Here is a 115,465-nt window from a genome sequence, read left to right on the forward strand (position 1 = left end):
GGTTTGGAAGGCAGAGTGACAGAGAGGGAGAGACAGAGATCTATCCTCTTATTCATGCCCCAAAATGGCGGCAATGGGGGAGGGAGGCTGGGCCAGGCTGAAGGTGGGAGCCTGGAGTTCCATCCGGGTCTCCCATGTAGGTAGCAGAGTCCCAAAGACTTGGACTGTCCTCTGCTGCTTTCCCAGCCACACTAACAGGGAGCTGGAGTGGAACAGCCAGGACTGGACGGGCTCATACACTGGCATGGGACGCTGGCATCTGGAACACCTTAACCCACTGCCGTGCACAAGGGCCCTGAGAATCTGTATTCCTGAAAGCTCCCCCAGGCGGTGAGGTACCCATGGAGCTTTGGCCTTTTGGAAGGTGATTTTTACAGTCATTTAGACAGGAGATTGTTGGGACACCAAGCAAGAGATGAGACCCTGAACTTAGGTGGTGGCAGATGGTGAAGAGGGGCCAGACTGGAAGATCTGGGGGGCAGGTTCCATGGTTTGAAGGACTAGAGAGAAGGTGGAGGAATCAGAGATGATCCTAAAATAAGCTAGGTGAACAGTGGGTGCTACAAACGCAGACACAAGAGAGAAAGAGCAAATTCAGAGGGGAAGACGAGGCCCTGCGTTTTGCTGGGTGCCTGTGGAGGCACAGAAAGAGCTCCTCAAGTTGTTACCAGGCCCAGAGTGAGCTGCCCCGCAGAGCACCGTGGCCCCCACTCTGATCCGTCTCTGAACGGCCTCTTGATCGATGCATGCTTAGCTTTATGATTTATTTCTTTGGAAGGTAGAGTTACAGAGCGAGAGGAGAGACAGAGGGAGAGAGGTCTTCCATCTGCTGGTTTACTCCCCAAATGGCTGCAATGGCTAGGGCTGGCTGTGCTTGGCTGGAGCCAGGAGCTTCTTCCCAGACTCCCATGTGGGTAACAGGAACTCGGGCCACCTGCTGCTGCTTTCCCAGGCGCATTAGCAGGGAGCTGGGTCGGAAGTGGAGCAGCCAGGACTCCATAGGGATGCTGGTACTGCATTTTAACAGGCATTTAAAAGTTATGCATATTTATGGGGTGCTGTGTGATGTTTCATTCCATGGATACATTGTGTAATATCCAATCAGGGCAATTATTTTTATCCTGTCAAGCACTGAACACTTTATTGTGAAAGCATCAACAATCCTGTCTTCTAGGTTTTTAAAAATAAACATACAGGACATTGTCTATGGTCACTCACCCTACTGTACCATAGGATCCCAGAACTTCTGGTTGAACCCAAGTCTGTATCTCTCAGCCTTTCCCTGTCCCTCCCTCTCTCCCCAGTCATGCTATGCTTGACTTCTCTGAGAGACCTATTTTTTGGACTCCGTGTGTGAGTGAGCTCCTGTGATGGTTGGCCCGTTTCACTGTTCAGGATCAGTTCCAGCCGTGTTGTTGCAGGTGACAAGATTGTTTTAGTTCTGATTCTTTCTAACCTCACTCTTAAGGCACCCATAAATATATCTCACTGTAGATGACTGGTGTGATTTATCACAAGAGGGATGTCTAAACGTTTGGGAGTTTGGGAGTCCTTGTACTTTTGCTGAGGGTGTCATCTTCACAGTATTAAGGTACTGAGGAAATAGAACGAGTATTTTGAAGATTTAGTAAGGAAAGAATTGTTTGGTCTGGGGGTATTTTATGCTGTCTGTAAAGATGCCTGAATAACTCTCCTGCGCTCAGATAAGAATGTGGTTTTTACTTATCAAAATACTTGTGGTAACCCAGTGTCCCTACTTCAGTTAAACATTTCTTAAAATATTACTATTATTTTATTTCATCTGGGAGACAGAGAGAGAAAGCAAGCACCCATCCTCTGACTCACTCCCCACATGCCCATGATGGCCAGGGCTGGGTCAAAGCTGGGAGCCAGGAATTCAATCCAGATCTCCCACGTAAGTGCCAGGGACACAATTACTTGAGCCATCACCTCCTTCCTATTTTGGTCTGCATTGGCAGGAAGCTGGAGTCAGGTATTGACCCCCATACAGGACACAGACTACCTAACACCTGTCTCCTTTTTAGCATTTTTATTTGAGAGGAAGAGAGGCAAAAAAGAGAAAGAGGGAGAGAGAGAACGAGCGAGCGAGCGAACTCTCATTCACTGGTTTATTCTCCAGATAAACTGGGGCTGGGCTAGGGCTGAAGCCAAGAGACCGGAACTCAATCCAGGTCACCTACAATTGGCAGAAACCCAATTGTTTGAGCCATCACCTGCTGTCTCCCAGGTGCACACTAACAGGAAGCCAGACTAGGAAGCAGGAAGCAGGGGCATAGCCAGGAATTGAACCCAGGCACTGTGTCTTAACCACTAGACCAAACATTTGCTCCTCTCAGGTTTTTTTCTATGGACTTTGCGTGGCTGTTTGTTTAGCGTTTATCTGGTGCCTGCTGCGTTATTTTGTTATTTTCTCGTCTTGAACGTGTGCTTGCAAGTCATTATAGGGAGACACCTCCTTTGGGCGTCTCACCTCTTGGTCGTTGAATCTGCAGAAGGGACACTGGCGTGTGTAGAGCAAACCCCCTTGCACAGGTGTCTTCTCTCCGAGGCTGGATTTTCTCACCAAGTTCCAGCAGCGCTTTACCAGTGGCACCCCAAAGCCTCACTGCATGACCTTCACTCACATCCTCTGTAAGCTGCTATCCCTCCGGGCAGGGTGGACTGGAAGAAATGCTGTGTTTAGGATCTCCGGGAGAGTCCCGGAGGGCCTGGGAGCTGGTGAGTGACGGGTCCAAGCCATGAATCCCAGCAGCCTCTGGGGCCCTCACCTGCTGGCTGGCTGTCCTCCCCCTCACTACTCTGGGGAAACAGGCTAACTGTGTGAGACCAGTGGGAGTGCTGACTGCCTTTTTTTTTTTTTTTTTAACAGCTCTACTATGTTGTATTAACTCTGTATCCTTGAACTAGAAGCTTGTAGGAGTTAAGCTTTTTTTTTTTTAAGTCTCTCAAGGAAAAGAACCAGCTTGAAATATCTTGAAATATGTCATGACTAGAATAGCCTTAGTCCCAACAAAGATGATTTAAAGTCTTTATATCCATATATCGAATAAAATAATGTAGGCAAGGTATCGAAAACATGTGTCATCACTCCAGTAAATTGCTTGTTTATTACTGCCTTACAAATAATCCCACATTACTTGTAGTGATAGTAAGAACCACAACTATGGCAGTACTATTGAATATTTACTATGTATCAGTCACTAAAGCAACAGTTTTGTATACCTAGTATCATTTAACTCTCCCCACCAACCTGAGACAGTCAAGTGCACTTCATTAAGTTCCTGGGAAATGGAATTAAAAGACCAGTGTGAGCCTGCGCCGTGGCTCAATAGGCTAATCCTCCACCTGCGGCGCTGGAACTTCGGGTTTTAGTCCCAGTCGGGGCGCGCCAGATTCTGTCTCAGTTGCTCCTCTTCCAGGCCAGCTCTCTGCTGTGGCCTGGGAGTGCAGTGGAGGATGGCCCAAGTCCTTGGGCTCTGCATCTGTATGGGAGACCAGGAGAAGCACCTGACTCCTGGCTTCAGATCAGTGCGGTGTGCCGGCCGTAGCAGCCATTGGAGGGTGAACCAACGGAAAATGAGGACCTTTTTCTCTCTCTCACTGTCCACTCTGCCTGTCAAAAAAAAAAAAAAAAAAAAGACCAGTTTGGGAACAGATCTGCATCCAACATAGTAGTACTTGAGTTTGATTCCTGATCTGGCTCCTGACTCCAGCTTCCTCCTAATGCAGACTATGAGAGGCGGCAGTAATGGCTCAACTAATCACTTCCTGCCACTTACAGAGGAGACCTGGATTCCATTCCTGGCTCTGGCCTCTGCTGCACCCCAGCCCACATAGGCATTTGCGAAGTGATCCAGCAGATGGGAGCTCTCCCTCTCTCTGATTCTCAAATAATAAAAAAGGATAAGTTTATTTTGGTGCAAAAAAATTTGAAATCCACACATAGTTTGTTTCATTTTCCACAAAATTTTTGAAGACCTCTTGTATGCATGGATTTCATTTTTTTTTTCTTTTTTTCAAGAGGCAGAGAGATAGAAAGCTGGTTCATTCCCCAAAGGTCAAGGCTCCGAGTGGGGTGGAAGCCAAAGCCAGGAGCTGCGAACCCAATCCAGGTCTCTCACATGGGCAGCAGGTACTCAGTTACTGAAGCCATCGTGGTACCTCCCTGGAGCCGCATTAGCAAGAGGCTGGAGACAGGAGGCAGAGCCAGGTGTCAAACCCAGGTTCTCTGTCATGGGATACACCGGTGTCTTAACTGTTAGGCCAAATACCTGTCCATTCACAACTTTTCAAATACCTTTGTAGGTATTGTTATCTCCATTTTATCGATGAAGAAACTGAGGTAAGAGAAGTTAAGAAAAAGTAGGCCAAGATCATATGTCTTTAAAAGTAGCAATGATAAAAACTAACTGGAGAGAGAACCCTACGCCTTGGGCTGCACTGCCTGTGACCAACAGCTGGGCAATAGTTGTATGTGGGCTAGGGAGGCTGACTTACCCCCTCACTATAAAAGTCTCTAGACAGAGAAACTCATTTCTTACATTTGTACGGGTCTTGTGGACGGGGCTGTTTTCCCTTTATCCCAAAAGTACTAATTGTAAGCTAACTACACGCCAAGTCTTCTGCAAGGCCCTTGGAGAATATAAAGATGGAGGTAGTGATTTGGTGCCCTTGAGGCTGTCTGGGCCCAGGAGGGAAGATGAGAGAGATTCATTGCTCAGTGTACGTGGTTGTCCTTGGGTCTTCAGATGTGGCTCAACCTGACACCTAATTAAAATAAGGCACTTTAATGTTGACCGAATTAGTGACCCGTCATTATGTATCAGTCATCAAGCTAAACATTTTGCAGGCACTAGTTCCTGATTCCTTAAAATAACTCTCAGAGGTGAGTACTATAATTATCTTCATTTCATCAGTGAGGAAGTTGACGCTCTGAAGGGTGAAATGACCTGCCCAAAGCCACAGCCCTGTGAATGACAGAGGTGGAATTTGAACCCAGATCAGTCTGAGTCCACAGTCACTACATGAAAGTCTTAGAATATAAGTACCTCTGAAAGGCAGAAATACAGCTGTGCACCTGACACACACACATTGAGAATGTAAGCTTCTTTATCTCACATACACTCTGCGAAGCACTTGCTCACAGATCTGCTGGGTTGGATGTTTCTGCACTCTGCACACATCTGGCTGTGCGTATCCCCACTTCGTCTCCACCACTTGCCTTCTCCCCTCTGGGAGTCGCCGACCAAGCAAGGGGAACATTTGGAAGGAGAAAAAAACATTACCACCTTCACTTTTAATTGTTATGAGGACATTGGGCCTGTTTATTTGCTGGCCTGAGCCCCATACTAGAACATTTCAGTTCTAATTACATTGTCTTTTTTTTTTTTAACCTGTGTCCAGTTGCCCTTCTAAGGGGATCAGAGAAATGACCATTTAATTGTTTGTCAATAAGTGTTAATATAATTACAATTACTTGCAGAGAGTAAGGCCGTTTTAAGAACTTTCCTCTTAAAAAATTTCCTTAACTTGGCCGGCGCCGTGGCTCAACAGGCTAATGCTCCGCCTTGCGGCGCCGGCACACCGGGTTCTAGTCCCGGTTGGGGCACCGATCCTGTCCCGGTTGCCCCTCTTCCAGGCCAGCTCTCTGCTATGGCCCAGGAAGGCAGTGGAGGATGGCCCAAGTGCTTGGGCCCTGCACCCGCAAGGAAGACCAGGAGAAGCACCTGGCTCCTGGCTTCGGATCAGCGAGATGCGCTGGCCGCGGCGGCCATTGGAGGGTGAACCAACGGCAAAAAGGAAGACCTTTCTCTCTGTCTCTCTCTCACTATCCACTCTGCCTGTCCAAAAAAAAAAAAAAAAAAATTTCCTTAACTTACATTCAGATATCAAAACCCTGTGTATATACACTATAATTGTACATTTTATATATGAAGGGACAGCCCTTACTTCATCACATGGGGGAAAAAAGAAGTCTTTTTGCTTTGTCACACTGTGAATGCCCCCAACGGTACCTGGAGAATCTTAAATTCTCCCCTCACTGCTCTTAGTATTTTGCAAATCCCTCCCCCAGATTTAAAATTAGATTTGACAACTGGCATTCTTGAAGTAGGTCTTCACTAATTAGAGGGTTGTCCTCTCTGCCTCTGTCGCACCACTGAGCTCTTAATCTTGCATGGAGAAGGCAAGGACTGCTTGTTCCCAAGATCCTTTTCGGGCATGGCTGAGGGTGAGTTTTGGAATCAACCAGACCTGGGTTCTGCTGTCTGCCCTTGTGACACTGGTGGCCCCGGGCAAAATACTTGTACTCACTGGGAGTGTTACTTGCAAAATCAGGGTACTGAAACTGTATTCTACAGGTTTAAGTGTGGTCCCCGTGATAACGTGTGTGTCCAGCACAAGGCTGGGTGGACATCGTGGTTCCTCAGTCAGCGCTGTGCCACTGGAGTGCTCTCTGGAAGGTCTGCGATGCCTTGGGCTCTGCGTTGGGTCACCTTTCAGTGACTTCATGGTTCCTTGGCGTTTTGGGCTGACTTGGGAGGCTTTTTTTCTGAAGTCTACTAATGTTTCATTGGAGCTGTGGAGCAACAGCTGTTAAACTTGCTTGGTGGGCCCTAATTGTAATTGTAATGGGCTCTTCCAAAATGTGATTCTTCAAGATGGGTATTATTAAATTCCAGCCAATCCAAAGGCACTTTAAAACATGTTTAAAATTTTCCCAAACCAATCAGAAAACTGGTTGATTCAAGGAGTAAATGTAGCAAAATATGCTAATTTATGCAAAGACTACTGTTGGAGGAAGGCCCTGGCTGAATTGGAAGTAAAACATCTTCTGAGAAAACACCTTAATGATACTATGTGATACTAAATGACTGAAGGTGTTTTCAAGTCATGTTTAAATACAAAGCAATTGCTAAAACAAGATAAGGTTTATTTTTTAAAAGATCTTCTAGGTTGAATATGACAACATTGTATTCTAGCCTTGACATGTTTATTTTGTGCAATATAGTCTAGTTACAGGAGCCTTCTATAAATAGAAGCAAGGTGCACCACCATTAAGATTTTTATGCTAATAGAATATATAAACCACACAATAATTCCATTTAAATAATTTAAGTCTAGGAATAATTTTATTTAGAACTCCCCATAATTTCTAGGTTTGTGTTTATCAGCAAGACCCACTTACTATATGTGTTACAAACTAATTAATTTTGGAACAACTCTGAATTTTCCTTATGTCCTTCCTTAAACCCAATTTACATTCTTGTTCAGTTCATGTTTTATGTTTCTTTGAGTTTATTTGAAAACAAAAGACAACAACAAACCCCCCACCCCATTTTGGGGGCATCCACTGTTAAACTAGACTACAGAGGAGCCCACTCCTACTCTGTGCTCTCCTAATTAACATTTATTGAAGCGCTTTGGATATTAGACGCTTTAGGGAGCGGTCCCAATAATTTGAGATTTGAGATTTAAAACAGGTGGCAATTATACTTGGACTAAAGAGTACTAGAAGGTAGCTCCCCTATTTAAAGAGGAGCTATTTAACGAAAAATCCTAAGCCTGGAGGTCAGAGGAACCTGTCCAGAGAAAGCAGTGGGAATTGAGTGATTTGCTCAGCTCCTCACCTTCCCTTGGTCTCCCGTTTTGTTTTCCTTTATAATGTTGACATACAAGGTTCACAGCGAAGGCTGCAAGCATGTGGGGAATAGGAAATGGAAAAAGAGGGTGTTGCAAAGTTTAGTACCTTTACAAGTTAGGATGAGCCAGTTAGTCACCAGATAACTAAGTTAAAAGTGGTGTTTTCGTTTTTAAAAAGCACATACAAAAAACTTCATGTACGGTGGCTCGCTTTAATAAGGTTCCAAACAAATGCCGTGTTTTTTCTTTAACCTCCCCCCCACCCCGAGTCGAGCTAAAACCGGAGTGTGTGTGTGTGTGTGTGTGTCTGGCTGGCTCCATGTGTAACTAGCCTGCAGAGGACTGGCACGCCAGTCTGTGGACCTTTACTTTAAAAGCTCCCCCCTCCAAAAAAAAAAAAAATGTCTAATAACCCCCCAATACATTTCTGAAGTTCAAAAGAATCCCAAAGGAATCAAGAATTCACAATCTTGGAGCTTGATGTAAAAAAAAAAAAAAATTTTTTTTTAATTAAAAAAATCCTAATCTCCACATTTTTTGCCAGGCGAGAACCGAAGTTCGGAGGTAGAGGAGCAGGCGAGCGGTTTGCCCGGGCGCAGAGCATGAAGGCCGGGCGGGCGCGGGGAGCGGGCGCCCGCCGCCCGGCGCGGGGGTGAGCGAGAGAGAGAGCGGAGCGCGTGTGGCCGGCGCCGCTCGGCCGGGAGCTCCCGCGCCCGCGCCCCGCGCCCCGCGCCCGCCGCCGCCGCCGCCCCTGGTGCGATGGCGCAGAAACCCCGTTGACAAGGCACTGCTTTTTCATGACGGTGAGTTTCCCTTTGAGTGTATTATAATTTTGTGATAAAAATTTCAAGGAGAAAAAAAAAAAAACACACAACCTCCTTCCTCTGCCTCTTTCCTTCGGGGAGGGGAGAAGCGAGGGAGGGGGGGCTGGAGATCTCTCTCTAGACAGACAGAGAAGAAAGAGGAGCAAATTAAACACCGAGTTGCCAAAACCAGGATATTAGGTTTCAGCCCAGAGAGCTATTGGCTAAGGCTGTGTTTTTTTTTTTTTGGGGGGGGGTGGGTTTGTGGGTGGGTGATGGTGGTGGTGGGTGGATGTTTAATGGACACGGAGAAAAGGGGAATCGAGTGTTTATGCCTCTCCCAGCGCCGCCGGGGCCCCGGGAAGACCAAGTTCAGTGTCTCGGGCGCGCAGGGGGCGGCGGGGCCGGGCCGGGGGCGCCTCGGCGGGGTGGGGGCCCTGGCGCCTTTTCTTTTTTTTCTCTCCTCTTTTTTTTTTTTTTTTCCTTTTCCGCGGATGCAAATTTCTGGAGCGGGGAGAGGGAGAGCCTGGGAAGGGGGGTGGCGTGGCGGTTGGCGGTGGGGAGGGGAGGGGAGGGAAGCCTTTTAATGACTCATTGATTGAGCCGGTTTAAAATTAGTTGTGTGCGCGAGTGTGAGTGTGTTTTCCGCCCCCCGGAGCCGCCGGGAGCCGGGAAGGAGGGAGCGGGGCTCGGCGAGGGGAGGACGGCGCGGCGGGGCCGCGAGCAGGGGGCAGGGAGGGCCTGGAGTGACGGCGGCCGGGGGAGAAAAAGCAGCTTTTCCAATCTCCTCCCCTCCGTTTTCCCCCCCTCGTTCCCGTCCTCTCTCGGAAGCTCTTGGGTGTGAATCGCATTTTCTTTCTTCTCGGCAAAATGGACCCCGCGTCGGGGGAGGGGGAGGGGCGGGGTGGGGAGGGCGGCGGCGGCTCGGACCGGGTTTATTTTTCATCCTGGCTTCCTCCTTCCCGCCGCTGCGGCAGGGAGAGCCCGGGGCCCGCGGCCGCTCCGGCCCCGGCCCTCGGCGGCGGCGCGCACCTGCTGGCGGGGCTCCGCTTCCCGGTGGCCGCTGCCTGGTTCCGGAGCGCCGCCGAGCACCCGCGGCCCGAGCCGGACGAGCCCCGGGAGCCGCGCCGAGGACTCGAGGCCCGGCCTGGCGTCCCCCCCCGCGAGGCCGGCGCCGGCCGGGAAGACCGGAGAGAGACTGCGGCGGTGCTTCCCGGGAGCTGGGAGGGCGCGGGCCCGGCGCGGCTCGCGGCCCCCGAGCCGGCCCGGACGCTGGACCTCGGGGCGGGGGGCGGGAGGGCGGCTGCAAGGCGCTAAGATGGCGCTGGGCCTGGCCCGTCGCCAGGGCTGGTGGCGCAGTTGCTCGACGGGCGCCATTTTCCCTCGCGGCGCGGGCGGCGCCTTCCGCGGACGCCGCGAAGCCTGGGGCGAGGGGGAGCCGCGCGCGTTCTGTAGATGGAGTCGGGGCTGCGGGGGTCTTCGCCTTTCCTCGCGGCCCCCAGACTCACAAAGGCGAGGCCGCCGGCTTGGAGCGGTTGGGAACTGGGGCCGGCGTCTGGGTCCTCCCCGCACGGTCCTGGGGGAGCCGGTGGGCCGGCGTCGGGCCTCCCTGGCGCCGCATCCCCTGCTGCCCGTTGGAGGTGAGGCGGTCCTGGCGTCTTCTCTCCTACGGCCTGAAGCCGGACGGCTCTGTCCTCCCCGGCTGGGCCGGGGACAGAGCCCTGGGTGTTTTCTTCATCCTCTTCCAGTTGTTGAGAATGGAGACCACCCAGGATAACAAAAATTGCAGGAAAGGAGTCGAGGACAGTGTCCGTTCGCCCTCCAGGGACGTGGTTCTCCGTGGATCCCATATTTCATTTGGTTGTATTTGTCCTGGGAAACCCTGGAGAGACATTTATCTGGTTGTCAGGTCGTGGGCGATTACAGTGATTGGAAACTGGGTTGCCTAGTAGTAGGCGATAACGGTTTTTTAGAACTCTGATCTGCAAAAGTAAACTCTGTTTAAAGCACCCCTTCTTTCCCCCACTGTTTGCATAAAAGCATCGGTGTAAGTATCTTTCTGCAGAGTAGCGGCTCTTAGAGGGGGGGGGGGGTTGTTTAACTTTGTTTTAAGTTGTTACAGGAAAGGGAAGGGGAAGTGGCCTAAGGCTTTGATCTCCTAGGAGTCCACAGAGATGGAAAGTAACTAGTTAATTTCTGGTGGATTAAGGTAACTTAGTGGTGGCAGTAGGGGGGCCCTTGTGTTTATAAGGGATGACTGTATAGGGTGCATGTTTTGGACCCTTGAGTGAAACCTACCATACTTTGAACAATCATTGCATGCCTGGAACTGTGCTTGGTGCTCTGTGTAATTCCTGTCTGTCGTATTAGCCCTGCGGTGTTGATTTTATTGTTTTTACCATGGAAGGAACTAATGTCCTTAGAAAATTGCTAATAGTTCAAGGTCTTGCAGTTTTACCTGATAAGGTAGGCCTTGGAGCCCAGAAGCCCTGTTCTTTTGCTTGATGCTTACGGTTTCCAAATCTGAGCCTCAGAATCAGCAGGGGAAATGTTTTTAACGTTTACATAGAGATTTGTGACATCCCCTCTTCATTGTTTTCTGGGGCCTTTTGGGTCATTTCCCAGTATGCGAAGCAAGCTCAGTGTTAAACTTTGACTTCCAACGTCTTAAGGCCCTCACTTCCATGACTGAAGTTCTGACTTCCAAGAATAACCAAAATCTGATTGTCACGGAGTCCATGCTATTCCAGAGCCTTCCAGGTGGTTCCAGTGTGAATCTCCTGTCCTGCACTGTGCACTGTGCTGCTGGCTCTCTTATGAATTGCAACGTGAGAATGAAGGCCCCTGTCATCTTGAAATCCAGCAGTTTGGTTGCTCGTGTCATTCTCAGTGTTATTTTTCCCCCAATAACTGCCATTTATCAAATTAGCAGAGGTTATTTTCTCACTGAAAGGTCTAGACATCCTAAGACTTTAAAAATCTCACTACATTTTAAAAATGCATCGTCTCATTGGAACGAGTTCTTTAACATACAGGCTTCTTGTTCTAGCCCTGCTGACTCGTTTAAAGACAGCAGCTGTACAACAAAAATAGATTGGGATGCAGGCTTGATACAGAAATCGGGGCTAGGATAGAAAAGATCCTGAGACAAGAGAGCTAGAGATAAATTGTTATAAGAAAGGGTCTTTTCTTGAATTTTGAATTATGAACGTACCTTCTTCATGTGAGAAGGTAGAATGAGCAAATTGTATTCAACATGAAAGAACAGATGATAAATACAGACACAGGCGGGAACACCTTGAGCAGATGGCTGAGTGGATGACCTGACAAATGAGAACCAAGGCGGTGATGAGATCATTCACTTCTCTGGAGCAGGGATCATGTGTTGTAGTTGTTTGCTGTGCCTTCTCGAGTCATCGTCCTGTTTAGTGATTGCTAGGGGGAGTGATTAAAAACAGATTTCCGATGCAGATGTTAGTGTTATACTGTCTTTGCGTATGTCCACATTGCTCTTGCCTCAACGTTGGAAATTTTTTGTAAGGAGTTGCTGTTGAATACCTATGAGCAGTCTGTCCCGTCTAGACCGCTGGGTGGGGTGAGGTGGAATAAGTTCCAGCTTTTGTATGTCTCCTGTGGTTTTTCTCCTCTTGTTTTTCATGGTAAATGCCCATGTAATTATGATCTTTGACCAAAATCCAGTAAACCTTGAATTGAAGGGAAACCTCAAATATACCTTCTTAGAGGGAAAGAGTAGCTTCTTTATTTTAAATTTTATTTATTTTCATTTTGCTTGAAAGGCAGAGAGACACAGAAAAACAGATTGAGAAGTAGGTTTTAATGGAGTTCAAGACAATTATCTCTACACACAGAATTTATGGTAGATAGAAAATAAATACAATTATCAGGATAATTACGAATTAAGAAACACTGTGACATGACTACTGAGTCTAGAAGAATGTGTTAGTTCGCTCATTTGGGCTAGGAAGAAGGGTCGGGGAAGAGGTGGTGTTTGAGCTGAGAACTGAAACGTTGAAACGTGAGCTTGTGCTAACCATGTGAAAAGCTGAGATGTTCAGCCCTGGGAACAAGTGCATGGGCCTGGAAGGGCAGAGTGTGAGAGTGGTGAAAGGCTCGTGTGAGCAAGGGGAGGATGGAGTGAGCTGGATCTGGAGAGATTCTGCTGGGCCTCTTGTGGTAGGCCACGAGGTGGGGCTGCGAATTGAATTCTGGTGGCAATGAGAAGCTGTTGAAGGATTTTAAATAGGGAAAGGTCACTACTACCTGGAGAAAGATGTAGCAGAAAGGGAGGCAGGAGGTTCTTAAAATCATCGGCCCGAGACAAGATGGCATTTTAGCTAAGTAGAATGGCAGTGCAGATGGAAAAAAAGCAGCTGTCAAGTTAGAGATGTATTTTGGAGGTGGAATCAGAAAGATTTGTGTAGTAGATTGGCTGCAGAGGGAGAAGGGAGAATCCAGGATGCCTTCAGGCTTCTGGCCTAAGCCTTGGCTGGCTGCTGGTACCCTTTCCTGGGTGGAAAAGATTGGAAAAAAGAACAGGGAAGGGAGGGTAGTGGACTTCCACGTGGAACCTGTTTTTTGAAGTACTTGTGCGACATTGAAGTGGAAAATCGAGTGGGCAGTAAATATTCAAGCTAAGCTAGAGGAGTGGTCTAGACTGGACATAAACTGTGGGAGTCACTGGCATGCAGATGGTAAAGCAAGAAGCTGGCTGAGATCATTTGCCATCAGAGAGGCCTTAAGGTCAAGTCCTGAGGCATTTTGAATGGCTAAAGCTTGGGTGGGGGAGACTGAGAAGGCCCGGCCTAATGGCAGTGTTTTATCCTCTTCCAGGCTGAGGGAGTGATTCCTTCCATCAGGTGCTGCTAAGTTAAACAACTCTCTGTCTGGATCTGGCAACAGGGAATGTGGCAAGTGGGGTGGATGCCAGTTTGGAAAGCATTGGGGGAAAAGAATGGGAGAGGAGGTGAATGTTGTAAGGTGAAGAGAGAAAGCGCACAGCAGTGGCTGGGGAGATGAAGGAAGAGGGCTTAAGTGACAGGAGTTAGGAGAGCGTTTGCCATAGGCCAATGAGAATATCATAGAAGACTAATGCAGAAGAGAGGTCAGACTCAGAGGAGCAGAATTCATGAGACAGTGAGAAGAAATTGAAAACACAGAGAGTTTGCCTTTGATGGGAGCAAGAACACTTGCTGTGTGGCAGGAGAGAAGACCGAGAAGGTGGGCGCAGGTGCAAGGAGGTTTCTGAATCAGGTGACATACAGGACTTTGCATTGTCTTGGCTTCTGTTTTCTCAGTGACGTCTGAGGCAGGGCCAGCCACTTAAAGGTGGTGCGTGGTTTCAGGAGAGGGGGAGTTAATTCACCTTGGGTAGCAGGACTAGGAACTCAGTGGGAAACAAGGTAGGATTGCCGGGCATTGAGAGTTGGGGTTGTGGTTTCACCTTCAGTTAGCCAGCTGGGCTCGTGTGGTTTCCTGGCAGGAACATTCAGGGGACATGAGAGCAGCAGAGATCAGGCAGGTAATCTGTTCGGCCAGGGTTGGAGTTTTGCCCTACAAGTGTGACAGGAGCTAGGGAATTGAGGGAGTTGCAAGGTGGAACTTGAGTGATGAATACTGGAATGCCAAGGCAGCAAGCAAGAGAAGATAATGGTAGTGGGAACATTGACTTTAACCAGGAAAATAGTTAAAATAAGTTGGAGGGTACAGAGTTTAAATGTAGAATAAACTTGTGATGCTGGCCTGTGGTAATGGATGCACAACAGTGTGAATGTACGTAATGCCACTGAAGTGCACACGTAAAAATGGTTGAGATCAGTGTTCTGGTATATTTTACCATAAGTGGTGTTGAACACTTCACATTTGAACATTTGTGGCATGTACAATGTTATTCACATACTCCCTTGTACTGTTTGCACAGTACTGTAATTTCTGTGGAAGAGAGGTGCTTTATTATTGCTTATTTATCTTTTAAGGAATGCTGATTTCATAAGTACAACTTTAGGAATATAGTTATTATTCTCACTATACCTGCCCTCCCACCCACACTCCCACCCCTCCTCCTCCTCCTTCCTCTCCATTTCCCAGTCCCATTCTTTGTTAAGATTTATTTTCAGTTAACTTTGTACACAGAATGCCAATTTTGTACTAAGTAAATATTTTGACAGTTTGCACACACACTAATAAAACAACTAGTTTTACAGTTAACTCTCATAATGTAACTCATTGAGGACAGAGGTCCTGCATGGGAAAGTTAGTGCATGGTGACTCTTGTTGTTAATTTAACAATTAACACTCTTATGTATGACATCAGTGACCCCCCACACACCCCCCAAGGCTCTTGAAATGAGCTGCTATGGAAGCCTTTTGAGTCCACAAACTCCTTCAGTGTTTAGACAAGGCCATAAGCAAAGTGGAAGTTCTCTCCTCTCTTTAGAGAAAAGTACATCCTTCTTTGATGGCCACTTTCCTCTGGGATCTCACTCACAGAGATCCTTCATGTAAAACATTTTTGATCAATGTCTTGGCTTCCCAGCCAGACTAGGAAGCCTTAAGGGCTGATTCTGAGGACAGAGTGCTACTTTAAGCAGTTGTCATTCTGAGTCTGCTATGTGGACTTCCATACTGGGACACAGGTGCTTTAGAAGTCACATCAATGGCTGGCGCCGCGGCTCACTAGGCTAATCCTCCGCCTTGTGGTGCCGGCACACCAGGTTCTAGTCCCGGTCGGGGCACCGATCCTGTCCCGGTTGCCCCTCTTCCAGGCCAGCTCTCTGCTGTGGCCAGGGAGTGCAGTGGAGGATGGCCCAAGTCCTTGGGCCCTGCACCCCATGGGAGACCAGGATAAGTACCTGGCTCCTGCCATCGGATCAGCGCGGTGCTCTGGCTGCAGCGCGCTTACCGCGGTGGCCATTGGAGGGTGAACCAACGGCAAAAGGAAGACCTTTCTCTCTGTCTCTCTCTCACTGTCCACTCTGCCTGTCAAAAAAAAAAAAAAAAAAGAAGTCACATCAAGCCACTTTGAGTAAAGAAAGCATCCTCCTGTTGTCCCAACCCTGAGCATGGTGAATGTGACCTTTAGATGCAGGTTCTGAGAGTGGGAGCTAAGTCTTAGGTGATGTATTTCAGGATTTACTCTAAGCCTTTAGTATGCATTTACAGAAAGACTGGGCCCTCAATAAGAATTTTCTGACTAAAGACCTGAAGAACCTAGGTAGAGTCAAGTGCTGGGAACCAAAAGAAGGCTGATTTTTGAGATGGGTGGAGATCAGCAGTGTCACTCACTGGCACTCACTGAGAAAAGAAGAAGCAGGAAGCCCAGGAGATGTGGCTGTTCTGATCTTGATGTTGGTGTTCTGATCTTTGCAAGGGATGAGAAGTCCCATCCCAGCGCAGGGAGGGAAAGGAGTGAGTGTTGGAAAATAATCTTTTAAAGATTTTAAGCAATGCCAAATGAAAGTATAAAGCACTCCCTTAACTTTGTTTCCTTTTTGAATCTGTGGTCATTCACTGTTCTGTTCCCAAATTGGCTACAGGGTAGGTAACAGGAAAGGAAGATCAGAGGCAAGAGAATAAGGTAGTGTTGGGATTCAGAAATGGCTGCCACAGTGTTCGCTGGCAAGGTCATCTGCAGCTGCAAGGGTTTTGAGTTTAAGGAGAGAGTAGCAAATTTGTGAAATGTATCGGATGTGGGAGAAAACAGGTAAGGGGGGGAGGTGCAGAGCTGTGATGTGGCAGTTTAAAGCAAGCAGTGCACCAGCTGCTTCTGTGGGCCTCTGGAGAACTGATGTCCTGTATTAGAGGTGGGAAGTGTGAGTGAAGGAGCTGGGGCCGGGGGCAGGTGAATGAGTGTGGAGAAGTGAGAGCTTCCCTAAAAGGCGTGGGGTGTGGGCTCCACAGGGAAACCTTTTAAGGGGCACCTGGCTGTGTGGGGGCTCCGGGGCGGTGTGCCCGCTCCCAGTGCGGTTCAGGAGACTTGGGCTGTCAGGGTGGCTACACGGGAAAGTGACAGAAGGGAGGAGCAGCTGGGGCCCTGGTCTTGGTTCCCCCTCTACCCCATGTGTCTCCCCGCTGGGGCAAGCACCCTGAGCCTTCACTGTACCAGATCTGCCAATCCCCAGTTTCCCCTTATCCCAATCGGCTTTCATTTATGAAGTTGTGATTGAATTATATACTTCTTTTTTAAATAAAGCTTCTTTTTAATAAAATTAAATATTTCTGATTTTGTGGATTCTTTGGTTCTCTATCTTCCAAACACATTAAACACTTACATTACCTGAAATTAAAGCCCTGAATGTGAAGGCATTGTCTTTTTATGCTTTATTTATCTGAATGCAGAGCCATCAAGAGAAAGGGAGAGACAGATCTTCCTTCCACTGGTTTACTCCCCAAATGCCTGTGAAAGCCAGGGCTTGACCAGACCAAAGTTAGGAGCCTCAAACTCCATGTGGGCCTCAGGTGGGTGGCAAGGACCCAAGTGTTTTTTGCCATCATCTACTTCTACCAGCAGTAGCAGGAAGCTGGATTGGAAATGGAGGCAGGACTCAATCCCAGACCCTCCGGTAGGGATGCAGACATCCAAGCGGTGGCTCAACCTGTGGGAAAGGTATTGCCTTTCTAGGATTGGCAATTTTGAATTTGGTCAAAATCCAAGGTGCCTCCTTGTCTCATCATCAATTAACCTTTGTGCCCTGGCCTGTTATTGAAACATTTTCACAAGGAGGGAGAAAAGAAATACTTTTTGTACACCTTTACATTGTTTCACATCCTGATGGGTATTTTTTGAGATTTATTTACTCAAAAGGCAGAGTGACAGGGATTTATTCCCCAAACGTGCAAAAGCCTGGGCTGGCCCAGGCTGAAGCCAGGAGCCAAGAACTTTATCCCAGTCCCCTATGTGGGTGGCAGGGTCCCAAATACTTGGGCCATCGTCCAGGCACATTAGCAGGAAGCAGAGTAGCTGGGACTCGGATATGGGATATAGATGTCACAAGCCAGAATGACACGTGGCGGCTTAATCTGCTGTGCCACAATGCCACCCCTCCCCCAGCGGTGGCTAACAAGTATCATTAAATCCTCAAAACAAACCTATAGTGTAGGTTTTAGCTCCATTGAATAGATTATTAAACAGGTTACATTACTACTGAATGGAACTGAGATTTGAATCTATAACAGATTTGTGCACCATGCGTTTTGCCATTCATGTCTAAATTTAATCTGCAAGTGACTGCCTAGAAGCTAATCGTTTTGAGGTCTTACAGATTAAATTACCTTTATTTCAATAGGAGGAGTAGGGAAAAGTAGTGTTTTTACTGATAAACAGTCATTATGACTGGAAGACTTGAGTCTCTTAAGCTGAGTGTCAAAATAAAACCAGGGTCGAAAACAGTTATCCTGGCCTGAAGTGGATGCTTCAGCTTTTGTTTGCATGGTGACTTTATGTCTGCTGCCTGTCGGGATTGAGTCATATCTTCCCCTTTAAAAATTCTTCATTTTTAGGAAGAGAAAACATCTGAAATCTTAATTGAGTATGATGTCTTCTACTTCAAGTTGTTCTCTTGGTGGTGGTGTTAGTACAGCAGTTACAGATTTTTGAGGGAAGATGTTTAAAATATGTAAGGTGTAATTTACTTTCAAAAAAGATTTTTAAAGGGCCATTCTGTAGGATGAATAAAGGCATACTTACCAAGATGTGGTCACTGAAATAACATGTCAAAAGGAATTTTTTCCTTTTTGAGTCTACAAGAAGGCACAACAGATAACAGTAGTGCAAGATGGTGGAACGTCTCGCCGTGGGTCTGACCGTGGGTGGTGAGCGCCCTGTGCATGGCAGCAAGCAAGAATTGCCTTTGAGTTTTCCTTCTCACTACTCAGGAGAAAGAAGCCTAATCTGGGTTTGCGGAGAATTTCAAAGTCTGGTGGCAAGTGTACTATGAGAGCAAATTTCCAAATGTGTAGACGGCCAATGTTTGGAGCACAGCCAAGTAGAATGGAGACTGCTGGTGCATGTAGGAGAGTCTCACGGTTGCCTGCCATGCATAGGACTCCTCTTATTGTGATTTTGTGAAAAAGGTAAATCTGCCTGATTATGTGGTTTCTTGGTTAGTTTTTTATTTGAGAGTAGGCATTCGGCACGCCTTCACAGGGGTCGGGTACATCCCAGCCCACGGGCTGTATGAAGGCCCGTGACATCATTTGTTTTGGTTTTGCCAAGGCAGTCACAGGCAGGATTCGAAATTCAGCACGTCTATAGCAGGCTAACTTTTAAGTTGATAATTTTGTGTGACCAGCAGATGATGTTCTAAATATCCAAATGACCCTTGGCCGAAAGAAGGTCCCCTGTGCTTGTAGTGTTATGCTATCCCCGAAAGTGGATTTTTAGCAAGAGGTTTATGCCCTAAGCATAGCTCCTGAATTTTTTTCTTTTTGAAGCCATGGTTGTTAAATTAGTGCAATGTGCTTGCAAATGTTGTGAATCTGAAACAACTTAGAGTCAGTTCAGTTCATTTTTTTTTTAAGATTTATTTTATTTATTTGAAAGAGTTACCAAGAAGCAGAGGCAAAGAGAGAGAGAGAGAGGTCTTCCATCTGCTGGTTCACTCCCAGATGGCTGCAGTGGCCGGAACTGTGCCAACCAAAGCCAGGAGCCAGGAGCTTTTTCCAGTCTCCCACATGGGTGTAGGGACCCAAGGACCCAGGCCATCTTCTACTGCCTTCCCAGGCCATAGCAGAGAGCGGGGTTGGAACTGGAGCAGCCAGGACTCAAACCGGCACTCATATGGGATGCAGGTGGCGGCTTTACCTGCTACGTCACAACACCGGCCCCAATTCATTTTTGCAGAAATTTCTCAATAAGGAAGAGAATCCTGGATGCCACTTTGAGATTAAATTTAAAATTTGTATTTGTGCTTGGTGAAGAAAAGTATTCTGTTTACTATGAAGTTAGAATTAGAGAAAGTTTTCCAGAGCAGATTTTAGTAGTTTAACCTGGGAAGTAGATTTTTTTTTAAATGTGGAGAAATCTCTTAAAATTTAGAAGTACGTTTTTCCACGTATAGACACTGTAATCCACCCACCAAAAACAAAACAAAACAAAGCATTTTCTTTCATTTGACTACGGAGAGTAAAGATTGTTTTTAATTGTGTGGTTTCAATTGGAAGTATTTTTCTTGGATTTCAAATGAAGTAATGGTGTTATATTTAGATTTAATGCTGTTATTTCCTAGAGGTGCAAACAAATATATTCAAGAAATAGATTGGTTCATTCTTGCTTCCTGCTTGTCTGATTCCCCAGATCTGTGAGAACGTTAAGCTTGGAGAAATCCCGGAGAGCCCGAGTGTGATCACACTTGAGAGATGGGATTCACGGCTGGAAGGTGGCAGAGCTCCCTCTGTCCAGACACCTCAAGATGGAGTTGTTTTAATTTTCAAACTCTTTTATTTTTTTAATAAGATTTTTAAAATTTATTTGAGAGGCAGAGTTGCAGAGACTGGAAGAGACAACAGAGAGAGGTCTTCCATCCCTGGTTCATTCCCCAAGTGCCCACAACGTCCGGAGCTGTGCCAGTCTGCAGCCAGGAGTCAGGAGCTTCATCCAGGTTTCCCATGTGGGTGCAGGGTCCCAAGCTATCTAGCACTGCTTTCCCAGGCCAGAAGCAGAGAGCATCCCATATGGGCATCGGTTCTAGCCCCGGCTGCTCCACTTCCAATCCAGCTTTCTGCTGTGGCCTGAGAAAGTAGTAGAAGATATGCCAAGTGTTTAGGTCCCTGCACCCGCATGGGAGACCAGGAAGAAGCTCCTGGCTCCTGGCTTCAGCCCAGCCCAGCTCTGGTGGTTGTAGCCATTTGGAGAATGAGCCAACAGATGGAAGACCTTTCTCTCTGTCTCTCCCTCTCACTGTCTGTAACTCTACCTCTCAAATAAAATCTTTGCAAAATTGTAGCTGTTTTCAAGCAAGGCAGTGATTTCACTAAAAAACAAACAAACATTGTCATTGCTTCCTTCCAGGAATAGGCATCACCCCTGAAATTCTTTTTTTCTTTTTTTTTTTTTTTTTTGACAGGCAGAGTGGACAGTGAGAGAGAGAGAGACAGAGAGAAAAGTCTTCCTTTGCCGTTGGTTCGCCCTCCAATGGCTGCCGCGGCTGGCGCACTGCGCTGATCCAAAGGCAGGAACCAGGTGCTTATCCTGGTCTCCCATGGGGTGCAGGGCCCAAGGACTTGGGCCATCCTCCACTGCACTCCCAGGCCACAGCAGAGAGCTGGCCTGGAAGAGGGGCAACCGAGACAGAATCCGGCGCCCCGACCGGGACTAGAACCCAGTGTGCCGGCGCCGCAGGCGGAGGATTAGCCTATTGAGCCATGGCACCAGCCAACCCCCTGAAATTCTTGTTACATCATCTAGTAGCATTTACAAGGGGTCTTCAGAAAATTCATGGAAAATGCAAACTATGAGAAAATATGCATATATTTCAAATTTTTTTGTGCAAAAGTAAGCTTTTAATTCTATTTTCCATGAACTTTTTGAAGTACCCTGGTTTAACAGGTTGCCCTTTTGGATTTCCTGTGTAACAGAAAAGATGCTAAGAAATTTAGCAGTAGACACTTGAGGTTACTTTAAAATCCAGTTTTTAAAGAAAATTATTTAAGTTCCCGAAAATCAGTTTCCTGCTAAACACTGTTCTGCAGAATACAGATAAAAGAGTGTGGGCTTTGATTTCATTTGAGTATAAAGGCATACTTATAACAGTATGCTAAAGAAAAGACTCCAAGAGTGAGTTGTGAGGTTATGAACACAGGTCGGAAGGTGGCTTGCACAGTAGGAGTTTATTTTCTCTGAATTCTGGGACATCCAAGGTCAAGGCGCCAGGCATTTGTTGATGCCCTGGCCTGCAGACAGCTGTGCCTTCTTCTTTTTAAATATTCATTTATTTATTCAAAAGGTAGAGTGATAGAGGGGGAGAGACAGGGAGTGGGAGAGAGAGATACATCTTCCATCTGGTGGTTCACCCCCCCAAATGGCCGCCTGAGCCAGGTCAGAGCCAGGAGCCAGAACTCCATCCAGGTCCCCCCCGTGGGTGGCAGGGGCGCAAGGACTTGGACTGTCTGCTGCGGCTTTCCCAGACCATTAGCAGGAAGCTGGATTGCAAGCAGAGCAGCTGAGATTCAAGCCGGCGTTCCAGTATGGGATGCTGGCTGCGCCAGCTGTGCCTTAGCCCACTGAGCTGGAGCGTTGGCTTCACAGCTGCCTTCGTGCTGCATCCTCACGTGGCAGAGAAAGGGAGCGCTGGCGTCTTTTCCTCTTGTGGGTACACGAGCTCCCTTGGGTTAGGCTCTACCCTTGTGACCCCTTTAACTTTGTTGCCTCCTAAAGGCTCTATCTTCAAATACAGGGACATGAGGGGTTAGGGCTTAGGTTTGGGGGGGGGACACAGTTCAGTCCACTGCAGACAACCCTAGGCAGTAGAATCATAAGTAATCTTCATTTTCTTCTTTATACCTTTTTAAATTTTCCAACCTTTCTGTGATTGACGATGTTGGGTGAAAACCACTTCTAGACGTCACCTGCTTATATGTATATAAGATACTCACAATAGTCAAATGCATGGAGACGGAGGGTAGAATGGGGATTGCCAGGACTTAAGGAGAGTGTGCAAGGGAGTTATTGTTTAATGGGCATAAGGGTCCAGTTTTGCAAATGTAAAGAGTTCTGGAGACAGATGGTGGTCAGGTTATATACAGTATGAGCATACGTAATACCGTTGAACTACACACTTAAGTATGTAGGTAAATATAGGTGGTAGGTACATTTCTTTTTCTTTCTGTTGTTTTTTTATTTGAAAACCAGAGTGACAGTAAGAGAGAGAGATTGAGTTAGATCTTCCATCTGCTGGTTCACTCCCCAAATGGCCACAACAGCCAGGAACGGGGCAGGCTGAAGTCAGGGACCAGGAGCTGCATCCAGGTCTCCCATGTAGGTGACAGAGACCCAAGAAATCCTTGAGCTGTCACCTGCTACCTCCCAGGGTGTGCATTAGCAGGAAGCTGAAATCAGGAGGGGAGTCAGGACTCAAAGCCTGACCCTACAGTATGGGATGTGGACGTCACAAGCAGCTTGTTAACTGCAGTGCCAAACACCCATCACTGATTATACTTTTAAGTCCACTTTGTTGGCTTCTGGAAAATATAAGCTCCCATATGGGGATCCCACTTGTGGCCCATTTTCCTGTTGGACAGCAGTACTGCTCTAGACCTCCTGGCAGGTCATCCTTGTAGGGGTGGGGGTGGAGTTGGGGGACGTCTGGGGCCTTTGTGGTGGCACAGTGGGTTAAGGAGCCACTACAGTGCTGACGTACTGTATCAGAGCGCTGGTTCAAGTCCTGGCTGCTCTGCTTCAGATCCAGCTCCCTGCCAGTGTGCCTGGGAAAGCAGCGGTAGATGGCCCAAGTCCTTGGGGCCTTGCCACCCACATGGGAGACCTGGATGGAGTTCCAGGCTCCTGGCTTCAGCCTGGCTCAGCCCCAGCCATTATAGCCATTTGGGGAGTGAACTAGCAAATGGAAGATTCTCTCTCTCTTCCCCTGCTTCTCTTCCCCTCCCTCCCCTCTCCTGCACGTGAATTACCGAGGAGGGGTGATGATCTGTGGCGTTCCCAGGTTTATCTCGTCATCAGGACTCTTCCCACTGTCCTCTGTGGGCAGGGACTGTGCCATGCTCCTCTCAGCCTTGGCACTCCCAGAGCTCCTTTCCACAAGCCCACGTCAGCAGCCGCCAGCCCCTCCTTAGGCACACCCTGTTAATAAAGTGACCGATTGGAACCAATGTGCTTGGCCTTTCTCAGCAAGGATACCTTATGTATGAGTTGACTTGAAATTCGTAGAATTTTCATTGACAGAATAGTGAGTTGTGTTTTGTTTTGTTTTGTTTGCCACAGGAGAAAGTGTTTTAGGGTTCTCAGTTTACTATCTTCTGGCATGGGAAACGTTGACAGAAATCAAGCTCTTCCTAAAGCCGCGGTGTTTGCGCCACAGAGGTGAATGGCAGCATAGACATGGGAGTGTGAGTTCTTGCTGCTTTCAGACTCTGCGGTGGTGAGCGTGTGTCATATTCTCCCTAAAAACGGGAGTAAAAACACAGGCCTGGCAGGACTGTCAGAAGGGTGAGAAGTGTGTGAAGTGCCTGGCAGAAGGAAGATACTTAGTAAATATGAGCGGTTATTAAAATGTTTATCACTTTGTGCACTTTACTAGCAAAAGGGCCTTAATTAATGCTACTATACATATCCACACTAGTATATGTTTATTTTTGTGCACACTGATAATAACTTCAGATCACAAGTCTTGCCTTTCCATTAAGATTAGCTACTTGGGAGCTGGGATGTATTATATACTTGTGTTTATTTTGTGTTTCTTTAATCCTTTATTATCATACAAAGGTTAAGGGCCCAGCACTGTGGCTTAGTAGGTTAAGCATCTGCCTGAGGTGCCAGCATCCCATATGGGCGCCAGGTTCTAGTCCCAGCTGCTCCACTTCCGATTCAGCTCCCTGCTGATGGTCTGGGAAAGCAACAAAAGCTGGCCCAAATGTTTGGGTCTTTGCACCCATATGGGGGAACTGGAGGAAGCTCCTGGCTCCTTGCTTTGGGTCGGACCAGTTCTGGCTGTTGCGGCCATTTGGGAAGTGAACCAGCGGATGGAAGACCTCTCCGTCTCTCCCTCTCTCTATAACTCTGCCTCTCAAGTAAATATATAAAGCTTTAAAAAAAAAAATACAAATGTTATGAGAATAGTTAACAAAAGTTACAAGTTGACTTTGTGACACTACAGGTTAAACCGCTGCCTGTGACCCCAGCATCCCATATGAGTGCTGGTTGCAGTCCTGGCTGCTTCACTTCCAGTCCAAGGGCTTTCTGGATGGAGTTCCAGCCTCCTGACTTTGGCCTGGCCCAGCCCTAGCCATTGTGGTCATCTGGGGAGTGGACCAGCGGATAGAAGGTTCTCTCTCTCTCTTTGCCTTTCAAATAAATAAATACTTTTTTTAAAAAAAGTCAAAGTACCCAATTGTTTAAAAAAAGGAAAAAGTTGACTAATAACAAACTCTCATAGAAAAATAATTTTACTAAGTAAGGAAAAAAATCTAAGGATATGACTATTTAGAGAGGAAAAATTAGGCCTTCTTAAGGCAAGGCTATGGAGACATGATGAAGCAAGAGAAAGTTATTCTAATTTGTGGGAAAAAAAAGATAAAAATAGAACTACAGTCTATCCTATTGAATTTATTTATTAAAAAGTTTTAAAATTGTATTTATTTTTTTTTTGAAAGAGACCTCCCATTTGCTGGTTCATTCCTCAAACTCCCATGAGCAGGGACCTAACTACTTGAGCCATCACCTGCTGCCTCCCAACTTGCACGATAGCAGGAAGCTGGAACTGGGAGCAGAGCCAGGATTTGAACCCAGGCCCTCTGATAAGTGATACAGAGTTCCCATCGGGTGCCTTAACTGCTGCATCAAATGCTTGAGAGACAAAGAGACAGAGACAGAAAACTCCTGTACAGAGGTTTATTCCCTAAATGCCCACATTAGATAGGCCAAAGTCAGAAGCCAGGAACTCAATCCAGGCCTCCGACGTGGGTGGCAGGAACCCAAGTACTTGAGCCCTCAGCTGCCTTCCAGGGCCTTCATTAGTAGGAAGCTGGACTCAAGAGCTAGAGGCAGGAATCAAACCCAGGTCCTGTGACGCGGGGCCAGGGTGGCCTAACTGGCAGTTTAAGCCTTAGGCTAGCAACTTGTACCCCTTCTATTTTAAGTGATGTAACTGTTAAAATACAAAGCTGTGGGGCCAGCGCTGTGGCGCAGCGGGTTAATGCCCTGGCCTGAAGCGCCGGCATCCCATATGGGCACTGGTTCGAGACCTGGCTGCTCCACTTCTGATCCAGCTCTCTGCTATGGCCTGGGAAGGAAGTAGAGGATGGCCCAAGTCCTTGGACCCCTGCACCCATGGGGGAGACCAGGAAGAAGCTCCTGGCTCCTGCCATTGGATTGGCACAGCTCTGGTCGCTGTGGCCAATTGGGGAGTGAGCCATCAGATGGAAGACCCCCCCCTCCCCTCTCTCTGTGACTCTGACTTTCAAACAAATAAATAAATCTTTAAAAAAATGCTTAATTAAAGAAAACACAAAGCTGTTATCTCGTTCCTAAGAGAAAGCTGTGTGGCATAGGGACAGATCTCAGAGGTTGACACTGTGTTGAATCAGTTATACAATTTCCCCTAACACCATCGTGTTCTAGTCCATGTGGCTGCCACCATCAGACTGATGTTAAGTTAGTTTGCCGGCGCCGTGGCTTACTTGGCTAATCCTCCGCCTGAGGCGCCAGCATCCCATATGGGCACCGGATTCTGTCCTGGCTGCTCCTCTTCCAGGCCAGCTCTCTGCTGTGGCCCAGGAGTGCAGTGGAGGATGGCCCAGCTGCTTGGGCGCCTGCACCCATGTAGGAGACCAGGAAGAAGCACCTGGCTCCTGGCTTCAGATCAGTGTAGTTCCAGCTGTAGCGGCCATTTGGGGGGTGAACCAACAGAAGGAAGACCTTTCTCTGGCTCTTTCTCTCACTGTCTGTAACTTTACCTCTCAAATAAATAAATAAAATATTTTTTAAAAAAAGTTTGCCTTAAAGGAAGAAGTTTAATATTCTTACACCACGCTATAATTTCCTGATTTGCTCCCCAGCTCATGCGGACTCTTAAACCCCAAAGTCTCGTGTTACCGATTAGTAACACTAATGTTAATGGGTGGTGGGTTAAGGGTGGAGGCTTGATCCAGTTATGGCGTGCAGGAGGTGGGCCCAGGGGAGGCCTCTTGGTCTTGAGGGCTTCCCTTTAGAAGGTAGTTCTTTCGAGAGTTGTCTCAGTCGCATAAGCCGAGTTCAGCCTGTCTGCCTGTCTCGGCTTTCCGGCTCGCAGTAGGGTCCTCTGTCCGCCACCCCCTGGCCTCTGCAGTGACTATAAGCCAGAATAACCCTCCTTTCCCGAGGAGCTCCGCCCGGGTATTTTGTTGTGGTGACAAAAACTGACTAGCATAGATTACTTGGAGGCTATTTTCAAATTCCTTGACTCTCTTGTAGGAGGGTTCTACAATCTATAGTGCAATAGCCCCGGAGTGAGTGTAGGGAAAGTTTTTAATTTAGGTGCATATTCAGTGTCAAACGTTCATAGAAAACCCGGAGGCATATGTGACTTAGGTGATCCTGACTGTTGGGAGAATGAAGAAGTGAACTTTGCCTGCGCTTTCCAGGAAGAGCTGTGAGATGTTTGTCCTGTCAGGTGGAGTCTGCCTCTGTGCACAGCTCTGGCCAGAGGCTGGGATTTCAGTAGACTTTTCCACTGCCGTCTTAGTCTTTGTGGATTATAAAATGAGTTCTTACTGCTCTTACCAAGCTTACTGGAAAGTAACTTACTGACCCTTGCAACAGGCCCGGGATTCTTTTGGTAGCTTTCATTGTTATTGAAGAAAGCCCTTTCCATCTTTTCTACACTATTGCAATTGACAGCGTACAGCTGCCATTGTGGGCACACTGGCAGTACCTCAACACCTTTACATTGCGAAAAAGGGACATCAAAGCAGTGTGTGGCAGTGACCATGTGTGCTTAGCAAGTATACAGATCCCTTGGGAATTATGTACATTACTCAGCTTTTCATGGCTGCAACAAAGTTCCCGAGGCAGGCTAACTACAGGAGAAGGAGATTGGTTTTGGCTCGTAGTTCTGGAGGGGCACAGTCCAAGATTGGCAGGCCCCATCAGTCCGGCCTCTAGGGATGGGCTTCCTGCCAGCAGTTCTGGGGTGGTGCAGAGTATCACCTCTGTCTGGGCCTGGGTGGTTCCCTCCCCCTCTTTATAAAGCCACAGGGATTCAACTATGGGGACTCCATCCCAATGACCTAATCCAATGTAATCATTTCCCATAAGGCTCCACCTCTAAACACTATCATTGGATTCCATTTTCACTCTCTTAGTACCATTAATGAGAGAATTTGGTTACTAAACTCTTGTATAAGTTCATGTATAAGCCAGACATTTAAATGTATATATTTTTAAAATATTTTATTTATTTAAGTGGTAGACTTACAGACAATGAGAGGGAGAGACAGAGAGAAAGGTCTTCCATCTATGGTTCACTCCCCAAATGGCCATAACAGCTGGAGCCGAACCAGTCCAAAGCCAGGAGCCAGGAGCTTCTTCTGGGTCTCCCACACAGGTGCAGGGGCCTAAGCACTTGGGCCATCTTCTACTGCTTTCTTAGGCCAGAGGATCAGAAGTGGAGATGCCGATACTGCAGGCAAAGGATTAACCTACTGTGCCACAGTGCCGGCCCTGGGGCCAGACATTTTTTTAAAAAATATATTTATTTATTTGAAAGTCAGAGTCACACACACACAGAGAAGAGAGGCAGAGAGAGAGAGGTCTTCCATCTACTGGTTCACTCCCCAATAGGCCGCAACAGCCGAAGCTGTGCCCATTCGAAGCCAGGAGCCAGGAGCTTCTTCCAGGTCTCCCACGTGGGTGCAGGGGTCCAAGGACTTGGGCCATCTTCCACTGCTTTCCCAGGCCATAGCAGAGAGCTGGGTCAGAAGTGGAGCAGCGGGGACTCAAACCAGCACCCACATGGGATGACGGCACTGCAGGCAGCGGCTTTACCTGCTACGCCACAGTGCCGGCCCCCGGGGGCCAGACATTTAAACCATAGCACCCTCCCTCTGGGCCCCTGAACTTCGTGTCTTTTTTTATATACAATCATTCCATGCCTCATGGTTTCAAAGTCTCATCTCAGTCCAGCATCAACTCCAAAGTCCAAAGTCTTGTCTAAGGCTCACAGCAAACTCCTCTAGTTGTGAGCCTGTAAAACTGCAAATGGCATACTTCCAAGACACAATGATGGGACAAACACAAGCTATACGAGTGCATTCCCATTCCAGAAGGGGAGAGTAGTTAAGTAGAAAGCAGGAATCCGCCCAAAGCAAGACCAAAACTCAGCAGAACAGTCCCTAAACCCCCAAATCCCAAATCTGGCACTCTATGCATACTTGGATGGGGGAGATGCCCCCAAGACCTTGGGCAGCCCCAGCCCTGAGGCTTCCCTGGATTTACCCCATGCTCCCTTTTTTTTTTTTTTTTTTTTTAAGATTTGTGTATTTATTTGAAAGGCAGAGCTATAGAGAGACAGAGGCAGAGAGAGAGAGAGAGAGAGAGAGAGGTCTTCCATCTGCTGGTTCACTCCCCAGATGGCCACAACAGCCAGAGCTGCACTGGTCTGAAGCCAGGAGCCAAGAGCTTCCTCTGGGTCTTCCCATGCAGGTGCAGGGGCCCAAGGACTTGGGCCATCTTCTACTGCTTCCCCAGACCATCGCAGAGAGCTGGATCCAGAAGTGGAGCAGCTGGGACTTGAACCAGTGCCCATATGGGATGTCGGCACTGCAGGTGGCTGCTTTACCCGCTGTGCCACAGCACCAGTCCCCTCCCATGCTTCCTTTCACACCAGTTGGAGTTTCGTGTCTGCAGCTCTCCCCAGCTTACGTTGCATGCTGGTATCTTTAGTTGTATGGTCTCAGTGTGGTCCCACCCCTGTAGCGTTGTTGGCCCAGGTGGCTGCTCTTATGTGCCGCATGCTGATGTCAGAGCTTTCCAAGGCTTGCACAGCACAGCGTTTGCAGCTTTCCCTGGTGGGTGTTTCTTGTTGCTGGTGTCTCTACCTTTCTGGAGTTTCCACTGTGATATAACTCCACTAGGCATGGCCCCATGGGGTGCTCTCTGCAGGGGCTCCAACCCTGAGGCCTTCCTTTGAAATCTCAGGGGGAGCCACCACGACCCCTAACTCTTGCATTTTGTGTGCCTGCACAATCAGCATCACGTGCTGTCCCCAGCACCAGCTGCACCTGAGTCTGTGGGAGCCCCAGCCAGGACAGCCAGGGAGCAGTGCACTGAAATCCAGAGCGCAGAGTCCCAAGGCAGCTGTGGACAGGGAGCCTTTGGGGGTGCCCAGGCCTGTCCCCTCAACCCATTCAGCCTTTCTGGAGCCCTGGGCCTCCGGTGGGAGGAGCAGCCTGGAGGACCTCTGAGATCCTTCTGGGTCTTTCTCCCATTGTCTGCATAATCCCTGCTTTTTCCTTAGCAAACCTCGCTGGACTACACCGTTTCCTGTCCTGAAAATCCTGCTTCACCCACCACATAGCCACGCTGAGAATTTTCCAGATCTTTCCACTCTGTTTCCCCTTTAATGATAGGTTCTGTCTTTCAGCCCCTTCTCTCTCATCTCACTGTAAGCAGTTAGGAATAACCACGCAGCAGCCTCGGTGCCTTGTTGCCGAGTCCTTCCTCCTCCAGATACCCCAGTTCTCGGTCGATGTGGTCTGCCTGGCCCGGGCATGATGCAGCCCGGTTCTTTGTCACTGTGTCACAAGGGTGACCTGTGGTCAGATTCCAGTAGGCCCCTCGCTTGCACTAGCAGTCTGGTCCTAACCAATAAATCCAGTCTCTAGGACATCCCAGTCCTTCCTAGTCTGCTGTTTCCTGAGCCTTCATCAGAATCTGCCTGCAGCCCGCGCCTCCATACTCTTCCTCCTCTTGCTCTTGTCGAAGTCCAGGTGGCCGTCCCAGCCTCCCTACCAGCTTTTCTGCATTCATCAGCTTTTTGTCACAAAAACCCCAATGCCCGAGGAGGACTAACTTTCCAACAGAAGGAGGCCTGTGTGGGCTCACAGTTCTGGAGGCACCCCGTGCAGGACTGGGCAGCCCCTGCTTCAGCCTTGCTGATGGCGTTCTTGCTAGCAGTATCGCATGGCAGGAGACGGGGGCATGCCTGTGCGGTCTGTCTCCTTAGAGCCACCAGGATTCAGTCACGGCCACTCTGCTCTGATGACCTAATTCAACCTTGTCGTTTCTCAAAGGCCTGGCTTCTGAACACCATCACTGGGTTAAGTTTTCACCCTCTTGTGCCACTAACGTGAAACCTTGGGAACTAAACTCCTGTGTGAGTTGCGGGGAGGAAGGGCAGCAAACATAGAACCCATCAGTGATGTTTAGAGTCTGTCATGTTTATTGCTGGCCGGCATCTATTCACTTCATGTGTTGAACAAATGCCCAGGACCCCAACAGTGCAGGGGCTTCAAAACTGATGCCCAAGGGACCTCTGGATAGAATTCAGGGAGAGCAGAGGCTCTCTGACCATAGATTCACAAAAAAGGGATCTTTGTTTTCACCAGTCTCCAGCTGAAATGTTTCATTTCCTGCACCTGTGAATGCTAGGTAACACCCAGAGTAACCTAGGAATTTCTTGCTGAGTACAAACACTGTTCTATCACATTAAATTTGTAGATAACTTGAAAGAGTACCATCTCCCAAATGATTATAGTTATTAGACTCACCACTAAATCTTACATTTTATTTATTTATTTTTGACAGGCAGAGTGGACAGTGAGAGAGAGAGACAGAGAGAAAGGTCTTCCTTTTTCCATTGGTTCACCCCCCAATGACCGCTGCGGCCAGTGCGCTGCAGCCAGCGCATCGTGCTGATCCGAAGCCAGGAGCCAGGTGCTTCCTCCTGGTCTCCCATGCAGGTGCAGGGCCCAAGCACGTGGGCCATCCCTCACTGCACTCCTGGGCCACAGCAGAGAGCTGGCCTGGAAGAGGAGCAACCGGGACAGAATCCAGCACCCTGACCGGGACTAGAACCCGGTGTGCCGGCACCACATAAGTTGTAGTTTTAAAAACTTTTATATGTGTATTTCAGTATTTCCCATATATATATTATGTACTTGAAATACTATTCTGATAAGGGATCCATAGGCTTTACCAGATAGCAAAAGACACAGAAAGAGCAGAGAACCCTTCTTGTGGGCAGGTGTTTGGTACACGGCTTAAGACACAACTTGGGCAGGCGAAGGATTAGCCTAGTGAGCCGCGGCGCCGGCACCCCGGGTTCTAGTCCCGGTTGGGGCGCCAGATTCTGTCCCGGTTGCTCCTCTTCCAGTCCAGCTCTCTGCTGTGGCCCAGGAAGGCAGTGGAGGATGGCCCAAGTGCTTGGGCCCTGCACCCGCATGGGAGACCAGGAGGAAGCATCTGGCTCCTGGCTTCGGATTGGCGCAGCGGCCATTTGGGGGAGTGAACCAGTGGAAGGAAGACCTTTCTCTCTGTCTCTCTCTCTCTCACTGTCTAGCTCTGCCTGTCAAAAAAAAAAAAAAAAAAAAAAAAAAAAAAAAGACACTACTTGGGACGCCTGCATCCCACATCAGAGTGCCGGGGTACAAGCCCCAGCTCTTCCACTTCCAATCCAGTTTCCTGCTAATGTGCACCCTGGGAGGCGGCAGGTGGTGACACAAGTACTTGGGACTCTGCTGCCCACATGGGGGACCTGGATGAAGTTATAGGCTCCTGGCATCATCCTGGCCCAGCCCTGGCTGTTGGAGGCATTTGGGAGTGAAGCAGAAGATGGGATTGCTCTCTGTGTCTGTCTTGATCTCTGTATCTCTCTCTGCCTTTAAAATAATATATATATATATATATATATATTTTTTTTTTTTGAGAAGGAACCTGTCTCCCTCATCAGAGTGATTTCCAACCACAGCTGCTTATTTTGCGTGTTGGCAGATTGTGGGGTGGTGTGCCTCAAGTTCTTTCCCCATGTGGTTCACTGGGGTTGATTTTAACCTGTGGGCCACGGGTCCCTCATCTTTTCCTCTTTTTTTTTTTTTAATTAAAAAAAAAGATTTATTTATTTTAAAGTCAGAGTTACACAGAGAAGGAGAGGCAGAGTGAGAAAGATCTTCCAACCGCTGGTTTGCTCCCCAATTGGCCACAACGGCCGAAGCTGCGCCAGTCCAAATCCAGGAGCCAGGAGCTTCTTCCGGGTCTCCCACGCAGGTGCAGAGACCCAAGGACTTGGGCCATCTTCCACTGCTTTCCCAGGCCATAGCAGAGAGCTGGATCTGAAGTGGAACAGCCAGGACTCAAACCGGCACCCATATGGGATGCTGGCACTGAAGCGGCGACTTGACCCACCACACCACAGCGCCAGCCCCATCTTTTGCTCTTTGAAAGAGAAGAATACTTTCCCAGAAATAGATTTTTTAATTAATTAATTTATTTTCATCCTATTTAAAAGTCAGATAAAGAAACAAGAGGCAGACAAATGCAGAGAAATCTTCCATCTGCTTGTCCACAACAGCCAGGGCTAGGCCAGGTCGAAACTAGGTCTCTCACATGGGTGGCAGGGACCCAGGTCCTTGAGACATCACCTGCTGCCTTCCAGGATACGCATTAGCGGGTAGCTGGATCAGGAGAGGAGGAGCCAGGACTTGAACCAGACATTCCAGTATGGAATGCGCTCCCAAGCTATGACTTAACTGCTGTGACGAACGCCTGTCCCCAGATACAGATCTTTTAACAAAGATGCATGATCAGTTACGTAGATGAGTTCCTATGATCTTTTTTATCTTTAACTAGGATATTCACAGCAGCTTTGTTCTTGTTTTATTGTGGTAAAATGTACCCAACATAAAATTTACCATTTTTAAGTATGCAGTTCTTTTACAGTAAGTCCATTAAGGTTACTGTGCAACCATCACCCCCATCCTTTCTAGAACATTTTCATCTTCAACTGAAATTCTGTATCTAATGATAGAAATAAATACAGTTAATGAGTTCCCATTCACATAGCGTATCTTAGTGTTTATGAAAGGCTTCATGGGGCCAGTGTTGTGGCACAGTGGGTTCAGCATCCATATCAGAATGCTGGTTCAAGTCCCGGCAACTCCACTTCAGATCCAGCTCCCTGCTATTGCGCATGGGAAGGCAGCAGAGGACGGTCCAAGTGCTTGGGCCCCTGCACCCACATGGGAGACCTGGATGGAGTTGTTGGTTCTGTCTTCAGCCTGGCCAGCCATTTGGGCAGTGAACCAGCAGATGATCTCTCTGTCCCTCTCTTTTTCCCTCTCTGCCACTCTACATTTCAAATAAGTAAAATAAATCTTTTTTAAAAAAGATTTCACATTGGATAGAAATGTATGTCTCTTAAAGAGAGTTTGGAGAGATGAGCTTTTTTTTTTTTTTTAAGATTTATTTATTTATTTATTTATTTGAAAGTCAGAGTTAAACAGAGAGAGACGGAGAGGCAGAGAGAGAGGTCTGCCATCCTCTGGTTCACCCCCCAATCGGCTGCAATGGCCAGAGCTGAGCCAGTATGAAGCCAGGAGCTAGGAGCCTCCTCCAGGTCCCCCATACAGGTGCAGGGGCCCAAGGAACTGGGCCATCCTCCACCACTCTCCCAGGCCACAGCAGAGAGCTGGACCTGAACCAGCACCCACATGGGATGCCAGCACCGCAGGCGATGGCTTCACTCGCTACGGCATAGCACCGGCCCTAAGAGATGAGATTAATTCAGCTTCTTTAAAATCTTTGTAGATACTCATTGTGACATCTTGCTTGGAATAACCTGCTGCATCTGTATTTGTCAGTATTCTTAAATTATTGGAATTTTGTTATGTTTTACTTTTTATTTGAAAAGCAGAGAAAGAGAAAGAAAGATCTTCCATCCATTGGTTCACTCCTAAAATGCCCACATCCGCCAGCACTGGGCCAGGATGAAACCAGGAGCCCAAAACTCCATCTGTGTCTCCCACATGGGTGGCAGGGACCCAAATGCTTGAGCCGTCACCTGCTGCCTCTTGGAGTGCACATTAGCAAACTGCTGGATCAGAAGCAGAGGAGCTGGGACTCTAATCCAGCAAGGCCCTCAGATATGGGATGTTGGGGGTCCCAGGCAACAACTCAACTGCTGCAGGAAATGTCCACCCCTGAAATCATTTTTAAAATAAGGACTTGTTTATTTGAAAGTTAGAGTGACAGAAAGAGGGGGAAAGACACAAAAGAGAGACATCTTACATCTACTGGTTCACTCCCCAAATGGCCCCAACAGCCAGGTCTGGGCCAGGCTGAAGCCAGGAGCCAGGAACTCTATTCTGGTTTTCCACGTGGTGGCGGGGCCCAAATACTTGAGTCATGTTCTGCTGCCTTCCCTGGTGCGTTACCAGGAAGCTGCGTTGAGAGTGGAACAGCCAGGCCTCAAAACTGTCATTCTGATGTGGGATGCCAGCGTTGCAAGTGGTGCCTTAACCCACTGCGCCACGGTGCCAGCCCCCTCTTCAGTCCTTTTTAAGCTTAACAGTGTTGGTCTTTGTCCCCACATCTTCCTTTCGCATCAGGCTTTCCAAGGGGCATCCTCAGCAGCATCGCCCAGGGTCACGTCACTGACTCTGTAGCATGGAATTTTGTTTGTTAACGTGGATAGTTGTTTTCACAGGGCTTGTTTTTCTTGGAATGTGCCAGAAAACCAAAATATTTTGAATGTTAGTCATTGAAAGAAAGCAACAAGAGTTGCATAATAACTTTAACCAGATTGCTAATACTAATGCTTAATGAGAGAAAAATACGTATTTTTTATAATTACTGCCATTCCAAATATTTTTTAAGCCGTTACATACATAGGGACAATAATATATACAAGCTATACTAACACTGAACAACATTGTCCTACTAAATGTTAAGAAAGATTCGTTTTGATTTTAATAATTTAATTTTTACCATACTATATTTTGATGAATTTTGTGACTCTTGTATGGGAATGCAACAGAGGTTTCTTCTCATTTTTATTACTTATGACTGGCATCATACAAAAATGTCTGTTGTTCTAAAAGTAGAAAAAGTCAGGATTATTGCTTTTACTTCATTGAAAATGTTCTCTAAAATAAATCCCCTTTATTATAAGAAAAAAACATAAATAACGTAGTGAACTCTCCATGTCACTTAATGAAAGATACATTTTTCTGAATGAAGCTGGACGTTAAGCGTCAGAGCAGTCTAACGTCCAGGCAGTTTGCTTTCATGGGGACAACACAAGTCAGACGGACTCCCGAGCCTTCTGGCCTTTCGTTCCTGTTCCTGAAGTGTTCGCCGACGTGCCGTTGGTGATCCGGGGCCGGGCTCTGTGGCACTGCCTGCTTCCCATGTTGACACTGCTTCTCTTTGACACCCGAGTCAGCTTGTCATGAAGAGCTAATTATCTGATTGTTTTTAGTGGAAGAAAGTAGTGAGGACGGCAGGCACCCTGGGAGGGTAATGCCAGTAGCTCGAGTAGCTGGGCCCCTGCCACCCGTGTGGGAGACCTGGCCTGGCTCCTGGCCTGGCTGGGCACACTGGGAGAGTGGGCAGAAGCTCAGTATTCCTCCTTCCCCTCCCCTCCCCTCCCCTCCTCTCCCCTCCATTCCCCTCCCCTCCTTCTCTCCTTCCCCCCTCTCTCCTTCTCGCTCTCTCCCTCTCTCCCTCTCTCTCTTTCCCTTTGAAGTAAGTCTTTTTTAAGAAACCATGCATGATGTGCCTGAAATTCTTCACCTTAGATATTTGCTTCTGAGTCTTTGATGAACACAGCTATTATTAATATAACAACTGCTGTGGAGACCTCCAAGGATTATTTGATAAATAAGTTCAATATGTAAGTCCTTGTTTTTGAGGTGACTTATTACTAAATATTAAATGGATTATGGTGGAAGGAATAATGATTTTTGTCCTGTGGATCTGAGAAAATGGTCTTTGTGGGGCCAGCGCTGTGGTACAGTGGGTTACGCCGCCGCTTGTAAAGCCAGCAGCCCTTGTGAGCGCTGGTTCAAGTCCCAGCTGCCCCACTTCTGATTGAGCTTCCTGCTGATGAGCCTGGAAAAGCAGCGGAAGATGGCCCAGGTGCTGGGGCCCCTGTACCCACGGGGGAGACTGGGATGGAGCTCCTGGCTGCTGGCCTCAGCCTGGCTAGTGCCCCACAATGCTGGACCCTCAGTGTGCTTTTCTGAGCAGGGTCCTTGTTTGCAGGTCTCACCTAACTTCAGTTAGACCTCCTTGGTGCTAGAAGGCTCTAGCTGGTGACAAAATAAAGTCCTTGCTTGAATGATGATCATGTTGCGTGTGGCCGCTTCTTAGCTGCTGCATGGCCATCGCTTGAAGATATAGTCATGTTTTCTTCTGGCAGAATATCACATTAGTTCACAAGAAGCCAGTGCCTTCACCTGGGGAAGCTTGGGAACCCCTGCCCACAGCTGGGTACTCATGATGGGTTGTGGCATGTCTCCCCTCCAGAAGAAACCGAGTTCCTTAAAAGCAGGAAAAGGCCACAAGGTGAGGTCCTGCAGTTACAAGACTTGAACAGTTAGAACATAGGAAAAGGGATAAGAACACTTGAGAACACTCTAGATCCCAACTAACGGAAATGGTTCCCAGAAGCGGCTGTCCCTGGCCTGACTTTTTGATCATGGCAGTCGTGGGAAGATTGCATGCTTAAACACGAGTTCACTGCTCAGCCTCACTTTTCTAGTCCTACAGAATGTTGAGGGTATTTATGTTTGTTGATACATTTTATGTCATACTAACATAGTTCCTGGCACACAGTAGGTGCGCTAAATGTGTGTGAAATGAATAGTGAGTATTCTATACAGGCAGTGAACAACTCTGTTAAAGATAGGAGTTGAGGCCGGCGCCGTGGCTTAACAGGCTAATCCTCCGCCTTGCGGCGCCGGCACACCGGGTTCTAGTCCCGGTTGGGGCGCCGGATTCTATCCCGGTTGCCCCTCTTCCAGGCCAGCTCTCTGCTATGGCCTGGGAAGGCAGTGGAGGATGGCCCAAGTCCTTGGGCCCTGCACCCGCATGGGAGACCAGGAGGAAGCACCTGGCTCCTGGCTTCAGATCAGCGCGATGCGCCGGCCGCAGCGGCCATTGGAGGGTGAACCAACAGCAAAAAGGAAGACCTTTCTCTCTGTCTCTCTCTCTCACTGTCCACTCCGCCTGTCAAAAAAAAAAAAAAAAAGATAGGAGTTGAAGAAGCAGTGTCCCAAGTAGGAAATAAAAGGGGGCAGAGGAGAAAACCACAAAGAACTGAAATGTTTGCCCTTCCTCTCCCACTCTCTTCCCGTCGGCACCCGTTCCTGTACCTCATGCTGGTGAGACCTACAAGCTATTGTTAGGGGCCAGCATTTGGTGCAGTGTGTCGGGCTACGGCCTGCAGTGGTACATTCCATATTGGAGCACTAGCTCGAGTCCTGGCTGCTCTGCTTCTGTTCCAGCTCCCTGCTAATGCACCAGAGAACGCAACAGAAGATGGCTCAAGTGCTTGGGCCCCTGCCACCCAGATGGGAGACCCAGATGGAGTTCTGGGCTCTTGGCATCAGTCTGGCTCAGCTCTGACCATTGAGGCCATTTGAGGTGTGAACCAATAGATGGAAGATATCTTTGTCTCTGTCTCTTTTTCATCCTGCTTTTCAAATAAATAAATAAATCCTTTTATAAAAACAACTATTCTGGCCAGTGCCGCGTCTCACTAGGCTAATCCTCCGCCTAGCGGTGCCGGCACACCGAGTTCTAGTCCCGGTCGGGGCACCGGATTCTGTCCCGGTTGCCCCTCTTCCAGGCCAGCTCTCTGCTGTGGCCAGGGGTGCAGTGGAGGATCGCCCAAGTGCTTGGGCCCTGCACCCCATGGGAGACCAGGAGAAGCACCTGGCTCCTGCCATTGGAACAGCGCGGTGCGCCGGCCGCAGCGTACCAGCCACGGCGGCCATTAGAGGGTGAACCAACAGCAAAAAGGAAGACCTTTCTCTCTGTCTCTCTCTCTCTCACTGTCCACTCTGCCTGTCAAAAAATAAAAAAAATAAAAAATAAAAACAACTATTCTTCAATTTTTTAAAAGGCATGTTCCTTTTTTGTTTGTTTGTTTGTTTGTTTTTAAGATTTATCTATATATTTGAGAGGCGGAGTTACAGAGAGAGGGAGAGACACAGAGAGTTCTTTCATTTGCTGTTTCACTCCTCAAATGCCCCAATAGCCAGAGCAAGACCAATCTGAAGCCAGGGGCCAGGAGCCTCTTCTGGGTCTCCCACGTGGGTACAGAGGCCAAGGGACTTGGGCCATCTTCTGCTGCTTTCCCAGGCCATAGCAGAGAGGTGGTTTGGAGGTAGAGCAGCCAGGACTCGAACTGGCACCCATATGGGATGCTGGCATAGCAGGCAGCGGCTTTACCTGCTAGGCCACAGCTCCAGCCCCTATTCTTTGATCTTAAAATGGGTTTTTTAAAACCTTAAAAATGACTGTAGGGCCATTATGGACTAAAAGGGACTGGATTTATCTTGCTATATTATAGATGTTAAAAATAAGACAAAATACGTGAAACAATTGTTTCCAGATTTTGAACATCAAGCAGACAGAACAGTGACTTCTGAGAGTGGAAGATGAGTGAGAGGACCCTGGATCTGCCCCAGGACACTTTCTGGGTGTGACACCGGGAGGGTGGAGCCGGGTGGAGGTTGGTTGTCTTCCTGAGCTGAGGTGATGTGGCCGGGAGATGCACAGGCAGAGTACAGAGGGCGAGGAGCTGCTCAGAGAGAAAACTCTAGACCTCTGCAGTGTCTCGTTGAAGTCTTCAGCAGACAGTCGGTCAGTCCCAGGTTCTGGGAAGGAGCCAAGAGGTTGGAAGAGACAACGGCCGGCGCCCCGCAGCACAGAGCACCGTTTGTGTTCCCGCTGCAAGAGTGGAGAAATCCTTGTCATTCGTGGAGTCCTCGGGAGGGTGTTTTCTCAGTGTAGGGCCAAATTAACCCTGAGATTAAAGATTGGTGAAGCTTGGGCCAATGCTGGGGCATAGCCCGTAAATCCACTGCAGTGAGGAATCCCATGTGGGCGTGGGTTCAAGTCCCAGATGCTCCACTTCCCAGCCAGCTCTCTGCTGTGGCCTGGGAAAGCAGTGGAATTGCCCAAGTGGTTGGTCCCCTGTACCTGCATGGGAGACACAGAGGAAGCTCCTGGCTCCTGGCTTTGGATCGGCTCAGCTTTGGTCGTTGCAGCCCTTTGGGGAGTGAACCAGAGGATGGAAGCGCACTCTCTCTCTCTCTCTTTCTCTCTCTCATTTTCTCTCTCTCTCTCTCTCTCCATTGGTCTCTTTGTAACTCTGCCTTTCAAATAAATAAATCTTAAAAAAAAAAAAAAAGATCAGGGGCCAAGGTGTGGCGCAGTGGGTTAAAGCCCCAGCCTGCAGTGCCGGCATTCCATATGGGCGCCATATGGGCGCCGGTTCAAGTCCCAGGTACTCCTCTTCCGATCCAGCTCTCTGCTATGGCCTGGGAAAGCAGTAGAAGATGGCCCAAATTCTTGGGCCCCTGCACCCACATGGGAGACCCAGAAGAAGCTCCTGGCTCCTGGCTTCAGATCAGTTCAGCTCTGGCTGTTGCGGTCATTTGGGGAGTGAACCAGCGGAATGGAAGACCTCTCTCTCTCTGGCTCTACCTCTCTCTGTAACTCTGTCTTTCAAATAAATAAAATAAGTCTTTTAAAAAAATATTGGTGAAACTTAAAATCAACCTATTTACAGTAATTTGTGTCCTAGACAAAGCTCAAAAATACCTATATGAATAAAAAAATACCCAGCACCTGATAATATAAAATTAGCATTTAATAATTGTCCAGAGCCCGACATTGTGGCTCCATGGGTTAACACACTGCTTGGGACGCCAGCATCCTATATGAGTGCTGGTTGGAGTCCCAGCTGCTGGACTTCCAATCCAGCTCCCTGCTAATGCACTTTGGAAAGCAGTAGAAGATGATTCAACTACTTGGGCCCCTGCACTCATTTGGGAGACCCGGATGAAGCTCCTGGCTTTGGCCTGACCCAGCCTGGCCATTGCAGCCATTTGGAGAGTGAACCAATGGATGAAAGATCTCCCTGTTTCTCTCTCTCTCTCTCTCTCTCTCTCTCCCTCCCTCCCTCCTCCCCCTTCCTCCCTCTCTCTCTCCCTCCCTCTCTAACTCTGCCTTTCAAATAAATAAATAAAATCTTCAACACACATGCACACATACAAATGTCCAGCATCTAATAAAGAATTACCGGGGATGCAAAACAGCAGGAAAATGCCACTCATAATAAAGTAAAGAAAAATCAATCAGTAGATAACAGACCCAGAAATGGGTATAGTTAGTGTGGAAAGGCATTAAAAGTCACCACTATTTTGCATAAGTCCAAAGAGGTAGAGGAAAGATTGAGCATATGAAATAAAGACATGAAAGGTATTTTTTTTAAAAACACCCAAATTGAACTTCTAGGGATGAAAACTGCCAACTGGAAATATACTGGGTAGAATTAATGGCACATTAGACCCTACAGAAGGAAGGATTAAGGAGCTTGAAGACACAGCAGTAGGAAATATCCCAAATGAAAGGCAAAGAAAGAAAAAGACCAAACCAACAGCAGCATCAAGGAGCCATGGGATGGCTGCAGGCAGTCTGATAAGGTAATTGTCATCAGGGTCCTTGAAAGAGAAGGAGCACAAAATGTGTGGAGACTTAATGGCTGGAATGTTTCTAAATTGGAGGAAAATTATAAACCTGCAAATTCTATCAGTTTACAGACCCTAAGTGGAAGAAGTACGATGAAAACCATACAAAGACCCATCATAACCACACTGCCTAAGATCAGTACTAAAGAGAAAAAAAATAAAGCATGTAGAGAAACAAAAACACATGACAAAAGAAACAAAGAATGACAACAGACTTCTCCTGGAAAGAATGCAAATAAGAAACAGTGTGCAATGTATTTAGAGACCTGAAAGAGAGAAAAGCCTGCCAGTCCTGAACTATATGCCCAGTGAAAATGTATTTCAGGCCGGCGCCGTGGCTTAACAGGCTAATCCTCCGCCTTGCGGCGCCGGCACACCGGGTTCTAGTCCCAGTTGGGACGCCGGATTCTGTCCCGGTTGCCCCTCTTCCAGGCCAGCTCTCTGCTATGGCCCAGGAAGGCAGTGGAGGATGGCCCAAGTCCTTGGGCCCTGCACCTGCATGGGAGACCAGGAGAAGCACCTGGCTCCTGGCTTCGGATCAGCGAGATGCGCCGGCCGCAGCGGCCATTGGAGGGTGAACCAACGGCAAAAAGGAAGACCTTTCTCTCTGTCTCTCTCTCTCACTATCCACTCTGCCTGTCAAAAAAATAAAATAAAATAAAATAATTAAAAAAAATGTATTTCAGAAATGAAGGCGAACTGTGTACTTTTTATGGAAAGAATTTATCCCCAGCAACAGGGAACTACAAAAACTACTACAGGAAGTCCTATAGGAGAAGGAAAATGATACCAGATGAGATCTGGATTTATTCAAAGGAATGAAAAACACTGGACATGGTAAATCGTGGGTGAAACTAAAAAGGACTGCAGTTCATGTACCTTCCACGGTTCCCGCAGAGGAAGCAGATTTCTAAAGACTGCAGCCATTTGAGAGTTCAGGACCCCTGGACAGTCTCCCGTGATCCTCTGCTCACCTCAGCCCCTCTAGAGGTAATTTGTAAATCACTGGGAAAATACAGCATGTACTGATGCTACCCCAAATTATTACAGCTAAAGCAAATGTCAGCCATTTTCCATTTTTGGTAAGATTGTCTCCATCATTTAAAGTTTCAGCTCATTAGTCATCAGCCTCATGAGGTCGTATTTTTGGAAGAAGAAAGAGAATGGAAGCAGATAAGGGAGAAAGTGAACACTTTTTAGGAGGGATCACATACCAAATTTCAGTTTGTGAAGTAACTAAAGTCCTGTTTCTGACTTTCACAGGGCAAGCTTAGTTGTCCCACTGCCACTAGCTTAGAGTATTGGAAACAGGCGAAGCCGATGTGCACAGCCGACTTCCTAAAACACTTCTTCTTGGGGCAGCTGTTTGGTGCAATGGTTCTGATGTCACATGGGACACTCACTTCTTCTATCAGAGTGCCTGGTTCTACTCCCAGCTCTGTTTCCAAAGCCAGCTTCCTGTTAACGCACACTCTGGAGGCAGCAGGTGATGGCTCAAGTCCCTCCACCCATGTAGGGAAACCAGATGGAGTTCCTGGATCCTGGCTTCAGCCTAGTTCAGCCCTGGCTGTTGCAGGTGTTGCAGGCATTTGGGCAGTGAACCAGTAGATAAAAGTCTCTCTCTCTCTCTCTCTCTCTCTCTCTCTCCCCCTCTTCTCCCTCTTTCCCTCTCCCTCCCTCTCCGTCTCTCTCTCTTTTTTCCTCTCCCCCTCCCTTTCTCTCACTCTGCCTTTCAAATAGATGAAAAAAAATTTTAAATAAGTTTCTTCTGATGCCAAAATATTTGAGAGGCAAGCATGTGGATCAGCAGTTGGATTGAAGCTTGGGACAGCTGCATCCCATGTTGGAGTACCTGGTTCAAGTCCCTGCTTCTCTGCTTCCAGTCCAGCTTCCTGCTGGTGTGCATTATGGGAAACAGCAGAAGATAACTCAAATACTTGGGTCCCTGCCACTCATGTGGGAGACCCAAAGAGGGTTCCAAACCCCTAGCTTTATATTTCTCTTACTATAAGTGAGAGTGATAATTTTATGTGTTTAGGAACTATTTGAGTTTCCTTAATTTTTTTTTCCATTTTATTTGAAAGGCAGAGATAGAGAGATCTTCTATCCATTGGTTCACCCCCAAAATGCCCACAACAGCAGAGGCTGGGTCAGAATAAAGCAAGGGGTCCAGACCTCAAGCCAAGTCTTCCACCTGGGTGGCGAGGACCCGAATACTTGAGACATCATATTCTGCTTTGTTGGGTGCTCATTAGCAAGAAACTGGAATCAGAAGTGGAGCCAGGGAGCCGGCATTCTGGCATAAAGGATAAAGCCTCTGCCTGTGATGCTGGCATCGCATGTGGGTGCTGGCTCATGACCTGGCTGCTCCATTTCTGATCCAACTCCCTGCAATGGCCTGGGAGAAATAGTGGAAGATGGCCCAAGGGTTTGGGCCTTTGCCACCCACATGGGAGACCTGGGTGAAGCTGCTGCCTCCTGGTTTCCGCTTGGCACAGCACTGGCCATTGCAGCCACCTGGGGAGTGAACCAGGGGATGGAAAATCTCTCCCTCTTTGTCTCTCTCTCTAACTCTGACTTTCCAAATGAATAAATAAATCTTAAGAAGAAGAAGAGGAGGAGGAGGAGGAGCCAGGATTTGAACTCAGGCTCTACAATAGGGGATGTGGGCATCCTAAGTGGGGTCTTAACTGCTGTGCCAGACTCCTGCCCCTGCCCCTGCCCCTGTCCTTTTTTTTTTTTTTTTTTTAATGAACTGGTTATTCAGACCCTTTGACTGGTTTTCTTCAAAAACCCTGATTAATTTGTTTCTTTTATTTAGAAACTCAGAAAGAAAAGCTCTCTGGTATGAATTGGAAGTATTTTTCCCAGTTATTTTTGTTTGCTTTCTTTTTTTTTAAGTTTTTGGCTTTGTTTATGGTGTTTTTTTTTTCATCATGTAAAATTTTGAAACAAATTATCATTTGTTCATTTGTTTTATTTGAAAAAGAGAGAGAGAGGCTGGCACCACAGCGCACTGGGCTAATCCTCCACCTGCGGCGCCGGCACACCGGGTTCTAGTCCCGGTTGGGGTGCCGGATTCTATCCCGGTTGCCCCTCTTCCAGTCCAGCTCTCTGCTGTGGCCCGGGAAGGCAGTGGAGGATGGCCCAAGTGCTTGGGCTCTGCATCTGCATGGGAGACCAGGAGGAAGCACCTGGCTCCTGGCTTCGGATCAGCGCAGTGCGCCGGCTGCAGCGGCCATTTGTGGGGTGAACCAGTGGAAGGAAGACCTTCCTCTCTGTCTCTCTCTCTCTCACTGTCTAACTCCGCCTGTCCAAAAAAAGAGAGAGAGAGAGAGAGATTGAGAGAGATTCTCCATCCACTGGCTCACTCCCCAGATGCCTGCGACAGCTGTGGCTGGGCCAGGCTGAAGCCAGGGGCTTGAACTCAATTTGGATCTCCCACGTGGGTGGCAGAGACCCAGGGACTGGAGCCCTCACCTGCTGCCTCCCAGGGTGCACACTAGCAGGAGGCTGTATTGGAAGCGGAGCTGGAATGCAAATTCAGAGCCTCTGCTGTGGGAAGTGGACATCCCAAGCTACTACCTTACTGCTGTGTCAAACACCTACCCCAGAAGTTTGAAATTTTATGCTGCAAAATTTGCCAGTGTTTTCCTGTGGGTTGTGATATACTTGGAATTTCCACACTCTATGATTATTGTTTAAAAACTACTCTCCCATATTTTCTTGTACTTTAAGATTCTTCTCCCTTCCCCCTTTTAACTCTTAGCTCCACCTGGAGTTTATTTTTGTTTATGATGCGTGTATGGATCAAACTTCTTCTCTTCTCCCATGGCCGCCATCTTTCTCCCACTGCTTTGAAATGTTGCCTTACACTGCGTCTCCCTGGCTGGAAGCTGTTACTCAGGGTGTTTGTTGGCTCAGTTAAGAATAATTTGCAATATTGCCTTTAATTTCTTTTTTTTGACAGTTAGACAGTGAGAGAGAGAGACAGAGAGAAAGGTTTTCCTTCCATTGGTTCACTCCCCAAATGCCCGCTACAGCCAGAGCTGCGCCGATCCGAAGCCAGGAGCCAGGTGCTTCCTCCTGGTCTCCCATGCGGGTACAGGGCCCAAGCACTTGGGTCATCCTCCACTGCACTCCCGGGCCACAGCAGAGAGCTGGACTGGAAGAGGAGCAACCAGGACTAGAACCCGGCGCCCATATGGGATGCTGGTGCCACAGGTGGAGGATTAACCTAGTGAACCAAGGCACCGACCCCCAGCCTTTAATTTCTTAAGACAGCAGTCAAGTGCCTGTCAGAGCTCTGTGAGCACAGGGCCCCTCCCCTCCACCCCTGATCCACTGCCCCCTGCTGCTGCCAGGCCCATCCGTCTCACTCTGAAGTGTTGGGCCAGGAAACGGTTTCTGATCCCTGGCCTGGGACCGTCCCTTAGAGGACGACTCATCGCACGCGGCGTCATTCAACAGCCCTGGTGCCAGCCACCTGTCTACAGATTCCAGGGTTGGTACTCGAATGAGAAAAGAGGCTTAGCAGGACTCCAAAGAAAATGGGCCCCTCACCAGCACCTAGTCCTCAGGTTGACCTCCTATTCAGAATCGTAGTTACTTTTTACAATTTCAAAAGTTTTTCTTTATTAGTTGAGAGGTAGAAAAAGAGAGACAGAGCTCCCATGGGCTGGTTCACTTTCCAAGTGTCTGTAATGACCGGGGCTGGACCATGCCAAAGCCCGGAGCCTGGAACTCAACCCAGGCCCCCCACGTGGGTGGCAGGAACCCAGATTCTTGATGTAAGACGCGGCCGTGTCAGCTCCTGTCCCACAGTCTGACTCTGGCAAGCGTACTTCGATGGAGCACACGTATGTGTCCTCCTGAAAGGAGTGGCCGGGTCAGACCAGGTTCTGGCAATACTTAACGCTGGGGATGTGGGCATAGAGGTCGGCTCTTGTCACCTGAAACTGTGTAAGGTCAGAGAAGAGTGTGGCCTTTTAAAAGAATTTTCTGAAAGGTTCACGGAGTTCCACATGGGGGTGAGGGTGGCTGGAGGCGGCGGCGTGTGTGGGGTTCCTGGTGCTGCGCCCGGAGCCAGGTGTTTGCCCAGCCCGTGTGGCTCAGTGTGGCAGGGGCTGCCCGGAGGCTTTCCATCTCATCCAGTGTTATAAAATTGGGTTTTTTTATTGACCACTCAGGGAGTGGTTGTCACTTTCCACTTTGGGACAGTAAATGTTCTCGGTGTTTGAAAGAACTGGTGGCAGTGACACCCCAGTGGAGTGGTGGTGTTGACCCTGGGGTACCCATCGAGTCCAGGGCAGAGCGTAAAGAGGGCAGCGAGGCTGGGAGAGTCAGTTTCTTTGCTGTAAGCTGGTTTTCACCTGCATTTTTATTAACTGGTTTTTCCAGACAACTAAATACTTCAAAAACATAGATGTACAAAGGACACAGTAGAACTCCTTTGAAATGGTCACGCTGAAGTAAAGAAATAATACCCATGTAACAGGCTTCCTTATTCCGAACGGTTGTGATGTCTGGGAGAGCGGCACAGGGCAGAACAACCACGCACTGTGGCCGGTGTGCCGCCGCCTCACCCGGTGACAGTTGGGTCGACAGGAAGCCCTTCCCAGAGATCGCAGCCGATCTCGCTGATGGGAGCTCCCCTGATTGCCCTTCCTGTCCCATTTTTTAGGCCCAAAAGTCGGGTTGTTCTAGTACATTCATGCGTGCCCAGAGTTCCCGTGCCTGGCTGCTCCTCGTAGGGTCAGCTGAGGATGCTGCCTGTGGATGAGCGTCCCCCACCCACTCCTCTCCCACCCATCACCCGTCCTCTGCACTGGGGCCCACTCGGGTGGTAGCCCCCCCACCCCCCCACCCCATCACTCAGCAGCTCAGCAAACCCAACCACCGACAGGAAGGTCCCACGCTGGGGGGTACTTACCCCTTCCAGACTTCCCAGGAAGAGCAAGTGACCTTCCGCATGGCAGGAGCACGTTTGACGTGGGTTTGGCCTTGTGGCTGCCAGAGTGGGACGTTTCAGGGAGCGGAGGGGAGATGGCAGCTTTAACAGAAAAAACGTTGCGTGGAGATGATCCCGCCTGGCTGCCTCGGGCGTGTCCCTCTTCTGGGCATCTCTTCAGGATTTCATTCCTCCGTCCAACTGCCGCTCACAACTGCCCTTTCCAACGGCTCCAGAACTCTTGGCCCTGGCATTCCGTGATGTAAATTATTCCACGCATGGCTCGAAATGGGTGCGAAGCAGTGTTGCCAGGTGTCGGATCACTAGTGTAAGTTGAGTGGTTCTCGGGGGAGAACCGCTCGTGGAACGCGTCCGCTTGTTGTTTTCCAGCCAGAGTGCAGGCGCTGTGCTCCCCGAGCCTGGGCCTGGAGCGGGAGGGAACTTTTGGTTGTGATTTTCTACTTTAAACATTCCGGGGTCGGGATACAGATTATTTGCAACGGGCCAAGGGCAGTGCTGCCGCAGAGGGAAGAACACAGGCCGGGGTGGGGGGCCGGGGGCCGGAGCCTGCAGCCAGGCTGCCTGGAGCCAAGTGCCTGCTCTCCTGCCCCAGCGTGCGGGGAGAAGCCGCGTTGCCGTCCTGTCCTGAAGACGGCCAGCATGTGGCAAGCGGCCTGGATTGCTCACCACGCTGAGTGCCCTCCGGTCGGTCACACCGGGAGAAGAGCTCTGGCTCTAGGAGATCTTTTCTAAAACAGAAAATGTTGTTTCTCCCCGCTGACGCTGACGGGGTGTTGGGAGGAAGTTGCTGTTCGTGGCTGCCCCGGCCTCTCTGGGGAATCTGCATGTCAGGGAGGTGGCTGGCGGCTCGCTTTGATTTGTCTGGATTCTCTCCTGATTTGTAAGTTAAGGATTTGTTTTCAATAAAGACAATTCAAAGGGAATACTTTGCCTCTCAAAATCTCATTGATAATGAACAAGCAGAGGAAAACGGTGGCCTGCCAGCAGAGCGCCAGCTGTGTCTCGATGTCGCGTCGGCGCTGCCGGCCTCAGCCTGCTCCTCTGACCCACGTTTCCTCTTCTTCCTCTCCGTAGTTGTCATGGACGATGATGATGACTCGTGTCTCCTTGATCTCATTGGGTAAGATGCTCGTTCCACACCCAGGCTCAGGCGAGTGCGGGAGGTTTGCCGAACTGAAACCCATGAACCAGGGTAAACCTGGTGGGGTTTTTAAATAAAGAGGAAATAATCAGCATAGGTGTGGTAGGGAGACAGAGAGATGTGGGCTGACTTGGGAGCCACAATTCAATAACCCCTTGGTAATTTACTTTCTAACAAAGGCCAGGAGGCAGGGAGTGATAATAGGAAAGGGAACGACATCAAAATGAGAACAAAGCCAAGCACTATTAAGTGACACTGTTTTAAAATACAGAGAGGTTTTTACCCAGGCTCTTGGGTCATTTTCTTTTCACCCGAGTAAAACAAAATCCTCAATATAGGTGACATTGCTTCCCCTCTTCTCTTTTCTAGAGACCCACAAGCTTTGAACTATTTTCTACATGGACCGAGTAATAAATCTGTAAGTACGACCTAGAACAGCCCAGCCACACGTGTTTGCTTCTCCTCTCCGGCTGAAGTAACCACTCTCTTGACCTTGTACCTTGCAGAGCAGCGATGACTTGACTAACGCAGGATACTCTGCAGCCAATTCAAATTCAATATTCGCCAACTCTAGTGTGAGTATTGGAAACTGAATGCCATGGCCAGGTGTTTCTGTCTTGTGTCCAGTGCCTTGAACTTGAGCTTTCCTTGCCCTTGTGTCACACTGAGAATCCTTGTCTCGTCTTTTGCAATTTACACAAAGCAAAACTGTTGAATTACAGTGACATTTTCTGCTTTGAACTTGGTCGTCATGAGCTTTACTTTGTCATTTTCCTGAGGGTTCAGTTTGCTTCCTTATGACACAGAAATGTTATAACCTGAGAAGGTATATTGGAATGTTTTGAGCCTTGATACTCTTGAGCTTTAAAGAAAAAAAAATTTAATCTTAGTTACTTAAAAATCACTTTTTTTTTTTTTTTTTTTTTGACAGGCAGAGTGGACAGTGAGAGAGAGAGACAGAGCGAAAGCTCTTCCTTTTGCCGTTGGTTCACCCTCCAATGGCCACCACGGCTGGTGCGCTGCGGCCGGCGCATTGCGCCGATCTGAAGACAGGAGCCAGGTGCCTCTCCTGGTCTCCCATGCGGGTGCAGGGCCCAAGCACTTGGGCCATCCTCCGCTGCACTCCCGGGCTACAGCAGAGAGCTGGCCTGGAAGAGGGGCAACCGGGACAGAATCCGGTGCCCCAACCGGGTCTAGAACCCGGTGTGCTGGCACCGCAGGTGGAGGATTAGCCTATTGAGCCGCGGCGCTGGCCACAAATCACTTTCATCTTAAATGAGAAAGATAATAGCTGACATTTATTGACTATTTACTGTGTGCTTGGCACTAAGGACTTAATATGCATTAACCTCATTTAATTCTTAAGTTAAAAAATTCTGTGAAGTTAGTTCTGTTATTATCCAGTGCTTATGGATAAGAAAACAAACACACAGAGAGGTTAAACAGGCCCAGGATTACACAGTCATGAGTTGCAGAGGTAGGATTCTAACCTGGGCTCCCAGCTGTTAGAGCCACTTTTTTTTTTTTCTTTTTTTTTTTTGAAAATCAGAGTTACAGGGAGAGAGGGAGAGACAGAGAGAGAGAGAGAGAGAGAGAGAGAGAGAGATCTCCCATCTGCTGATTCACTCCTCAGATGGCCACAAAAGCCAAGACTGGGCCAGGCTGAAGCCAGGAGCCAGGGTTGTCATCCAGGTCTCCCACATGGGTAGCAAAGGCTAGACACATGGGCCATCATCCTCTGCTGCTTTTCCCAGGCCATCAGCAGGGAGCTGGATCAGAAGTGGAGGAGCTGGGACACGAACCAGTGCCCCTACAGCATACCAGTGTCACGGCGGTGGCTTAACCCCGATCCACCACAACACCAGGCCTCGGAGCCATACTCTTAAACTCAGGAGCATCTAGAGGAGAAACCTGGCCCAAAGGATAGGAGAATCCAGCCTGGAGACTGTGTCAAGATTACTGTTTACAAAAAACAAAAAGAAAACAGAAACAAAAGTTAGTAGACCAGTTGGAAATCACTTGGCACAGCACGCAGTAGCTGTTAGCTTGCCATCATCATTGGGGTCTTTGCTTTCTTTATCTGTAAAATGGAGCACTATTCAGAAAGTCCTTGAGAATGCACAATTCTTGCAAGTATTTGAGTGTGTATGAAGTGTGCCAGATGGTATCCTGCAAGACGCCATTGCGAAAGTGGCCTTAAAGTCACAGCGCTGATTTCTGGTGAGGTTTGTGAGTCGAGAGCGTTTCTGACAAGCAGTAACAGCGCGTGATGCCCCTGAGCCCAGAAGCAGGTACTTAGCCCGTCCCTCAGCAGTCACGATTCTTGCTTATCAACTCTCCTCCTGCCATGAGAGTGTTAATTCCAACTTTTCAGGCTGCTTTTTTTCAATGTGCGTTTATTGGGAACTTTTATTGCATCACGTCCGATGTAATGGTAACGTTAAAGTTTCTCGGAAGCCCGTGCACGTGTAAACCCGTGGCCTGTTCATTCATGTGCTCTAAAAATGCTTAACCATCACCCCTAGGAGAAATCCATCATCGCCTTGATAGCTCTCTGCAAAAAGCAAAAACAAACAAAAAATCCTCCTTGCTTTTAGTGGCTCTCTGCACTTCCTTTCTTTTTCACCCTTAACCTGATGCCCTCTGACCCCAGCTGCCCTTGTCTTCCCCACCTAGCTCACCCCAGCATGTAGCCCCAGGCCTTTGTAGCTTAGGGCTGGCAGTCTGTGATTTTGCATGCGGGAGTACTCATTCTTGATTAATCTGTTTTTAATTTTGTTCTCCACCTTTCTTCTTTTTAGTTGTGGTGAACTACACATAACAGTCTCCCATCTTAACTGTTTTTAAGCATCCACTTCAGTGGGGTTAAGTGTATGCATGTTGTCTTCATCTTGTTTTAAATGGCTGTTGAGTCCATCTCATTCGCTTTTATAATCTCCACACGTCCCGTGGGTGACTGCGGGCCCGTGGAGTGCCTCTGATGTCCCATCGGCCGTGCTCCAGTCTCTTTTTCTGCCTGTGTTCTTGTCTCCAGTAGGAATACCTATTCCTCAAGACAGAGACTGACGCACAAGTGGGTACTTGCTAAGCCTTGGTTGACTTTCAACTTTGGAATAAGACACTTAAATGGGTCTTTTTAAAAAGGTGTTTCTTAAGAATATGTTGTTAAATATTGGAGTGGTTTTGGAAGCATGATAATAAGCTGGTTGTTTCTGGAAGGCAAATGGCCAATCATGCAGGTTTTGTGGGAGCCGTGTTCATCTGGACCGGCCTTGCCTGGGGGTGGGGGGCGGGGTAGAGCGGATGCCTTCTGCACCTCCAGTAGAACAGCCCCCAGAGCTCCCCAGAGTCACACAGACTCCCAGGCAACAGAGAACTGGCCACAGCCCTCCTGCTATACCCCCTATGGGCTGAGTTCCACGCGAGCCTCAGACCAGGAATAATCCCCAAATCACGTCTGTGCCAGTATCTCAAAACGAAGCGAAGCTTTAGGTAGCCCTCCAAATGTTCGTGTAACTGATCTGACAAGCACAGTGCGTGCATGTACTCACAAACATAACGTTAAGCATCACCACTAAGGAAGTAAAATATCAGAGTAAGGCGAGCCGTTTGCAGGGTCATGCCGGAGAGGCAGGCGGGCATGCTTCCATCGTGCTGCAAAGTGCGATGAACTTGGTAATACAGCTCTTCCGCAGGTTGGCTCTGCCGTGTAACACGCTGCTGCTTTTTTCAGAACGCTGACCCTAAGTCGTCCCTCAAAGGTGTGAGCAACCAGCTCGGAGAAGGGCCCAGTGATGGACTGCCACTGTCAAGTAGCCTTCAGTTTCTCGAAGATGAACTTGAGTCCTCTCCGCTTCCTGACCTCAGTGAGGACCAACCTTTCGACATTCTGCAGAAGTCCCTGCAGGAGGCCAATATCACTGAACAGACGCTGGCGGAAGAGGCATACTTGGATGCCAGTATAGGCGCAAGCCAACAGTTTGCACAAGCTCAGCTTCATCCTTCTTCATCAGCATCCTTTACTCAGGCTTCTAATGTTTCTAATTACTCAGGTCAGACGCTGCAGCCTATAGGAGTGACTCACGTGCCTGTTGGAGCATCATTTGCAAGCAATACAGTGGGTGTGCAACATGGCTTTATGCAGCACGTGGGGATCAGTGTTCCCAGCCAGCATTTGTCTAATAGCAGTCAGATTAGCGGTTCTGGTCAAATACAGTTAATCGGGTCGTTTGCTAATCAACCTTCCATGATGACTATTAATAACCTAGATGGATCTCAAATCATATTAAAGGGCAGCGGGCAGCAGGCCCCCTCCAACGTGAGCGGTGGGCTTCTGGTTCATAGACAGACTCCTAATGGCAACTCCTTGTTTGGGAACTCGAGTTCCAGTCCAGTAGCACAGCCTGTTACAGTTCCATTTAACAGCACACATTTTCAAACATCTTTACCTGTGCATAACATCATCATACAAAGGGGTCTTGCACCAAATTCAAATAAAGTCCCAGTGAACATCCAGCCAAAGCCGATCCAGATGGGCCAGCAAAACACATACAATGTGAACAATCTGGGAATGCAGCAGCACCACGCACAACAGGGCGTCTCTTTCGCCTCTGCAAGCTCACCGCAGGGCTCGGGGGTCGGTCCCCACATGGCTGTGAACATCGTCAACCCACAGAACACGAGAAAGCCCGTCACCTCACAGGCCGTGAGCAGCGCGGGGGGCAGCATCGTGATCCATTCCCCCATGGGCCAGCCTCATGCACCCCAAAGTCAGTTCCTCATACCTACAAGCCTTTCCGTCAGTTCCAACTCGGTCCACCACGTCCAGACCATAAATGGGCAGCTCCTTCAGACCCAGCCCTCGCAGCTCATTTCTGGCCAGGTGGCCTCGGAGCATGTCATGTTGAACAGGGGCTCTTCGAACATGCTCAGGACCAACCAGCCGTACTCTGGACAGATGCTCAACAGCCAGAGCACGGCGGTCCAGTTAGTGTCTGGGCAGACGTTTGCCGCCTCTGCAAGTCCAGTCGTGGTCAATCACGCCTCCCCTCAGATCGTCGGGGGACAGATGCCCTTGCAGCAGGCGTCGCCGACTGTGTTACACCTGTCGCCCGGGCAGAGCAGCGTTTCCCAAGGAAGACCCGCCTTCACCACCATGCCCTCGGCGACAAGCCTGTCGGGACCCAGTCGCTTCCCTGCCGTGAGCTCAGCCAGCACCGCCCATCCTAGTCTTGGGTCTGCGGTTCAGTCTGCGGCATCGGGATCGAACTTTGCGGGTGATCAGCTGAGCCAGCCAAACAGGACTCCAGTAGCGGCCAGTGTGTCTCATCGTCTTCCAGTTTCTTCTTCCAAATCTCCCAGCACCTTGAGTAACACGCCAGGAGCAGGAGCCCAGCAGCAGTTCTTCTGTCAGGTAATGCTCTTCTTCAGATAAATGTTTGACTGATGGCAGAGGGGCAAAATGCAGTGTGTATTGACTAGAATATCGTTTTCATCCTCGGCTCCCGGTTTATTAACTTAAATATTTCGGTTTGTGATTAATTGCCTTTTTTCCTTAATTAGAATTTAAAGAAAAAAAAAAAAAAAACAACCAGCACTGTGCTGTGACTTGGAGGAGCCTGGAGTCGCGCTCCTGGGTCTGGGTCTAAGCTTCGTGCCGCGGAGCTGCTGACCTGCTGTTCCGCACTTGGCACTGCTCATCAGAATGCCAAATGCCGTGGGCTGATGGGGAGGGCCCGGGGAGGCAGTCCGCACGGAGCACTGAGCGCATTCTCTGCCAGGTAGCGGACGTTCAGTCCGAGCCAGTATCGATGTGCATACAAGGGCGTCTTCTGGAAGTTCATGGAAAAATGCAAACTATGAAACTACTTTGCATGGCTTTCGAATTCTTGTGTGTGCCAAAGTAAACTTACCTTTTAATTCCGTTTTTCCTACAAACTTTTTTGGGTGCTCTCATACACACTTACCTACTTGACAAAGTGTGTTATGAGTGGAGAAAATGAAAACTTCTTTTATGATTATTCATTGAACATCATGTGCAAGCCACTAGGTCATGTGACCATGGACCATGTGGCGATGTTGTGGCTGCTTCTATGGGGGACTCAGTGTGACTCATCAGTGGATAACTGACTCACACCAGAAGGAGACATACACAAGGGTACTTTAGAAAGGTCGTGGATGGGGCAACTGGTGCGGTATACAGTAGGCTAAGCTGTCACTTGGGACACCGTGTGCCACAGAGGAGTGCCTGGCTGAAGTCTGGCTACTCTGTGATCCCGTCAGCTTCCCACTAATGTGCCTGGAAGGACACATATGGGACACATATGGGACACCCAGATGGGAGAGCCAGATGGAGTTCCTGGCTCCTGGCTTCAAGAAGTTAACCAGTGGATGGAAGATTCTCTCTCTCTCTCTCTCTCTCTTTCTGTTCTCTGTGTCACTCTGCCTTTCAATAAAAATTTTAAAAGGTCATGTGAAAATAGAATTAAAAGATATTTCTTTTGATACAAAACATGTTTGAAATTCATGCACAGTTTTTTTCATAACATGTTTTCAATGAATTTTCTGAAGGTCCCTCACATGCATAGATTTCACACTTTCTGTACTAGAATAAACTTGTCTTTTAATTTCCTTCCCCATGAACTTTTTGATGTTCCCTAGTAGAGGGGGAGATTCAGGGCGCTTTATCTGGTCAAGTTCCCGAGCTTGCTCTCGCCATGCTGTTGTGCAGGTGGATTGCTGGGTGCGTGGCTAAGACCATGGGCAGATTCCATTTCTGGAAAGGGTCTCCAGTGATCGACGGCTTCGGCCCTTGACTCCTTCCACTCCGTCTGGTCCCTAGCACATGGCACAGTTCAGCTACTCTTCTTCCCACCCAGGAGGACCCATTGTTCTCCCTACCCCCACCCCACTTCTCCCTTTCCCTGCCTCTGCCTTTCTCCCCCACATCAGAAGCTTCAAAAACTCCTCTGTTTTGAGTCTATCAGTGTATTGCAATATAAACCTTTTAAGTCTGTCTGTATCGATCTTACGAAAGCTGTATACTTTTGACTAAGTAATTCTACTAAGTACCCTATGGAAACAGATGATTAAAAATCGTCCTTTGTCTTTGGCGATCCCGACATGTGTGAGGGCACACGCAGGGTCCCTAGGGTTGGGCTTCCCTGGTCTTTCCTCCTGATCAGATTGAGGGCACACATTTTTGGCAGGGGAAGAGCTGTGTCCTCGGGGCTCAACGATGCGGCTTTGTCCCTCTGGGGATGTCGCACTGGTGTTGACTGGTGATGTCAGCTTGGAGCACTTACTGAAGATGGGGTCTGCCAGAGTTCTGCGCTCAGCTTCCTCCTGTTGTTAGTGAGAGTCTTCTGGGAGATGCTTGGAGGCTTGTGTTGATAATCCAGTTTGTCATCGGACTTGTACACGCTGCTTTAAGCTTCCACTGATAATCCCTGGCTCAATCAGTTATTATGAAGCTATTACTGTGATGATGTGCAAATAGAGACATTTTAATTCCATCGTGTTTTCTGCACTTATTTGTGGTATTCTACTCTGTGGAAGAGCTTTACCTCTGCTCCCTGTACATATTCATTTAAATCAGTACGTACTCTCAGATTCTTATTTTTTCAGTGGGTTATAGACCATTTCAGTCACTTATTTGGTGCTCAGACTGACCCAGATTTGGCCAGTTGGCACCCCTCCAAATTGGCTGCTGGCCCCTTTGACTTGTTTCTATCATACTTTAAGCATTTCCTTTTAATTTCTGGCAAAACAACATGTTCCATGTTCATCTTTCAAGTTCCCCGCCCCTGCCCCAGAAACAATAATTTTTTCAAGGCGCCCTTTCCCTTCTACTGGAGAACTACGTGTAGTCATTGCTACTGAGGTCATCTCAGCCAAGAAATACGTATAGTTACGTGTACCTAATGTTTGTAGCTATTAAGACATCTGTGAGTTCATGTTCTAATTCTGACCTACAGCTGCTGGATCCATCCAAGCCTCCCTCTTTCCCATACTTGTAACTGCGTGTTCAATATGTCGACGGACTTTACTCAATCCTAGCATATGGAGAAAGTGGTTTCAAAATTGCCGACTCACAACTATGAAAAACAAACCTACTAATTAGATTTCTGCATTGGTTTATAGTTCCGTCCCTCACCTAAAGATTCACAGTCAAAATACGGTATCAAGGGACTTGCATTTGGTACAGTGATTAAGCCACTGCTTGGACGTCTGCATCCTGTATGGTTGCAGGCCTGGTTGGAGCCCCAGCTGCTCTACTTCCAGTCCGGCTTCCTGCTAACGCACACCCTGGGAGGCAGCAGGTGATGGTTCAAGTAACTGAGTCCCTGCCACCCATGAGGGAGACCTGGATGGAGTTCCAGGCTCCTGGCTGCAGCCTGGCCCAGCCCCTGGGCTATTCAGGCCTTTGCGGAGTGAACCAGCAGACAGAACACCTCTCTCTTTCTCTTTCCCTCTCTCCTCCTTTCTCTTCCCCTCTCTCTCAACCTCACTCCCTCCTTCTGCCTTTCAAATAAATAAACCTTTAAAAAAAGTTACCTCTTTTTTCTTCCCTTGGTGTGGTAGTGCTCTTTGTTTAAGGTGTAGTTTTGTTTATTTTTATTTGTGTTTCAGTGCAGGCTTCTCTCCCCGCCTTTCTGACTGCTTTTGTCTTTTTATAACTTCTTTGGGTCACTGGAACCATTTGCGTGCGCCCACAGTCAGGGTGCACAGGAAATAGACCTGGAGCAGACATGCTCCTCCTTCTGCTCCTTGTGCCCCCTGCTCCTTGCTTTGCTGCTACTTCACACCCATCCCCTATGTCCATCCATCTCTTCAGTTCCTAGTTTATTTTTCCTGTGTTTGTTTTCACACAAGAGAACACATGCATACATATTTTTTATTTCCTGTCCTTTCTTACTCAAAACGTAGTGTCCTCTTCTTCATCTTGGTTGCAAAAAATTTTCTGAAAACCCAAATGTCTTATATTAGCAAAATGATTGTTTATGACAAAGTACTATATAACCATTTAAAATTTTTTCATGGGCTGGCATAGCAGGTTAGGCTGCCACCTGCAACACCAGCATCCTACATGGGTGCCAGTTCATGTCCCTGCTGCTCCACTTCCGATTCAGCTCCCTACTAATGGCCTGGGAAAAGCAGTGGAAGATGGCCCAAGTGTTTGGGCCCTGCCATCCAGGTGGGAGACCTGAATGAAGCTCCTGGTGCCTGGCTTCAACCTAGCACAACACTAGCCATTGCAGTCACTCCCTCTGAAACTCTGACTTTCAAAATAAAGAGATTTTTTTTTAAAGATGTATTTATTTATTTGAAAGAGTTACAGAGAGGCAGAGGCAGAGAGAGAGAAGTTTTCCATCCACTGTTTCGCTCCCCAGATGGCCGCAACGGCTGGAGCTGTGCTGATCCGAAGCCAGGAGCGAGGAGCTTCTTCTGGGTCTCCCATATGGGCTATCTTCTGTGGCTTTCCCAGGCCATAGCAGAGAGCAGGATTGGAAGTGGAGCAGCTGGGACTTGAACCGGTACCCATATGGGATGCCGGCACTGCAGACTGTGGCTTTACTCATTACGCCAGGGGCCAGTCCCAGAAATAAATCTTTTTTTAAATTTTTCAAAAATAATTAAAGATTTAGGGAAAGGTTTACAAGATCATTTTCAGTGATTAAATACAATGGCTTAATTGTTGTACCAAACACAAGCTCCCTGAATAGTAGCATTTTGACTCTAAGCCTTCAGGCTAATGACAGAAATGTTTAATAAATGCTAAACTATTTAATAAACAAATGATTTACACTTTCAGAAAAGTCATGGGAGAAACAACATGATGTATTACAAACTGAAAACCGTCTTGCTTAGGAAGCACTCAGAAACTTGATTAGGAGGGAATGCACTATGGTACTTCCCCCTTATCTGTAGCCTCGCTTTCTGCTGTTTCCATTACCTGCAGCCAACAGCAGTCTAGAAATAGTCAATGACAATTTCTAGAGGGAGTTCATAGGTTTTCTTTTCTTTTCTTTTCTTTCTTTTTTTTTTTTTTTTTTTTTTTTTTTTTTTTTTGGACAGGTAGAGTGGATAGTGAGAGAGAGAGAGACAGAGAGAAAGGTCTTCCTTTTTGCCGTTGGTTCACCCTCCAATGGCCTCTGCAGCCGGCGCATCGCACTGATCTGAAGCCAGGAGCCAGGTGCTTCTCCTGGTCTCCCCTGAGGTGCAGGGCCCAAGCACTTGGGCCATCCTCCACTGCCTTCCCGGGCCACAGCAGAGAGCTGGCCTGGAAGAGGGGCAACCGGGATAGAATCCGGCGCCCCAACCGGGACTAGAACCCGGTGTGCCGGCGCCGCAGGTGGAGGATTAGCCTGTTAAGCCACGGTGCCGGCCTCATAGGTTTTCAATGGCACACCATTCTGAGTAGCCTGAGGAAACCTCATCCCGTTGTGCACATTGCCCAGTGTGTGACTGATCCTTTTGTCCTTTGTATCCAGTCTGTATATGCTGTCCACCTGCTAGTCACTTAGTATCCATCTTGATTATCAGATCAACTGTTGCTGTGTCACAGTGCTTGTGTTCAAGTAACTCTTAACTCTATAATGACCTCAAAACACAACAGTGGCAATGCTGGCCGCTTAGTATGGTGTATTGTTGCCATTATTATGTTTTATTAGCACCTAGGCCATTGCTGCTGCCTTCCTGGGTCTTCTGGCTGAAGGAGCTGAAGATGTGCATCAAACCCAGACACTCTGATGAGGGATACGATGTTATGTGTTGTTGATAATCTCTTCCAATAGCAGGGCCTGCGTTGTGGCATAGCAGGTTAAGCCTCTGCCTATGATGATGACGTAGCATATGGGAGCCAGTTCAAGGCCCAGCTGCTCCACTTCCAATCCAGTTCCCTGCTAATGTGCCTCAGAAAGCAGTGGAAAATGGCTCAAGTGGTTGGGCCCCTGCACCCATGTGGGAGACTCGAAGAAGCTCCAGGCTCCTAGCTTCAGCCTGGCCCAGCCCTGGGCACTGAGGCCATTTGGGGAGTGAACCACCAGATGGAAGATCTCTTTGCCTCTCCTACTCTCTCTGTAACTCAGCTTTTCCAACAAATAATAATTTTTTTAAAAATTTTCAAAAAAAAATTTTAGGAAATCTCTTATTATGCCTAATTTATAAATTAAGCTTTATCATAGATGTGTCTGTACAAGAAAAAGTATAGACTATAAGGTCTGGTACTGTCTGGTTTCAGGCATCCACGGGGGTCTGGAACACACCCCTGTGGATAAGGGGGTCTAGTGTATAACGCTGACAGCAGTTCTCTGGGTGGCAGAATTATTACAGGTTATTCCCACTTCCTTCTCACCATTCAGACTTGCCCCTCACAGAAGAGGTGGTGCCAGGACAGCATTTATCAAAGCACATTTATGCATTTCTTAGCAATAAGTAAGACATGCCACGGGCAAAAATGTAAAGCAGTTCCAAAATAGATCAGAGGCAAAAGTCTGCCTCCTAGTCCCCGAGTTTCCTCCCAGAGGCCCCACTGCTGCTAAGTTCTTTCTGTCACCCCAAAGATGATCTCGACATATGCCAACATGGAGCACGCGTGCACAAGAGGTCTTCCAAAAGTATGTAGAAAATGCGTAATACAATAAAACCGTGCATGGAATTTTAAATTTGGCACCAAACTCAACTTACCTTTTAATTCTGTTTTTCCACAAACTTTTTTTTTTTTTAAAGATTATTTTATTTGTTTGAAAGGCAGAATTACAGAGAGAGGGAGAGATGGAGAGAGAGATCTTCCATCTGCTAGTTCACTTCCCAAGTGGCCACAACGGCCAGGTCTGGGCCAGTGTGAAGCCAGGAGCCAGGAACTTCCTCTAAGTCTCCCACATCAGTGCAGGAACCCAACCACTTGGGCCATCTTCCACTGCTTTCCCAGGCGCATTAGCAGGGAACTGGATCGGAAGTGGAGCAGTTGGGACTTGAACGAGTGCCCAAATGGGCCTAACCTGCTATGCCAGGATGCTGGCTCCATCCACAAACTTTTTGAAGTCCCCCTGTAAACTTACTTCTGCAACGCATAGACACTCACTGAATTTGATAGCCTGAGGATCATTTTATATCACTATGTATTGATGTACTTTATTATAATTAATAATGCACAGCTTTTTATTTGATTGTTTCTTTTGACTGTATAATAAGCAATGCTGTGATGTGGAAACAAACAACCCTTCCGTCCCTAAGTTCCGGAGTTTCCAAAGTAGCAAGAAGCCTACACTGGCAGCATCAAAGTAATTTTTTATGACTTCCCTGCCCCCCCACCCCCTTTTTTGAGAGGGAGATAAAAGGTGAGCACACAAACTCCTATCTGCTGGTTCACTCTGCACATTACCGGCACAGCCTGCTGGACTGGACCAGGCCAAAGCCAGGAACTGGAAGCTCAATCCAGGTTCATGGGTGACAAAAACCTAGTTACTTTCTTTTTTTTCTAATATGGCAGCTTTCTCAACTTTAACATTTATTTACTTATGTATTTATTTATTTATTTGAGAGGCAGCGTTACAGAGAGAGATAAGGAGAGACAGAGAGAGAGAGAGATCTTCTGTCTGCTGTTTCATTCTCCAAATGGTCACAATGATCTGGGCTAAACCAGGGCTGGGCCAGGCCAAAGCCAGGAACCAGGAGCTTCTTCCAGGTCTCCCACATGTGTGGCAGGGGCCCAAGTGCTTCCCCAGGCCAATAGTAGGGAGCTGCATTGGAAGTAGAGCAGCTGGGACTCAAACTAGTGCCCATATGGGAGGCCAGTAATGAACAAAAATACCTTTATCAGAGAGAGGCCCTTGGCATTTGTCTGTTAGAGAAATAGGATTCAGCAAGTTTTGATACAATAAAGGGTTAATATTATGGAAGATTTACATTTTTAAATGTAAATAGTATTTGTTGTCAGTATACATAATGCATTCACTTGGTTCAGAAAGCCCAGTGGCATAGAAAGGTTGTACAATGGCCCAAGGTCTCCCTGCTGTCCCCCAGCCGCCCCCTTGCTTATGGAGGACCAGCGTCACCAGCTTCCTGTGGTGGGGACTGAAGCCGCCACCCCGCCTCTTGCACCGGGGAAACTTTGGCCCCACAGAGAAGCTGAGGAGTTCAGCGAGCCCATTCCCCGGCACCGCCAGCCATCTCTGTGCTGCGTCTTTGCTTTATCTGTGCCAAGTGTCCATGTGTGTACACACACACGCTTTTCTCTACCGCACCTGTGAGTACTTTGCCAACATCATGACTCTTTACCCCTAGAACTTCCATGGGTGTCTCCTAAGAACAAGAACCTTCTTTGTTCTTCTGCACAACCACAATGTCCCCGTCACACCCGAGAACTCTAACAGGAGTACCACAGAATTATGTCACATTCCTTCCCGTTGGCCCACTCGTGTCCTTTACAGCAGTTCTTCACGGTCAACTCCAGTCAGAGGGCACAGCTTTTGTTTACCTGTCACGTCTCTAGTCCATAGCAGTCCCGATGGATGGTCTTGTAGAGTGACCCTCGACCCGGAATTGTTTCCTCATTATTAAACCCTATCAGGGCCGGTGCCGCGGCTCACTAGGCTAATCCTCCGCCTGCGGCGCCGGCACACTGGGTTCTAGTCCCGGTCAGGGCGCCGGATTCTGTCCCGGTTGCCCCTCTTCCAGGCCAGCTCTCTGCTGTGGCCCAGGAAGGCAGTGGAGGATGGCCCAAGTGCTTGGGTCCTGCATCCCATGGGAGACCAGGAGAAGCACCTGGCTCCTGCCTTCGGATCAGCGCAGTGCACCGGCCACAGCGGCCATTGGAGGGTGAACCAATGGTAAAGGAAGACCTTTCTCTCTGTCTCTCTCTCTCTCATGTCCACTCTGCCTGTCAAAAAATAAAAAAAAAATAAAAATAAATAAATAAACCCTATCAGACTAAACGCTTTGAGCAAAGCGCATACTATCACATGGTCCCATTATTGGGGGTGCTGAGCGTGAGCGCCGGATCAGTTGGCCTCTGCCAGGTTTGTCCCCAAGGTGCTCACACGTTCTTCATTTCCTTAGTGGAGAGGAACTGGTCTCCAGGGCTCTGAGAACTCGGGCCTGGCCCGTGTCTCAGCCTGGTGGTGGTTTGGGAGCCTCTGCTGACCCTCACTTGAACGTCTGAAACCGGCAGCTGCAGAATGGTGATTTTCTAATCGGATTATCCTGTGCACGTGTATTGGCAGGGATTTTTTTCATAAAGAAAGCTTTTTTCCTTTTTCTCACCCAACTTTTTTTAGCCTATGAACTCATCTTTTTTAAGGACTTTTGCATTTATTTTTTATTTTTTAAAGATTTATTATTTATTTTAAAGAGTGAAAGAGGGAGAGACAAAAAGGAGAGATCTTTCATCTGCTCGTTCACTCCCAAAATGGCCACAACATCCAGGACTGTGGCAGTAGCAAGGAGCCAGGAACTCTATTCTGGTCTCCCACATGGGTGGTAGGGACCCAAGTACTTGGGCCATCTTCTGCTGCCCTCCTTGGCAAATTAGCAGGGAGCTGACCCAGAAGTGGAGCAGCCAGGACTTGAACTGGCATTCCAATATGGGATCCAGAGTGCAAGCGGAGGCTTAGCTTGCTGTGCCACGATGCTGGCCCCATGCACTTTTTTTTTTTAAACATTTATTTATTTATTTGAAAGGCAGAGGAGTTGCAGAGAGAGCACAAGAGACAGAGAAATCTTTTTTTTTTTAATTTATTTGAAAGAGTTACACACAGAGAGGAGAGGCAGAGAGAGAGAGAGGTCTTCCATCCGCTGGTTCACTCCCCAATTGGCCACAACGGCCGGAGCTGTACTGATCCGAAGCCAGGAGCCAGGAGCTTCTTCTGGGTCTTTCACATGGGTACAGGGGCCCAAGGACTTGGGCCATCTTCCACTGCTTTCCCAGGCTATAGCAGAGAGCTGGATCAGAAGAGGAGCAGCCGGGACTAGAACCGGCACCCACATGGGATGCCAGCGTTTCAGGCCAGTGCTTTAACCTGCTATGCCACAGCACTGGCCCTGAGAGAGAAATCTTTCATCCACTGATTGACTCCCTACATGGCCATGACAGCCAAGGTCGAGCCAGACCAAAGCCAGGAACCAGAAATTCCATCAGGTCTCCCATGTGGCTGGCAGGGACCCAAGGATTTGGGCCGTCTGCTGCCTTCCCAGGCACAGAAGCAGGAAGCTGGATCAGAAGCAGAGCGGCTGGGACTGGAGTCAGAGCTCATGTGGGATGCTGGCATCGTAGGCGGTAGCTTAACCTGCTGTGCTACAATTCTTTTTTAAACAAATATTTATTTATTATTTATTTGAAAGTCAGAGTTAGAGAGAGAGATATCTTTTATCCACTAGCTCCCTCTCCAAGTGGCCACAATGGCCAGTACTGGGCCAGGGAAGAGCCAGGAGCCTCATCCGTGTCTCCTACATGGGCGGCCAGGGCCCGAGCACAGAGAGTATCTTCCTCTGCTTTACCCAGGCACATTAGCACCCATACGTGATGCCGGCCTTGCAATGCTGCCTCACAGAGGGCCTCCCCAGCCCCCTCCGCCCCCCTACCCCACATTCTTTTTTAAATGTTTATTTGATATGCAGAGAGACATAGACAGAGAGGTCTTCCATCCACTGGTTCATTTCCCAAATGCTCACAACAGCTAGGGCTGGTCCAAGCTGAAGCCATGAGCCAGGAATTCATCCATCCAATGTGGGTGGCAGGAAGCCAAGTACTTGGGCTGTCGCCTTCTGCCTCCCAGGGTGCTCATTAGCAGGGAGCTGGAATAGGAAATGCAGTAGCCTGGGACCCGAACCAGGGAGCCTAGTAAGTGATGTAGGTATCCAAAGTGGCGACTTAACCACTGCACCAAGCTCCCACGCCTGTATTCATTTTTAAAAACTTTATTATGGCCGGTGCCGCAGCTCACTAGGCTAATCCTCCGCCTTGCGGCGCCGGCACACCGGGTTCTAGTCCCGGTCGGGGCGCCAGATTCTGTCCCGGTTGCCCCTCTTCCAGGCCAGCTCTCTGCTGTGGCCCGGGAGTGCAGCGGAGGATGGCCCAAGTGCTTGGGCCCTGCACCTCATGGGAGATCAGGAGAAGCACCTGGCTCCTGCCATCGGATCAGCGCGGTGCGCCAGCCACAGCATGCCAACCGCGGTGGCCATTGGAGGGTGAACCAACGGCAAAAGAAGACCTTTCTCTCTGTCTCTCTCTCTCACTGTCCACTCTGCCTGTCAAAAAAAAAACAAAAAAAAAAAAAAAAAAAAAACCTTTATTATGGGGGATTTTAAGCATGAACAAAGTTAACCAATCAGTATAGTGAGCCCCATACCCGGCAGCTTCAGTACCTCCCAGCTCAGGGCTCCTTTTTCATCAACTCTTGTCCTGCACAGAGTTATTTTGAAACTAATCCAGAGCTATCAGCTCATCTGTAATATTTTCGATGCTCCCACTGTCCCATGTTGGGTCAGCGGAGACCTGTCCGAGCGGGCGTCCCCACCTCCCCGGAGCGCGCCTCGCTTTGTGCCTCGGGGTAGTGTAGGCTTGCCTGCAGATGGCCCTGCCTCAGACCTAGGATCAGCCGTTCTCCAAAGAACCTCCTGAGCACAGATCTCCTAACGCAGAATAATTTAGAGGACTTACGCTTTCTAATTAATGGATTTTTTTTAAAGATACATTTTATTTATTCCAAAGGCAGAGTTACAGAGAGAGGGAGAGACAGAGAAATCTTCCATCTGCTGGTTCACTCCCCAAAGGGCCACAATGACCAGAGCTGGGTCAGACCAAAGCCAGGAGCTTGTTCTGGGTCTCCCATGTGGGTGCAGGGGCCCAAGCACTTGGGCCATCTTGCGCTGCGTTTCCCAGGCCATAGCAGAGAGCTGGATCCGAAAAAGAGCAGCTGGGACACAAACCAGCGCCCATATGGGATGCCAGTGCTGCAGGCGAGCCTTAACCTACGACACCACAGTGCCAATCCTATAAATGGATTAAAATCCTAAAGCCAGTGATTTAAAACAGGTGACTTATGTGAGTTTAGGCTGTGAAACAAGAGGTCCAGATGTCCTTAGCTCTCAGAAGATTTAGTAGATTTAGAATCCCTTGGTTGCGGCAGAGCCTGTGTGTCTGGACCACCTCCTGTGCTTGGGGTGCGTGCATGAGTGATCGAGAGTCCCCACTGCGGGCTTCAGCCCCGCCCTGAGGCCCCCAGGTCCCGTCCCCTCCAGCTCAGCCTGTCTGTTTCACTGTAGAACTGTTGTATTTTCAGACATCCAGGCTTCAAAACCTGCATTCCCTATTTTCTCCTCCTTCTATACCTTTAATGTTACCAAATCCTCTAAAATCTAATTTGAAAATGTCACATGTTGGGGCCAGCGTTGTGGTGCAGTGGGTTAAGCTCCTGCTTATAACCCCATATGAGTGCCAATTTGAGTCCCTGCTGCTCCACTTCCTAGCCAGCTCTCTGCTAATGTGCCTGGGAAGGCAGCAGAAGGTAGCCTAAGTGCTTGGGCCCCTGCCACCCACATGGGAGACCTGGATGAAGCTCCAGGCTCCTGGCTTCAGCCTGGCCCAGCCCTGGCCATTGCAGCCATTTGGGAAGTGAGCCAGCAGATGAAAGATCTCTCTTTCTGTCCTCTCTCTCTCTGTAACTCTGCCTTTCAAATAAATAGTTTTTAAATATCTCATATTCTTTCTAATAATAAAATATTAATTGTATTATTAACAACGGGACGGTGCCATGGGTTGTACACATGTATACTTTAAGATTTGTTTATTTATTTATTTGAAAGGCAGAGCAACAGCAAAGGGAGAGAGAGAGAGAGAGAGAGAGAGAGAGAGAGAGAGATGTTCCATCCACTGTGTCACTCCACAGAGAGCTGCAAAAGCCAGGTCTGAGCCAAAGCCAGGAACCCAGAATTCCATCTGTATCTCCCATGTGGGAGGCAGGGGCCCATCCTCTGTGGCTTTCCCAGGCACATTAGCCGAGAGCTGGATCGGAAGTGGAGCAGCCAGGACTTGAACCAGCTCCAATATGGGATGTCAGTGTGCAAGAGCATCTTAACCTGCCGTGTCACAATGCTGGCCCTGACAATATTTCTAATCCCTGCCTTTGGGCTATAATAGCATTATTATCCCATTTCTCAGAAGAGGAAGTGGAGGTTCGGAGTGTGGACAAATTGCTTGTAAAGGCAACTTTACTTGCCAGCTCTTTCTGTTCTGTTGCTTCCCACGTCTCTCCTTTTCTGCATCCATGCCCTAAGATAGACTTTAAGACGGACTGAGTTATAATGGAGATACAAGCGTTGGATCAGCAGGCAGAGCTGCAGGTGCGTGGTTTCATCTAAGCTCTCTGAGCCCTATCTTTCTCCTCTTTAAAATGAGGAACTCTAGCTGTGCAATTAGAACCACCTGGGGAGCTTTTTAAAAATATTGATGCCTAGACCTCACCCCCATAAATTCCGATTTAAACGCTCTGGAGAGAGAGCTGTAGACATCAGCGTTTTTCAAAAGCTCCCCAGGTGACGTTAAAGTGCAGCCAGGATGGAGACGCACTGGGGTGGATGATTTCCGCAGCCCGTTCCCACGGAGTGCCTCCTAATTACACAACTGGAGCCATCGCCTCAGTGATTAATCTGCCTGCAGCCTCTCTTAAAGGCAGGTTTCCACCACATTAATCCTCTGAAAACATTTGCTCGCCGACCTAAACCAAATCATCTGTGACTTCCCACGCTTACAGGAGAAAGTACAAAGTCCTGCGGGGGCAGTCAGGCTCCCCCAGGGAGAAGCCCATCCTGGCGCTGCGGGGGGTCCCCGTCTGGCCCTGCGTGGGCTGGATGCGTTGTGAGTCCGGGCCTTCTCTAGTGGTGTTCAGTGATGTCCTCTCCCATCCTGTCCAAATGCTTCCCCTCCTTCAGGGCCCACCTAGCGACCCCAGAACAAAACCTGTGCAGCCCCTCCCCAATCCTTCTCTGCCTGTCCACTCGGTACACAAGAGGACTTCAGGAAGCTCATGGGAAAATGGAAAAGATAAGTCTAGGGGTGGGGATTTGGCCTTATGGTTTGAATACAAGTCGGGGTGCCCACACCCCATGTCAGAGTGCCTGGCTTCAAGTCCCGGCTCTGCCACTCAGTTCTAGCTTCCCACCCGTGCGCACCCTGGCGGGCAGCGAGTGATGGCTCCAGCAGCCGGGTCCCTGCTACCCAGGTGGGAAACCTGGATTAAGATCCAGGTGCTGGCTTCATCCTGACCCAGCTTGGGTCTTGGGGATATTTGGGAAATGAAGCAATAAATGGGAGGTCTCTCTCTCTGCCTTTCAAATAATAAATGAATTTTAAAAGAATGAAGAAGATAAGCTTATTTTGGTGCAAATTTGAAAGACATGCATACTTTTTCATAATATGCATTTTTCATGAACTTTTTGAAGACCTTTGTCTAACCACTTCACTGTGCTGAAGGTTTTCTTCATTGAGTCACTCATTCAGTAGCATGGGTACCTACCACGTGGCAGTCCCAGGGACATGACTGTCTATCCTTGGGTGGAAGCCTGCAGTCACCAAGGAGGGTTTTTTCCCATATTTATTTATTTTTATTTGTGAAACAGAAAGAGAAAGATCCACTGGTTCACCCCCTAATTGCCTGCAACAGCCAACACTGGACTAGGCTGAAGCGAGGAGTGAGCCTGGAACTCCAGCCCGGTCTCCTACATGGGTGTCAGGAACTCAAGTTCTTGGGCCATCATCTGCGGCCTCCTGGGATGCACATTAGCAAGAAGCTGCATCAGAAGCAGAGTGACTGGCACTCTGAGTGGGGTGTGAGTGTCTCAAGCCGTGGCTTAACTCACTGCACCCCAGGGCTTGCCCTGCCATGTGGTATTTTATTTTATTTCCAAAGCCAGTAACCTGGGAGGAACCAGAGTGTTTTGAGAGTACCAGACTGGAAGAAGCAGCTTGTAACCCAGATGCAATGGGATGGGGAGTTCTCACTGAGCTTTGTCTTCCGAGTTGAGATCTGGTGAGGGAGAAGCACAGTTATCCTGGCAGAGGGGCTCTGGGTGAAGAACGTTCCAGGGAGTGGAAAAAGCAGGCGCAAAGCCCCCAGAGAGAAGAGACTGGTGTTGTCGAGGAAGATGTTCAGATGCCAGCGTGAGCAGGATGGCATGCTGGGAGCCAGTGCGATGGCCTAAGCGGGACGCAGTGCAGGCCCACGCCGGTGTGCTGGGAGCAGGGATGGTGACACGTGCAAGCCTTGAGACGACCGGGCTAGGTAGAACTTGTGGTTGCCTGGCCACAGAGGAGGAATAAGGAATAAGCCAGAGATAGAGATGTGGGGAGGGATTCCCATGTGAAGAGAAGCACTGAGTTTAACGTAGGATACGTTTGTCAAGTCTGAGTTACTTGTAGACCAACCAAGCTGTTGTACGACAAACAGCAGTACAAGCGTGCATGGGAAAATTAGAAGATAAGTTTATTTTGGTGCAAACCATTTTTTGAAATCCGTGCATATTTTTCTCTTAATTGTCACTTCTTATGAACTTTTTCAAGACCCCCTTATATATGCTGAGATTTAGAAATAGGGGCTGAAGCGGGATCCATGGATGAGCACTTGGGTTGTAACTGACGCAGAGGGGCGAGTGAAGTGGATCCCGGAGATTGTGTAAATAGAGAAGACCAGGCAGCTGGGAGAGGCCTCAGTGTCTCAGCAGGTAGGCGGCGGGCCAGGCACAGGAGTCCACGGTGGGCATGTGGAGAGGAAGAGTAAGGCCTGCAGGACTCCGCGTCTTGGAGGCGGAGAAAGAGAACGTCGCAGACGGGAGGCGACAGGAGGCGAGGGACCGCGGAAGCGAGGGCTGCCAGGCAGGCGGCAGAGGGGAGGGCTGCGTGGCCCTGGGAGATATAGCAAGTAGGAGGCTGCTGGTGACCTTGGCCAGACTGGTGTCTGTGGGATGATGGGTGCAGAAGGCACATTGCAGTAGACAGGGGAGACCGTGGGAAGTACCACAGTGACCACAGACAGTGACTGGTGTGCTGGTAGCCGTGAGGATCTGTGGGGTCAAGGGAGTGACTGAGACCAGCTTTTTTTTTTTTTTTTTTTTTTTTTAAGATTTATTTATTTATTTGAAAGAGTTACACAGAAAAGGAGAAGCAGAGAGAGAGAGAGAGAGAGTCTTGCATCCACTGGTTCACTCCCCAATTGGCCACAATAGCCGGAGCTTCGCCAATCCAAAACCAGGGGCCAGGAGCTTCTTCTGGGTCTCCCATGCAGGTGCAGGGCCCCAAGCACTTGGGCCATCTTCCACTGCTTTCCCGGGCCATAGCAGAGAGCTGGATCGGAAGCGGAGCAGCCGGGTCTCAAACTGGCACCCATATGGGATGTCAGCACTAAAGGTGGCGGCTTTACCTGCTACGCCACAGCGCCAGCCCCTGTCATGTTTCTGTAGGCCTGTGTGTTCTCTGGATGTAAACCTCAGATAAGGACTGTGCTGGGTGTCTTTCGGCTCCCTTCTCTGTGGTTCCCATGGTGCTGTGGGCGTGGGAGACACCCACGTGTCTTGTCAGAGTACTTCAGGCTGCAGCGGTCAGGGGCACAGCCTGAGCAGCTTTTTTCATGTATTTTGCAAATGAGCCTAAGTCCATGGGTGGAGGGCAGCCCCTTAGGAAGGTCAGCAGTCAGGCTCCCTGCTGCTCTCTGGCTTCTTTATTACATGACCTCTCACTTCAGCCTTGTTCTCTCTCACTGTTCTCCTGGACCAAAATGACCACCCCAGATCATCTCTGTATGATTCCAAGTCAAGCATTTAACCATGACTAACAAGTGCAGTGGTTTGCAGATTATCAATTCATCAGAATCAGCTGGATAGCTCTCTCAAACCACAGAGGGGCCAGTGTTACACAGTGGCTTAAACAGCTGCTTGCATCGCCGCATCCCATCTGAGTGCCGGTTCAAGTCCCTGCTGCTCTGTTTCCTATCCAGTTCCCTACTAATGCACCTGGGAGAGCAGCGGAAGACAGCCCAGGTGTTTGGGCCACCACCTGCTGCCTCCCAGGATGTGCATTAGCAGGAAGCTGGATTGGAGGCAGAGCAGCAGGGACTCAAACCAGCACCCCAGTATAGGGTGCTGGCGTTATTTAACCTGCTGAGCTGTAACACTGGACTTTAGCTCTTAACTTCCCTCTGGAGGATAATACACTTTGTGATTTCTTTATTTTTATTCAAGTTTATATTTTTGTTTTGTTTTTATCTTTTAATTCCATTTGTCCATGAATTCTTTTTAAAAAGTTTTATTTATTTATTTATTTTTTTTATTTTATTTTTTTTTTTTTGAATGGCAGAGAGAGAAAGATCTTCCAACCATTGGTTCACTCCTCAAATTTCTGCAACAGCTGGGGATGGGCTTGGACAAAGCCAGGAGTCCAGAACTCAATCCAGGTCTCCCATGTGATTGGCCGGGATGCAAGTGCTTGAGCCATCACCTGCTGCTCCTCAGGGTGTGTGCTAGCAGGAAGCCGGAATAGGAAACGCAGGAGCTAAGATAACCAGGCTCACTGATATGGGATGCAGGGGTCCCACTGATGTGTGACAGTGACTGATCTCTTACTGCAGTAGCTAAGACTATATAATGTTGAAATGCAGTAGCAAAAGAGGATGCCCTTTTCTTGTTCCTAATCTTAATGGGAGAGCTTCAAGTTTCTCCCAGTTAATTATTATGTTAATTGGTTGTGGTTCCCCCCCCCCCCAGTGGATACTGTTTATCAAATTCAGCAAATTCCCCTCTAGTTAGTCTGCTAAAAGCTTTTTTCATGAATGGTTGTTGTATATTGTAAAATACTTTTTCTGTGTAATGTGATTTTTCTTTGTTGATCTGTTGATGTGATAGGGTACATTAATTGATTTTTGAGTGTTGTACCAGCCTTGCCTACTTGTCATAAAATCTCCTGGTCATGGGGAAGTATATAAATCTTTTTATATACTATCGGCTTTGATTTGCCTATATTTCGTTGGAGGTTTTTGCATCTGTGTCAATGAGAGATATTAGGCTATAGTTTCTGGTAATATCCTTGTGTGGTTTGAATATTGGGGTACTGCCAGCCTCACAGAATGAGTTAGGAAGTATCCTTTTGCTTCTACCTTCTGGAAGAGATTGTAGGGAAGTGATCTGATTTCTTCGTGGAACTTGCCTGAGACCCCATCTAGGCCTGATGCTTTCGGTTTGGGAAGGTTATTATTGATTCAATTTGTAATGACTGTAAGACCATTCAAATAGTCTATTTCTTCGTTGTATAGATTTTGACAGATTGTATTATTCAAGGACTCAGTCCATTTGACCTAGGTCGTCAAATTTGTAGGCAGCATTGTTCATAATTTTCTCTTATTGTCCTCTTACTTTTTTTAAAGATTTATTTATTTGAAAGGCAGAGAGAGAGAGAGAGAAAGAGAGAGAGATCTTCCATCCCTTTATTCACTCTCCAAATCTCCTAATGGCCACAATAGCCAGAGCTGGGCTAGGCTGAAACCAGGAGCCAGGAACTCCATCTGGGTCTCTTATACAGGTGGCAGGGGCCCAAGCACTTGAGCCATCATCTGCTGCCTCCAAGGTGCATTAGCAGGAAGCTGGATCCGAAATGGAGCAGCCAAGATTCAAGTCAGACACTCCAACATGAGCTGCAGGTGTCCCAAGCCGTAGCTTAACTCCCTGAGCCATCTTTCTTTTCTAATACATGAATTGATTGCTATGAATTCTCCCCCAGCACTTCTTTTTTTTTATATCTCACAGATTTTGATGTTATATTTTATTTTTAAAAATTTCTCTTATTTAAAAGGCAGAGAGACAGAAAACAGGGAGATGGTCAGAGAGAAGTCTCCCATCTGCTGGTTCACTCCGAAATGCATACAACAGCCAGGACTGAGCTAGGCCAATGCTAGGAGCCTGGAACCCTCTCCAGTTCTCCCACATGGGTGGCAGGAATACAGCTCCCTGAGCCATCACCTGCTGTCTACGGGGTGCACATTAGCAGGAATCTGAAATCCGGCGAGGAGCCAGGACTTGAACCCAGGCACTGTGACATGGGAGGCAGGCGTCTCAAGGCAGCGTCTTAACCACGGCACCAAATGCCTTCCCCAGTAGGTTGTGTTTTTACTTAGATTTCTCTCAAGATGTCTCCTTTGACTCATGTGTCATTTAGAACTGTGTTGCCTAATCTTTCCATGTTTGGGGATTTTTATGCTTTGTTATAAATTTCTATTTTAATTCCTTTGCAGTCCGAGAACAGTGCGTGGTTTCTGTTCTTTTAATTGTGTTCATGTGAACCTGATGGCCCAGAATGTGGTCTCCTTTGCTGAATGTTCCATAAGAGCTTCCGAAGGCTGAGCGAGCGGCTCTTGTCGGACGCAGCAGCCTACAGATGTCAGTTACTTCAAGCTGAGTCCAGCTCTAGCCCTGTGGTTTGCCAGCTGCGCGCTCTACCCATCCTCATAGAGGGTGTCACAGTCCCTGACTAGAATAGTGGATCCAGGGGCGGCCACTTGGCAGAGCAGTCGAGATGCCACTGAGACAGCCCCATGGGAGTGCCTGGGTCCAGGGCCGTCCACTTCCAGCTTCCTGCCAGTGTGCACCCAGAGAGGCAGCAGACGGGGACTCAAGCACCTGGGCCATCTTCGGCCTTCAAGATCCTAACAACCAGACCTCGATTTCAGCACAGTTACTCCTGGTCCTCGTTTCTCCATCTTTGCTGGGGCTGTTGCTGAAGCCGTAGAAGCCGGAGACACCAGCTGTCTTGAGTGTTCTCAGCCTTGCGGGCATTTGCGCTTGTGTGGGAAGTGGGCGGGGCGACTTTAAAGGGGCTCCCCGGTCAGGCTTTGCCCTGAAAACCTTGTGCTACTGGGGCTAACCCGGAGCCTTGGCGTCCAAAAGTTCCTAAAAAGTTAACAGGGTGGTTTCACATTCTTAGTTGTTTCCCACAAAATGGGAATGAATTGATAATTTTTCTCTGAAAAAAATGGACCCTGGAATTTCTAGTTGCTGGTTAGAAAAAGGCCCAACGTGGTAAGAAGGCTGATATTTGACTCAGTACTGTTTCAGAGTTGCAGAATTCACAAAGCACATGAAATAGGAAGAAGGAGACTCTGGCCTGGAACGCTAGGAAGTCACCATGTTGTACCTGAGCGTGCAAACAAAAGAGCTCCACACATTGATCAAATGTGATGGTTCTTTATCGCTGGCGGTGGAGAGTGGGCTCATGCCCTAAAGAACTCTCAACCCTGAAGCCCAAAGCAACAGGGTTTATAAAGGCAAAAACCGCAAAATTGGGAGGGGAATTCATGGTTGCTAGGAACAGGGAGGAATACATGGTTACCGGGGTCAAGCCGACCTAAAACCTATGCGAAACTAGTATCAATTATAATCTTAACAATACCAGTTACAATCTTAACAATTCCAATTATAATCTTGACATTAATCCAGGTATTGGTTTTAATCATATGTAGGACATAGACAAATCAGTTTTATCATTAACCCAGGTGCAGCCTATCCACTTCCAAGCTTGAGCGATCATGCTAGGGGGTTTCTGTGCCCTGCCAAGTGTGATGTAGTGGACTGCTATTGTTCAACTGTTTTAGAGTCTCACGGTGTGGGGGGGCACCTTCCCAGAATGGAGTCTCAGGTTCTCCAAAATGGAGTCCCTACTGTCAAGGTGCTACTTCAACCACTGTTGAGTTATAATCACAGGATTGTTGAGGAGTGTTTTCTCCGTATTTTTATTAGATTCATGTTTCTTCTCCCAGTGAATACTCAGATAGTACTTAGGTATCAAATAGTCAGCCAAATATTAAACTCTTATCTCTGGGGAATAAAAATTTGAAAAATGTGTTCAATATCTCTAGTATTGAAATGGAGAGATATTTAATGTAGAAATAAAAACTTTAAAGCATATTAATTAGCTGATCAACATCCCCATGGTGAGAAATACTATATTAAATATGGATAAACCCATTGTAAGTTGAAAAAGAAAAAAAAAACTGAAAATTCGCTGTACTATGAAGTGGTAAGAGCTGAGAGGATTAAAAATTGAGGGTCATTTAAAAGCTCTGTGTCATTGTACTTCCAAAGCACTATGGAGACAGCAGACTTTTTTCCTTAAAGCTAAAAGGAACTTGTTGGTGCTTAGATGCCATCTGGTTTGTCGTCATCTTCTTTTTTTTTTTTTTTTTTTAAGATTTATTTATTTATTTGAAAGGCAGAGTTACAGAGAGGCAGAGAGAGAAAGAGAGAGAGAGAGGTCTTTCATCTGCTGGTTCACTCCCCAAATCGTTGTAATGGCTGGAGCTGGGCGGATCCAAAGCCAGGAGCCAGGAGCTTCTTCCGGGTCTCCCACGTGGGTGCAGGGCCCAAGCACTGGGGTCATCTGCTGCTGCTTTCCCAGGCCACAGCAGAGAGCTAGATCAGAAATGGAGCAGCCAGGTCTTGAACCGGCACCAGTATGGGATGATGGCACTGTAGTCGGCAGCTTTACCCACTACACCACAGCGCCGGCCCCTGTCTTCCCCTTTTATAGAAAAGCAACGCACAGTTTAACCATCAGAGTAATTGTTCTAATTATATTCACCCTAGCTAAAATCTAATTGGCTTTACATTTGCCGTTTCGTGGCCACCTCATGCTGACATAACACAAACTAGAGACACACCGGCTGGCAGAGAGGAAACCTACTGTGCTGGCCGCCGATCTGGAGTTGGCCACGGGCCCTGAGCGGGCACGGTCGGGAGCTGGTAGTTAGGATCGTGCTTGCCGAGGCGTGAGGTCTAAGAGATGGGGGTAGAAACAGTTTGGGCTAGAAGCTGAGTCCCCGCCTTGCATCTGAGCAGCATAGACGCAGCCTTCCCGGAGCAAGCCAAGAGTCAGGTGTCCCCGCTGCCCCCAGCAGAGATCACTTGCGATAAGAGAAGCAGGCGTTAGAACTCCGTTTTGTGGTCTAGCCTGTAGGGGATGCCAGGTAGGCATTAAGAGGCGTGGCTGGCGTTTTGAGTGTTAACGCTTTCGGTAATGACATTAATTTTTCCGTATTGGTGATATGTTTCACAGGCTCAGAAAAAAAGTTTAAATCAGAATCCCCCCATGTCCGCAGACGGCCTGGGGCGGGCGCAGATGCACCGCCAGGTCGGGAGCCTTTGTAGTAAGCTCTCCTCCGTGGGGCACTGCCCTCCCAGCACCAGCACCAGCACCAGAGGAGCCTCCTCTCGCCTCCCTCGCCCCACGTGGGATCTTTCTGACTTAATCTCACCTCCACCCTGCTCCTTGGTCTTGTCCATACCCTTTCCACCCAAATAAGATGCCATCTTGCAGCGGCGGGACGAGACCATCCGTTGCGAGATGCTACCACAAAAGGAAGAAGTGCTTCTGGTTACATTTTGTGACAAAAATATGCTTTTCAGAAACAGAGAAATCTAGAACTGCATGGCCCATGTGACCTGTAATCACCTGCTGCGGCTTTATATCCGACCCCCCACCCCGCCCCCAGCCCACCCCCAGTGAAAGCAGGGCAGGTCCGTGTTCCGGTTCTCCTAGGGCTGTTGAGTCGGCCCGAAAGAGAGACAAAGCTCGCACACTCTCAGGCAGTGCCCTGAAGTTGCGTTTTGGGGTCCATCAGCATTGATAGAAGACTGGCTTGAGGTCTCATTCTCAGCCTAGGGATAATTTGAAACTGTAGCTCTTGCAGCTTCTTTTTATTATCATTTAATTAGTCAGCTCCTTGGTTCTATTTATTACCCAAAGAGGTTTTAATTGCCCTCACCTCGCCTCCAGGGCTTGTGGAGAAATGTGCTCCCCTGCTCGCCTTCCTGAGAAGGAAGCCCCTTTCAGGGTGTGCAGGGGGCTGCAGGCAGAGGGGCCGCGCCCCGGGCCTGGGTCACTGCCTCTGTTGAGTGTGTCGTATGTATTAATTCTAATAGGACAGGATTCTGGAACTGCACAACCACGGCAGGAAAAAGTAGTCGGATCACCTCCTGGCCCGCCGGCTGTGCAGGTAGAAGCTTTGCCGTCCTCTCCTCCTGTCCGCAGTCATCGGCTTTGTGCTCGCCGTGGGGCCTCTGCGCCCACGGACGTGCGCTCACTGAAGACTCAGCCAGTGGGGCTCGCCTTGTTTGGTTTATGTTCCTAGGACGCGTGCCCAGGGTATTTCTGACATATTTACAATGCTCCATTAAGCCGTCACTCCCTCACGGTCGGGTGAATACAGTGCCCGCAGCCAGCACTGGCCAGGCCCTCCAAACACACAGTTCCCTGTGGAATGGTATTGCATGTTGTCATTTCAAGGAGGGATTTGTTCTTCCTGGTTGTGCTGAGAGGTTTGTTTTCCTGTGGTAGCAGCCAGGAACATAAGGAGTAGACAGTCCCTAAGGTCTTTTGACCCAGTTTAGCTTCAGAACCTCAAAGCATATCAAACCACTAATGCAAAGAGGAAGGAGAGGCCGTCCTGGCCAGGAGGTTAAGCCGCCACTTACCCTGCTCCCAGTCCAGCTTCCTGCAAGTGCTCCTGGGAGGTAGCAGGTGCTGACTCAGGTGCCTGGTTCCCTGTCATCCACATGGGAGATTTGGATGGAGTTCTGGGCTCCTGGCTTCCACCTAGCCCAGCCCCAGCCCCAGCCCCAGCCCATCTGTTTCAGGCATGTAGGGGATGAACCAGTAGATGAAAGATCTCACTGCCCATTTCTGCCTGTTGCTCTGCCTTTCAAATAAGTAAATAAATCTTTCTAAAAAATAAAATAGAAAAGAAGGAATTTGTTTTGTTTTGTTTTCAGTTTACTAATGCCTTCATCTCTTCTCCTTCACACCCACCAGTTAATAGTTTAATGAGGCCTTGCACAGTCTAGACTTTCCTGGCAGACGTCATGAGGGATCTGTTTAGTTCTCGGGCTCTGCCCTAAGGCACGTGTGTCACCTCAACCCCGTGTAAGGTATGCCCTATTAGACCGCACTTGGACTGTTTGTAACAGGTGCTGAACAATATTCGCCCTCTTATTTACCATTAAGAAAATGGATTCAGTAGCATCTACCCAGCATTCAGATGTTTGTGGAGCTGGAACCCACGGATACATTCCTTCGGAAATACAGCGATGCGTTTGTAGGAGTTAAGGATTCAGCCTTGGAGCACAAACTGGGGCCGTCCAAGGAACTGGTGGGACAGCTTTCTGTAGTCGTGATGCACAGTTTCGCTACGTGGAATCTGCATCCTTGCTTGTATTCTGTTTTAGCAGGCACGTTTTGCAGTCTTAGAATGTGCCTGTGGGGTGGAGGGGCATCGTGGTGCAGTGAGTTGAGCTGCCTCCTGGGGCACCCACGCCCTGTAAGAGAGTGTCTGGATCAAATCAGTCCTGCCTCCACTCCAGTCCAGCTTCCTGCTAGCACCCTGGGAGGCAGCAGAAGATGGCCCACGTACTTGGGTCCCTGCCATCCACATGGGAGACCTGGAGGGAGGTCTAGGTTCCTGGCTTCCGCCTGGCCCAGCTCCGGCTTGCAGGCGTTTGGGGAGTGAACAGTGGATGGAAGGTCTGTCTGTGTCCCTCTTGAGTCTTTGCTACTCTGCATTCCAAACAAATCAAGATAAAACAGAAACTTTAAAAAAGGAATATTCTGGGAGAGGTGGTTTGGAACATCTGAAATGTCGTGCGACCACAGATATGCTTGTGTGAGGTCGTGTTCTGCTTTGTCCGTGAGAGGGGTGCTCAGAGGTGTGCTTTGTCTCCAGGTGGACGGTCATTCGGGAGGACAGAAAAGGCCCGCTGCCAAGCAGCTAACGAAAGGAGCCTGGTGAGTTCCCACAGTGACACATGGGCTTTGACTGTCGCTCTAGGTCCCCAGACTGCAGGAAAAAACACGGCGAAAGTCGGGTCTCAATCATGCATGTGTTAGCCTGCTGTAAAGTGTGCCGTGAGCATTTTCCCTAGAGCTCTTTTTCCTTAGAACCCCACATCCATCAGCTGTGGTTTGAGCCTCCTGTCTGTGCTCTTGTGAAAAACAGCTCCTTGACTTTCTACCTCCAAGGGGTCTCTGATAAACTCCCGTGTTTAGAACAGAAACATTTGCATGAAATGTACATGGCCAGTGGTCAGCCAGCCGAGTCCATGTGAGCGCCTTGTGGAGATGGGTAGAGCGCACACTCAGCTCACGACGGTACTCAAAATAGGAGAACAGATCTCCTGGGCTGTGAGTTAGGACGTTCCTGAATGAGTGTGCATGACTTCCGAGTCTGTACACCCAAACAAACTGATCTTTTGATTCCCCTTCCCACAAACTTTTTTGCAGACCCCTTGTATTTCCTAGCCTCTTTGCATGTAGATGACCGCCATGATTAGATTTGACACCTGCCACGGCTGGACAGTGACGTTGGCCATTTCTCTTTCAAAGCATTCTGCAGCAGTTACAGAGGGACCAAGCCCACGCTGTGACTCCCGACAAAAGTCAGTTCCGATCGTTAAGCGATGCGGTGCAGAGGCTGCTCTCCTACCACGTGTGCCAGGGCTCCATGCCCACGGAGGAAGACCTGACGAAAGGTAACCACGGCTCTGACTTCAGGGGACCCTCTGACGCCAGGCGCCCACCCTCTGCAAGAGCCGGTAGAGGGGCTGCATCACAGACCCAGCCTGTCCCCGGTGTTCCCGGTGTCCCCGTCTGTGTTTAGGATTGTGGCTTATCCATCTCGATATTCTGGGAAGGGGACACCTAGATATCAGAGTGTTTGTGGACAGATTGGCGGACAGGAGGCAGTGCACCTTGACATTGAACTGTGCTGCCTGTCCCCGGCAGTTCACGTCCCTGTCCTGGCTGCTGCACGTGGGAGCAGGCGCAGACGGCCTCAGCTCTGTCTGCTGATGGTTGCTGCTGGCCGTTACATGGTTCTGTTTTACAGCTGATGTTAGAGGCATTACGTTGTTGTCCTCCTGACTAAAGTTAAAATGGGCTGTGTGGACGGTGGGGGGGAACAGTGAAGAAGCGTGATGTGTAACCAAGGAAAAAGGGAGTCTAAGAAGAGAAAATGGCCACAGATCCACCAGGCTTGAATAATGGAGAAGTAGTGCTTCCCGGTGGGAAGAAGTAGAAGCCTGGGGGTGACTTACACTTTCTTACTGCTTTTTATCCTGTCTCTTTTTAAAGTGGACAATGAATTCGAAACAGTTGCCACGCAGCTCCTAAAAAGGACCCAAGCGATGCTTAACAAGTACAGATTCCTGCTCCTCGAAGATGCCATGGTAAAGACTTGTGCTGCCAAGAGCGCCACGGGTCACAGCGACTGTCACAGGGGACGAGTCCAGGGAATGAGGTTATCAGACGTAATTTACAGGGCACAGATGGAGGCCGGCACTGTGGTGTAGCGGATGGAGCTTCCACCTATGGCACCAGCATCCCATATGGGCACCTGTTCCCTCCTGGTGCCCAGGGAAAAGCAGTGCAAGATGACCCAAGTGTTTGGGCCCCTGCTGCCCATGTGGAGACCCACATGAGGCTCCTGGCTCCTGGCTTCAGCCTGGCCCAGTGCTGGCTGTTGCAGTCAACTTAGGAGTGAACCAGCAAATGAAAGATCTCTCTCTCTCTCTCTCTAACTCTTTCAAATGAATAAATAAATTTTTTTTAAAGGCACAGCTGTTCAGATTATAGAAATATTTAGACTTGCTGCAAATAACGGCAGCTAACATCCGCTGTGCTTTCCTTGGTAAATCACGTTTTATCAGAACTATTATTTTCTCATTTAATGAATGAAGAAACCAGGACTTTGGTTAAATAACTGCCTACTAAGTTTGCAGGGTTGTTGGCAGAGTTGGGACGCAGCCCAGGACCCTGTGGGCCCCACACTGACGCCGCCCCTGCCTTTTACCCACCCAGAGGTGCGGCAGGTGGACTGGAGGCACCTGCAGTGAGAACCGTTCAGCACAACATAGGCAAGACTAGCTGATGGCAATGTTAAAATCTGTTTTAGAGGGATCATGAACATACCATAAAATTCACATTTAATTTTAAATGTATTTATTTTCTCTGAAAGACAGAGATCGCCCATCCACTGGCTTACTCAAAACAGTACTGGCCAGGCTGAAGCAGGAGCCAGAAACGCAATCCGTGTCTCCCATGTCGGTGGCAGGGGCCCAAGTACTTGGGCCATCACCTGCTGCCTCCCAGGGTGTGCATTACCAGGAAGCTGGAGTCAGGAGCAAAGCCAGGACTTGAACCCAAGCTCTCTGGCACCCTGAAGTGGTGTGGTGTCTTTTTTTTTTTTTTTTTTTTTTTAAGATATATTTATTTGAAAGGCAGAATTATAGAGAGAGAAGGTGAGACAGAGAGAAAGAGAGCTCTTCTATCTGCTGGTTCACTCCCCAAATGGCCACCACAACCAGGGTAGAGCCAGGCCAAAGCCAGGAACCTGGAACTCCATTTGGGTCTCCCACATGGGTGCAGGGGCCCATGCATCTGGGCCATCTTCTACTGCCTTCCCAGAGACATTAGCAGGGAGCTGGATCAGAAGTGAAGCAGGGGCCAGCACTGTGACATAGCGGGTAAAGCCACCACCTGCTACACCAGCATCCAGCTCCCTAATGCACCTGAGAAAGCAGAGGAAGATGGCCCAAGTGCTTGGGCCCCTGACACCCTTGTGGGAGACCCAGATGGAGTTCCAGGTTTCTGGCTTTGGTCTGGCCCAGTCCTGGCCATTGTGGCCATTTGGGAAGTGAACCAGCAGATGGGAGAACTCCTTCTATCTCTCTGTCGCTCCCCCTCTCTCTATAATTGTGCCTTTCAAATAAATAAAATAAATCTTTAAAAAAAAAAAAAATAAGCGGCCTGACCCCAACTCAGCACTCTTATGGGCTGCTTGCATCACAGGGTTGACAGCGTAATCCACTGTGCCACAACACAGGCCCCTGAAATGGCGTCTCAGGTGCACATCTCAAATTCAAGTTTAATTTTTTAAATATTTATTTATTTTCATTCTATTTGGAAAGCAGTGAGAGAGAAAGAGAGACAGAGTCTGACAGAGAGAGAGGGAGACCTTTCATCTGGTAGTTCATTCTTCAAATGCCTGCAGCAGTGGGGCTGGGCTGGGCTGAAGTCTTCATCCCAGATCTCAGTCCAGGACTCCTGCGTGGGTAGCAGGGACCCAGTTAGTTGAGCCATCACCTGCTGCCTCATAGGGAACACGTTAGCAGGAAGCTGAAGTCAGAAGAGGAGCCGGGACTTGAACATGTGCATGTTCCAAGTTGCAGCCTTAACCACTCTGCCAAATCTCCACCTTCATTTTTTTTTATTTGACAGGTAGAGTTGTAGACAGTGAGAGAGAGAGAAAGGTCTTCCTTCCATTGGTTCACCCCCCAAATGGCCGCTAGGGCCGGCGCTGCACCAACCCGAAGCCAGGAGCCAGGAGCTTCTTCCTGGTCTCCCATGCGGGTGCAGGGCCCAAGCACTTGGGCCATCCTCCACTGCCTTCCTGGGCCACAGCAGAGAGCTGGACAGGAAGAGGAGCAACCAGGACTAGAACCCGGCGCCCATATGGGATGCCGGCACCACAAGGCGGAGGATTAACCAAGTGAGCCATGGCGCCAGCCCCTCCACCTTCATATTTAAAGTGTGCAACTGGATGGTTTTTATTAGACTCAACAATAGATTGTCTCATTCACAACCATCACCACTGTCTAATTCCAGAACCTACTCATCACCCAAAGTAGAAACTAAAATTAATTTTGAAACATCAATTAATTAGAGAAAGGAATAATATATCTCAGGAAATAACGGAAAGACCAACCTATTCTGTTTTGGAAGTAGTTCTAAATTGCATAAACGTTAACCTATAAATTGGTCTCTTACAAGTCATTTTGAAGTTGAGATCAATGACGTGACCCACTTATACAGTATAGTGTCGGAGTGTGTGTGCTTACATACCTGTATCCGGGTTGGGCTTTGTCCGGGTGCCACCTGGGATGCCCTCGGTGCACATCAGAGTACTTGGGTTCCAGTCCCGGCTCTGCTTCTTGTTCCAGCTTCCTGCTCATGGGCACCCTGGGAGGCAGCAGTGAGGGCTCAGGTAGTTGGGTCCCTGCCGGCTACGATGGAGACTTTGAATTCTGAGCTCCAGGGTTTGGCCTGGCCCAGCTCTGACTTCTTGTGGGCATTTGGGGAGTATTGGGGAATGAACCAGAGCATGGAAGAATATCTCTCAATCTCTCTTTCTCTCTCTTTCTTCCTTGCTTTTTTTTTTTTTTTTTTTTTTTAATTTTTGACAGGCAGAGGGGACAGTGAGAGAGAGACAGAGAGAAAGGTCTTCCAATGGCCACCGCGGTAGGCGCGCTGCGGCAGGCGCACCGCGCCGATCCGATGGCAGGAACCAGGTGCTTCTCCTGGTCTCCCATGGGGTGCAGGGCCCAAGGACTTGGGCCATCCTCCACTGCACTCCCGGGCCATAGCAGAGAGCTGGCCTGGAAGAGGGGCAACTGGGACAGGATCAGTACCCCGACCGGGACTAGAACCCGGTGTACCGGCGCCGCAAGGCGGAGGATTAGCCTAGTGAGCCGCAGCGCCGGTCCTTCCTTGCTTTCTTTCTCTCTTTCTCTCTCTTTCATTCTCTCTCTCTCTTTTTTTTTTTTTTTTTTTTTTGACAGGCAGAGTGGACAGTGAGAGAGAGAGACAGACAGACAGAAAGGTCTTCCTTTTTGCCGTTGGTTCACCCTCCAATGGCCGCTGAGGCTGGCGCATCGTGCTGATCCGAAGCCAGGAGCCAGGTGTTTCTCCTGGTCTCCAGTGCGGGTGCAGGGCCCAAAGACTTGGGCCATCCTCCACTGCACTCCCGGGCCATAGCAGAGAGCTGGCCTGGAAGAGGAGCAACCGGGATAGAATCCAGCGCCCCAACCAGGACTAGAACCCGGTGTGCCGGTGCCGCAAAGCATAGGATTAGCCTGTTAAGCCACAGCGCCAGCCTCTCTCTCTTTCTTTGTGTCTGCCCTTTCTCTGCCTTTCAAATAAATTTAAAAATAAATTTGAATGTAAATTTTTAAAGATTCATTTATTTTATCTGAAAGGCAGAGTTATAGAGAGTGAGAGATCTTCCATCTCTGGTTCACTCCCCAAATGGCCACAACAGCCCGAGCTGGACCAGACCAAAGCCAGGAGCCAGAAGCTTCTTCCAAGTCTCCCATGTGGGTGCAGGGGCCCATCCTCCATTGCTTTCCCAGGTGCATTAGCAAAGAGCTGGAGCAGAAGTGCAGCAGCTGGGAATCAAACTGGCACCCACATGGGATGCCGGCGCTGCAGACGTCTGGTTAACCCACTATGCCACAGTGCCAGCCCCTAATGTAATATATATATTTAAGATTGTGCCACCAAAGTGTCTAACAGTTCTCATATGTTCAACCCTTTCTGAAACAAAACTCTGAGACATCAAAAAGGACCAGCCGTGTCATTGGGGAGGAAAGGGCCAGGCGCTGACCAGATCATCTTATAGCTGCTCCAGATTTGATTCTGGACGGCAAAGCTTCAGTAACAGGGAGAGCCTTTATAAAAACACACTGTAAAGAGCCGGCGCCGTGGCTTAACAGGCTAATTCTCCGCCTTGCGGCGCCGGCACACCAGGTTCTAGTCCCGGTCGGGGCACCGATCCTGTCCCGGTTGCCCTTCTTCCAGGCCAGCTCTCTGCTGTGGCCAGGGAGTGCAGTGGAGGATGGCCCAAGTCCTTGGGCCCTGCACCCCATGGGAGACCAGGAGAAGCACCTGGCTCCTGCCATCGGAACAGCGCGGTGCGCTGGCCGCAGCGCGCCTACCGCGGCGGCCATTGGAGGGTGAACCAACGGCAAAGGAAGACCTTTCTCTCTGTCTCCCTACTGTCCACTCTGCCTGTCCAAAAAAAAAAAAAAAATACACTGTAAAGCTTAGCGGAATAGAAAAGGGGGGGTCACCCTAATGGGAGGATTTCTAAGGAGGAAAGGAGATGTCCTGAGTAGTGCGTGGAGCTGCCACCATCATGTGCAAGCCAAGTCGTCTGTGAACGTGTGCATGTCCTCCAGGGGAGACGCTGGGTGCTGGCGGTGTCCAAGGCACGCACGGAAGGGAAGCTTGTGTTTTCATGCCCTGTAGTTACCTTGAGAATCTTGTACCAGCGTAAAAATTACCTCTCCCAAAAAACACATTTTTAAATAATGCATCAGATGTAAGCAGGCGAGATGGGACTGGGTGGGGCACCCAGAACCTAGACAGCAGAGTTGCATTTCTGATCGCGTCATTCATCCAAAGACGCGGAGAGATGTGTGCTCCTAGGCAAAGGCCCTGAAATGACTGCCGCTCTCGCTTGCAGCGGATCAATCCCTCTGCGGAGATGGTGATGATCGACCGAATGTTCAACCAGGAGGAAAGGGCGTCCCTGTCGCGGGACAAGCGGCTGGCCCTCGTGGACCCTGGTAAGGCACATCAGTGAGCGTGGGGATGGGGGCTGCGCTGCTCGGGGCCACAGGGCCGTGGGCTCTGTCACAGCTGACTGTTGGCTGAGAGACTTGCGGGTAGAACAGGAGTTCTGGGGCCGCGGGGCCGGGGAGGGGCGGCCCAGAGGGAAGAGTGGTGCGCGTGTGCTCTGAGGACATCTCTTCTAGGAAATCCAAACTGGAGCTTTGGTTCCGCTAGATGATTTTTTTCCCTACTGTAAGCTTACAATTCTCCCTCCTCCTGTCATTTCTGAGAACAGAAAGCTGCCCAGAAACAAGCACGGTCAGCATGCTAGCAAGTGCCTGGCTGTGTGCAGGTTACAAAACCGGGCCGGGGCCGGCGCCGTGGCTCAACAGGCTAATCCTCCGCCTTGCGGCGCCGGCACACCGGGTTCTAGTCCCGGTCAGGGCACCGATCCTGTCCCGGTTGCCCCTCTTCCAGGCCAGCTCTCTGCTGTGGCCAGGGAGTGCAGTGGAGGATGGCCCAAGTGTTTGGGCTCTGCACCCCATGGGAGACCAGGATAAGCACCTGGCTCCTGCCATCGGAACAGCGCAGTGCGCCGGCCGCAGCGCGCTACCGCGGCGGCCATTGGAGGGTGAACCAACGGCAAAAGGAAGACCTTTCTCTCTGTCTCTCTCTCACTGTCCACTCTGCCTGTCAAAAATAAAAAAAAAAAAAAAAAAAAAAAAACAAAACGGGCCGGACCCCAGCCAGCGAACGGGCTGTCCTCCCCGGCCCCTGCCTGCCAGCCACAAGTGTCCACATTTGCCCACATTCTTCTGCCTTTTAACAACGAGTTCCCCCTTTTTTTTTTTTTAATTAATTAATTAATTTGAAAGTCAGTTATAGAGAAGCAGAGGCAGAGAGAGAGAAGGAGGTCTTTTTCCATCCACTGGTTCACTCCCCGAATGGTCACAGCAGCCAGTGCTGGCCCATCGGAAGCCAGGAACCAGCAGCTTCCTCCAGGTCTCTAACAAGGGTGCTGGGGCGCAAGCACTTGGGCCATTTTCCACTGCTTCCCCAGGCTACAGCAGAGAGCTGTATCAGAAGTGGAGTAGCCGGGACTCGAACCAGTGTCCACATGGGATGCTTGTACTGGAGGCGGCGGTTTTGTCCGCCATGCCACAGCACCGGCTGCAACAATGAGTTGTAATTTTTCCTAGCCTCTACAATTTCTTAAATCGAATAATGTGGTAATTCAGAGAATAGGAATCTTGCCCACCCTTTCACCATCTTATAAAAGGAATGCCTTCCTCTCCACATTTTCTCCAGCTCTAGATAGGATTTTGTAGTCTAATTTTCTTGTATGCCATGTATCTTGAAGTTTTTCATCATGTTGCTGTAGTCTTGGAAATAATATTTCCTATATTTTATTATAGTAGCTTGTTAATTTATTTCATCACCTTACTATTGGACTATTAATTTTTCTGTGGCTTCACTCTCATTTCTCTAATGTCTTTTCTGGCACTAAAGTATAAAAGTTCTACCTTGTATTTGATGTGGCTCAAGAAACTGACAAATAGAATATGAGGGGACTTCAAAAAGTTTATGGGAAATACATATTATGAAAAAAACTTCATGGTTTCACACATGTTACCTCAAAATAACTTTTCAATTTTATTTTCCCATGAGCTTTTAAAAAAAAATACATTTATTCATTTGAAAAAGTGACATAGAGATCTTCCATCCACTGTTTATTCCCCAAATGGCCACAGCGATCAGGGCCGGGCCTGGCCGAAGCCAGGAGCCAGGAACTCTACCCAGGTCTCCCATGTGGGTGCAGGGGCCCAAGCACCTGGGCCATCACCTGCTGTCTCCCAGGGTGCATTAGCAGGGAGCTGGACCAGAAGTGGAGCAGCCAGGAACTGACCTGGCACTCGGCTATGGAATGCCAGTGTCTCCAGCCGTGGCTGAACCAGCTGTGCCACATGCCTACTATGAACTTTCTGACGTCCCCTCAGACCCGCAGACCTCACACTGGGTCTGAAAGAAGAGGCCAAGGGAAATGCTGCGTGCTCCATATTCCCAGAAAAGAAGAGAATAACACAGGGTCGGTTTCTGTCCCTTTTTCTCAGGACCTGAACTCTCCTATTGCCTTTTTTGGTGACTTGGCTTAGACCAGCCCTCCCCCCTCGTCTTAGCCCGGCCCCAGGTGACTGCCACAGAGGAGGGGCTACTCGTCCTTCCCCCTGCCTCTGTGCCCCGTGTACCTGTTGAGCCAGTTGGTTGAATGGAGTCATTTTTTAGATTACAAGGCTGTATCCCCTAGATCTCCTATTTTGAATTTGGTCAGCAAATTCCCGTCCACCGCATACATAGGCGGTGTGGTTTTTTGAAAGCCGTATGTCGCTTCCTTACTCCGAGTGAATACTCTCTCAGCCCGGCGTGACAGCAGCCTGCCTGCCTCCGTCAGTGCCGCAGCCCCCGTGCCCACCCTGTGCCCCCAAGCTGCACAGGGGCTTTTCTGGCCGCCCAGGGCCGCGCATTCCTGCTGTGGTCCGGGCGCAGGGTGCTGGGCGCCTGGCACACGGCTGCAGGGGTGCAGGTGCCTTCCGCCCTCCCCACGCGTGCCCCTTCCCAGGGCCCCGCACTGGAGGAGGAGCCAGGCTGCCACCAGCCCCCGATTTGCGTTTTCAGACCTTCTGAAAAACGGACAGAAAATAACACGGAGTGGGTCGGGACGGAGCGCAGCGCCCTGCCCTGCCCACCGGGTGTTCCCCTTGTCATCCAGCACTCCCTCCTCAAAGCCGCGGCTCTGTGACCTCGGCCACTCCTGCAGGGTGCTCCGGGGTGCCGTCGGCTGGGGGTGGGGCAGGGTGGCCCTGGGCACTGCCCGCTGAGGCGCCGTCCCCCCCTTCGCTCCCTAACGTCCTCTCTGTTCCCATTGCCAGAGGGCTTCCAGGCTGACTTCTGTTGCTCCCTCCAAGCCGACAAGGCCGCTGCAGAGCCCCAGTTCTGCAGGAGCGACCCGCACGGCAGCAGGACCACCAGCTCGCTCCGTCTGACGGCCAAGGCCCCGGGCAGGGACCGAGCCAAAGCCGGCGTGGCGGAGCCTGCGAACCATGACCAGTTTCCTCTAGTGCCTAATCACACCGTGGTCTCTGCGGAGGGAACCATCTCTACAAAGGCAGACGGGCTCGGCAGAGCGCTGAAGCTGGACAGAGCGGGCGTGCTGCAGTCCCGGAGCGCGTCGGACGAGAAGGGCGGCCGGAGGGAGCCCCCGAAGGCCGGCGAGTGCTCCCCCGGCCCCGAGGCGCCCCGGAGGCCCTCCTGCAGGCCGCAGCCCGGCGCCGAGGGCCCGCTCGCCAGCATCCTGGGGGAGTCCCCCTCGGAGCGGGCGTGCAACAATTCCTTCCAGGACAGCACCTCGCGGAGTCCCCCAAAGAGCGACGTTTTACACACGGACGTCATGAAGGGGTCCGGGGAGCCGCAGCCGGACCTGCAGCTCACCAAGAGCTTGGAAACAACGTTTAAGAACATCTTGGAACTGAAGAAGGCCGGGCGGCCGCCCCAGAGCGAGCCCGCGGTCAGCGGCGCTGTCGAGTTAGATTTCCCCAACTTCTCGCCAATGGCTTCGCAGGAAAACTGCCTGGAAAAGTTCATCCCGGACCACAGCGAAGGCGTCGTGGAGACTGACTCCATTTTAGAAGCAGCTGTAAATAGTATCCTAGAGTGTTAATAGCAGCAGCGCCCCCTGCCGCCCGCCCCGGACACGTCCCCTTCCTCCCCGGCAGAAGCAAACGGAACCGGCCTCCTGCCTCCAGCGCGCTTGACCGTTCATCACAGGTGGTTCTTTCTAATCTCAGTGCTGTTCTTTGTTTAAGAGCAATACTCGTCGTGGTCACAGGGAGACCCCTGGAGCAAAACGAATCCTTGTTAGCAAGCAGTCTGATAGGCCCGACACATTTCAAGTGTTCTCCAAGTGCTTATGGTCATTTTTAAAATTTATTTTATTTTATTTTATTTTATTTTTTTAAACACTGTAACTCAATGAAACCACAGTATGCCTGGCCCTGGGTAAAATTTTGACAATCATAAGTCATTTGAAAAATACAGACTTATTAAAGAAAATCAAACAGCACTGATAGAAGCTACTTTTTAAAAGAATATCCCACTGCATCTCCAAATTTAGCCTTTGGGGTTTTTCAGTTTTGTTCGGTTTGGTCATCTTGAGGGGGTTTTTTTTTGTTTGTTTTTTGTTGGGGGAAAGACCACGTGACTCTTCTCCCCAAGCCCTCACCCCCCGCGGCCAGCTCTGAGCAGCAAGTGGCTGGCTGCTGGCGGCCCCTGTGGCCCCTCCTGGGAGGAGCCAGAAGCAGCGAATCCGGGCCCCCCTGTGGGTCATTGCAGTGCTTCCCAAGCTTTTCAGCATCTCCGTGCTGACCTCGGGCTAGGGAGGGCTCCCTCCTGTGTTGCCACAGCATGCTGTGAGATCCTTCCACCAGGCTAAGGAAAGGCTAAGGAAACGAGTTGAGTGGTGCAGTGTTCAGGGAGGCCGGGAGAGAGCCATGAGGATTCTAATATGTATATATGTACAAGCCTACATATATGTGAGCTACCGAGAAAAAAACACGAGTTTTGCATTCTCTAATTGGACGTAGCCAACATCCGATGTCTGTTTCTGTTTGTCGCTGGGTTCTGTTTCATCTGACCTCTCTCCGTACCCTCTGCCACAACAAACAGCCGCGAGTCGCAAGCGCTTGCGTTTGAACACTATGTTGTAATTTTTCAGTTTCAACTTTAAGCGGACTTTGGCCCTGTTTATGCTTCTTGTTGTCTGCGAGCAGCCGCCGCCCCCGGCAGCGATCATTACCAAAACACAGACAAACCAAAGGTTACCAGCCAGCCCACCACTGAGAGGCAAGATCTGAGACACAGGATTCCCCCTGAGAGAGCCAAAGGATGCGCCCTGGCAGGGTTCATGTTCAAGGGCCCTGTTCCTACCCGTGAACATCCCGGAGAGCTCTGTTTATTTGTACTTCTTTTCAGGGAGCTTTCCCAGGTTCCTTTCATCCCATTTCGGTTGCTACTTCCATTCTCCATGCTGTTGTCACCATCACTTACCTCCTGTCACTGGGAAAGCTACCTAACAGTATCTCATGTGCTCCCTCCCCCCTCGAGCGCGTGCACGTGTGTCTGAGCTGCGCGGACCCAGAGGCCACTTGGGACAGTGGGTACACACTCACTGGCCCTCTCATCTATTCTGCTTCTCCCCCGGCTTTAGAGCTGCACCCACCGGTCTCCACCTTAGCATGTTGCCAGGATCTGCTCTGGCTGTCCCCAGATTGGGGGCACCCCCCCACTGTCATCACGTTGGGCGTTTCTTTTCCAGATTGGCCTAGGATGGAAAGGAACGCTTCTGATGATAGAAAACAAACAGCAGCACAGACCTGTTCCCTCCTTGCCCCTCTGTCCCACCACACAGAGAGGCACGGTGAGACCGCGGGTCTGCATCGTAGCAATGTCCCTTCCTCCCACCCCTGTGCCCGGCCAATAGATATCGGAAAATCTGGGCCATTTTGAGGTTACCATTTTTTCCTTGTTTGTGCCAATGTCCAAGTTGCAGGTTTCCCCTTTACCCTGTATTGTAACATATTAGGTAAGTTGGTATTGCCAGTTGGAATTTTCTGTTTGGGCAGCCCTGGGGTAACACCCCGCCCTGAACCCCGTGATTTCATAGGCTCTTCTCTTAGGGTTCATGCTCCCCTAATTCCTAGCAAGACCTAAAGATGGTCCCTCCTGATCAAATGTTTCTCATTGTGGAATTTGATGCCCAGAAGCCTTCACAATAGGCTGCTTGTGAATTACATGAATTATTGCGAATCACTGGAAATTCTTAAGAGACAAGATAAGATTGATGTACAGTTGTCACTCATCTTTGTTCCCAGCCCTGCCCTGCCCTGCCACCCCAACCCTCGCTTTTCTATACACCATCTTAACAGAGTTTCTAACCAAACACTTGTCTAGCAAATGGAGAGCCTAACTTACCAAAATGAAACTTGTAAATTTTTGTGTCCTTGTGTGTCAGTTTACTTTTTATGGAGGAAAGACTCTAGATAATGACAAATGAAGATTACAAAATGTACTTTACTCCTGTGATTAGGTTATGCGCACATGGGTCATGGCTCGCATGTGGAGCGCCCTCTGCTGGAGGGTGAGAGAGCTCAGCCTTGGATGGCCAGCATCCAGTTGTTCAGGTTCATTAGTCAAAGTTAAGTTTAAAACTACTTGTACTCAATAACAAAAAAAATCATTTTATTTCTTTCTCTCTCTCTCTCTTTTTTTTTTTTCTGTTGTTGTTGTGGAAAAGTGTGAATTTGTTATTAAGCATTTGATTTTCTGTGTCCTTAAGTACTGCCTAAAGATAAAGCAAATTTTAAACTGGCAATTACGAAAAAGAAATATTTTAGCTCTGAAGAATTTAGTAGACTCTGTTAGATTAGGGAGGCCTTACAGACTGACTTGACTTAAATAAGAGGACGCGTCACTCGCTGTCAGTGTGGTGTGGGCTTTATTTGCTTAAATACCTTCATTTGTATAGTATGTCTCACTTGAAATTGCTTTGTATACATTTTGTAAAAATATTTATAAAATGTTTTGTAAAAAAAAGTATAACAAATTGCAGTTTATTTTGTTATGTTGGATAAATACTGTTAAAAGAAACCAGTCAGTAACTATATTGTTAATCCATGGTTAGGAAATGTTTAGTTGGAGATTACAAAATGAAACAACCATTGCAATACAGCCAAAGATTTGGGAAAATGTGCAACTGTGATTGTCTTGATTTTGCAAGTAGGAGTGGCTGCCTGGCCCGGAAGGAGCAGGTAAGTGTAAATGCCATTGCCAAAGGCAGCACCGTCAGCGAGGGGCAGGGTTTTAATATCAGCCGTTCCAGCCAGCTACAAATGAAAACCAAGCTGCTTGGGGAGGAGACCCCCACCCCTACTCCTGTGGGCTGGGTCCCGGGCTCATCTGAGAAGTGGAGTAAGGGAGCCTCACTCAGCCAGAAGTTCTCTTCATTGTTTCAACCAGGACGAGCAGAAAGCTAAGGAATTAGTTAAGAAAACTATTTTATGTGAGGTTTATTGCAGCGTTAATAGGTTTCCCTTTGTGTTAGATATTTGACCAAACCGTGTGGAGCAGAACCTTTCTAACCATATCTGTAAAATCAGTCCCATGAGTGCCTGCTGTGGTCCTGCCCACCCAGGTGGGCACCCAAACCGTTAGGGAATCTTCCAGAAGGTGAAGTATATTTCTGGGGGCAAATTTTTCTTTGAGGGCTAGAATTCATGCTTATACTCCGTTATGTTTTTTTTTAAAGATTTATTTTATTTATTTGAAAGAGTTACAGAGAGAGGTAGAGACAGAGGTCGGTCTTCATCTGATGGTTCACTCCCCAATTGGCCGCAACGGCTGGAACTGAACCGATCTGGAGCCAGGAGCATCTTCCGGGTCTCCCACGTGGGTGCAGGGGCCCAAGGACTTGAGCCATCTTCTACTGCTTTCCCAGGCCATAGCAGAGAGCTGGATCAGAAGAGGAACAGCCAGGATGCGAACTGGCGCCCAAATGAGATGCTGGCACTGCAGGTCAGGGCGTTACCCTGCTGCGCCACAGCACCACCACCCCCTCCCCCCATGGTTTAATTGCTCCCAGACCCCAGCACTAGCAGCAGCAGGAAATCAAGGTGTCAGCAGGAAGCTGTTCCCATGTATTGAACGGAAGTCAGAACAATGACATCAGGAGATGGGGCCCTCAGTGTCATCTGCAGCGTGGCCCCGAGGTCAAGCCTGTCTCCCTGCCAAGGAGACACCTCCAGGCCCCGCGCGATGGGAGTGTCCCCAGGATGAAGAGGTCAAAGGCAGGGTCATCCTGCTGCTCGGTGGGACCCACATCCTCCCTCGGGCCCTGGGCTCAGGAGGCCTCTGAGGCAGGGAGAGTGGCCAGTGGGTGCCTGTGGGGCTGGTGGAGGGGGGACGTCAGGGAACAGGAGGGGCTGGGCCCCACTCCAGGGTCTGGCTCTGCTTCAGCCCCACGGTGCTCTCTCAGACGGGAGTTCAGCCCCCCTGGGTACCCAGTGAAGGTGGACGGCGTTCACCAGCAGCCATTTCTGGAGCCCTTGGCTGTGCGGCAGCTAGACCCCAGGATAAGCGAGGGAGTCAGAGTCTACAAGGAGCAAGCGCACAAATCCCTGCCACTGGGGGGCCAGCCTGGGGCTCAGGACGGCAGTGGGAGCAGACGTCCCACACTGCCCCCTGGCAGCGAGCTGCAGTCCGTCCCTGCGCGCCCTGACTCTTGGCATGGCTTTCTGCATTAAGTTCGAGAAAAGTGGGATGCTTCGTGCAGGAATGAGGAGCAAGGGTTTTGTAATTAAATGTGAAGTCCAGGGGGAAAGCTGGCTTCGCGCACACGCAGGCGTGGGAGCCCAGCCCAGGGTCAAGTGCATTCTGGCCACACTCCTCTGTTGAAAGCTTCAGCTGTATTCCTCTGGGCGGTGGGGGTGGGGCCTCTGACAGCACCTGCAAAGGCAAGAACGTTCTCAGGGGAAAATCACCCCTAGCAAGGCCAAGGAAAGCAACGTCTCGGGTGGGCAGGAAGTGGGAGCAGAACCCGGAAGGCGGCCACCCAGCAGCAGATGCATCTCTGTAAGTTGCTCTCTGCCTCAGTGTCTTGGCCTGCGAAGCAGGAAGATTGTCCTGGCCCTGTACTTCCTAGGGTGGGAAACTGAACAAGTGTGGAGAGTGAACATGCTAATGCCCCATCACTTTGGAAATAATTCAGAGGGGCTGATTTTTCGGTTCTGCTTTTGGCCTTACCTACTACACACTGAGTCTTTCCTCTGGCTGTCCTGTGTCTGTCCTCAACTCTCAAGGCTGTGCCCCTCACCTGTTCTCTCCCCGTTCCTCCCCACTTCAGCTTGTTCTTCGTCAAGATCAAAAACTGTTGGCCATGGTTTGTTGGTTTGTTTGTTTGTTTGACAGGCAGAGTGGATAGTGACAGAAAGGTCTTCCTTTTCCATTGGTTCACCCTCCAATGGCCGCCGCGGCCGGTGCATCGCGCTGATCCGAAGCCAGGAGCCAGGTGCTTCTCCTGGTCTCCCATGCGGGTGCAGGGCCCAAGGACTTGGGCCATCCTCCACTGCCTTCCCGGGCCATAGCAGAGAGCTGGACTGGAAGAGGGGCAACCGGGATAGAACCCGGTGTGCCAGCGCCGCAAGGCAGAGGATTAGCCTGTTAAGCCACGGTGCCGGCCGGCCATGTTGTTTTCTCCGTCATCTGCTCAACTCCCCTTCCTGCTGCCTGGTATCCCATTGTCACTCTCAGAGGATGCACAGGGCAGAACTCAAAGCAATGAAGCTACAAGAGTCATAACCCGAGAACAGGATTGGGACAGATGGGAGATTACAGATGGAGCTCCGCTGCCGTGTGTTGGGTGAGGTGGTTTTGCCTTACTAAGAAGGCTTTGCTCAACTCTCTTAGGTAAAAGAGTAGAATCCCAAATAATCTGAAATTGAAGGCAATACTGAAATAACTAATTCAAGGATATACTGAGAAAGGGATCCTGGGAGCTGGCGTTGTGACATAGCAGGTTAAGCCGCTGCCTGCAATGTTGGTATCCCATATGGACACTGGTTTAAGACCTGGCTGCTCCACTTCCAATCCAATTCCCTGCTAATGCACCTGGGAAAAGCAGCAGAAGCTGGTCCAAGTGCTTGGGCCTCTGCTACCCACATAGGAGACCTGGAAGAAGTTCCTCACTCCTGACTTAGGCCTGGCCCAGCCCCAGCCGTGGCTGCCATCTGGGAGTGAACTAGTGGATGGGAGATTCTCTCTAACTCTTTCAAATAACTCAAGCTTTTAAAAATAATAAAAGAAAAGAAAGGGATCGTGGAGTCAATTCAGACAACCGCAAACTGTTGATCCTAGAAGGAGTCTTATTTGCAGGGCAGGCGTTGGGTGCAGTGGCTTAAGCCACCACGTGGGTTGCCTGCAGACCACAGTGGAGTGCTTGGGATCAAGCCCCACCTCCACTCCCAATCCAGCTTCCTGCTAATGTGCCTGTGAGGCAGCAGATGATGGCTCAACTACTTTGGTCCCTGCCACCTGTGTGGGAGACTCGGATAGAGCTCCGGTTCCTGGCTTCAGCATGGCTCAGCCCTGGCTGTTGCAGGTATTTGGAGAATGAACCAGATAATGGAAGAACTCTCACTCTCTCCCTCTCTGTTACTCTGCCATTCAAATAAAAAAAAATTTTTTTTTGACAGGCAGAGTGGACATGAGAGAGAGAGAGACAGAGAGAAAGGGTCTTCCTTTTGCCGTTGGTTCACCCCCTAATGGCCGATGCGGCCGGCGCATCGTGCTGATCCAAAGCCAGGAGCCAGGTGCTTCTCCTGGTCTCCCATGTGGGTGCAGGGCCCAAGCACTTGGGCCATCCTCCACTGCACTCCCAGGCCATAGCAGAGAGCTGGCCTGGAAGAGGGGCAACCGGGATAGAATCCGGTGCCCCGACTGGGACTAGAACCCGGTGTGCCGGCACCGCAAGGCGGAGGATTAGCCTGTTGAGCCACGGCGCCAGCCTAGGTAGGATCTTTAATAAAGATGTTTGTCTCCAGCAAAGAAAAAATAAAAGGCCCCACTCAGCTGGGAGTATTGTTCATGACCCTGAAATTCCTTCTCCCTTCAGGATTATAGTACCACAGATACCTGTTATCCATTGGACAGAAGTAGCAAAGTATTGGCATTTCTGTCGTTTGTTTCCTGATTTAATGCATGACCTACACCTCACAGTTCCTCCTGTTTGGCCCGTTTGTGACACACATGGTGAGGCGCTGTACGAATGAGCATCCAGCGACAGTTCTGTGACTCTGAAGACTGTCCTGTCCCTTGACGCTGATCCATCAGGTAGTGAGCAGCTCTGTCCATGGCCCTATCTGCTGGGACTGCTTACTAGCCCCTACGGTATGATGTCTTAAGCAGTGACCTCAGCCACAGTTCACAAGCCCCTGAAGGTGGTACCCGCTGTGTTAACAGGTGTTTTATTAGAATTCAATTCCCCACCCTCCAGCAGCACCCAATCTGTGGGCATCGGACCTAGCAGTTACGTGTCTGGGTCCCATAGGAGGGTGCCTTGTTCCGACACTCCAGCTCTCTGCTAATGCAGACCCTGGGAGCCAGGGGTGATGACTCAAGTTTGGCTCCCTGCTACCCACTTGGGAAGCCCAGTTTGAGTCCCTGGGTGCTTGGCTTCAGCCTGTCCCCAACTGTTGTGGAAATTTGGGGAGTGAACCAGCAAATGAGGGATCTCTCTCTGCCTCTCAAATAATCAAGGGGAAAAAAAATACCAATCTAGTTAGGGAAACAAGTCAATGATATAGGATGGTGATGACTTTAAGTGCTGTTAAATTACGACATTGCACCAGACCCATAGGATAAATACCGGAGGCACACATTTGGCAACAGCTGAAGCCATCTGTGATTGTCACAAGAACAGGGGTTCTGCCGGCATTGCTAACAGAAGCCAGGGACGCAGCTACACATTATGCAAGGCATAGGCAGTCCCAAGAACAACTACATTTTTGGCCCAAAACGCCAATTATGCAAAGATTGGAAAACTGGCACCAGAGCCTTAGGACCCAGGATGAGCAAGGCAGGCATGGTTCCCGCCCTGCCAGTAGCATCAAGAAATAATGAAAACCGAACACGGATGCGCTGAGGGAACAAACACATCTATAATCCAAAAGCGAAAACACAGCACCGCCACCTGGGACCACTCTCTTACACCATGAAAAACATTCCGGGAGAGCAAGCAGAGACCACACCAGAGCCCTGCTAATCTGCCCCTCCCCCAACCCCGGAATCAACACCTGCACCTTAACTGGGTCCTGGCCATGGGAACGCCGGAGCAGCGATGCTCTGGCGCCTTCCAGAGACGACAGACCTGAGTCGTCTCCAAGGACTGGATGTAGACCCGGAACACGAGCAGCGCACATTCCCGGCGGCGGGTGCTACACGGGGGAGAGTTCGCAGGGGGCAGCGTGGCACTGCTGGTTTCAGCTCAGCCGCTCACTGTCACTGTGCCAAGAGCATTGTAAGCTCCTCGGAACGCTGGGAGGTGAACGCCCCATGGCAGCCATTGCACAGGTAAGGAAACCGAGATACAGCGAGGTTAACCATCTCCCTCAAGGGCCCCGACGGAGCTGAGCGCGCGGACTCGGGCAGCCTTCTCCACCGCAAGCCGTCTACAAACAACCGCTCCCATCCACGCCAAAGCCGCAGCTCCCGGAGCTCCCGACCCAGCGAGAGACCTCGCGCCTGCGCAGAGCGCCCGCCGGAAACGCCGCGTCGACGCGACAGCGGAAGCCCAGGTGCATTGTGGGAAACGTGTTACTGTTCCCAGCTGGTCCGCGGGACTATAGTTTCAGTGAAAGGAGCTGGGTTTTGAAAATTGCGAAGGAAGCTCTGTGTAACTACTGTCAGGAATCAGGGTTGGCAGGCCCTCTTCGCAGCGGTTCCCGGCTGCTAAGTAGGCGCCGGCCGTGCTGGTCCTCCAGAGTGCGGTCAAGTACGCATAGGCGTCTCTATGGTCAAGTGAACGTAGAGCGGCTCCTCTCGGCAACAACTTGGGGGGGGGCGGTGCGCATGTGCAGTAGCTGCCGCTGAAGAAAGATGGCGGAAGAAGAGTGAGTGTTGGGTGTTTTGAGTTTCTGGAGCGGGGCGTTGAGTATCCGATCCCATCCACGTGTTTATGCCTCGTTGGCGCAAACTAAGGTGGACTGTAGAGCAAGGACAGTTTAAAATGTTCTAGATTACGGAGTGTGGGGATGATGAGTGAGGCGCTGTAGGGCTGAGACGGGAGGGGGTCGTTTTGATGTTCGGGTTAGCTCCAGGGGGCGAGGATTGACTTTCTGCAGCGGTGTAGACAGTGCGAGATTTCGGATCACTCACTCTTTAAGTAGTCACCCTGTATATGGGTCTACACTTGCCCCAATCCCGTTGAGTTTCGCTAGAGTCTTAATCGCTGCTAGTGTCTATGAAAGGCTTCGGTATTTAAAAAAAATAAAAAGACTCACGTGTAGACGAACCCAGCGACCTGGGGATTTCTGAGTTTTTAAGGCTTTGGGGAACGAGTGAACATTACGAACCCGTTTTGAGATCGAAGGATTCCCAGGAATTTCAGTCCTTGGGGATTTTTTTATGGAAGTGATCCCCCAAAGCCTAGGATATGGTTTTGATGGGAACAATCCACTGAGTGTTCGTTTCATAAATATTATTGCTGCTAATCTGAAATTTCTGTATCAGGCAAAGAAAAAGGATTCCATTGGTTCCAGAAAATCTCCTGAAAAAGAGGAAGGCGTATCAGGCCCTCAAAGCCACACAGGCAAAGCAGGAGCTTTTGGCCAAGAGGGAGGTAATGCCGGGGAGCCGGGAAAAAGGCGTTGGGATCTGTATTTGGAGAATCGCACTCAGCACGCATTGGTCTAGACTCGCCTTGGACAAGCCCCCACCCGCCCCATTGTTTCAGATTCTAAGTGTCTTTGGAGATTAGTATTTAGAGAACAAGAAACAGATGCTTATTTTGTATTTCGTGGCACTTAACATAATGTTAGGTTCCATAAATACTTGTTGGTAAACATTGGCCGAAAGCACGGTAGCCTACTTTTTATTTCTCAGAGATCTGAAGGATTCGCATTTTCTCATCTTTTCTTGGATTTCTCACTTTTCCCGCATACTAGGAAATTGCAATGAATCCATGGGAAATGGAATTAAAACATAGCATTCTTTTGGTGCAAAAAATTTTGGAAACGTACATAGATTGGGTCTTCAGAAAGTTCATGGAGGGGTAGGAGTATAGCCTATCAGCGGTCCACATCGGAGCACCTGGGTTCAGTTCTGGGCTCCAGATCGGAACCCCAGCTTCCTGCTAGGCAGACCCTGGGAAGCAGCAGTGATGGCTCAGGTGAGGTGGGCCCTCCCACCTGGGAGTGAAGACCCGCTTGAATTCCTAGCTCCTCTTGGCTGCTGTCTGCCGGGCACCTGGCACCAGTTTGGGATTGGCTCACTCTCTCCCTCTGCCTCTCAAAAAAAATTCATAGGAATATGTACATTATGTAAAAACGAAGCATCAACTTCAAAATTTTGGGCACCATAAGAAAGAAATCTTAACTCCATTAAATACCCTCATAAGAATAGAGGAGGCTTGTTCGCTTGTCTTTGTAGAACACAGGGAGAAATATGTCAGTATCAGGAATGACAGCTGCAGGCATACAGGTGACTGTAGGCAGAACATGCCGATGACGACGGTCTATCTCTCTGACAGAGGAAAAGAAAAGAATTCAGGTTTAAGCGACTGGAGTCCTTCGTGCACGATTCCTGGCGGCAGCGACGGGATGCAGTCCGGCTCCGACGACTGAAAGTAAAACCTCGAGCCTTGGAAATGCCAGACAAGCATTCCTTGGCCTTTGTTGTACGGCTCCAAAGGTAGGGAACTGGTTTAGTTTTGGATTCCTTGAGGCTAGGGCCAACTGTTGATTCAGTGTTAGGCCCCTGTCTGGGAAGATATAGATGCTAGGCCCCAAGCCCCTAAGGCAAATGGTGCCTGGAATTTAGAGTTGAGCACAGTGTGCAGAGTTTCTATCTGCAGGGTTCAAGTAAGTGCCCTGAACGGGAAGGGCAGGGTAGTGGAGGCGGGGTGTTTGAGGATGCCCTCGCTAAGGCAGGAACTTGAACCAGTGTCGGAACTCCAGGCACATGTGCAGAAGTTGGGGGGTGGGGGCGGAGAGCCCTCCTTGTAGGAACTGAAACAGTGGAGTGGATGGAGCGGAATCAGCTTCCTGGTACCGTCTAGCTGCACGTCCAGCTCTGCCACCTGCTGTGAAACGTGTGGGTCTGAATATCTGACCCCTGTCCTCTCTACCCCTCTTATCACTGCTTATGAACTCTTTCTCACTGGATTCCCCTGCTGTCCCACTCAGATCTGTGCTAGCCACCGCCCTCGGTGACTGTCGGGAAATCTATGTCTTTGACTTAAAATCTTGAGTAGCTTCCACTGCATGTGGAAACAAGTCCAGCTGCCTTAGCCAGTCATGGGTAGCCCTACATACCTTCTACCCCACAAATTCAGGGATCCCTCTACGTTCCCACAGCACCCCAGACATTGCTGCACATCACGGGTAAGTGATGTGTTTACTGGGAGTGTCTCCTGAAACTGAGCTTTTACTATCATTTTTTAAGATGTGTTTTATTTATTTGAAAGGCACGGTTAGATCTTTTTGAAAAAAAAAAAAAATTTATTTATTTGAGAGGTAGAGTTACAGACAGTGAGAAGGAGAGACAGAAAGGTCTTCCTTCCACTGGTTCACTCCCCAAACAGTCAAAATGGCCAGAGCTGAGCTGATCTGAAACCAGGAGCTTCCGGGTGCAGGGGTCCAAGTGTCTGGACCATCTGCTGCTGCTTTCCAGAGCCATAGCAGAGCTGGATCAGAAGAGGGCAGGCCGGCGCCACGGCTGAATAGGCTAATCCTCCGCCTTGCGGTGCCGGCACACCGGGTTCTAGTCCCGGTCGGGGCACCGATTCTGTCCCGGTTGCCCCTCTTCTAGGCCAGCTCTCTGCTGTGGCCAGGGAGTGCAGTGGAGGATGGCCCAAGTGCTTGGGCCCTGCACCCCATGGGAGACCAGGATAAACACCTGGTTCCTGCCATCGGATCAGCGCGGTGAACCAACGGCAAAGGAAGACCTTTCTCTCTCTCTCTCTCACTGTCCACTCTGCCTGTCAAAAAAATAAAAGAAAAAAAGAAAAAGAAGAGGGCAGCCAGGACTAGAACCGGCACCCATGTGGGATGCCGACGCTGCAGGTGGCAGCTTTACCCACTATGCCACAGTGCTGACCTGAAGCATAGTCAGATCTTTGATTCACTGGTTCACTCCCCAGATGGCCACAATGGCTCAGGCTGGGCGAGACTGAAGCCAGGAGCCTGAAACTCTATCTGGGTCTCTGTTGTGGGTGACAGGGGTCCAAACACTTGGGCCATCTTCTGCTCTTTCCCAGGCGCATTAGCAGGGAGCTGGATCAGAATCTGGCTTGTCACAGGTGGCAGTTTGACCTGCCACACCACAACGTTGCCCAAAGTGAGCTTTTCAAGACGTGGTCTGTGTCTTTGTGGATGCCCAACGCAGTAGCCCACATTCCCGAGTACTTGTGGAACTGACCTGAGACAGAGAGAGCCTGACTGTGTTGCCGTTCACTTCAGGATTAACGGGGTGAGTTCACTGGTGGAGAGGACCATTGCAAGACTTCGCCTGAAGAAACTGTTCAGTGGCATCTTTGTCAAGGTCACCCCCCAAAACCTAAAACTGCTGCGGATAGTGGAGCCTTACGTGACCTGGGGGTGAGTAGGATTTCCATGTGAATTCACAGGAGCTCGCAGGCGAGTGTGTTAAATGCTCAGGCTCATTCTGCTGTGACCAGAGTCATCAGAAATCAAGAACCCTGGGACATGGGGAGGGGTCAGCCATGGTCTGAACAGCAGCAGAGCTGGGCGTGTTTACTGGCAGGCAGAGGCTCAGGTGGGTGAAGGAGAGGTTAGTTCTTAACTGCTGCAAGCCGAGCTGGGGCAGTGCTTGTGTGAGAGTACTGCTCCTCAGGCATTGAAATGCAGCAGAGGCTTGGGTTTCATTTCCAGCTCTTCCCCGCCCGGAGCAGACATCACCTGAGGCTGGAGTCGCAGACTTTCAGCCGGGACATAGTCTCTGTTCTTGCATGCTTGTTTTTTCCCAGAGAAATTTTTTTGCTCGGTGAATATTTGTATCCAAAAATTTAGTTACATAGTCAGGGCCACTCTAGTTTTTTAATCTCCTTGCTTGATTCCCAAGCTCCTCAGCTGGAATGGGGTGGGGGAGAACTTTCCAAACCTTTCCCCTCGGCCAGGCTGCAGGACCAAGTGATCAGTGTGCTACACGGAGCCCGCTGAATGTAACGTGACCGTGGTACTGCAGTGGCTAAGGCTCTTTTTTATTCTGCCTTCCATAGATTTCCAAATCTGAAGTCTGTCCGGGAACTCATCCTGAAACGTGGACAAGCAAGGGTCAACAATAAGAGCATCCCTCTGACAGACAACACCATGATTGAGGAGCACCTGGGTGAGTGCTGCGGTTAGCGGTCAGTTAAGGCAGAAAGCGGGCGTCTTGATGTTGGACCCACGGTCTGTCTTTGGGGTCCCAGGAACCTGCCATAGCACCCAGCTCTGCATCTAGAGCTCAGTTATGCTAGACCAGTGTCAAATAAAGGAATTTGTGCCCTTGCATTTCTTAGGGAGATTTGGTGTCATCTGCTTGGAAGACCTCATTCATGAAATTGCCTTCCCGGGGAAGTATTTCCAGAATATTGCGAGGTTCCTGCGCCCTTTCCAACTGTCAGTGGCCCGTCATGCTACCAAGAACAGAGTGGGCTTCCTCAAGGAGATGGGCTCACCTGGCTATCGGGGTGAACGCATCAATCAGCTCATCCGCCAGCTGAACTAGACCCAGGTGAGGCGGGGCACGGCTGCCCTTGGCTGCCTTGTGATGAACCATTCCTTGCCGTGGAATAGCTGGTTTTGCATTTACCCTTTGAGAGGATTTCAGAGTAGCCTTGACTCTGGAGGGGAAGAGGAGGCTGGTCTCATGGATGGAGACCTGCTTGGAACAGTGACTGCCCAATCAGACCATGAGGCTGTGTTTATCCTAAGAGTTACAGGCTAAAAAATGTTCACTAACATGGAAACTTCTGTATTGCTTTGGTCATTTAGCTGGAAATGGAGAAGAAATATTATTTTAAAAACTAGAGCTAGTATTGTGGCATAGCAGGTTAAGCCTCTGCCTGCAGTGCTGGCACCCCATATGGGTGCCAGTTTGGAGTCCTACCTGCTCCACTTCCAATCCAGCTCCCTGCTAATGCGCCTGGGAAAGCAGCAGCAGATGGCCCAAGTGCTTGGGCCCCTGCACCCGCATGGGAGACCTGGATGAAGTTCTTGGCTCCTGGCTTTGGCCTGACCCAGCCCTGGCTGTTATAGCTATCTGGGGAGTAAACCAGCAGATGGAAGATCTCTGTCTCTTCTCTAACTTTGCCTCTCAAATAAATAAAATCTTTAAAAAGTAATAATTTTTTAAAGAAAAAAATAAAAAACAACTTCAGGGCAGATGTTTAGCCTAACCATTAAGACCCCTGCATCCCACATCTGGGTCTCCATACCTGGCTCTGGCTCCCGACTCCAGCTCTCTGCTGATAACAGACCCTGTGGGGCAGCAGGTGATGGCTCAAGTACTTAGGTTGCTACCACTCAATGTGGGAGACCTGGATAGCATTCTCAGCTCCTGGTTTTGGCTGGCCAAGCCCTGGCTGTTGACATTTGGGACATGAATTATCAGATTGGAGTTCTCTGTGAATCTCTAATAAATTGATTTTCAAAAATAATTTCCAAAAAGTTAAGAAATCTGAACTCTCTGAAATTGTTTTTTATGCTGCTGTTACTCTCGTAGTACTACAGTTGTGTTTTTCTTCCTCAGGATATCTGAAAAGATTTTTTTTGGAATTATTATCAAGTATCTTCAGAGAAGATTTTCTTCCTTATCCCCGGAACTGGAAAGGGCAGATCAAGGGAAAGATAGTTGTGATCATGGCAGGCACCTCCTCCCTACCCCGTTCCAAGGAGAGGTTCTACTGTCTTCCATCTTGGGTGCTGCCTCCTCTGGACTCAGCACCGACCATTGAGGAAGGAGTCTTCCTTTGTCACAGCTTCTGTCCTGGCATTTGATTTTGGTGAATGGCCGGAGCATCTGTCAAGATTTCCCAGGACTTGGGGGCTACCAAGGCCTTGTTTTGAAGAGACTTGAAATACAGTTAGGAAGCGGAGCACCAAAACAGGTGCTCAGCTGTGTCTGCTGTGGATCCATGTTCCAGCTGCTCAGTGACGACTCTGCAGGCACTCTCACTTGGCTGGCTCTCAACGTGTCTGATGGCTTTTCTGTTCTAGCTTGCAGCTGGCGTACTCCTTTTCTTAGCTCAGAATTTTTCAAAGGAAGGATCCTTTCACCGGGCAAACACACATACCCAAAATTTTACTTGGAATTTCAGGGAGCTCATAGAACCCCTCTCAGGCAGCTGAGCCCTTGGGGCAAGGAAGTCCAGCTCTTAAGGAGGGTTGGTCTCCCAGGCCTTCATCTTGCTAATCTCTGGTTCCGTATCCTGCAGAATACCGGAGTTGACCAAGGTGGCTTTTTCCCATCAAGCCAGTTGGGTGTTTTCCGTTAGCACACTGGCAGCTCTTGTGGCTTCTTGTGCCATCTGTAAGTCTGGAAATGCCCACCCTTTCCCCCTCTGGCTTGGGGGTTGAATTTCCTGGTTTCCCTGATGATTAAGCATCAGATCGGGAAGTGGTGAACCGTTTTCTCGGTTTGAGTGAAATTAGCACTGTGGCTTTTTAAGGCCCCAAATAAACAGCTTAGTTGGACCTTTTCCTTGCATATTCTAGACCCCAGAAGTCTTGCTGTTTATCCTGTTAATGATATAATAGGCCAGCAACAAGAGTTATGGGGAAATTAATCCTGGGGAGGGAGGGGTTAGTCAGTCAGTATATCTTTGTCTTTCATCAGCGGTCCAGCCCAAAATTGCTTCAGCTTGTGATCTAAGCCATTGGTGAGGATGTGCCAGGCCTAAGTTAAACAGGGAAACCTGCTTTAGGGCTGTGTTCCTGGGTCCCGTCAAATCAACTTTGCTTTAATTTTGGCTCATGGAGCCCTTAAACATAGCTGTGGAATGAGTTAGCAGTAAAACAATGCATTAAAACATGCCAGGTTGTGAGGTAATTAATTAGTATGGTTGGCTCCAGAGTTCACCTGGCAGAAGATGTCACTCTTATACTGTAAAACATTGTGAAATCGGATTACTTTAAAATGATGTATTAACAAGTCATGGAAAAACAGTTGTGAGTCTGGAAACACAGGCCTTGTACCTCGGATCTGTCATACTATTTAGGACAGGCTGGGGTCATGGCACGGTGGGTTAAGATGGCTGCTTGCAATGTGGACATCCCATGTAAGAGCACCAGTTCGGATCCAGCCTGCTCCACTTCTGATCTGGTTCCCTGCTAACAGGCCTAGGAAGGCAACTGGCCGAGTACTTGGCTCCCTGCCACCCTGTGAGAGACCTGGATGGAGAGTGCTGGGCTGCTGGCTTTCGCCTGGCCCAGCCCAGCTGTTGCAGCCATTTAGGAAACAAACCAATGGGTGGAAGACCTCTCTCCCCCTCTGAAAAATATTTTAAAAATAAATACGGGAACAATGTCTCTGCTCTTCTGCACAATGAAGCTGATACCCTTTAGCCAGTCTGGTTATTGAATTATGCCAAATAGAAGTAAATGTATAGTTCTTTATGAATAAAGTTTTCATAAGAATTGTGCTGTTCTTAATGTACCATGACAGTTTCCTGGACAAATGGGACTACATTTATTGCTAGGAAAAGCTAGTCTATGACACAGTCCATGAGGGGGTGTTAGTGTGTATTGTTTGCAGGAGTCAACCTACACATCGGGTGTCTTGTAGGCTTTGTAGATGGAACAATCCAGTTTAAGGAGCAAGAGTAGATGCAGTGGCATCACCAGACGGCGATGGGAATGCTCTGCTCTAATTCAACCCCTTGTCTGATCACCTGGCTCCAAGACCCCAAGTCAACCAAAGTTGCCTTTTTAAGATGGTATGGAATTTCAATGTCTTTGAGCACATTCTGAGAAGGTTAGAAAAAATAACAATAAAACCTTTTATTGGCTACCTGGGAAGTAGCTAAGACGCAGATGCCACGTGGCTTCTAGCTTTCCATTACAACCAGAATAAATGGACCCCAGAGTAAAGCACTTCCGATCTCCCACATAACCCCTCCCTGTGGGTTGGCCTGGGCAGGGTCTTTGAAATGAAAACGCACCGCGAGCAGTAAAGTGTAAGCTTTGTTTCAGTTGCATGTAAAGAATCGAAAAAGGATTTTTTTTTTTTTTTCTTCTTAACGGATGGTATGGTTCAGAAATACAACTACAGCACATCCTGATGATGCTTCCAGGATCAGCTCCAGTTGAGAGGCCGCGGCTGGTTAGCCAGGGTCGCGAGTTCCTGCAGGACACAGCCACGCGCTCCAGGTCTCGGCGGCAAAGTCCCTCGAACCTTAGGAACCACAGTACTCATTTCCGAAGGCGCCGGCCTCGGCGGGGCCGGTCCTCTAGCCGAGGGTGGCGGGGGCCTGGGACCCCGGGCCGAGGACGGAGGCGCGCGGCGGGTCAGAGGGGCCCGCGGCCTCCCAGGGCTTGGGCTTCCGCGGGAGCACGGACGCCGTGGGCTCGCCATGGGTTGCCGTAATGTGCAGTTTCTCCAGGCCCGGGACCTCCTGGCCCTGCTGAACCACCTGCAAGAGCTGCGCCAGGGTCATCGAGGTCGGGGCTGACCCAGCGGGTGCAGAGTCTCCGCCGGAGGAGCTCAGACCGGGAAGGCCCTCCATGTTGGGCCGCGAAGCCTGACGGGAAGGCCGAGAAGCAAACACTTCCGGTGATGTGGGCGCAACCATCGTGAGAAGAGATGAAGGGAGGTCGTAGACCATACCAAGCCCAGGCGGGGGAGCACTTGGCTGGCCGGCTGCGCGCAGAAACGCCGCAGAGGCAGACACGGCGGGGCCCAGCCCGGCGCTCCCAACGTGGAAGGTGCTTCAGAACAAAAAGGCATAGACTGCCAAGCTGTCAAGGCCAGGACAGAGCGGAACATGCGTGCAGGCGTGCCGCTGCGGGTAGCACGCATACCTGCTTTCGTGCCACGTCCTGCCATTCCCCGTTCCTGTGCTCCCGAAGGCGAGGGCGGGCAGCGAAGGCCGGTCAGGTGTACGCAGCTGCTCTGGCTGCTGGGCCGGCCCATGCCAATAATCTTAAGGTTTCTGTCGTTGAAAGCGAGCCTGACCCATGAACCACCACCTGAACCAAATAATCAAGCTTGATTAGTATTAGGAGGACGAACCAGCATCATTTGTTGCCTGCTGTGATGCTTAAGAAGCATACAACTAGTAATCCTCTCGAGAAACATGGGGCCAGTGCTGTGGCGCAGCGGGTTAACGCCTGGCCTGCAGTGCTAGCATCCCACGTGGGTGCTGGTTCGAGTCCCGGCTGCTCCACTTCTGATCCAGCTCTCTGCTGTGGCCTGGGAAAGCAGTAGAAGATGGCCCAAGTCCTCGGGACCCTGCACCCACATGGGACACCCAGAAGAAGCGCCTGGCTTCAGATCAGCTCAGCTCTGGCTGTTGTGGTCATTTTGGGGAGTGAACCAGTGGAATGGAAGACCTCTCTCTCTGACTCTACCTCTCTTTGCAACTGTCTTTCAAATAAATAAAATAAATCTTTTTTAAAAAATGCAGACAGCAGACATTTATTGTAATGAATGTAAGACACCTGCAGCCCACGTGGGAGTGCCTGGGTTCCATTTCCAGCTTCAGCTTCCTGCTAATGCAAGCCCTGGGGGCAGCAGGTGCTGACTCAAGGACTTGGGCCACCCATGTGGGAGACCTGGGTTGTGTTTCCATCTCCCATTCCAACCCAATCTCAGCCACTGTGGGCATTTGGGAAGGGAACCACAGGACGGGAACTCTCGCTCTGTCTCCCTTTCTGTCTCTCTGCCTCTCGAATAAATAAAATGTTAAAGTCAGTGCTGCTGTGCTGCATCAGGTGACCATGTGGTGGAGCGGACGGGGACTCGGAGCCACACGAGAGCAGAGAGAGCAGACTTAGCCCCAGCCGTGGTTTCATCATGCGCACCTGTGTGATGAGACCCTAATAAGAACTCAGGAGACAAAGCCCAGTAGAGCTTCCTGGTTGTGGCCCATGTTGAGTGGCTGGAGGGTGACCCAGTGACACAGCCTGAGTCCACAGGCAGAGGCCATGGCAGCTTGGCACCCAGAACTCCCCCCATCCACATACCTCAACCGATGTGGCTCTGCGCTTTGCTGGTCGGGCCGCTTTGACGTGCTGTCATCTTAACAGCATCACTTCCCTGTGTGTTCTGAGTTGTCCTGGTGAATTATCAAATGTGAATGCGAAGTGGGAATCCCCCCAACTTTGTCGCCCATCAGTGGGACGTATGGGCGGTGTGGAGACCCCGGAGCTTGCAGCTGACATCGGAAGTGAAAGCAGTCTTGTTGGGGGCTGTGTCCTTCATCGGGCGGGCGTTTGTCCCAACTGGGTGGGGAGCACCCAGAGTAATGAAGGGACAAAGGAGCTGTGCTGCCCTCTGTGGCCTGGCTCAGTCCCCTGGGTTGTCTACAGTTCTTGCTCTAATGATTTCCTCCCAACTCCCCAGCTTCACTTGCTTTCTGATGTCCTTGGCCCAAGTTCCACACCCTGCAACCTCACCGGGGGCTCTGGCTTTCGGCTCCACCATTGCTTTCTTTCCTGCCAGCCAAAGCAAGATGGAAGCCTCTGTGTGAAGTCAGAGCCTGCCTGGGGCGTCCTCCCAGACACAGCAAGGACAAGCTTGCTCAGAATCAGGGTGTGGCGTGCTGTGCACATGTTTGCAAGGAGGAGTCGCTGCAGGGTCATCATTCTCCTCTCTCACAGTGTCACTCTGTCACCAGCACAAGCCTGTAAGATGGGTAGGACGATGGCCGGCGCCATGGCTTAACAGGCTAATCCTCCGCCTTGCGGCGCCGGCACACTGGGTTCTAGTCCTGGTCAGGGCACCGGATTCTATCCCGGTTGCCCCTCTTCCAGGCCAGCTCTCTGCTATGGCCTGGGCCCTGCACCCATATGGGAGACCAGGAGAAGCAGAAGCACCTGGCTCCTGGCTTTGGATCAGCGCAATGCGCTGGCCGCAGCAGCCATTGGAGGGTGAACCAAAGGAAGACCTTTCTCTCTGTCTCTCTCTCACTATCCACTCTGCCTGTCAAAAAAAAAAAAAAAAAAGGTAGGCAGAGCCTTGGAGTTAGGGACAGCCAGGAGACCCCTCAGACAACCCTGGAGTCTAACCTCTCTGTGCACCACAGCTGAGCCTGCAGAGGGAGTAACAGAGCCGGGCCTGAAACTGAGGCCTGCTGACTCCTGGCCCAGTGCTCTGTCCCTAGGCTAGCCTCCTCCCTCTTGTGCCCTCGCTGTGCATGCAGAAGGTGGGGAGAAAGGAGTAGGAATGAGCCCATAGACAGAGGCAAAGACGGTTCTCACCCAGACATATCCAGAGCCTCTGCCAGAGTCAGCCAGGGCCCAGCTGCTGTGAGGTTATTCCTGCAACAGGTGGCCAGGGCGGGTACCAACGCCGAAGTCTAGAGACCGGCTGCAGGTACCCCGAGCTCATTTATAACTCACACATCTTCCATCCATGATTTAACTTAAAAAAACATTCTATCTCAGCACTGGCATTGTGGCATAGCAGGTTAATCCACTGCCTGTGACACTGGTATCCCACAGGGACACTGGTTTGAGTCCTGGCTGCTCCACTTCCAAATCCAGCTCCCTGCTAATGTCCTGGGAAAAGCAGCAGAGGTGGCCCAAGTCCCTGGGCCCCCTGCCACCCACACGGGAAACCTAGATGGAGTTTGGCTGTTTGAGGGGTCTTTTAAAAAATGGATTTGTTTTATTTATTTAAAAGGCAGAGTGACAGAGAGAGAGAGAGAACTTCCACCTGCTGGTTCACTCACCAAATGGCCACAACAGCTGGGACTGGGCCAGGCTGAAGCCAGGAGCTTCTTCCAGGTCTCCCGTTGGATGCAGGGGCCCAAACACTTGGGCCACCCTCTGCTGCTTTCCCAACCCACTAGCAGGGAGTTCGAACAGGCGCCCATATAAAATACTGGCATTGCAGGCAGTGGCTTTACCTGCTACATCACAGCGCCAGCCCCTCCAAAATAAATCTTTTAAAAACTGTTAACTAAGGGCCTGGCTGCTTGGTTTGAATGCCTCCCCCAAGGCGCATGCATTGGAAACTTGCTACCAGTGCAACTGTGCTGAGAAGAGGTGACTGGCTCTGGGGGTCTCAGCTCCCATGAGTGGATCTACGTTGTCACCCTGCGAGTGAGCTTGCTATGCAAGAGTGGGTTTATTATCGAATGAGTTCAGTTCTCTCTCGCTGTCTCCCAGACCCTCACCCGTGAGATGGCTGCCACCAGGTTCCGACCCAGCCTCAGCAGATGCCGGCGCCTCGGTTTTGGTCTTCCCAGAACTGTGAGCGAATCAAGTTTCTTTATAAGTTACCCAGCCTCTGGTATTGTTATAGCAGCACAACGTAAACCAAGACAACAACGGACTCAGTCTATTATAAACTCAAGGAGGAAAGATTGGATTCAACGCAGGGCAAGCATTGGTTGGGAGCGTTTGGCCGTGCACGGTGACAAATACTGGAGTACAGATTGCTCCTCCTCCAAGTGGGCATTTGGCAGAATGGGGGTGGGGGGCATCTGGGTTCCAGGCTCAGCTCCACTTACGATTCCAGCTTCCCACTGCTGCCCACCGTGGAGGACAGTAGATGGTGACTCGAATGGTTGGGCTCCAGCCACCAGCATAGGAGACCTGGATGGAGTCACTGGCTCCTGGCTCCCATCTGGCCGAGCTGTTGCAGGCATCTTGGGAGTGAATCAGTGGACAGGAGATCTCTCTCTGGGGCCAGCGCTGTGGTGCTGTGGTGTCACAGGTAAACCCGCTGGCTGCCATGCCAGCATCCCATATAGGCACCAGTTCGAGTCCCAGCTGTTCCATTTCCAATTCAGCTCCCTGCTAATGCGCCTGGGAAAGCCTGGGAACATGGCCCAAGTCCTTGGGCCCCTGCCGCTCACATGGGAGACCCGGATGAAGCTCTTGGCTCCTGGCTTTGGTCTGGCCCAGCCCCGGCCATTGTGGCCATTTGGGGAGTGAACCAGCAGATGGAAGATCTCTCTTTCTGTTCACTCCCCCTCTCTGTCACTCTGCCTTTCAAATAAACAAATAAATCTTAGAAGGAGGAGAAGGCAAAGGATGGAAGGAGAAGGGGCAGCCAGGATTCAAACTGGCGACGCCATAGGAGATCCCAGCCTTGCAGGCAGCGGCTTCGCCCACTGTGCCACGACACCAGTCCCTGAGGTCACCTTCTGAGCGTACGGGGCTGGCCCGAGCCTGGCTCTGGAACCAGACTGTGTGCAGATCCTAATCCTCCCTCTGGCCTTTGGAGCAGAGCATTTCACTGTCTCCGCTGCAGGCTTCCGGTCGGGGGAGTGAGGGGTGCGAGTGCCAGCGCCCCAGGATGCCCGAGAGGTGAACTGTGGAATGAAGGGTGCTCAGCCAAGCTGGGCCTGGGAAGTCTTCTCAGGCCCTGTCTCCGCCCCCTCCACCCTGCCTCTGGGGATGCGAGTCCCACAATGCCTCTGGGCCTCCTCCCCTCCCGGCTTCTAGGTTTGGCCAGCGGAGTTGGGGAGGGGGCGCAGAGAGAGAGGGGGCAGGGGGAGCTCTGCTGTCTCCCTTTCAGCAGCACCATGGGCAGCAGCTCTGGCTTTGGAGCCTGAGCCCGGTGCCTCTGCTCAGGCCTCGGGCTTGTGACTGGTGCCGGCCATTGCGCTGTGGCTGGGACTTCCCCTTCACCCCGCCCTCGCCTCTGTGAAGAGACACATCTTTAAAAAAAAATTATTTATTTGAAAGTCAGTTACAGAGAGAGAGAGAATCTTCTGTGCTCATTCACTCCCCAGGTGGCTGCAACAGCCAGCACTGAGCCAGGCTGAAGCCAGGAGCTGGAACCATCATCCGGGTCTCTCACATGGGTGGCAGGAGCCCAAGCACTTTTCCCACGCATATTAGCAGGGACTTGGATGGAAAGTGCAGCAGCTGGAACTCTAACTGGTGCCCCCATGGCAGCAGCCTAACCCATCACACCACAACACCAGCCCTTAAATAGACTCTTTATTGAATTCTGCTCAAATTACCCAACTATCAGTGGGTCATCTGCTCCCTGCGCCTGTTCACCAGCATGGGAGCTGACTCTCAGAGCAGCCCGCACAGGGTACGAGGATTGAGCTGATCCTAAATTCAAGGAGTGCAGGGGTGGCCTCCTCCCGGAAGAGGAGAGGCACCTGGGTAGCCCCACGTGGCCATGTCCTCATTGTGTATCTTTGGGGGGCGGGAGAAGTGCACTGTGGTTGCTCGATGCGGTGGCTTCTGCAGGAACCTGCTGGGGGGAATGAGGACCCCAGCATGTGGCCGGGAAAGTCAGTGAGCGGCTCAGAAGCAGCCCTCACCCCTGCAGGCCCAGTGCACACAGCTGGTGATGCCATGGTGGAAGTTGCCAAGTTTCAGTGCTAGCTAAATGCTCAGCCCTGCTGAGGTCTCTCCTGCCAAGGTAACGAACAGCATTGGTCCATGCCAGAGCTCACACAGAGATCTGGGAGACTTGAACTCCACCTTCCCCCGGAAATTCTCTCGTCAGTGGAGATACCCTCCTCTCACATCACTCCCCCTCCCGGGACATCAGCCACGGAACCCTCCCCACCCCCACCCCTCCTGGACTCCAGGATGGAGCAGCACAAGGCCCACGCAGAGAGGACGCCCAGACCTTGCCCGTCAGCCTTGGCAGGTGCGCTGGGAGCATGTGTAGGAGTGGGTGCTAAAGGAACTGCACCCACGAGGGCGGATTGCAAGGCTCAGCTAGGCCAAACCGTTGGCCATGGAGGCTCATCCAGGATTTGGGATTTAATGTGTTGGCTCAAGCACCTGGGCAGGGCAATAATAGCCTGCTAGGGCTGTTAATTAAGCCCTGGACTTAATGGCAGCCTAATTTAATACCAGTTAATAAGCTTGAAATGCCAGAACCTCCCTGGCATACCAGAGAGGAAGGAATCAGAAAGGCCGGGGAGACGGGAACTCTGGGCGAGTTCTGTGCGTCCTGCTCAGCTCTCCCGAGCTGCGGATTGCAGGAGGGCCTGGAGGGGCTGGCGTTGTGGCACAATGGGTTGAGCTCCCCCCCTGCTGCTTGCTGCACGGGCATCCCCTATTGGAGTCCAAGTTCAAATCCCGGATGTTCCGCTTCTGGTCCAGCTTCCTGTTAATGCGCCAGATGAAGCTAGCCCAAGTGCTGGGCTCCTGCCACCCACGGGGGAGACCCAGATGAAGCTCCTGACTTCAGCCTGGCCCAAGCCCTGGCTTTTGAGGCCATTTGGGGAGTAAACCAGGGAATGGAAGATCTGTGTGTGTGTGTGTCTGTCTCTCCCTCTCTCTCTGTCACTCTGCCTTTGAAATAAATCAATATTAACTAAAGAGAGGGTCTGGAACCCCCCCCTTCCCGTGGGCATTAGTAAATGTACCATGGGTGACAACAGCACGCTCGACCACCCTGGCACCTGTCCTCTGTGGGCCACAAAAGCAGTGGAACTAGATCCCTGATCTCAGTGAGAGATCCTGGCGTGCCTGGTGGTGTGACGGCCAGCGGTGACGCTAAACAGAAGGCAAGGTGGATACAGTAACTGCAATAGGGCAGACAGGACAGAAGAATCACCAGGTGGACAGGTGACAGCCCTGTGGACGAGGGCCAGCCTCTGGGTCGTCCTGCAGCCCCTGTGGCTTGTTCGATGGATCGTGTAGAAACGGCCACGGCAGCAGGCTTGGAGGCCATGGGTCGGCCACGTCACCCAGGCGTCCCCTTGCCAGGGCTGATCTGGCTGTGGCCAGGGCCGAGGCTCTGATTGGGCACCATTCTCACTTGCTTGTGGACTGACGCAACTGCTCTCCCGCCCTGCCCACCGTATCCCCCCAACGTGGATGGGCTGGACTTTCTCCCCCTCGGGTGCTCTGTCCACAGCCTCGCCATGCCGTGCCTGTCACCAGGGCGCTCCACACAGCAGGGTCTCCAACCAGGAAGCACGTGTTATAGCTGGGGAATGTCCAAATGGGGGACTCACCGCCCATGCTCCTGCCCCACGGCCCAGAGGCAGCTGCCTGGATAGCAGGGGGGAGGATCAGCCTCAGCTGGTGCCCCGCTGGGACATTACCCCTCCCTGCAGGGTGGGGGCGCTCTTCCAGAACCAGAACCACAGGAGGGCTTTTCAGAGAGCTCATGGAGGGGGCAGGGGCTTGGTGCAGCAGTGGAGACACCACTTGGGACGCCCACAGTCCTTATGGGAGGGCTTGGGTTCGAGTCCTTCCTCTGTTTCCAATTCCAGCTTCCTGCTAATGCTCACCTTGGGAGGCAGCATGTGATGGTCCAAGTGTTTGGGTCCCTGCCACCCACATGGGAGACCCAGATCGCATTCCCCAGCTGCCAGTTTTGGCCTGGCTGTTTAGGCATTGGGAATTGAACCAGCAGGTGCGAGATCTCTGTGTATCTGGCTGGCTGTATGTGTGTGTACTTTAAAAACAAAAAACAAAAAACAAAAAACAAAACAAAACAAAAAAACACTTTCTTCTCTCTGTCTCTCTCTCACTGTCTACTCTGTCAAAAAAAAAAAAACACTTTCATGGAAAACTGGAATTAAAAGATATGTCATGAAGGAGGCGGCACTGTGCATAGTGTATAAAGCCACCACCTGAAGTGCCAGCATCCCACATGGGCGCCGGTTCGAGTCCTGGCTGCTCCACTTCTGATCCAGCTCTCTGCTATGGCCTGGGAAAGCAGTAGAAGATGGCCCAGGTCCTTGGGCCCCTGCACCCACGTGGGAAATCCTGAAGAATCTCCTGGCTCCTGGCTGGCATCCCAGCTCAATAGGCTAATCCTCTGCCTGAGGCGCTGGCACTCTAGGTTCTAGTCCTGGTCGGGGCGCTGGATTCTGTCCTGGTTGCCCCTCTTCCAGTCCAGCTCTCTGCTATGGCCCGGGAGTGCAGTGGAGGATGGCCCAAGTGCTTGGGCCCCGCACCCCATGGGAGACCAGGAGAAGCACCTGGCTCCTGGCTTTGGATCAGCGTGGTGCGCCGGCTGCAGAGGCCATTGGAGGGTGAACCAATGGTAAGGAAGACCTTTCTCTCTGTCTCTCTCTCTCTCACTGTCCACTCTGTCAAAAAAAAAAAATTAAAAAAGAATCTCCTGGCTCTTGGCTTCGGATCAGCACAGCTCTGGCCATTGTGGCCAATTGGAGAGTGAATTAGCGGATGGAAGACCTCTCTCTCTCTCTCTGCCTGTCCCTCTCTCTCTGTGTAACTTTGACTTTCAAATAAATAAATAAATCTTAAAAAAAAAAAAGAAAAGATATGTCATAGGGCCAGTGCTGTGGTGTAGCGGGTAAAGCCACCACCTGCAATGCTGGCATCCCATACGAGTGCCAGTTTGTGCCTCAGCTGCTCCACTTCCAATCCAGTTCTCAGCTGATGACCTGAGAAAAAGCAACGGAAGATGGCCCAAGTGGTTGGGCTCCTGCACTGACGTGGGAGACCCGGATGAAGCTCTTGGCTTCTGGTCTCAGCCTGGCACAGCCCTGGCTGTTGCAGCCGTCTGGGGAGCAAACCAGCAGATGGGAGCTTCTCTCTCTCTCTCTCTCTCTCTCTCTCTCTCTCTCTCTCTCTCTCTCTCTGTCTTTCCCTGTCTCTCTCTCTCTCTGTATCTTTGACTTTCAAATAAATAAACAAAATCTTTAAAAAAAAATAAGACTTGGTTCAAATATCATTGTACAAACACTTTTCCTGATTCCCCAACACACACTCCATCACAGCATCTGTTACACTCTGGGCCCATTTCCTGACTGCCCCCTCACCTTAACCGCTGAGATCTGTTTTCCTCTTGCTCTCCCCAGCCCCAATTCCCGGCATCAAACAGAGACCAATAAATTGTTTTGACTGAAGGGATGAGCAGATGTTTTAAGGCCTGTGTCGTGTTACATCATGCAGAGGCACCATCACTTATGTAGCTATTTCTTTATCATTGAACATGTAGGTGACATTTGTTTTTCGTTGTCCATCAGAAGGTATCATTTTCGTTTGACAGAACAGGTGCACCTCCCGGTATTGTGGATCCCTATTCTCTTTCCTGGCTGGATGTGTAAGATTCACTATCTGGGATTATTTGGCAATACCAGCGATCCTCTCTAGTATGCA

The 115,465-nt window shown here is 49.7% G+C and overlaps 2 protein-coding genes across 3 annotated transcripts; both read left to right on the forward strand.

Moving 5' to 3' along the window:
* The first annotated feature begins 8,382 nt into the window (after positions 1 to 8,382).
* Positions 8,383 to 91,211, forward strand: BICRAL (BICRA like chromatin remodeling complex associated protein). 2 transcript variants are annotated; one of them, XM_062186132.1, is made up of 10 exons: positions 8,383 to 8,465; positions 47,932 to 47,977; positions 48,368 to 48,416; positions 48,505 to 48,573; positions 51,732 to 53,411; positions 77,749 to 77,810; positions 78,408 to 78,553; positions 79,155 to 79,249; positions 84,325 to 84,427; positions 87,341 to 91,211. In XM_062186132.1, exons 2-10 carry the CDS (start codon positions 47,937 to 47,939, stop codon positions 88,126 to 88,128), a joined length of 3,033 nt encoding a protein of 1,010 aa, XP_062042116.1. In that variant the 5' UTR covers positions 8,383 to 8,465; positions 47,932 to 47,936; the 3' UTR covers positions 88,129 to 91,211. The 2 variants fall into 2 exon arrangements, with proteins under 2 accessions (XP_062042116.1, XP_062042117.1); XM_062186133.1 differs by lacking the exon at positions 8,383 to 8,465 and adding an exon at positions 47,067 to 47,164.
* A 5,632-nt stretch (positions 91,212 to 96,843) lies between these two features.
* On the forward strand, positions 96,844 to 104,872 carry RPL7L1 (ribosomal protein L7 like 1). Its single transcript, XM_062186135.1, has 7 exons — positions 96,844 to 97,126; positions 97,746 to 97,854; positions 98,764 to 98,924; positions 100,694 to 100,831; positions 101,473 to 101,582; positions 101,755 to 101,969; positions 102,987 to 104,872. The coding sequence occupies exons 1-6, from the start codon at positions 97,113 to 97,115 to the stop codon at positions 101,961 to 101,963; spliced, it is 741 nt and encodes a 246-aa protein (XP_062042119.1). The 5' UTR covers positions 96,844 to 97,112; the 3' UTR covers positions 101,964 to 101,969; positions 102,987 to 104,872.
* The last annotated feature ends 10,593 nt before the right edge of the window (positions 104,873 to 115,465 follow it).

This window comes from Lepus europaeus, chromosome 3 (assembly GCF_033115175.1).
Source record: "Lepus europaeus isolate LE1 chromosome 3, mLepTim1.pri, whole genome shotgun sequence".
Taxonomy (NCBI): domain Eukaryota; kingdom Metazoa; phylum Chordata; class Mammalia; order Lagomorpha; family Leporidae; genus Lepus; species Lepus europaeus.

Coding starts and splice junctions, on each gene's coding strand:
- BICRAL (XM_062186132.1), top strand. CDS start 47,937: ATGGACGATGATGATGACTCGTGTCTCCTTGATCTCATTGG. Junction 48,417..48,504: donor ATGGACCGAGTAATAAATCT/GTAAGTACGACC, acceptor TGTACCTTGCAG/AGCAGCGATGACTTGACTAA. Junction 84,428..87,340: donor GCTGGCCCTCGTGGACCCTG/GTAAGGCACATC, acceptor TCCCATTGCCAG/AGGGCTTCCAGGCTGACTTC.
- RPL7L1 (XM_062186135.1), top strand. Junction 97,855..98,763: donor AGCTTTTGGCCAAGAGGGAG/GTAATGCCGGGG, acceptor TCTCTCTGACAG/AGGAAAAGAAAAGAATTCAG. Junction 100,832..101,472: donor GAGCCTTACGTGACCTGGGG/GTGAGTAGGATT, acceptor TGCCTTCCATAG/ATTTCCAAATCTGAAGTCTG.